We start from the raw sequence: 144179 nt of genomic DNA, 5'->3' as shown, positions 1-144179 counted from the left end.
AAACAATATTGCTTAGAAACGGACCGGGTTGAAGCCTGGGATGGAATCCAGAAAGTCGAAGTACAAGATATGGACTTTCTGGATTCTATCTCGGGCCTCGTCCCCGTCCATTTCGAACCGGGATGAGTCCCAAGATGGATTCCAGAAAGTCCAACCATCCTTCTTGAATCCATCTTGGGACTCATCCCGGTCCGAAATGGACCGGGACGAGGCCCGAGATAGAATCCAGAAAGAAGGATGGTTGGACCTTCTGGAATCCATCTTGGGACTCATCCCGGTTCGAACTGGACCGGGACGAGGCTCGAGATGCTTTCTGGATTCCATCTCGGGTCTCGTCCCGGTCCATTTCGAACCGGGATGAGTCCCAAGATGGATTCCAGAAGGATGGTCTTTCTGGATACCATCTCGGTCTTCATCCCGGTCTACTTCGAACCGGGATGAGGCCCGAGATGGAATCCAAAAAGTCCATCCTTCTGGAATGGACTTTCAGGGTTTCATCCCGGTCCTAAATCCACCGGGCTTAAAGCTGAGATGGAACCCTGAAAGTCAAAAATTAAAACAAAACAATGGAAGCAACAATAAATCAAACTTCATAATAACCTTGGCTACTTCAAATAGAGCCGAAGGTTGAAATCATTCACACCCACGCAAAGAACGAAGAAAAAAAAGGTAGAAAATCATTCACAATAAGATCGCGAGTTCGAAAGAAAAATTACCTCAATTAGGGAAGGGGGAAAGCTCTGATAGAGACGAAGTGAGGGAGACGAAGAAGAAACGACGAAGATGAACTTTCTGGTTGTGAGGGAGAGACTGGGATGAAGACTGGGATGGACAACGAGATAGTGAATGAGGGAGGGGAAGGATCGAGACAGGGAGGGAAAGGAGGGGAGAGCTGGGTTTGATTTCTTTTTTTAAATTGAGGATAACTTGGTAATTTTACAAAGCAAAATAAGGGGAGAGGTCAGAAATCTGAGGTGGAGGGGTCAATAAATAGGTAAAAATCAAAAGGGGGTCAAAAGTCCAAAGTGGTTATTGAAATGGGTCAAAAATCTCAATTTGCCTTGGTCATTTGGAAAGATGAGCTTTAATAATTTTGTCCATATATTGAAAATCGTTGGTCACACCATTGTTTTTGTTTTTTCTTTTTTCTCCTTACTCCATAAACTTTAATACCAAACCACGTGTCAAAATCTTATTGGTTCAAGTAGTTGCTTCCACCTTCATATGTGGCACCCATGTCATTAGAAATTTGGCCATCAGGATGGCAATTAATACTTTGTCAAATTTCTTAATCATCTATTTTGTGCATCATGTTGGCAATTAATACTTTGTCAAATTTCTTAATCATTTATTTTGTCATGTCACTCAATACATGTTTTCCACATCATTGCCAAGTCAGATGTTAGAGACAATTTTTGTTGGCCATTTGTTTTTATTAGAAACCAAATTTTCAAATATATATATTTTATTTTATTTTTTATTGGCAGTTTTCTGTAGTTGGTGGGTATTATTTATTTTCCTTATGTTTTGGCCAAATCCTTTTTTCTATGGTAAAAAATCACTTTTATTTAAAAAGTTTAGATAGGTTTGGGAGTGATTCTGATCAAGTCATTATTAAAATCGCTTCTTTTTTCGGGGAACATGAAAAATTAAAAAATGTATTTTAGGAAAGTTTAAAATCAACTTAAAAAACACTTTAAATTGATTTTGGAGGTACCAGCTTAAATAGTGATTTTGGAAAATCAATTAGATTTAAATGTCTTCTTTCAAAATCACTAATTCTATGGTCACTCTCAAATACACTTTTAAAAATATTTTTGGATCCAGAAGTGATTTTTGGTAGAGTAATCCATAGAAAAATTATCTTTTAAATGGCTATTATTTTAAATTCCAAGAAAAAAAATCTTTTTCACCCTATTTTTGCCTTAAAATTTGGTGTTTCTATTTCTTTTTTCTTTTTTTTTTTTTTTTTTGCCTCGTCTGCAACTTTACTTATTTGATACGTTTTCTCTCTAAAAATTCGGTGGTCTTACATTTGAAAACTTTCACTCTTTTTTCTAACATTGTTTCTCTTTTTAATTAAAACCAGTATTTCAAATTTGAGTAAAGTATCTACAGGCTCCACATGTCTGATAAGGAAAAACATTGTTTTCCCATGTGTCGTTGACTTGAGTACAAACAATTTTAGAAAAAATTAAATTTTTATTCAAGATTTTAAATGTGGATGTTGATAGAAATATTGAAGTCTCAATTTTGGAAATGTTAACGAAAATATCGATAAAATGTCAATGTCAATAGATATTTCTGAAAATATTATAAAAATAAAAAATTCATACAAAATATTTAAACTATAATCTTTCTAAATAAGTTGATGTTTGTGTTAGTGATATTTTATTAACATTTCTCATATTTTGTCGATCTTTTTTACAATACTTTGAAAATGTCGATTTACTCCTCGTATTAATGTCGTATCCTGCTTTAGAAAATACTTGGCTCCTCAACAATAAAAAGGAACTTTGTCCTCCTCCCCCGAACCAAGTATTTTTCCCCTGTTTTTACCAATGAAAAGTCCATGTGCAATAGAAAATAAGCCATCTCAATATTGAGGAGAAATAGAGAGGGGAGGAGAGCTTTTTTAATTTTCTTTTCTAATTTCAAATTTCTAAGTAAGAACCTCTTTCTCTATCATTCTTTTATCTCCTATCTCTCCTATTTTCCTAATCTCTTCATTCACACATTCAATTTATTGTCTCTTATTAGTTTTTTTTTTCCATACATTCAACTTATTATTTCTTTGTTGTTATTTTATTTTATTTTATTTATATATTAATTAAAATGAGAGGATTTTCTTTTTTACTATATCTATATTTCATATTTTTTAAATTATAAAACTAATACATATCTATTTAAAATTTAAAGAAATCAATTATAACATAATTAAATCACAATAAAATGCATATTAACTAACTTCCACTATTTCCATTGAAATTTGAAATTTTTATATTTTTGTCACTAGTGGGTTAAACTTTTTGTTGACGTCATATTTCCATATAAATATAATTATTAATTTTGTGTGGGAGGATTAAAATTCGTCAGTTATGACCTAATTAAATCTCAATTAACGTTTCATTAACAAATCGAAATGATTCACGTAAAGTTTCAGATTTCTAGAAAAAGATCAAAATTTCTTTTGACATTTACTTAAAATTAGGACCTCCACATTTTCGTAGACATCATAACATTCTAAAACTTGTCCTTATGATCACTCTTTAAATTTTATGAAGATGTTTTACTTCTATTTTAAAAAAATTAAGATTTTTTACTAACTATTTTTTTCTATGGAATTATTCTCTCTCTCTAACTTTTTTATCTCTCTAAAATTATTCTCAATCCCTTTCTTTAATTTTTTTCTCTATCTAAATATCTTTTCCTTCCCTTTCTAAATTTTTTATCCATCTACGATAATTTTTGTAAAAAAGTTGTCTCTATCTTTCATTATTTGTCTTTTGCCACTCTCTAAGATATCTCTAGCTTTCCTTTATCTTTCTAACTTTTCAAAACACAAAAAATAACTATCTGTTTTGTTTGTTTGTATTTTTATAAAATAATAATAATAATAATAATAATAAACATTTAATTTTTAGTTTTTTCAAAATAGAAAACATAAAACTAAAAACTAATGTTGGTATTAAAAAGTTTATTTGTAGTCTAGACCCAATTATTTGGTCGCAAATGGGTCAACTCAAATTGCCCTAGTTAGTCTTAAAAAAACAGAGGTTGATAATGGGCGTATTACAATACTACCATAAAATATTCAGATTGGGTTGCGTTAGGATATTGGAACAACGTCTTTGAATTTTTATTTAAAAGTGTGAAGATGTTAGACCCCTAATATATATTTATTTATAATATGAGAAATAAGACTTCAATAATTTAAAGAATTTGTTTTCTAAAAATAGTATAATTTAGTTGATAAATATACTTATTATCAATACAATATGGATGGTTTGATTCTCCACCTCAAATTAAAAAAAAAATCTTTTAAAAGAAAAATAAGATAAAAAATAATATATGCATCTACTCTTTTCTTTTCAAGTAAAAGAGATTTAAAAAAGAAGTTTTGGTTAACTAAGTATTTGAGAAGAATTGATGAAACAAAAATTTATTTAAATTGAACTAAATCCAAACAAGTTTATAATTAATTTAAACTAACCTATGCTACATTAATGTCGCAGCTAATTTCTTTGCGATTCATAAGAGTCATCCCATTTTGTCTTTCCTTCTGTGTTTGAAGTATCAATGATTGGGAGATCTCGATCGATGGTTTGTGCTTCTTCCACGAACAAACTAACTTCCACGAGATCTTCCTCCTCAACATTGTGAGATGCGAATGACTTCGAGAGAGTCGGATTCTACAATGATATTGTCAGATGAGTCTCTATTCAATGCCGTTTCTTTTGTGTGAATTTGCAGCCAGCCTCGATGAATTTAAATTCCCATCCCAATTTCGAAGAATCCAACAAATTCCTCCACGATTGGTGTCTCCTTTTGCCTTTCTTACTCATGAATACTTCTATCAATGCACTTCATAAGACTCTGAAAACTGTGGTTGCTGTTTGTTATGATAGATTTTGTTCCTATAATCCCATTTTTTCTATTGGATTATTAGTATTTTATGCATGGTCATCTGCACACTTTCCCATACAATAGTCCTTCGAGCTTCAGCCTTCTCTGTACAGACAAACAGAACTAACATGGCTTAAATCTCATTCTCTTGTTCTCGTGGTTGCTCAGGTTTGCTCTTGTTCATTTAGAAATTAGTTGAGACAATGTAAAAAATGGACGATGTTTGTTTGCATATTTGTGGAATTGATACTCATATCCGTTTTTACGTGCTATAAATATGATATTGAAACGAATGAGTAGAATATGTTGCTTTATGAGATTTTATGTGCTTCATTTTTCTATTGCATAGTTTGAGAATTACTTTTGATTTATTCTCAAGGAGAAATTTAACATTAATTCTTCTAAGTCGCTCTTGAGAACTAACTCTTTGAAAGTATGTTTGTGAGTAGAAGAAATATTTGTTAGGAATTATTTATTAGCCATGAATATTTTTTAATCATAATTTCATCAAAAAGTGAAGGTGATGAAACCATTGCTGGAATCACGCGAGGTCTTGGGAAAACACGTGGTGAATTCTTGACAATAGTCGTCGAGCGTGCAACGGTAGTACAACAAAAGTTTATGCAATTTGATGCAACAATGGTGGTGGAAACATATTTTGTAATCTTGGTTTGGATGACGATGAAGAATGTTATTTGGAAATTTAGAAAGAAATTTAGTTGTTTTTATTTTCGGAAACCTGTAAATATTTTGAATGGCATATATTGTTAACGAAATATATATTATTATCCAAACAATTTGGCTATTTGAACTTTTTAAATTTAACAATGAATTTTGAGGTTAATTCTACATTAGACGGAAATTCAGGTTTGTAAATGAGGAAAATTAAAATGAAAAAAAAAATTAAAACAATAATAAGGAAAATTAAAATGAGATAATTAAAATAAAAACAATAAAAGAAGAACAATAATAAGGAAAATTAAAATGAGATAATTAAAATAAAAACAATAAAAGAAGCAACAACAATGTTGCCAAAAGGCCGCTAAGCAAAAATATGCGACCAAAACGTATTTTATCGCAAAAATGAAATGAAAATGTACTGTCTTCGCCTAACTTCAGCAACTCACTTTCCGTAACGAAATTTGCGACGAAACACTTTTCGTCACTAATAACCTTCTGCGACGAAATTTTTTTTCAGCAACAAAAATATTTCGTGGTTAAAAGCTCTATTTTTTGTAGTGAGAAGTAGCAACCTTGACTCGTGCTAATTCCTTTCTTTTCCATTTTACCATATAATGTGGATGATATCATCGTAAATTTTCCAGTTGCATATGTTTTGATCTTGGGATCGAGTAACAACCGTTTTCTAGAACCTTTTACACTTCTGCTCAAGGTATGTTAAATATTGAGCGACACGTTGAAATGTCGAACAGCCCGACATATAACCAAAAACCAATATCGATCTTATCCAAATACCGACGGCATACCAATATTTTGCTAACATTTCGTTAAGATTCGTCACGTCGTCGAAATGTCACAAATACATATAAAAAAATATATAACTTGTCATCCCAGCTTTAATTTTGACGAAAACCCAAATCAAAGTACTTAAGCGATAAATACTTTTGACCTTGAAATTACTTTTTTTTTTATTTAGGTCTTCCATGTTAAGAATCTTACGTTGAAAACATAAAGTACCTAACAAAAATTTAATTATAAATATACATGGACTACTCTTAATCTCACGTATATTCATTTTTTTGAATCTCATGCTCTATATAATTTTGTTGTCAGTTTTGTGTCTCTTTAGAGGAATTCTTGAGTGTTAAGTCAAATTTGATCACATATAAACTAATAAATCAAGCTACCAAGTTTGCCAAACTCAGTTAACAATTAAAGAATTTTCTTTAATATTGAGGTAGATCCTTAAAAGATATACTAGTAATTTATACGATGGATACCACTAATTAGGATTGTTTCTAAATTTTATACGATCCTTTTATGTAATTATGATTATCCATCCACTAATCCTTTTCTTTATTTGAATATCTCCTATGCCCACCTCCTATTTGGGCTTTAATTATAAATAGGAAACCAGAGATGATCCAACAATGATTGATAGTAATTTATGCAAGTTTACAAATGGTTAGAAGTAATGCAATAATGAATAAAATATTATATCTACATAAAATTTTAATTTACTGATAATTCCCAAATAAAGTTAAGTCTCGGTCTATTTAATTAATCAATTAATCAAGTGAAAGAGTAAATATATTTTGTTTTGTTTATGAAATTTTGATTAATGGTAGATAAATTATTAAATTGATTGATGATTTGACATAGTATCAACATAGAGTTAAGGAGTATTGTGTGTTAAAAAAATTTTGAGTTGATTGGTAATTTATCTCTTTGTTAGCCATTGTTAGATCACCTAATTTCAAAAATTAGAAATTATCAAAATTGTTACATCACCTAATTTAAATATTAAAATTTTTTACCTGTGGACACAACATTAACACCAATTTAAAAACTCCACTTGGCGTGGTGGACTAACGTCGAGAACTAAAATAATAATTTAGCCCTTATAGTTTAAAGTTTTTAACAAATTGGCTCTTGAACATTAGTATGTAACAACTCGATATTTATAGTTTAAAATTTGTAACAATTAAGTCCCTGTAATTTAAATTTTGTAGTGGTTTAGTAGTTGGAAAATACTTAGCTCCTACCTCATTAATTAAAAAAAAAAACAACTTTGCTTTTGAATTTACCTCTCTTAACCGTCAAAAATTAATGTGGTGAGGACAAAATTAATCCTCATACCGGGTAAGACATCGAGTATTTTTCTTAGTCGTCTTACCATGAAAAATCCGATTGATCGGCTATTATAGATACTTCTTACCTATGTAGATCAATAAATTACATTCCTTATAAGTTAATAAATGTCATATGGATAGTTAAAGAAATGAAAGTTTCGTGAGTCAATACTCAGGCGGATCAAGCACGCGGTCTGAATAGGTACGAATCACCTCCTTGAAACATACCTATAGTTTTTCAAACATACATATAATTTTTATGCTAGTTGTATGATTATCCTGTCATGATGGTAGAGCGTCGAACTATGACTTATGTGTTTGACTTTGATTGGTGATTGAGAGATTTGGAGCATGGGGTGGTGGTTTGGAAATTATGCATTAGTTATAATTAGTGTGTTATGATATACTCTACGAGACTGTGATTGTGAGGGTTGTGTTTGTGGAGGGGAGGAGTAGTTCCAATTGAAAGATTTTAGAGAGTGAGTTGTGTTTGGATTGTAGTTACAATATTGGTTTGTAATCTTAGGGAGAGCGTTGGATTTAAGTTGCTCGAGTTTGTGGTGTGACATATAATTGCCTTAAATCATGAAGTTCAGATGGATTGATGGGAGGGGGGTTCGTGTACTTCTTGTGGCCTCTGTTAAGCATTGTAATTATTTATGAACTATGCTTTTGGTTATTGTCATGTCTTTAGGGCACGGAAGATTTTGATGAGGTTACATTTTTTTTTTGTTTGTGGTTGTGGTGAGGAGCGTGTGGAATTTTGTTAGCTATGTTTTATGTTTTTATGAAGCTTTGATTCTTACATTGAGTGGTGATCATTTTGGCTTATAAGAATTTTTGTGCTTGACATGACAAACATCATTTTGGCTTATAAGAATTTTTGTGCTTGACATAGACTATATTTGTCAGATTCTTTGGATTTGGCTGCTACAAAGCTTTGTCAGGTAGCTTTTGGAAGACATGAAGCTTCTAAACTAGGTTTTTATCTGTAGTTTTTGAAATGAAGGTGTAAGAACTTTTGTAGAGTTGCGTTTAATATGAACCTGAATAATATTTTGGTATTTGATATTATTTGATATTGAATGTGTGATATTATTTGATATTTTACCTTATAAGATTCCAAGGATGTAGGGATTCAAATTAGCACCTTTCATTAAAAAAGTTTAAATAAATATTGCCGATGTTTCTAGTAAAAACGTCGGTAAAATTATAAATCTACCGACATTTGCAAAATGTTGGTAGAAGAATAGTTTTTCCAATATTTCTCAAACGTTGGCAAAGCTATACTTCTGCCGACGTTTTCAAAATGTTGGCAAATGGAAAGCTCTGCCAACATTTTTAAAACATTGGCATAACTATACATGTGCCGACATTTTGGTTAGAGAATCAGCTCTAAAGACCGAGAGATGTATGATCTACCAACGTTTCTAGAAAAACATTGGTGATGTTCTCTTCCGACTCAATGTTTTTGCCAATGGATATTTATCGTTGGGAGAAATCACTCTCAGCCTTTTTTTAGATCTTTTCCCAACGTTTTAAAGCATTAGGAAAAATTCAAATTCTTGTACTGTTAGACCAACTATGTTTTTAAGAGACTAAAATCGTTACAAACAAAAAATCAAGACGAGTTTTTTCACAGGTGAAACTAAATCAAAATTATCTTTTTACCCCTCCCTAAAAAAAATTTAACCAAACCCTACAATTAGAAAGCAAAAAAAGAACAAAAGTGAACTCCCAAGTTTCAGGAATGCCATAAATTGAAAAGCAAGTCTCGAACTCTCAAGTAGATACTATGGTACTAAAAACATGGATCTTTGAGCATCCAAAAACATCGGATGCTTCGGGATCTGTGTTTTACAATAATCTAACACAACATCTGACAGTCATTATTCTTATCGTTACTCTCACAGTCAACCAGATCAGTACTGTCCCCTACATCCACTCCCCACGCGCCGCCGTCCACTCCAAAACTACCCCACGCGCCGCCGTCCACCAGTGGTGGGTTATTGATGGAAAAATGGTTGTTGTACACCGACTGTGGCTGTGGGTTGTTCATAATTAAGCTCTCGAGGCCGCCGCCATTTTCGTGGCGCTGAAAACGAATGATTTGAGATTGATGATTTTGTTGGAGTAACGCTGGAGGAGGGAGAGGAGGAATCTGGTGCAATATTGGGGGCAAGGAAGGAGTAGGCAACTTTTCTTGAAAACATGTTTGAATTTGGAAACTCTGAGGAGGCTTCATCTTCCCTGCGGATTTCTGAATTATTCTGCATAGAACCCACTCGTCCTGCAGCGCAAATCAAATCGTTACTCGATTTGACTCGAAGATTTGATAAATCACTCAAAATCCTATAGACGAAGACAAATACTTGTACTCACTACGTTCATGTTTTATAATTAAAAGAGAAAGACAAAAACAGAGAATTTTTTTTTTTTAAATAAAAATAATGGTAGTCAGCATATAGAGATAAGATCATCGCTAGTTAGGACGACCTAATTATGTTCCCAAGAAAGAAGGACTTAGAAACGTAACCTTGCAGGAAATGCAGGAAGTGAGATCAGAGTGGAGGCGATATTCATGCATCACCCACTTAGTCTTGAGACCTCGCGGGGCGCCTCCTTTGTAGAAAACCAAAGTTTTTTTGGTTCCTAGTTTTATCACTCCATTTGTTGTTGAACTTGAACCACTACTACTGTATATTTGCCTGTCTTTCCCTGTCGCTTTCCAGTATCCCGCGACCGTTGCTCTGTTCGTTCTCAACCCAGTCGGATACTTTCTCACCCTTAGGCTGAAAAAGTACCACTCCCTCTCCCCCATCTTTGCCTCATCTGCAGCGATCAAATCAATTTAAATTTTTAGGTCGAGTTACGAAAACTAACGCATACACTTTCAAATGGCAAAAATCTATATATGTACCTGGAAGTTCCCAAGGCTCACATCTATTGAGGTCAACCTCTGCAATATTGACACCATGAAAAGTTCCAAGATCGAAGATTTTCGAGGCCAAATAAAAGGCAATGAGCTCTTCATCAGTAGGGTGAAACCTAAACCCTGGTGGCAACCCATGCTTCTCCTTAGCATCTTCTCCATTTAGTTCACCAATAACTTCTTCAATTCTAATCATTTCTTCTAGAGGGACAGAATTGTGAGAGGTAGAGGGAGAATCTTATAGGGAAACAATAATAATCATAATATATATAATGCGGTTTATAATTATAAGCAAGCTGCAGAAAAACTAAAGGAACAACTCATGAACTGAAACACTCTTTTATTACAAAATTATTTATTATTGTTGTTGTTTTCTGGACCATAGAAGTCTTAGAAAGGACAAAACAAAAAGAAAAGAAAAGAAAGTTAACAGATTGGTGGGTCAACGGGAAAGGCCATTTAATGCAAAATGAAAGCTCAGAACAGAGAAAGAAGAATGCCTTTTTGGTTGAATTGAAAAGTTTGAATCTTCAAAAATGTTGAAACAACTGACTTTTTCTTGTTTTGGGTGGGTCCTATGCTAAATATGCAAGACGTTTTATAAGGATCTTTTTCATTTAAAATTAATTAATAGATTAATTAATATTCTTCCTTTGATTAGTGAGTCTCAGGTGGTGCAAATCTTAAATGGAGAGTCGAAGCTACTGAATGAGAGAGGAGAACAATTATGGAAGATCTTGTTAGAGCTCTCGTTGTTTCGAAGTATTCTCTTCACTCATGTAAATTGCAATATGAATAGATAGCTCATGATATAGCCATCGGATTAAGCTACGATGGAGTCTTTCGATCTTGTGGATTTCCCACTATTCTTCTTGGTTGGTGTTATTAGCTGAGTCTTAAACTGCCCATGTGGCGTGATTTTTAATGAAAGTGCTCCTTTCAAAAAGTAAGTATATATATATATAGACCTTCTAAACACTCATTCAATAGTCTTGACCACCGCTAAAATATTATATTAGTCATGTTTGGTAACGATTTCATTTTTAACTAGTTTTATACTTTTTCAAATTCGTTCCCTCATTTTTTTCTTGTATATTCAATATACTTCTTAAAAACACTTGAATTCATTTAACCAAATTCTAAAATAAAAGATGAAAAGGAATCTTTTAAAAACTACACTTTTTATTTTTAAAAGTATAATTAAATAAATAGTATTTATTAGCTTAATTTTAAAGAACAAGAATTCAAATATTATCAAACACTGTCTTAACTTTTTAATTAATATAATCCTTTTAATTTAAGACAAAGTTAAGGGGGCGATTGCATCCCTTCTCTAACTTTCTCTCCAAATATATAGTTGGTAATCGATAATACAAGTCAATTAATCGACACATAATCAAGACTAAGTAGCTAATCAGACTCAAATTTCATTCACTTTATTTCTTTTGTTTCATCTCACCCACCCGACTAAACCACTCCAAACCGCAAGAAAGAAGAAGATCTCTCTTTCCCCTCATCAACCAAAAATATCAGCGGTAGCAATAGCAATAGCGACGACAAGGACAAAACACGACGGCAAAGGAGGAGAGAAGAAGTAAATATTAAATATAAGGGGGTGTTTTTGGTGTAAGCTTTAAATAAAATTCAAAGAGGGAAGAAAGGCTATGACCGACCTCTCAATGGCCTAAGCCAACAAGAAAAAAATAATAGAGAGAGTACCATAAGATTGACTATGATAAGTGTAGGAGGGCATGGCCTTGGATTCTTTCTTTAAGGAGGATGAGGACATGACAGGTAATAATAATAATATTATTATTATCATTATTATTATGTTGAAGTAATTAAGGGTAGAGGGGAATAGGCATAGGGTAGAAGAGGCATTCTTAATTTTTTGTTCCATTGCCCCACTTTTATAGGGCATGGACTCCCTACAAATCTATAGAAAAAAAATTTTAAAAAATAATAAAGTGGTTAGAATAAAAATAGAGAGAAAAAATTATGGTATTACGGTAGTATGAAAAACCTCTGTTCTTTGTTGGCGGGCATTAAGCAGCATTTTCGTAATAGTGTGGATCGTATTAAAATATTACTTGTTGATGTGTCAAAATCTAAATAGAAGAAGTAGGTACTAAGACGTAGTTCTAGAAATTTTCTCTAGAGATAGATGCTCACGAGTAAACACCTAAATATTTTTTTTAGGAGAGTGTAGTAATGGTCAAAGTGAGCATACTTCAACGATAATTGGTAAAGGTTGTGGGTTCGACATCCACCTCCAAATATTGTATAAAAAAAAGGAGGAAAAAAAGAGTGTAGTAATGAAAAAGTGACCTCTCCTGAAATTATTTCCAACGTCCTTGTTGTTTCATTATTATTCTCAAATATTTGGATTCTTTCTAGATTTACATTTCGAAGAAAAAAGGTTTATTATGTATCTTTTCATTCATTTTTCTTATTTGCTTCATTTTTCAATCTTATATTTGATTTTATTTGATTTTATTTTTTTGTAATTTAAAATTTCTTTTCTCAGTTTATTATATATTTAAATTTTAAATTTAGTATTAAACGGGAGATATTCGAACTCATGACCTCTTGGTCAGAAACATGTGTCAATTATCGCTGAGCTAAGTTCATGTGTTAGCTACTTTACTATTATTTTGTAATACTTTCAAACTTTCATTTATTGTGAATCTTTTACACAATATAATTAATCATCCATCAATCTTATTCTCTTTAATATCTTATCATTCTATTTACCCTATTTCTAGCTTTGACATTTTTTATTTCTATACAACATATCTATTGCTTCTTTTATCTGTCTGTCGTTATATTCTGTTGTTCTTTTTTTTCACTTTCCTAGTTGTTTTATCTATTATAATCTTTTCCCTATTCTTTACTAAATGTTTTAATTTTAATATAAATTACTTTACTATTATTTTATACTACTTATAAGTTTCTATTTACTAGGAATATTTTACAATATATAATGTAATTAATCATCTTTGAATCTTATTCTCTTTGGCACCTTATCATTGATTCTATTTTTCTATTTACTATATTCAGGTATATTAGTTTATACATGCAACCTATCTATCGAATATTTTATTGGTCTCCACCATTTATATTGGCGGAGCCACAAAGGGAATTATACCATATTTATCAAAATGTACCTTGCCTTATTTTCTTGAAATCATTTATTGTCCTCGGTGTTCTTGTGTTCGAGTCTTAGTGATGGCTTCATGTGTCAATTACTATTGATCTAAGTTGATGTATTTTTGTTTTTAAGATCAATGCTGCCACTTATCGTATACGTTCTTTATGTTGTTCATTTTTCTAGTTTTACTAGTAGTTTTATCTATATATTTTTCCCACTCTTTTACTAACCTTATTCTAATGTGTACCTTTTTCTTTCAAATCAAAGGGCCTTAGGAGATGGTCGGATCTCTTATATCTACCAGTTCTCTCTTCAAATTTAAGGATTCTTGTGTTTGTAATTATCCAATATCATATCAAGGACTTTGAAGTATATTAAAAACAGCGCGTGAAAAATAAACAAGTTAATTATTTCAATATTTTGCAATACCACGCAAATAGAAAGGAGGGGTACATGAATAAATCGATACTACATCAGAATGAGAGGGATCCTGAGATCATGGAAGTATGATTAAAAAAGACTTAAAGAATTTCTAGTCACTACCTATACCAACAAGATGCACATATCTTTTCGGTGGCTCAATCATAAGAACTTCAAAGTTAAGCGTGTTTGGTGTCGAATCCTACCATGCATCTTATAATTAGATTGGGATTTCAACCCTCCTATCTCAATTTGTTGTTTAAAAAAAATGTGAAGGATTTGTATCACGTGTCTGTTTTGGTTTTGCATAGTATTTTCAAAGAAGATGCTAAATGCGTATAGTTTTTTAGGACAAGAACGAGAGGGGAGACCAACGTAGATGGACAAGAAGATTAATTGAGACTCAAAGAAAGAGGTTTTCAAGGCTCGAAATGGATTTTTTTCGTTTTTTATTTTTTTATTTTTTTATTTTTGAATACAATAAGTAGGAGTGAGGATTCGAACTCGTGATCTTTTAATCCGAGATTGGTGACTTAAACAATTGAGTTATGCTCCGGTGGGAATTTAAAAATCGACAATTTCCTTTTTTCTTTTCTATACTCTCTATTTTCAAGTTTATTATAATTGAGTTGTACTTGGGAGTTTTCTCTTTTTAAGTGCTATTGGTGTGTTTGTACCTTCTTCATTCTTTGTCCATTTAATCTAGAGACTACAAATTAAGACCATTTGGTAACGTTCCCGTTTCTTGTTTCTCGTTTCCAATTTTCTTAAGAAATCTAAGTATTTTGCCACTAACTATATGTTCTTATTTCTCTTCTTTTTTTTTTTTGAATATTCTCAAAATTATATAGAAATTTTGAAAACAACAAAAACAAATTTCTTCTTTCTTGTCCTATTTCCAATTTGTTCCAAAACATAAATAAAAAGATTATTTTTATCATACTTGAATTCATGGATGTTAAAGTCATGCAATTCATTTTTCTTTATTAAAAATGAAGAAACAGGAACATTGTCCTTAATCAATGTAATTAGACAAAACATTTTAGAACTAGGAGAGGAAGTCTAAGGTTGAATGATCTTGAATTTTAGAGAGGTTGGGAAAACCTTAAAACCATTTAGAGATCGTCAAAACAATTAGAGTTTAAGACATTAACAAATTATTGAAGTTAAATAGAAATATTGATTTCGAGATTATCATGGAGAACTCAGCTAATACTCAAGAGACAGATTTGAATCATGAACTCTGCTATAAGAAAGAGTTTCTTTTTTTTTCTTTTTGTCCCAATTAAATTAATTACTTTATTCACATTTTTGTGCCAAATCGAACAGGAACACGGTGCGGTTCGTTAAAGTATATATTTTTCGAATCCCCATCCCTTATGAAAAAAAACTATGTTCACATTTTTCGTTGGTGAAATTAACCTCCTATGATTCTAATAAATGTCCCTCCATACTAGCATAAGAATATATTTTTTAAAACATTTCACAACTTTTTCCCTTTTTTTCAAATATAGCAACAGTCTGACTTTTCTTGGTGTGTTTTGATTTAAATTATGTTATTTTTGTAAAATTTCAAACTTTTACTCCATTTGAAAATACATGTTTAATTTATGCTATTTTTGTAAATACATTAAAAAAAACCTAACATGATCGTGCTTCAGAGGAAAATAAAGATAGAAACCTAGCAAGTAATTTATTCCCAAAGAAAATTTGTCATTGTCATAATTAGTGAGTTCTTTGGGTAAATTCAAAAGGAGATAGCAAAAACCATGTACCTCCCTCCATCAAACTCACTGTGGTGTGTGAGAATCAGCTAGGTGCTCTGGACTTCATAACCACCACTTCCAGAATGCCATCAGGCCGGAAAGTAGGAGAAGACAATCGCGGATCAACCGGTCCCGGAAGCTTAAAAGAAACCGTAAAAGGACCCGGAGGGCAAAGTTGCTGGACTTTCATCTGGTACATAGCTGATGATTCTTTTAAAACGCTTGGACTTGTCATCACTCCTTCAATCTGAACCTTACCATCGCACTTGATCTCACATTTAACTTTACCTGGAAGGTCGTCTAATTCGTTATCGCTCTAGTAAGAAATTGCACGATATAATAGATCGGTCCCAGGATTATCGTTTCATAGGTATAAGCAGGACGAAATCTATTCAAATACAAAGAGCTTACTTTGATCCTTTCGTACACCAGGGAGTGCAACGCGGAAAAGGTATGCACCTTCGCTCACGCCAATATCAACAAGACCGATCGGAGGGCCAGAACTACCTTCCTTGGCTGTTCCAGTTAAAATAACAGATGGCTTCAGCTTCGTATTATCAGCATGGCCTTCCATATCCATGCTCCAATAATGGCACTTTCTAGACTGTTTGTCTACTGTTTTCAGTTCACCTGTTAATTTTACTAAACATCAAAGGTGTACCATATGAAAAATATCAAAGAATGTAGGACGAAAAACATGTGATGTAATTCAAAGTTAAATAATGAAAGAAGAGATTATAACATATATAAAATGATGCACCTCCATCAAAGTCAAATTTCAGTTCTGTTATTTGCACAAAAGTATCCTTCCTAAATTTAAAATCGTAATATGTAAATACTGAATATCTTTAATCACATTTCTGGCAGTACTAAATACTCTTTAGAGTGTTTGCTCTCCTATGTTTATTTCATCACCTCTGTTCTTGAAGAATAAAATAAGGGATATTTCATCACCTAGTAAACCAGACAGAGATATTTCACAATAATGTAACTTCATTAAGCGATTTCCCTATTAAATTTCGAGCAGCCACTCATTTAGAACTTCTTTTGCAAGGACTACAACAAGGTATGAGCTTTTTATAAATGGACTAATCTGCAAGAATCATGATTGTTCCTTAACGTCTTTCTAAAGTCTTGTACTAGTGTAAGAACTGAGAAGTCTCTTTTCATGCAAGTGCATGCTGATTGAAGATGTAAGCTGCAAAATCAAAGTCAACAGCAGGATAACTCATGCCGGTTGACCGAAGCATACTATAAATCTGCTGATGACCATATGATACGCATGCAACACAGAAATAGGGTTCCACATACCTGCTGCATATCCTCGACTCAGTAAGAGTGACCATGTCTACATCCCAATGCCTATGCAGTAAAATAATGAATCAACAATTAGAAATTTGACTATGATGCCAACTTTTACGCTTATGGTGGCAAAAGGTTGTTTGAAATACAAAGCCTGACAGATTTTAAACTTCATACACGGACATTGCGATGTATTCCTCACATACATAACCAATATAATTAAGTTTGTATTCCTGAATCTTTAAATGGTCAATGCACCTCAAATCTTTCAGTAATAAAGCATTCCAATAACAGATGAAGCGGTGTCTAAACTGCCACTGGATCAAAAAGGTTGAACACAATGGGATTTCAGTAATGGCTGGATGTAAAATCATGCATTTCATAAAAAGATCAGTAATTGAACCATGAAGTGCACAAGGCCAATAGCAGAGGGAAGAAAGGGAAGAAATTATAACACACCTGAAATTACGGAACTAAAAATGTTCAAATGGATACTGAATCATTTATATCATAAACAAAAGTTATCATTGGCAGGCTCTTCTCATCTTGTCTTAAGGACAGAAAGTTGGCAAGTTTAATGGAAGAAATGAAGTTCATGAACAAGGATCTTGATTCAATTACTATGGATAAATTGAACAAGAAACTTTCATTTACGAAGGATAAATTGTGAATCTAGAGCATAAAAATCTTCCCAGTGTGGTGACAATATCGTCTGGCTTGTAGCTCCTAAAAACCATTGAATCACAGTATGTCGTATAATCTCAAATCTGATAGATTCTCTAAACAAGTTTATTGGTTGAATTTTATGTGATTTATCAATTATTTTATGGGCAAGTCTCAAATTCAACTAGGAGGTATTGATTTCATCACCTATTCGAGTCGAGGGATAAAAAATTGAAAGTTTCTAAGACAAATAAAGGTAAAAATGACTCCCTCCTGACCACTGTACCTGTACGTTAGTGTGTGCACATAGACGCACTCTGAAAATTGCACGGGATTCTACTAATCAACCACGAAAAATAATAACATCAACAAGACGGGAAAAGGTCCAAGAATACAAAGATAATTTACCTATCCAATTTCGAAACAATGAAAAGCATTACAGTACTATCCAAAGAAAAATCGAGAAAATAAAGCTACCAATCACCACATTTCTCAGACACCGTTCATCATACACAGGGGAAATCAACGAGCAAATAAACCAAGCGGAGAATGGCAAAAGGAAGTTAAAACTGATGGGCAAAAGCCGGGAAAAAGTCGAAGAAGACGAAGATGATTTCCTTACCTAATTACGAAACAGCGATAAATGAGCGTTACATTACCACCAAAAACAAACAAACAAATAAAGCTATGAACCTAATATAGACCATGGAATGGACGAATTCTTCATCCAAATCAGAATTGAAAGCCACCAATCACATTCTTTCTCAGAGACCATAGAAGATCGACGAGCAAACAACCCAAGGCGGAGAATTGCAAAAGAGAGAGAAAAATCGAACGTAAATGGCCGGAAACAGTACCTGAAGCTGGCGGCGGAGAAATGAATTCAAATCAGTGGTTGGTTTGGGATTCGCAGGGGCGGGTTTTGGGGAAGTTCAAAACAAAGAGAGGAAGAAATAGAGCAAAGCGCTACTGCTGCTGCCGCTGCTGCTTTGTTCTTCTTCAGATACAATACGCCAATTGTCCAAACGACGCCGTAATAAAATCAAAAGAATAAAAAAGGAAAATATTTGGGGTGAGAGAGGCTCGAACTCTCGACCTCAGGATAACTCTTAAGCTATGAGACCTACGCGCTAGCCAACTGCGCCACCACCCCAGTTGTTCTAACTTTTCCATATAAAATTATATTTTATAATTTAGCACTTTTTAATAAGGGTTTTTAACATAACACCTATGTTTTATCAATAATAATAATAATGAAACACCAGTGTATTTAGTTGACGCGTCGTTTTCATTTGTATTTCTAGCGGCTTTTACATAAAGAGTGAATCGACGTTTGTACTAATAATAATAATTAATTTTAAACTTATTTAAAATAGAAAAGATGTTCTTTTAGAAATATTCATGGTACCCTGTGAATATTTCTATAAAATTGATAACTTGATATTTTTGTTAGTTTTATATTTAAAATCTTGTGGTGCGTACAAAAGTATTAAATCAATATTAAATTACCGTAAAATGAACAAAATTCATAAGTGGTTGTTTTTTTTTTATTTTCTTAGAATCTATTTTTATTTTTTATTAAACAAAACTATGTTTTTTAAAATGATTTCTTAAAACACAATGTAAGTCTTGGATAAAAGTTTTTTCCTGTTTTTTTGTTTTTTTAATGTTTCATCAATATCTTTATAACTAATATCCCAATATTTCCCTCAATGACATTTAATTCTTTGATTGTCCTTTTCATTGAAAATTATCTTTTTCTTTCTAAAGTTCAACATCATGTAGCATGAGAATTCCAACTAAGAACGTTTTAAGAAATTATGGTTACGTCTTTTTAGCAATGACTTCAATTTTCAATTAATAATTCAAGAAAATAGAAAGTTGTTAATGTAATCTTATTTTAATTTTTGTAATAATTTTCTTTCCCTCTCTCCTTATTCCTCAATTGAGGAATTTGAAATTGAGGTTTAAAGAATCTCCATTTTCAAGATAGAATAAACTTTTAACATATAATTTAGTCTTTAATATTTAAGACTTTTTTAAATTTAGACTCTAATCTCTTATCAATTTAAATTTCATCTTTTGTGTTATTTTTTTTTATTTTTTTCTTTTCTAAGTTTAAGAACATTAAATGTTGGAAAGTTCCCGCTCTAGGACCGCACCTCTTTCAAAAGACTGCGCACGTCATGATCGCGCCTCCCTCCAAAGAGGGTGGTGCCCCTTATGCAGCCCCACTTTGGGTGCGGCCACGATGGTCGGGGCTCTCACATTGGGCATGCCAACGATGGTTGCAATCCCTACCTTCAGTGCGACCATGATGGTCGTTGCCCCTGTGATGGGCACAACTATGATGATTGTACCTCCCTCCTTTTCGCCCCAAGATGGCACTTTGAAGGTGTTTCAACATCCCATGTGGCCCCCACCGTAGGCACGACCAGGATGGTCATGCCCCCACTTCCTTGAAGGGTCGTGCCTCAGCTACAATCGCGCTTCCTTCCTTTCAAGGATTCACGCCATCCCGTGCAACCTCCACTACGGGCACGGCTAGGATGGCTGCGGCCCGCTTCCTTGAAGGGTCGCGCCACTCTCCTTGAAGGGTCACACGCAGTGACCACGACACACGCACCATTGCATTAGCAACAACACCCCGCACCACCGCATCCCCTTGTCCACTTGTGGGTGGCACAGAACCATGACGTCACATGCAAACTTACTCCCCAAGTTTACTTGGGGAAGTAAGCAAAAGAACCTCGTTCCTCACTCTCAACTCCATAAACTCGAGCAATTTTTTTCCAATGTTTGATGTTGACTTAGTACGTCGGTACCACGCTGGCATTAACTCATCACCTGTTTTTTTCCAAATCATTCGATCCAGTCATACGAGTCAATAATTTTTTTTCCCTATTCATAATACATGGGGTCAAATTCGAACCACCCAAATCAACCAACCTCATCAAATTACGTTTTAACACTAAATGTTATGTTTATCCAAGAAAAACATTGTTATAGATTTAGAAATATTAACTTTTATGGGAATTTGACCGATTTGACCTAAAAATGTTTTAGGTTTGCTCAAATGACCCAAATTCAGATTTTTCACTTATATGACCCAATTTCTCTTTTTCTGACAAGTCAGAGAAGGTGGTTTGACGAAATTGCCCATGTTGTATAAGAAAAAAATGGACACATCTATTCTTAAAAAACTCAACCGAGATCGCACAAAACTCGACGGAGTTTTTACAAAATTCCCCATAATTTTACTAACTGTTGGTCTTTGATTTCCCCTTTCTTCTTCCCTTCTTCTTTCTTCTTTCCTCTTTTTCCCTCTTTCTTATTTCTCGTATTTCCTCTTCTTTGGTTGAACGAGTACCATCCAGTCTTCCTCCTTCATTGAAAGTGATCTCAAATAAACTGAAAGGTTAGTATTTGGGATATTTGTAGTCTTTATACTTTCTTCATCGAGTTTTGGTCATTGATAATAGAGCTGTTTTCAAACGATTTTATTTTGATTGTGTTTCTCTGTTAAAGTTGATTGTTGAAGTCCTGTGTCTAAATATTTTCTGTTAAATGTGGAAAAAATAAAAGAAGTGTATGTGTTTTCTGAACTGGGAAGGAATCTGGGTTTTCGTTGCATCCCAGTGGAGTTTTGATGAATCCCTATCGAGTTCTTCAAATTTTTTCGAGAAAAGTATGTTCGCAAACTCCGAACTAGGGGATCTGAAATTAGGTTCCATTTAAAACATAGGTAGGGGGATTTCAGATTAGGATTCTATTTAGAAGTGTGAAACTATGATCTAATGTAGGGGAGTTCAAATTAGGGTTTAATTAGGGCGATTTCATATGGGTTTTTCAAATTAGGGTTGAAGGTGAAAAAAGCCCCAATTTTATCTATCCATCTCGACGGAGTTTTTACACGAGATTTTTTTCAAAGGCTTCGAACTCGAGAGTGTTTTCTAAAGTATGAAGCTCACTGGAAATTTTCCCTGTTACGAACTCCCTCGGGATTCAAAGAGAGAAATTGAAAAATTTTTCAGTTTAAACTCAAAAACTCTGGGGAGTTCCTTCAAGTTTAAGCGCTGACTTGGTTAAATCTTGGTCGCGAACTCCCTCGGGATTTTGAGATAAAATTTGAAAAAAATTTCCTTTTTTGTTAAAACTCTAGGGAGTTCCTTCGTGTAAGCTCACTCAATTAGTTAAATCCTGGTCGCGAACTCCCTCGGGATTTTGAGAGAAAAATTGGAAAATTGTTCATTTTTGGTTAAAACTCTAGGGAGTCTTCAAGTTTAAGCTCAGTCACTTGGTTAAATACTGGTCGCGAACTCCCTTGGGATTTTGGAGAGAAAAATTGAGAAGCTGTTCATTTTTTGTTAAAACTCTGGGGAGTTCCTTCATGTTTAAGCTCACTCACTTGGTTAAATCCTGGTCGCGAACTCCCTCGGGATTTTGAGAGAAAATTTTGAAAATTTGTTAAAACCTTGTTAAAACTCGAGCATAAACTCCCTCGAGATGCGTGGAGAAATTTTCCAGATTGTTATATTTCTATCATCTGCTTATTTGTTTCTAGTCCTATATGTTATAACCAATTTACAAAACTCGGCTGGGTTTCTTCGCAACTCCCTCGGGATTCCACCAATTTACAAAACTCGGCTGGGTTTCTACGCAACTCCCTCGAGATTCACACAACTCCATCGAGTTTCTTATGCAACTCACCCGAGATTAACCAAACTACATTATAAATACAACTCGTTCTCTTAGTCTCAATGGATCAAAAACCAGTAAAAAATGTTTTTAAACTTAAAAAGAAGGGAAAATGATGTCTTTACACTTAGAAAATATAACTTATACTCTGAAAATAAAAAAACTAACCTGATCGTTTGAAGATGACGAAAGACACGTTTCAAACAATGGATCTTTCCGAGGTTAAAAAAAATAGTGGATCTTGCACGAAAGCACGTTTCAAACACTGAAAGTAATTGTTCTCTGCGGATGAAGAGAAGTACAAAAAAAAAAAACTGATCCATTTCGAATGAAATTAATTGCATTAATGATCGTACAAGAGGTTAGTGACTAATAAAATCTAGGTTGGTGAAATATATTAAAAACTCCGTCGAGTTCTATGCGATCTCCGTCGAGTTTTTTTAGAGCTATACATTGTCAGGTTTTTTATATAAAGCAGGGACAGTTTCGTCATTTCACGGACCTTGATTTGTAAGCAAAAGAAGAATTTGATCATATAAGTGAAAAATCTGAATTTGAGTCATTTGAGCAAACCTAAAACATTTTTAGGTCAAATAGGTCAAATTCCCAACTTTTACGAGGTTTTGTATTAGTATTATATCAATATTTTAATGGGTCAAATTTCAATATAAGAAACAATTTCGAGTCAATTACGTTAATTGCATTTTTTTAGGTCAAGTATTAGGATTTGACGCACATGTTTAGATCACATAGCTAAGTTACCTCTTCTGTCCTTTCACTTTTTCTTTCTTTTTTTTTTTTGACGGAATCTGTCCTTTCACTTCAAACCAAAGATTTGGAGTTTCAACCTTTAGTGGAGGTTTCTAATGTCTTGAGCTATGCTTAAAGTTAGTCACTAAGATTTTTTTTTTCCCTTCTAGTTCATAAATAATGGGTGTGTTTGGGATTTTTTTCTCTAGTTTATGTTTTAATCCATTGAATTATGTTCAAATTTTATCACTATTATGTAGATTAATTTTATCATTTTGCTGACTTATTAAGAAGAAAAAATCAATGCACACATGAAGGATTAAATAATTAACGAAGTCAGAAAATTATGATAATTATACACTTTGAAGTTTGAACTGTTTTTTCAATTTAATTCCTAACCAATTAAATTTAACATGATAATACAGGGGTGTTCGTAGGTTAAGATACTGTTTAATTGTTCAGATGATAAATTTATTCAATCCAAACAACTCTTATTAAATAATAAACTCTTGTTCAAAATATTGTATTAAAAATTTGAATCAAGATTCATAAGTAAATATTTATTTATTTGGTAAAACACTACACTACAAAAATCTATCAAATTACTGGAGAATAAATAAGGCATAAATAATTATTGAATAAAATAAAATAAAAATAAATCCATCCAAAAGAAATGATTCTAAAATTAATATTAAGTTACCAAATTTATTTTAGATAAATTCTTAAATAATTTTTATTTATTTAAAACCAAACAAACTCAAAGAAGTTTATAACTCAACTCAAATCGTACAAGATAGATTTGGGTTCATCGGATTTTTTAAACGCCCCTACATGATACGCCATGAAAACAAAAACGAATGAGAAACTATTCAATACAACACAGACATCGTATAAAACAGGGAAGCAATTGATTAAGGTTGACAATGTCGTTACAGAACTAAAAGCCTAACTAAAACCAACTCTTCTTCTTTTTCTAACCTCATAACTCAATAATACCATCAGACAACCCCTTTGGACAAAACATTAGAAATTGTACCTCTCCCTACTTGGACTTTGCTAATATCATGCTAAAACTGAAAATTTTTCAACACAAAAAATTAAAAAAAAATTAAAAAAATTACATATTACAAAAGCTCCCCTTGACAGCCCAAAAGAGATTAGAAATACACTTTCGACACCCCGTCCCCATCCCCGCCATGGAAATTAGATTATCAGCTCAACTCGACGTGTTGGGATTTTACTTACTTCCATGGCATGCCAGACATGCCTGGATGGTTGCTGTTGTTGCAGGTTCCGGGGCTGTTGTTGAGGGGGCTGCTGGGGCCACCGGAAGATTCACTCAGCGTCCCGTGTGATGGACTACTCACTCCTCCTCCTGTCAAGTGACCAATGCCGACTGGGTTTAGCATTGGCAAGGCAGAGATGGGTTCGGTTTGGCGCGCTGACTTTAAATCCTTGCTGCTATCGACAATGAAACTTCCCACGACCACCTGCATCATATCAGACCGCAAAATGCAGAAACCAATATCAAGTGAAGAGTTGGAAAACTGAATATAGCAATCAGAAACTGGTCAAACTTTCTGTGGAGAAACCCAAGCGGAGATAATTAAGTGTTTTTCTCTTACGTGATAGCGGAAGTCAACAAGTTTAAGAGATTTTTTCAAAACACAGTTCTTGGGGTGAGGAAGTAAATTTTCATGCATGCTTTACAAGGAAAGAAATGCTAATTCACCTGAACAGGAGATGCAGCCGTGAGAAGACCCGCCACACCACCACCTAAAACTCGGCCATCTGGGCCAGACAAAGACACGCTCAAACCACCAGTTCTGCTCCTCTGACCACAATTTTCAGACAGCAGAAACGAACCTGAAAGTGACAAAATTTCGAATCGCCCCTGCACGATATAGATTGCCGATAAAAACAAAGCAAGCCTAAGCTAGTATATTACCACACACATGAAACACTCTCTGTTAAACTATACATGAGGCACTGCTCACAAACCTCATAAGTAACGGCTCCACCAGATGTAGCAGGTTGACGTAAAGTCACATTTGATATTGCTCCATTTGCAGAGAGGATACAAACAGCCCTAGGGCCATTCTGAGAAAAGGACATTATTTTTGACGATACATCCTGTAAAACCATGTGCAAATCAAATTATTGTTGCTCGGCCAGCAAAAAGGATGGATATGAGAATGAAAAGAAAGTACAGTCGAAGTCCAAATAACATACAAAAATTTACATTCATCTCCCTATCTTTTTTCTATTCATATGAGTAGTTTTTCTTTTGGGGGAGGGGGTGATCAGATAAATGCACCCATGTCTCGCTGGAAGGTTGCAGCGAGATCTTAAGGTCATCTAGCATAATAAAATAAATGTAGAAATAAATCTTATAAAGAATGTTAATAAATCCATCCTGCAAAAAATGGTAATCTTGGTAATGCCATGCACCAATGGAATTAAATAGAAAATAAACAAAAATTAGACATAAACAACATTCAACAAGTTTCTGCTTCTACTCTGTCACAAGTGCAAAAAGTGGCATCGGCACCCCACCTTCTATATTCATAAACAATTCAACGTCACAATGACAGAAACAGTAAGGGCATTCAAAAGGAATTCTAGATTACAATAATTTACCTTTATTATTTGATAAGTGAATGTTCTTCAGAATAAGTATTGTTTTGTCATTCAAGATTCTGATATTATTAAGTAAAAATAATTGGAAACAGCCAGAAAAAAGGTGAGAGCATTTTAAATTAGAACCTCTCCAGCTTTCACATCGATAACATGCGGAGTGAATCCAATACCAGCTGATCCTGCAATTAATTCCTCTGTAAGACACTCAATTTTTAACAAGACCATAAGATGAAATAATTCTCATACAATAGTTTAAAATATAAACAACGGCATTACTTGGACACTAAAGGTCAACCAAAGTAAGATTCTCTTTCTTTTCTTCAGTTGTTGTCTGTCTTGTTATTACAGTGAAACATTATAATTTCAATCTTGCACACTAAAAGAAGCCAAAAAAGGTCAGGAGAAAATTGTGGTATACAAGTAGGAGGGGCTTATTCCACCAGAAAAGGTATGTTTGATTGGTTAATGATCTGACCTGGGATAAAATTTCGTAACGATAATTAGTTTTCCATAACGACACTTAATTAATATTCCCATAAACGCTACAAAACAAATCTGGCCAATCAAACCAGGAGGGAAGGGAAAAAACTAATATCCATTATCATTTTAAGAAACAGATGCAAATGCAAGACAAAAGAAGGGTAAATATGTAACTTCACGATTACAATCCCATCTAGGACCTAACAGAATCCAACATCCAATATATGATATCACCTCTTTTTTCCATATTTTTAAGTCCTCAAGACAGAGATGATGCATACAAATGATAAGCAATGACAATGATTGGGCAGACACAAACTAAATAAACAGCCAATTAGATATATCCATGAGAAAGAAAAACTCAAATAAATCAAATCAACATAGTAAACTGGTCAACTCAAAACTGTTAGTCAATCAATGATATTCCTATGTTGTCACGTGACAGATAGATAATGTTAAAGCTAAGAGCATAACAAACAACAATCAATCACCAAATCCAGAGACCCAACTGGATCTTATCAAGGAAGAGTATTGGATTAGGCGCTTTAAATAGTTACCCAAAGCTTCCAATTGTTGTTTTTTCCTTGAACCAAGTGGCCTGCCTTTAATTTTCTTCAATGAATTTGGGGAGGCCAATCCTCCTTCAGAAGCATGAGCGCCCATGGTTGAAGGAGAAAAACCTCCACTTCCTGAAGGCGGCCCAGAACTCAAAGCTAATGCCATGGAGCCATCGGGTCCATACTTCCTCGGCCTGCCTCTCTTCCTCTTTATTTGCTCGCTTCCCACCGCATTTATGTTGAAACCATGAGGCAACATAGACCCCCCACCGGCCGATCCCTCAATTCCGGCATTACCAGAAACTCCGGCGAGGGAGGATTGGTAGGACGGTGAGGTTGAAGGAGTAATAACGGGATTGTACACGGCTGTGCCATCGGTGCTGAAGGTTAATCGCATGCTTTGGGCCGCCGGCTGCGACTGTAAGGAGCTATTCTGAACGCCGACGCTGAAGGGTTCTCTACTCGTCATCACACCAGTCTCAGATCCCGACATCTTTCCTGATCTCCGTTTCGCCCTTTTGCTAGAACAGAAATTCTCAACAATACCAGGAAATCAAAACTGCAAATACGCCAAGAAAATCTACGTGATCTTGAATCTTCAGCCATAATTTTTAGTACTCCGGTAGAATTCGGAAACAACAGAAGGTAGGATCTAACACTAATGCTGATTTCGAAATATATTTAGTTCGTAAACTGGATTTAACCAAACCACTGCTAGAAATGCAAACAAAGATTAACAAAAACGAAAACGAGAAGATGTTGGTTCACTAATTTCCAAATGCGAAATCAAGCTTAAGTTCACAAGAATTAACAGAAACCCTAACTCCAAAACTCCAACATTTCCTCAAATCTCCAAACAAAATCCAGTAAAATGCAAGAGGAGAAAAATTAAAAGAAAAAAAGCCCTAATAACTTGGAAGCTAACAGAGCATTTTGCTAAAGTACAGAACAGATCATGCAAAACATGAGGAAATTAAATCTTAATAATAAGAATGAAAAAAAAATTGGAAGAAAAATTGAAATAATTTCTTTTTATTTATGAAAAAATTGAAAAAAAAAATTGGGAAAAATGGGAGAAAATTACCACAAACTTACCAGTAAAATAGGGAAAATAGTGGAGAGTGATAATCAGAGGAGAGGGAAAAAATTAGGGCTTTGGAAGAGAAAACGAAGGGTTGGTTTCCAAAGGCTTTTAGGAAAAGAAATGGGGAAATCAGAAATATTTAATTATGGGATGATTTGTTATTTTAAATAATAAAATATTTTATTTCATAATTAGGGATTACTTTCCTTTTAGAAAGAAAATAAAAAAGAAAAAGGAAAAAGGAGCAGGTAAAAAGTGCAATACAGGCGTTGGGTATTTCAAGGTGTAGTTAGGGAGAAGGGACCCTTTGATGACTTTTCCCATTTCCTTTTTTCTTTATATTTTCTTTATTCATGTAAGAATCAAGCATTTAACTAAATTTTGTCTTTTTATTTTTTCTGTTGTTTTTCATTTTTTAAGAAATATTCTAAAAATTGTTTAAGTTTGAAGTTTGAAGTTTGATGATGTAGGAATTTAGTTTTCGTCCCTGCATAGATAGCTCCAACAAACACTTTCAAATATATATATATATATATATATATATATATATATATAGTTTAAGTTTGATGTCCATTTAGATAACACTTCACACAAATTATGTACTCAAATTATCATTTATTTATAATTTACATAATTAACCTACTCAAATCAGCTTTTTACCTTTCATTTAAGTTTTTCAATGGTTTGAAAATTCGAGTAAATCTCTTGACATTATTTCACAAATAATAATAAATAAACCCCTTGGTATATCGTTGTCCCTGAGTTTTATATTATTTCAGGTTGTGTGTGACAATTTTTTCAACCATTAATAATTGATATGTTCTTTTTTACCATAACAAATAATTATCACATATCACATTGGGATAAAATCAACAAAAATGTATGTGTGTATATATAAATTTTTTTGTGGAAATTTAATACCATTGGTTTTTTGAAAAACTAATAAGACCTTACATTTTATTTATTAAATTAATTTGTTTTGGTTCTCATCCTTCCACATAAATAGGCTATAAAGTCAAATTAATAACATTGACTCTATAAATATTAACACTACAAATATAATGAGTATTTGTGTTGTTTTAATGGTACATTTTATCTTTTAATTGAATTTTAAAATTTAAAGAAGCTCAAAATCAATAAATTTCAATAAGAAAAATAAAACATATATGCCTTACATTGAAACTTATATCGATTCTTTCACATAAATTATAACTTCTTTCTAAATTTCTAATAACAAAGATATAATAAAAATTTCAATTTCCAAACGATTTGTTTGTTTCTATCATTTGGTAGCTCTTTCAACATATAAATATTTTATTTGGTCTCATATACTTTGTAGAATGTAATGGTTGATAGGGGAAGGGCAAAAGAGTAGACCAGGCGACATCGTAAAGATGGAGAAGGTTGACAACAAGCAACCATAAATTAGTTTTTCTTCCACCTAAACCATGATATGGATACATATAGTCATTTTGTTTAGGGGCTGTTTGGTCGAGGGGTTTTTGGGTGAGAATGAGCACGGACAAGTAAAGTCATTGTTTGTTATACATATTTGAAATTTATTCTCAGGCATCCTTTATTCCCATGGATAAAGACTTTCTTTTCCCTCTCGGATTCATGGGTTTGTCTATGAGTTTTGTTCTCCTCTTTTAAATAAATTTCTTTTAATGTAATTATTTACTTTATTTTATTCAAATTAATTAATTAAAATTAGTTAAAATATTTAAATTAAATTTATAATTAATAAAACAACATTAAAATTTTACCAATAATGTACTAAATTAATTTTTCTATTGTAATAAATTAATTTATTAAAGTGTATACTTATTTTTTATAAATAATGTAATTAATTGATGCAATTAATAAGATGAAAATGATTAACTGTGTTAAACACATGGAAGGATAATTATTAAGATCGATGACTAAATTTAGATATATTATTTATAATATATTTATTAAAGAGTGAAACTTAAACATAATTGTTTAAAATAATAATTATTTTACTCAATAAAGATAAATTAATTATTCAGAATTAATTTTGATTGATTTTAAAGCTTTATACAAATATATCATTTTGCTAAATATATATCATTTTGCTAAATATGTATATATTGAATTTTAGTTAAATAACATTTAATACTAATTATTCAATTGATTATTGTGCTAAATTGTTAATTTAAAATTTAGAATGCTAATATAAAATAATTTAATTTATATTATTTATTTAAATTTGATTTGTTATTAATCAATGTTTACAATGACATAAAATGCATATTTATAGAGTAATCACACAAAATAAACATATATAATTTATTTTTAGACATCTTAATCTCATGCATCTTAATTCCGGACATATATACAACTAAACACAATTATCTTTGTTTCCCGGGCGTCTTATTTCCAAGTATTTTAATCTCAAGTATTTTTCTTGAAACCTTGAACCAAACGGCCCTTTAGTTCTTATTTGTCAATAAAATTAGCTATGCTTGGGATTTCGAAACATCTGAACAATTTTCATTTCCATCTATATAGTAGATATCGTCGGAATGTTGTGTGCACTAAATTTATATTTTGATTTTATATTTTTAAGATATCTTTCTTTTTGAAGCTTTGCTCATTAATCTAAAATGTTACGAGTCATTATATTGAATTGTAGTTTAAGTGACCAATAATGTCTTTTTATTGTATATTTGAATTTCTTTCTTCTAATTTATAATGTTACCCTATGTCAAGGTTTAAGAAAATAACAAAAAAATTAGGAAATTTATTTAAAGACAAAAAAAATAATCCACAAAAATGACAAAAATGTTGGTGACGTAAAAACGAAGAGAGAAAATAATCCAAATTTATTTAAAGTTTTAACTATTTAATTAATTTTATCTTTTAATATTTTAAAATAAAATTAGGAAATTTTACCTACATCACACTTGTTTTTTACTGGTATTATTAAAAGGCATGGAAGGAATCAAATAATTATTCCTAAAAAGAATGGAACAAGTTATGGAGTCTTTTACTACTTAACTTCCATTCCATTTCATGATTAATTCAGCCTTTTTAGACCACCAAGACAATGATTTCAAGTCTTGAAAACTTGGGTTGTGTTAGCTAACTTTAAATTATATGTTTTAATGAATTAAATTTTTAAGAAAAAAAAATATTGTTAAACTTCTATATCTATATATTTCTTTTATTATCATTAAAAAAAATAATAAGTAACATTTAGTCCCGTTTGATAAATATTTTATTTTTTATTTTTGAAAATTATACTGGTTAATTTACTCCCAGCTTATTTTTATATTTTAACATTTTGTTGAAACACATTCTTTTTATAAGTATAGGATAAACGAAACTAAGAAAAGGAAACAGAACAATCAGAAACAATTAAAGATGAAACTTCGGAAGGAACCTCCTCAAGTCAAATGTGATCTAACTGTCGAACAACCGCCATTCGTGCTAGTTAATGAGCTACTGAATTACTTTCGTGGGTGAAGGAGAAACGAATCAAACCCAATAAGGACCAATGACTACGAATCTCAGTAAGAAAACATCTCACTTCAATAGATCCTCAGTGTCCTGATTGAGAGATCAGAAACATCGTAAGGAGTCGAACTGTAGAATGATGGGTCGGAAGCTCACCTCACAAGTTAAATGGAGACCACGGAGGAGTGTCAAAGTCTCTACCAGATCGACTGAGGCACAATGGAGAAGAGACGTCGAAGCTGTCAAGAGAAGATGACCACCGACATCACGAATAACACGCCAATCTCGTCACAAAGTGAACCTGCAAGAAAACCAGCATCAATATTCACTTTAATAAAATTAGTAAAGCCCATGGACTTTTAAATTGTCCAAAAAGTTGGCTTTGAAAATGAGCAAAGACAACCGACTTATGGATCATAGCATGAGACCGAGCGTGACAACAACTAACCATGGACGTTAGCTCTACGGCGCCAGCTTCAGTGCTTCGACATATGGCCAAGGTCGAGTAGCTCATGGGCTGGCACCTTGGCCCTTGGTCCATAACAGCTTATTTGTGGGCTAGCTCGAGTGCCTCGACCTCGACGCTAGGCTGAGGCCAATCAACCTGGTCAACCCAATTAGTTTCTAGATTCCAATTCTAATTCCAACCCAAAGGGCTCTCTAAGTCTCACACCTCTGAAATTATCCCAAAAGTCCTAAGAAGATGAAGATTTGCCTCTCTAGAAATAAGAAAAATGGATGTATATTTAAAGTATGCTACAAAACCCTTTTTTTTTTGCGTTCATACAAACCTAATTATGAATAAGCACCATCGTGATTTTTCTTATTTTGTAGGTCATCCTTTTTTAGTTAGTACGAGTTTTGCAAGCATTAATACACAACAAAAACTCTTTAATATAAAGTTACAACTAGATTTCAAGAAATGAATGCACTTCCATGTTGAAATTGTTATCGAAAAATGAGATAAAAGATTGAATAAAAAAACCAAAATAATCCCTTTAAAATACAAAACCAAAACGTACAAACACTATAATAGACCAAAAAAAGAAACACAGAATTTTAGCCGATATTATAATTATGAAAAAAAAACTAAAATAAATAGCGAATAAACAAATTGGAAGAGGACAAATTGTTCAAAAGAAATCTTCTATCTGTAAACTAGTGGAGTTGAGCATGGCGTCTCTTCCTTCTCCCTCACCGAGCGCTGTAATCCAGCGCCCTCGTCCATGGCGGTTCAGAGAATCATCACTCTCCAATGGTAATCTTCTGCACCCATCTTCCTCACCATTTACTTCATGCTCCATTTCAAAGCCCTAACTTCTTGCTTCTTCATTTCAGGAATCGCCATTCATATCCGCTCGAAGTCAAAACCCGGCGTTCTCTGCTCCTGCAACAACATTGACATCTCCGATCCACAGCTCTGGTAACTCGAGCTCTCTTCTTCAATTGCAACCGTTACTTATTTTCTTGTGCAGTTCCAACGCTCGTTCCTTCTGATTGTTCTTAGTTATTGGGCGAGTGGAGTCAATAGACGAGAAATTATGCTAGGGATTGCATTGAGCACGTTTTCTTTTCAAGCTGTGGTTTCTAATTCCTTGGCTGAGAGTGGTACTGATTTTGCCTTTCTTCCTCTCGAGCGTGTTCTCAGAAATTACATTATGATTATCCTCCTTTGGTATTGTGTTATTTGGAGATTGAGTGCATTCAGTTTCGAGTGATAGTTGTTGTCGCTGAGGATTTTCGGACGTACACGGATGAAGCGAATAAGTTCAGATTGGTGATTCCTCAAGGTGTGTGGCTTGGCTCCATTGACGGAGCTTTTCGTTTAGAGAATTAGAGATTAATCGAGTTAATTGATTAGTTGAATTTGTGCGATTTATGTAGATTGGGTTGTGGGTAATGGTGAACCGAATGGATTCAAGTCGGTTACGGCTTTTTATCCCCAAGAAACTTCAAGTTCCAATGGTATTTTCAGATCTTCTCCCCAGTTCTCTTCCTGCCTCGTTAGTTTTGAATATTTTGATAAACTGAAATCTGGTTCAGTCAGTGTTGTAATCTCGGGGCTTGGTCCTGATTTCACGAGAATGGAATCCTTTGGCAAGGTTGAAGAATTTGCTGATACCCTGGTATGAATTTCATATCATTTTGCAGTTTCTGAATGAAAATATAATAGCCAAAATGGGTTCTCTTCCTTTGCAGTCTTTGAATGGAAATAGAAAGCCAAAATTTGGATTTCCCTCTTCTCTTTCAGGTGAGCGGACTGGACAGAAGCTGGAAAAGGCCACCAGGTGTGGCGGCGAAACTTATAGACTGTAGATCATCTAAAGGTAAGTGGCACATAAAAACTTGTTTATGAAACATAGTAGGATTTGTCAACAAGTTGTCCTGTTGTATGGCTTTTTTACCATAGCATTTCCAGTTCTTGATACTACTACTGCGTTTCCTAGTATGTTATCAAGAATTAGATTGGTGTTTTTAATGTCATAATATAATGAATGGGGTTTGATTTGAAAATTTTGGCAGGGATATATTACATAGAGTACACGCTGCAGAATCCAGGTGAAAGCCGCAAACATTTATACTCTGCAATTGGGATGGCATCCAATGGCTGGTACAACAGACTTTACACCATAACAGGACAGGTGACTTGCTCAAAAACACTTATCTTGTTCTTTACTCTGTGTTTTAGTTCATAGTCTTTTCATATAAAAGCATTTTAATCTTGAAATCCTTTTTTTTTTTGGTGAACTGTTAACCAAAAACCTTGCGTAATCTTTTCTTTATTTGCTACATGGACAATCGTATTTAAAACCACTTGTAGTAGATCTTTGGAGGTTTAAACAGGTTCGAGTTAGTATAGAAAATTAATGGCAAGGACTAGAACAGTTTTTGGTGCAAAGTTAAGAGATTAATATAGAACATTTGATAGTTGAATGACTTAAATGATCGAAATTGAATGAATATAAAAGCAGTGAGACCAAAATAAGATTTAAACATAGCTGGAAAATCATTATTTTCTCATTTTCATAATTATTGGAATGTTTTCTGTAGTATGCAGATGAAGAATCGGAGAACTATAGTTCCAAAATTGAGAAGGTGAGTGAGAGATACTATCCCAAGGGACTTTTTCTTCTTCTTCTTCCTCCTTTTTTTTTTTCTAATTTAATTTAAATAAATAAATAAATTATTATTATAATAAAAAATATAGCTAATTATTACAATATAACGATTTGCAAATTATTTTAAAAAATAAAGCTGTTTTAATTCTCCGCCACTAGCTATGTAGCCACTTTTTATTTTATTTGTTTTACCATTAGATTTTCTTTTTAATTAAAAAAACTTCCAAGGTCGTGATTGTTCGGTTTCAAAAGTTTTTATGAAATATTTTTGTCAAAGACAGGTGCTTTAACTAGTTGAATTGCCCGAGAAGAGAATGATGTTGCAGGAGACTATGGAAAAGATTTTGCAAATCAAGATTTTAAAATTCTCTCCGGTGGGTACTTCTATAATTTTAGAGATTAAAATATATTTTTTTATATGTTTTAGGGTTTTATAAAAGAGATGTCAAATCTGATTTCAGAATTCAGAGTTAAAAGAAATATATGCCTGGGAAAAGATCTCTGCCTCCACAAATAATAGCCGTTCATTAGGGAGATCATTTTTTAAAAAAATAAAGTTATCCACATGGTTTCCGCATGCAGTGATTTTAAAAAGAATATATATATATATAATTTATGAGGAGACGATGAGTTGGACTAGATCGTCTCTTGGCATAGAATTAAAACAGCATTATTTTTTTTAAAAAAATAGTTTGTAATTTGTTATATTTTAATAATTAGTTATATATATTTTTTATAATAAGTCCCTATCCCAAGCTTTAGTTATTAATTTCCATATTATCCATTCACTGAAAAGTGGGAGTGAACATTGGCTTTGTAGGTCGTCAATTCCTTCTCTTTCATTTGATGAATTGCAGTACAGGTCTCCGCTACACCATTGGTTATGGGGTTAAAATTTTTTCACCTTGGCTCCCAATTATGCTGCCTTTTCTTTTTGTTCCATTTCTTATTGTGATAATATAATATATATATATATATATATATATATATATAAATCATGCAACATCATGCTTATTTACTAACAAATTTATTTCTTTTTTAATATACTTTTTAAAATGTTTTTGAAGTCCTAATAAAAAAGTTGTTTGATAAAAAGGGATTAAAATTACTTGCCAAGTTCTATTTGAGCAAGTTAAGGTCTGATTTCTTCTCATTATTAATTTTTTAAGTTCAACCGAATGACAGATTGAACTATTAACCTTTAAAATAATAATAAACTTAGATCTCTAATGCTAATTTTAACATCAATGTTAATTTAATGCTGTCAACAGAAGAAAACAATCACAAGAGTATTAAGGATAAGACAATTTGCAGTTGATCATTAACAATATCTTATTTATCACGTTAGTTAATTTTATTTTACCAGTAGTCATTTGACATAATTAATGTTGGATCCATCACATCCAACTACATAATTTCTGCAAGTAATTGATGGAATATAATAATGCAAATTAATGATTTTCGTAATTAACCAATATTTAATAACCGAATTGGTCAAATATAGGTTTACCCATGTCGCAAATATTATTATATTAGACTGCAACGCATGTGACACTGGAGAAGTAAAAAAAAAATTAAAACCAATTTCTAATAATCCAAAATCTTCTTCCTCAGCAATTCTTAGAGTCAAATTTATGGTCCTCTTTCCTTGCCATATAACAATGTCTCTAATGCTTGTTTGGAATCCATTAAAAAATAATCAAGGAGGAAGAAACAAACTCAGAAAGAATAATTAAAAGTCGACTCTATTCCAATGCTCTCGTCATATCCCAAAACTTGTTCCCTTTGCACTTTGGAAGTCATTTTATGGGTACTTTCATGGCATCATATCACAATAATGGTTTGAAAAATCCTACTGCTTCCACTTGACACATTCCCCCAAATAAAAGAAAACAAAACAAAGCTAATAATGAGGGGGAAAAGAAAAATTAGTGTTCCCACAACAAACACAACGAATAAACAAAATGTTTTCGAAACCTAACCATTGTCCAAATACTGTTAAGGAAGAACTAAAAACTGTACATCCTCGGATGCAGCCAATCCCAATCCAGCACGCCATCGAGGGGTACTAAAACCGATAAAATCCAGCAATTCGATCCTTCCCAATAGAGAACCTGAAGCTGCTTCGTTGTTATGAAGACAGGCAGGCCTCAAAAGACATCCAAATTATGGAACTTTCAGATTACAATAAATCCTAACACTAATATGCACATGAACTTATGAAATCATATATTAGTATCAAGATGATGATAGACCCACGACCACACAAAGCACCAGAGACTTTCCTATACACCCAAAATGCTGGGAGTTTACTATAAAAGAATCATATGTTGATTCTAATTTTGACTTCTTTTTACACAGTTTTATTCCTAAATGGATGCTTAAAACCGATTCAAGCACGCATCAATCAATCCATGACTACCTGCCGCTCATCCAGAGCTTTGGTAGTGTATTAAAAGTTTATAAACACTATGGGGAAAGAAAGGTCCTCAGAGGAAGAGCAGCCTGCATCTTCCGTGTTCCTTCTCCACCATCTCGAGCGACTCAAGACCATCTGACGTCTCTGGTGAGCATGACTATGACCTGCAGTTATGTGAGAGAACTTTTAAATCAACTTCAAACAATGGGAAGCAATATTTATTCGTGTTTACAAATCAATCAATATTCAACTTCACACACAAGCCTCGGTCTAATGAGATAACTCTGAAGCGCCAATTACGGAACAACTGAACTGATATATATTCAACACAGACTAGAATATACTATTCAAAACAATCTCTAATTTGCAGGTCATATTGAAATGTATCCCATAAAGAACCCATCAGAAGACAACAAACGTCATAATAAAAAAAAGCAGTATCCATAACTGTATGCTTCAACAAAATGGTTAAGAAAAATACGTCAGGAGCAACAACTGTTCATGTCCATGGACAAAAACATATAACAGATGGCAATAGCATTGTCTTACAAGCATCAAGACAAAATATTCGACTTGTTCAGCCAAGGTTGTAAAAGAACATACATATCATAAGATGTTACACCATCCAAAAACCTCCTTCAGTATTTTTATTTAGACTAAGATAAGACAGGTAATAACGAGCATAAGACTACCTCTAGAATGCATGATAAATTATTTGCAAGGCTAGATCCGAAGCCCGCCACTCAAGTAGCAGTTCCGCTGCTCTAAGTCCTGCTGCAATCTATGGATACCTATAAATACAGTAAAATTTCATGTGGTAGAAAGTGCTGGTGAATGGTGATAAAGATAGGACGGGAAATATCAAGTATTTACTGCAAAATGTGCTGCTTACCCTGATCAACTCCTCACCCAGATGTTTGGTCAGAACCGCTACCTTGTACAAACTGAGAAGGAGAATGAACAACGAACTGTGGTTGTGCTGCAACAGGTGCTGGAATCCCTGATTAAACACGCATTTTCCTTAATCAAGCATATCTAACATCTTAAAGCATATTATTTTAGTTTTCCCTTATTCTTCATCAGATGATAAAAGACATGGTACATGTAAAACAAACGGAAATGTGACCTGAATTGACTTAAGCAACGAAGATATCTCAATAAATTATATCTTAAATATTCTGTAGTAAACCGAACTTTTCTTCATCATCAGTCCCCATGGATCACTGGCCATTCAGTTCTGAATTTCAATATCCCCATAAACGGCCTCCCCTTTCGTTGCACTCTCATTCCTCTTAAATAAAATAAGTTTTCATAGGAAAAAATATTTCAAAATAATCTTCAATATTACCGCATAAGATATACAATCTTGGGTTCACTGTCAGTATATTGGTGACATTTTAATGCACAGAATAATTTTTTACTCTTCATAGAGTACTATCCATTTTATTCAACACATAATTATGCCAACACAATGGTTGAACACAAGTTGAATAAGCACACTTCTTTTAGATTAAAAAAATATGCACTTTTAATAAGTAAATTAAGGAAACAAAAATGGCCTCAAGAAAAAACCATAAGGCCAAATCAAAGGATGGGCTAACGAAGACTATACAATTACACAAAATAGATCCAATGGTTGGTAATAAAGATACAAATGCGAAGGAGAATACCTAAAAAAACTGGTCTAAACATATATTTTAGCTCAATGATGCAATAAAGAGAGGCCTTCATATTATGACAAGAAAGAGTTCCCATACATAGCAAAAATACCTGAAGGATATGGTGCTTGAATAGTAGGCACTGGAGAAGATGTTAGCGCATTGACATTAGGACCACTAAACTGCACAATCTGAGGACTCGGCATTGCATATCCATGTACTGTTCCATATCCATGACCACCAGGGACCGTTTGACCTAATTGTCCATAATGATAAATAGCAGGGCTCGTTGACCCAGGCATTCCATATATCTGCAGGTATTGCTGACCCAGAAAAGGGTTGTATCCACCCTATCCAAAGGATGCAAGCACGGGAAATCAGGAAAAATGAGCATTATATGCAAGCAGTAAGCACTATCAAACTCCTTTAGAACCCTCTAAAGATACCCTTCATATCACATTATCTCCCTTCCCCACTTCCAGTCTCAGCACACAAAATTGCGCACACAAGTAAATAAAGCAATTGGAGCAGTGATACCTGTGGGTAGATGTACTCAGGTCCATATGCAGCATACCTGCATTAAAAAGGAATGATTGAAAACATTATAAATACTTCAGAGAAATAAGATCATGAAAGCAAAAATCTAGAAGGTAGTACTACAAATCCAAACAGGTATGGGAATTTAAGTGGTGGAAATCATTTTACAATCCAAAGTCCCTGGTTATTTGAATATTACGATACAAAGAGATAAGTGCTTGGATCCCAATTGACTAGAGTCTAAAGTGGTCAAATCCTATCAACTTGATCTCTTGTATAAACTACGAATACAAGGGGAAAACATGAGATGGGGACTTGTCAATTAATGCTGGCCATGATTCTTCCCATTCAATTACATTCATCCTGGTACATATCCTCTGCGAATACCATCTATGATATTCCTGCAATTACCAACCACGTCACATCACTGATCAGGATATGATCAACCCTGAATTCTAGAAGGTGACAAAGTAACCTATCCTAAGGACTTTCGAATGTTGTGATTGGTACCTCTTATGACTTTAAAGGTAAATATTAACATTAATTGCAGAGGATATGTACCAAGTGATGTTCACCAACCATCTTTAGAAGTAAAGTAAAATAGGATTTAAGGTTCATTTAAAGAACAAGCAATGTATACAGGAAACGAAATATCAAACCTAAATGCTTATATCTGCATTTCAATGATTACTGGACAACGTTTAACATTTATTATAAGAATTGATGACAAACAGAAGAAAACAGTAACTAAGATATCATAAATTTGAGATTTTGAAAGCGAACTCTAGTCATATTGCAAGATGTAAGGGTTGTGATATAGCAGAAAGCAAGAACGCTGAATTAAATAAAAGAATGAAACTTGAATCAATTGGCAAGCTCGGATGCACAAAGAGGAACCTCGGGGACGCACCCATAAGGAGGATATGCAAGTCCCTGCTGATAAGCATAAGAAACCGGTTGCTGATAGCCAAAATTTCCAATAAAAGTTCCCCTGTTGGGCTGCATGCCTCCAACATATGGTGCAGGCGGTCTTAGACGTCCTGTAAGAAACAACAGTGCAGAAGTAAAGATTGATCAATTCAGAGCTTCCAAAGCCTCGAGTCAGAATTAGTGGCTGTTTTCAGTATAATATTTTTACAAAATGAAAATAACGGGGGAAAACCCTGATCATACAAATACACATGACAAGAACTAACAATGCAATTTCGTAGACGACCTCATAGTTTAAAAAGACCAAATAAGCTAATAATACCATAGGATATAGGTGGCCGAGGCCGGCCAAGTGAAGCCAGATTACAATTTGCTCGCCTGCCATCAATAATTGGAGTGGGATCAGCACAAGCTCTTCTAGCAGACTCTGGATCACGGAAAGTCACCTAAAACCCTCCATGTAAACAGGAACAAACGTTCAGGTCATTCAAATGTCAATAACATACATCTTAATGTCAGACAATTAGATGCAACTCGTGACACCCGTGCTCGAAAAACGTGTCAAAACGAATGTTCTTGGATTATGACTTTTTGAAAGTAGAAAAAAAGACACGGCTAACAAAAACCCAAAAAAAAGTAGCGAAAACTATTAATACTCACGAAACCATATCCTTTGGATCTCCCTGTATTCTTATCTGTTATGACAACAGCCTCAAGAATCTCTCCAAACTGCTCAAAGTGGCGCCTCATAGTTTCGCTCTGAGTCTCCCAGGCTAATCCACCAACAAAGACCTTGGTGTAGGTGGTATCACCAAAAGGAGAGTTCAAGAACCCAGAACTGGTACTTGATCCAGATATCGAACTCGGGCCCGGAATATGCTGATAAGCCATTATTAACGAGAAAATTCAAGAGACACAAGCAAAAAAGGAAGGACAAAAGAATACAACGCTGGGGAGACAATATAAACAGAGACCCAGATGGAAGATTCGACGAAATTGGAAGGAAACTAGTAGGGGGCAGAGCGGAGAGGAACCCGCATCACATAGTAAAAGCAAACCCCTAGGAAAACCCCTTTACAAATTGTGGAGATATTATATATACACACACACACACACACACAAAGGATCAGCAGGAATCTAAAGGGGTTGGAAGAGGAGGCTGCGGGAGGTGTGATCAAGAGAGAGAAGAAGAAGGAGAGAGAGGAAAGGCGAATGATGAAGAAGCCCAATAAGAATCATAATTAGAAAAAGGGAAACCCTAAAAATGAATCAAAGATTGGGGGATGGGATGGGCCAAAGATGAACAGGGGTGGGGGAAGAGGAGGTCGGTGATGGAGGGCAGAGAGAGAGAGAGAGAGAGAGAAATCTAGGGACCGTACGATGAGGCTGGATTTGTACGGGGGAAAAGTGGGAAGACGGAAATGGAATCTGGAAGGAGAAGTATGATCATGATCATGTTTGTCAGATTCATGTTCATGTTCATGTTCATGGGGAATACCAAGTTGGCGGAGGCGGAGGTGGTGGTGATGGCGGCGGCGGCGGCGGCGACGGCGGAGGAGGAGAGGGGAAGGGGGAGGAGGAGGAGGAGGAAAGGGTTTAGAAATTGGTTTTTCATGGCTGTGTGTTGTAGTTTTGTGTTTTGTTGTTGTTGTTGTGATTGACGGACCGTCGAGTTTTACGGGATTTCCATTCGGATACTCCCCAATCCTCACACCGTACTCCTTTTCTTACGTTTTAATCCCATTTCCATTTTCAACATTAATTTTCACTTTATTATTATTATTATTTGAATACAACGTCTGGACGTGGAGGTTTGAACTCGTGACTTTTTTATCAGAGATAAGTGTCTTAACCACTTGAGTTCAGCTCGGTTTGCAACCTAAATTTATTTATTGTATTTGTTACGGGTATAATTATATTTGAATAGGCAGTTAAGGAAGTGATGTGAGTTGGGCTAATTAGACTCGATTGAGGAGAGATCATGAATAGGAGGCATGTTCTAACTCTTTGCTATTCTTGACGAAATCTTTTGTTAGTTTAGTCATCAAATTGTATTGGACTTAGTAGCATACCAACGTGCATATGTGCAAAGACCTTTTGTCGTCTAAATACGGATCCATATTAGCTACATGTATTAGAGTTATGGATATGAGTAAAAATGGAGAGCAATGAGTATTTTTTATTTTTATTTTTTTGGTAAAAACAATCTAAGGATAATTGATTAGATTTCACCAACTATATGAATCAAATTGAAATTAAGTTGAGACCGTATGAAGAAAAAAAATTCAAGTGGTAGAAATCAAATTGAAATTAGACTCAAATCACATGGACAAGTGAAACTTAAAAAAAATTATTCACATATACGTTGCGAATATTATTCTTATTTATTTATTTAGTGGTTTTGTTTAATTTTGTATTAATACAAACTCATATTAACTGCATGTATTATAGTTTGGATTTGGTTGAGTAAATTTTTTTGTGGATAAAAGCATTTAAGGATGATTGGTTAGATTCCACCAATCAAATTGAAATTAAGCTGAAAAAGATAAGAAATATTTTTAAATTATAGAAATTAAATTAGAATTAGATGCAAATTATAGGAACAAGTTTTATGTAAAAATATATATATTTGAATCTATTAGATACCATTCTAAAAAGCATACCCACTAGATTCATAATTTAACCAACATAATATTTGAAAATATGGATGAAAATAGAATAAATATGGAAAATAGAAAAGGAAAAAAGAAGAAAAGAAAGAAAAGTAATAGTGGAAGTGGAACTTTATTTATTTATTATTATTATTATTATTATTTTTGAAGCAGGAACTTTATTTAAAATTAAAATGAATTGAATTGGTATTTTTGTGTGAGAAAGTTCTCAACGGACAGCTCGAGAGTTGGTCTACGTGTGGGGTCCATCTCTCTTCATTGCCCTTTCCTTTTAACACCTTTTTCCATGCACCCTCCTAATTCTTCTTCCTTTTTTTTTATTTTATTTTTCTCAATTTGATTTTTTATTTTACAACAATATAGTTACGGATTTGAATCACTGACTTTTTTATTTTTTAAGATAATAGTTTCACTTCTATACCTTATTCATATATTACAACGACGGGTTAAACTATAGGCGGGTGAGACAATCGTCTAAGACTTCCAATTTTAAAAGGGTTTCATATTGATTTTTCATATAATTATATACTATAATTTTGCTACCTATCTATTTTAGTTTTAATTATAAACAAAATCTAAAATATAAAATAATATACTTTTTCTAAAATTTTCTTATAATATTGAAACACTATGTATATACTTCACTCAAAATAAAAAATTTATGATTAATAAATTCATAAATTTATATAAATAAAAAAAACTCTATAAATATATCATATAGGTCAGGTTAGATTTATTTCAAGTTTAGGTCTCTCCATTCCTTTCTCATTCTCTCTTCAATCTCAAAATTTTCATCCTTAATTTTGGTCTCACAATTCTTTAATATCAATTCCAGAGTAGAAATCAAAGCTTTATTTGTTCAAATCAATGTGGTGGCTTCAAAATTTTAGGTTTCGTTTTGTTCAGTTTTTTTCTTTTTATAAAATTTATTTATTATTTTTTATTGTTCAATACCTTTATATATGATATTTGTTTTGATTTGCATACTTAAAAAATCAATATGTCAATAAGAAAATATGAATCTGAATATAAACTTAAAAGAAAACAAGAATAGAAAACTCATTGAATCTAGAAAAGGTCTTCCATAAATTTTTTATTAGATTTAAAAGTAATAAAAATGATGAAATAATGGATCAAATGATAGAGATGGACAAATCTAACGATGTAACAAAAATAGTAGATAATGATATGGTTGAAAATGAAGCATGTAATTAAATAAATTTTAACTTTACTATATTACGGTCTCTTTATCAAAATTTTGCCTAAGATCCCATATCATATCGAGTCACCTTGCATATAACAATCTTACTCTCTATTTTTTTTAACTCATCCCTTACATTAAAGTAGTGATTGTCATCCTTCAGGAAAAAAAGTAAAAAATTAAAGTAGTGATTGTCTATTCGACCGTGGTTATTATTTTTTGCCACATTTCTTTTTTATTTTTCTCTAAAATTCGTGTAAGTCATTGTGCAATTCATAAAATATTTCACCTTTCAAATTTATTCAAAAACTAATTTGTGCAACCGGAGGAAAGCAGGTCTCGAAGAACGAGTAAAGTCGTGCAAAAACATAGGGATATATCAAATAAGAAGCAAGATTCTCTCTTATTGACTAACTACAACAAGCTCGCGACTATAATAGAAACAAAGAGTAAACTATTCTTTATTCTATTTGCTTGCAATGTTATACCGAGTTGGTGAATACTTTTGTAACCTTAGACTCGTTACATTGTTTGATGAACTCGTTGGTTTTGTGTCTACCGAAAGTATGTTATCTTCTTCAACCATGTTGGTGGAGTGACTATATGTCCATCTTTCTAGGTCCTAAGTTTAATTGTAAGAATTTTTAAAGAAATATTTTTTAAATAAATTTGAAAGTTATAATATTTTAAAAATAAGTTTTAAAATTAGTAATATTAAAAAAAAAGTCCTCAATCTACCCATAAAATTCTATGGGTATATGTTTGAATAAATTTTAATGTAAAATGATATTTTGTAAACAATAGAACTTAACCTACAGAAGTTTAGGGGCATTTTGAATAATGTAGCCTGAAATCAACTCATGGTTAACAAATTTTTAATTGAGATAATTAGTTTTTTTTTTAAAAAAATATTTGATGTTTTCATTAATAATTTGACTAAACAGTAAAAACATCTTCTGTTTCAATGAACACGATCCACTTAGGAGTCTTAATTACTATGTTTTATAGTTTTTATCTATCAAGCCATTGAAGCAAAATTTGTCACTTAACTAAAGATCGAGATCGAGATGGGTAATCACAGTTCGGTAATATGGGGATTAATACCAAATTTTATAGGAATACTTTAATATAGCAATGGTTAAATTACAAATTTGATCCCTATAATTTTAAAATTTTCAATTTAATCTTGTTTTTTTTATTCAACTTTAAATTTTGATATAGGTAACTAACATAGTTAGATAAAGCATTAAAAATAAAAGATTGATATGAAAACCATGGATATAATTTGTGAAATTTAACTAAATCATAACGACAAGATTGAAATTATATCTTAATCATACGAATCAAATTTATAATTTGACCTATAATATATTATCCTAATTTTATTTTTTCGTTACGAAAAGTATATGTATTAAATTTTGATAATCTAATTTTATTACAATATATTTTTCAATTGATGATACTGTCTTTTCTTTATTAGGAAGGTCAACTAATTATTTAATTTAATTTTTTTTGAAATAATGACTTCTAAGTACAATTTCATTCCTTTTTAGTTTAAAATGCTACTTTCAAGTATTGGTTAATTTTAATAATATTTTATAGAAAATATATATACCTTATTATTAACAATATTCCATAAATGGGAGATAAAGTTTAATAAAAAGATACTATGGTGAATTTTAAGGAAAACTGAAATATTTTCATTACAAAAAAAAGAAAGAAAGACAAAACAAGAAACGTAATGGACTAAATTGAAAAAACACCCAAATTTAGAAACAATTGGTTGAGCCTTCCTCTTCCTCTAAAGCTGCTAATGCTAAATATGGCCTCTTGTTTGACTATAGTGCTTGAAGCTCTTCAACCACAAGTGACTTGCTCTCTTGTTCCTTTACCACAAGCAAATAATTGAAGAGAGAACATCCTCTTTAATTTTGTCAAACAAATCCAACCAATCAAAAATACACAAACTCTATCTGTCTCTTGTTCCCGTGCAATAAGAATGTTGTTGGTTATAAATGAGTCTATTGTACACAGTAAAATTAAAATGGTTATGTTGCACGGTATAAAACCCTGTTAGTAGAGAGATTTTTAGTTCTATCGTTGTTTTGGCTTTATCAATTTATTTGGTCTTTATAGTTGTATGTTAATAATGCATTCGTACGGGTATGGGGTAATCTCTCTGAGGAGGTATACACGTCTCAATTCTTTTGGTTTCATTGATGTTGAACATCTTGACTTTGGGAGCCATCTACACAAGTCCTTATATGGTCTCAAGCAAACTCTTAGCCTCTTGTGCTTGGTTTAAGTGTACTTTCACCTCTCGTATTGTATTTGATTGATTTTTTGTCCATCTTCAGTTGATTCGTCTCTATTTGTTTGGCATGCTAGAACTTCTATTACTTTCTTCTTTAGGTTGACGACATTCACGACCAATCTCGTATTTATATGTTTGTTTCTCCACTTCAAAACTATTTTGAGATGATTGATTTGGGTGTTCTTTGGTACTTTCTTGGTCTTGAACTTGCTGTCGAAATATCCATGCCTTGTCTTGTCGCCAATTGTATAGAGATCGTCTTGTCATTCTTGTTCAATTTGAATAATTGTCATGGAAATATGTATCAATTTCACAAATAATTAATCTCAAAAGAGAGTGATACATGTCATATAAATGAGGATAATTATTTCCATTGGTACGAGGTTTTTTTAGTGAAACCAAAAGGATACTTCAAATACCATAATCTCGTCTAAGCCACAAAGGTACCATAATGTCGTCTATGCCACAAGTTGACCGAAATCATGCATCGATTTTGTTTGTAACAACAATTATATATACCAACTCAGTGTATGGTGTAATTTCACGACCAGAAAATCATGAATTCGAATTCCCACCTCACATTTATTATAATAAAATAAATTATTAGTAAAATAAGATGCAAAGAGAGCCAAACCCCCTATTGGATGACAATCTTATTGTTTTTATTTATTTAATGTGTAAAAAGTATTTAGAGAGAAGTTGCATTTCCTTAAAAACAAATCAAATCTATTTATAAAATATCTAAATACTAATAAATATATAATATTGTAATTTCTTTTTCAAGTTGGATTTCTGTAATGAACAAAAATATTTTTTAAATTTTCAGTAAATTATTTTCCGTAACTATAATTCTTATAAAGAAAAAGAATAATATACATTAATAATTACTTATTTATATATATTTATATTTATACGGTAAAGTCAATTATCCTTCTTATATAAACTAATATAAATATATGTTTAAATATAGCCAAAACGAGTATAACTCAACAATAATTGACATATGTCTTTAATCAAGAGGTTATGAGTTCGATCTCCCACCTCCACATGTTACTAATATATATACATATATATACTAATTTGTTCAAAATATCTTTATACCAATTTATGTATAAATATATTTTTATAAAAGAATAATAATTGCAATTTGTTAATTCAGAAACCGAACACACAAACAAAATTATAACTAAAACCCAACTGACCATCAAATAATAAATATGTATAATTTTTTCTAGTAGAGTGGAGATTCGAGCTACAATTACCACATAACTTTGATAAAAAAAAAAAAAGTTACCATATAACTAAGCTTATGTTGCAATAAATAATCTTTTAAAAACATGTTATAATTCCAAGAATATATATTTGTATTTTGTTTTTTTCTTTGAAAGCGTACTCAAAAGATTTTTTTTTTTTTATAAGTGGAGATTCAAACTCTCAACTTCATGGTCAGATATTAACCCACTGAGCTGGTTGATCATATTGACAAGATTTTAAATTTGAGGTAAAATACACTTTTGATGGCTGAGTTTGAAGATAGATTTCTATATAACCACTAAGTTTTAAAAAGTGATACTTGATCTCTAACCTTTACAAAATAATTCTAAAGAATCCCACGAATCTAGGTATCATATTTCTCTCTTGTTTCCCTCTTCTCTCTCTCTCTCTCTTACCTCCTACGAACCGTGACCCAACCAGAAAGAACATCGACCTTGACCTCGACCACAAAAGAACCTATGTTTTACACTGACATCTTGCTCACAAAAGCATCCATCATGTTGAAACCAAATTGGAGAGATTGCTAAATGGTGATCTCATTGACAAGAGTACAAATTAAACAATCCCCCAACAAATTATATCCAAATTGGAGAGATTCCTTCCGGCAGTATGAGCAACACTCGTTTAATTTTCAACGACTTGATGCAGATTCTGCAGCTGAAGCCACTAGTTTTTCCATGACATGAAACCCAAGACAAAGAATCCATCAAGAAGAGAATTGGATTCAAAGAATGTGACCAACAGGCTGTCCAAATTCTGTCGAACAACGAAATCGAGCGAACCTCCAACCCTCTGCTCAAGTCCACGCTTCCGTGCTGTCTGGATGCAATTTGGATAAAATTTCAGCTGGATCTTTTTAAACATTGGTTTTGAGGTCGATGTACCATCAGATTGGGGTCACAGTTTAGGGGGACAGGGCAATGAGAAAAAAATAATATAAAATTAATGAATGTCCCCCTCATCAATGCCACATCAACATTCCATTAGGGACCCTAACTCTAATCAAAGTTTGACTCCAAGGATCTTTTAGAGTTATTTTCAAAGAGTCTGGAACTAAACTGTCAGTTTTTGAAATATGGGAACAAAATAGAAAACTTTGTTTGAACTCGAGGATCAAAAGTGGATTTTACCCTTAAATTTTCATGACAGGTGAATTGATATATCTAAAAATAGTAAAAAATCAACAAAATGTGAGAAAAATATCAATAAAACATGACTAATACGAACATAATAAAAATTTGACTTTTTTAATTTATTTTGTTTTTGTAGAAATAGCTATTGACATTAACATATTTTTATCACATTTTGTCAGTTAGCATTTTATCGACATTGAGAATCTTGACTATTCATTCCAGATTCTCCCTGTGCCAATAAGCATTTCTCCTCCCATTTGTGAAGCTAAACCATTTTGAACACAAAGAAAACAAGGGAAACTGAATGTATGAATTTTTTTCTCCTGAGTTGTCAGCTACAAGAAACCCTTTCCAAACGGTTGTAAATTTGGATACATCTATACCTCTAAAACAAACTCAACCATAAAAACGATGCTTCAAAATTTTTAGTGAAAGAAATAAACTTCTCACCTACAACCAGGCCGAAAAAGCGATTTGGATCCCATTAATGGTCTACACTACACAATCAAAAGAACATTACTCATCAAATGTATGTTTCTATTGTTATTCTTAATATTTCTTAATATTTGTGAGTGTTCAAGGCAATGTACAATTAACCTTATAGACAATCACCTAACACTACAACATTTCATTGTCGGAAAACATTATAAGTGATCATTGTGGGAACAGCCTCCAACTAAGATTAACCAATCGCCCAAAAGTTAAATAAAAACAAGTTCTTATCTGCTTACCATAATATTAGATAGCTTCAGTCGAACAACTTTTACTCCACAGAAATGTTAGTAAAGAACTCCATTTAGCATGTCACAAGAAAAATCTTCTGCGGCTCGTGTCCATTTCAGGCTGGAATTTAAAGGAAGTTAAAGAAAAAATTAGACAAATAGGATGGATCATGATATAATATCCATGCATTTCATATTGAAATCCTAACAGAGAAGAGACAGTAAGACTTACCTTATGAACCCACTCATATTCCCCGCCTTTAGAATCAAAGGTCCCATGCTGCAAACTGATCAATTTCATCGTGAAGCGAGGACCGCATTCCTAAAAATGAAGACTCACAATCAATCAGTCAGTTGTTTGTTACTATGCTACTACTCCCCCTCATGTTTTGTTTAGTTTTATTTTGTTCTAAACTATTTCTCATGTTTCTCATAATATCACTTTCTCATTCAAACCTAACCACACCAATCAAAATTGATACATATATATATATATATATATTTATTCTTTTTTTAATAACTGGGAGATGGAGCTTTGCTCCCCCCCTATACTCAGGATTACCTGCATCTGTCCCAAAGCCTAGACCCGAGAGGCATCAAAGGTTTTTGGTATTAAACTCACCGGAAGGTTCGAGCTTGAGATCTCTACACTGGTATGACCAAGAGACCCCAAGCCCTTGACAACTGGGCTACCCTTGGGGCAAAATTGATGCAAAAATATTAACATGACAATTTTGATCACTCTACGTGAGGATGTGCTTGCCTACTAGATCGAATTTGCATAGGAGCAAAAATGCCTTCTAATTTTCCTAAAAAATAATACTAACCTGAAGCCGTGCAATTACTTTCTGCTGAGGAACTTTCTCACCCTTGGCATCCTTGGAGTTACTTTTCGAGTCAGCCTCTTTTTTATTTTCCTTGCTATCAAAAATGTAACTGAGAAGACAAAAAAAGCCACACGTTCATCATAATGCAAACTCTCATGCATACAGAGAAAATATTTGAAACATGTAAAGGTATGAAAGATATGGTATCACACCGGTGATGCCGGAAGAATACAAAGTCCCGTTGGTTGTGAAACGTTACAACTCGCCGACCACGAAAATTAGGATCTTGAGGGAATAGTGATTGAATTAATCTAAAGAAACAACACAACAATAGAAGCCAACAAATTGAGAAAAACTTGAGAATAGAGATATCATAACCACAAAAGAGTAATAAACCAGAAAAATAACACGAACCCCAAAATCTGAAATGCAACCTTAATAAGAGGCAGTATTTCAAAAAAATCAAGTAACTAAGATACAGAAAGCAACCTTCCAACACGGAGACCAAGGCGTGTTGTGAAGTTGGTCAATACAAGCTCTGGCTCATGGCTGGTTGGATTTCCATGATTCTACAAGCAAGCATAGATAAAATGGTAAAAGTTTCATGGAATATTTATTCCTCCAGATAAACATAGTACTAGTAACAAATAACACAACAATTCATAAATGGAACTAAGTGGAGAATTATTGACCTGAACCAGATTACCTTAATATCCTTTCGTAAGACAACATTTGATATCTTAAAATGGGCAGTAGGTCCCTCAGGTAAGCCAATGATTAGAAGGCCATCTGAAAGAATTTCAAAACAATAATATAGACTGAGGAAATAATCTACCTAATACAAACAATTCATAAATGAGAGAACATGTCTGCAAGGGATGAAAGAACATGCAAGAAGGAACTACAAGGATTGCGAAAGATTATCATCTACCTAATTTTCTCCTACTCGTATGAACAACCATCAAAGAAGTGAAGTCCTTGGCATTTGCATATTCGATAATCTACAAGCAAAAGAAGAAACGAGCAAACAAATAAGTTATCACCCCAATAACAAGCTGCAAAATCTTTCTTCTGTATTATTCTTGTTTTTCTTAATTTCCCTTGTCCTTCTGTGTATAAAGATAAACATATATGAGCATAACCTTCTTCAAATCGTTAGTTCCTCTCTTGTAGTAATGTGCATTTGGAATCACTGAAAGCAACTCTGATATAAAAGAAGGTCCAATCTGCAAATAGCAAGTCACATACAAAGAAGATTTAAATATAACGTACCAAATTTGATCAAATGTAGATGCTTTAGGTTGCTTTCCATCAAATGCAGGTTTCTAAAAACAAAATTATTGTTTAACTAGTAATAATGAAGGGTCTTACAGAAGAGTTAAAACGACAAGTAGTTATTAGAACTTTTGGCAAAGTGTGGCGCTTTATGATCGAACTAAATTCATCGGCATCATTTCCTGCAAATAGCTGCAGAGAACAAAAACTCGACATATTACAAAGGTGTTCCCTACTAAATGTGACACACACACATATATACATACATAAACAAACAGTACAAAACATTTCATATATTATGATTTGAAAAAACAAACAAAAAACCTCTTCATCATCAGGTTTGCAAACAGTCTCATCAACCTCCCTGGTGTTCTCAATGGTGCGAGGAATCATCCTGGGAGGAGGCTACAGAAAGGATAAAAATAGATTAGAAGACAAAGTCAGAATCCCTAAGATAGTGGATACATAGATTAAATGAGTAGATGATGTGAATGTGATACTTCTTCTCCAAGTTCAAGAGCTTGCTTTTCAGAGGCATCACGAGCCTTGGCCCTCTTGCGTTTCTCAAGCTTCTTCTGCTGCTTGAGGTTGGCGTGCACTTCTTTCCTCTTTTCCTTGTTCTTTATCATTGATGGGATAATATCCCTCTTGTTCTTTTTTTCCTCTCCCATTTGTATCTCTTTGTTCAACCTCTAACATAAACTAGAAATTGATGAAAGAGAACAAATTATGAGACAAGCAACTATGGGAGAAAGCCATAAAGAGAAGAAAGAAGAACAAATTTTTTATCTCCCTCGTGTCAAATTTCAATTTCAGCGAAAGGTGGACAGAGTCCAAATTTATTCATTTATATCTCAAATATTTTGTAGCTCAACTTCAAGGATAAGTCAATTAAAGGTAATCAATGGAATATAATTTGAGAAAAACTAACTTTTTGTATTAAAAAAGACAATGTAAGTATGAAATCAAAGAATAATATCGATCAAGCAAGCATGTCCCTAGGAATTTGGAAAAACATAAATCGAAGCCAAAAAAATTTCAACTAAAAAGAAACTTTAGGGAAACAAAAAATTAGAAAACAAAAACCTAACTGACTTATATTTCATACTATCAATAAAATATTGTTTCATACCACAAAAAAAAAAAACCTAATTGACTTAAATCTACATAATAAACACAAGTGAAGTTGAGAAGTAAATCATATATCATATAAACAATGGTGGTCCACTGTTAAATAAAACGAGGGTATGTTCAAACTTAAGTCAAGCTTGGTTAAAGTATATATCCTCGACCAAAAGATGGAACATTTGAATCCCCACCCCCATTATTGAACTCAAAAATAGAGGGGATGACGAGAGCATTTTTCTCATTATGGTTACACTAACATTACAACATCACTAACAATTGTTACGATTTTTGAACTTCATCAAAGTTATCAACCATCAACATGAATAGGTTTGGAGGTGCCATCCATTTGCTCAAATGTTACTAGCAAAAAAAATGTTAAAGTTCGGATTTTGCGAGAATTGAAAAACACGATCAGTTCAGATGTATGAATAGACCATCGGTGACAAACTTAACCAATTGGGTAACGGTTTCTTAGTTGGTTGTTTGTTTTTTCTTTTCCTTCTTCCTTCTTCCTTCTCCTACCTCTCCCTCCTCCTTCAGTTTCTGTGCCATAGATCACTGCCCTACTTTTCAACTATCAAACTTTTGTACAGATTTTGAAACAAAAATGCTAAACTAAGTTTTCACAAGAATATTTTCAGAATAAATGCACCATACGATCTATCAGTACCATATTACACCTATACAAATAAAACTACTTTTCAAAAACATATAAAACAAAACCTACAGATTGACTGGTGGAGACTGAGTAAGAACAACAAACAGACGTCAGGTAGGGGGCGGCTAGTACGAGCAGCAATGAAAGAGGGAAATCTGAAGACAGTGATCGAGCACTGAAGATGAAGATTGAAGGAGGTACAGCGCAGAAGTGGAACTGAAGAGAGAAAAAGAATCGGTGGGCAGCGCTAAAGTGAAGAAAGAATTTGAAGGAAGCCCTACTTGTGCCTCTCGACTTTGGGGTAAGTTTTCAACTTCCATGGACAAAATCATGGGGAATGGTCCGGCCAAAGAACAAACGGATGAACTTGAAGAAGCTTTTTGTCTATTTGACAAGAACAGAAATGGTGGGTCACTTTCTTTTTCTTCTACAGCCAACATCATAGTTTTCAATTCAATTATATTCTGGATAGTTATCTAAAAACATTAAAGAACAATGGTTCACTATTCGTACTGTAAAGAACTACAGTTACATTTTTAAAGTGGTCATTTTTTACCTGTAGTGTGATTTCGAATGTAGTGTGTGGGTGGAGATTCATGCTGCGCTTTACAAACAATGCCATTCTTTTACTGCAAATGGGTTTTTCAAACAGTTACAATCTCTGTTTTCTTTTGTCACTCAATAAAACGAATTTTACTCTTCCCTATCCGATCAGTGTATAATCATACTGTGGTTACTCCTTCAATATTACTGGGCATTAACTCAGGGATGGGTATGAACCAAACAGAAATTATCTTGCAACCCAGATGAGACAAGTAGCTTAAATTTCATAAATTTATTTAGTGCGCAAATATTAGAAAAACTAGATCTCAAAAAGAAAGCTAATCGAATTGAGGGTGATGTAACCGTTAATTGGTGAATAGATGAATTACCTTGCAATCCAGAGCGCAGAAGCTGAAGGAATCGAGGAGGCCGCAGGTGGAGCGGCGCCGGTGGAGAGCGTTGATCGTGGTTCGTTCACGGAGAGAGGGAGTGGTTTGCTGGGTCGTGACTGGTGAGGGCGGCGCTTAGGAGTTGGGATTTAAGGACGCAACTTTTTGTAGGTTATAACGAAACCAAACCGTGGTTCGGTTTACGTTTCACTTTAATCGAACCGGTTCGGTTCAAGTTGGTTTTCAAGGCAATTCAGTTTATCCTTACGTTTAAATTTGATTTTTATTCGGTCCATAAGTACAGAAACAAGTTTAAATTTAGTTTCTAATTAATATAGGACCAATTTTGTTTCAATTTAGTTTCTAATTAATATAGGACCAATTTCAACAAGTATACTAAACTAAATTAAAACTTTAAGTATATGAAATTTTGAAAGTGCTTCTCATGTAATTTTTTAACTCTAATATCTATCCTATACGTCTTTGAAATATAGTAGATCTATATAATAAATTCAACATTTTTCATTATTGAAATTTGTGTATAATAAAAACTTAAACTTAAATCTAGCAAAAAATTTAGGAAAAGAATTCAGGTAACTACCCTCCTATTTAAATGAGAATTGTAGGATTAAAATTTTTTTAAGCATCCAAAGTCTTGGGTGGCTCTCACACTCGGAAGAAAAATTTGAAGAACTTGCTCATGTGATTGCTTGGTCAATTTCGGTTCTTCTTCTTCCTTCTTTGAAGCACAAATCGTCGAGGTAAATTTTATATGCATTTGAGTCCTATTTTCTGCTGTGTTAAAGGGGTTAAGACGAGTAACATTTTTATGGTTTTAGGAGTTAGGGTTAGTGTAAAACGTACTAACATGATCGTGCTTGGAATCTGTCGACACATAGATATTTCTATGTATCCATGAGTTGAACATAAGAAATAAATCGGCATATCACAAAATATGAAAAATATCAACAAAATCTCACTAATAAATACATATTAATTACTTTTCTAAATTTATTTAGAAATAGAAAAATGTTGTTTTGCTCATTTAAATATTTTTTATAATTTTTATAATTTCTTTAACTTTTACATACTACATCGACATTTAAAACCTTGGGAGTAACTAACAGAGTTTTTTTTCCCCTCGGCCGAATGCGGATTCTGCCATATTTACAGTTTATCATTCTCTTCTTCATTGCCCAGCTATGGAGATCAATTTTAAGCCATAATTGAACCTAACCAAAACTTGTCCCATTAAAATACAGTTTTGTAACTTAATTCATATATCCAATGTTTGGATCGAGACTATCTCAAACATCAACTTCGGATCACAGCAGACCTACTAAATATTTGGGCCACAAGCCATTTAATGTGGCGCTGTTCACTTTCTACCATTTTTTCTTCCTTCAACTCATTAAAACCTAATAAATTTTATTGTTAAAACACGAAAGAAAGGAAAAAAAAAAACTTTTTTTAACCCTTTGTAATTCTAATTTCTTAACATTTAAAGCAAACGAAAACTTTCCATATAACTCCATTTTTCAAATATGGAAACATAAATGAAAAAAATATAAAATAATATAACTTGAAGCACCAACCATTGTTTTATTAAAAATAAAACACCAATAATGGTATAAACCAAATATATTAACAATAAACATAATAGTAATAAAGTATATTTGGTGCACACTGATGTCTTTTAATGTGTCAACAACATACACAATATGTATACTTAAAACATCAATAATAAGTATAAATCAATATACCTAATATAAATGATGTATATTTTAAATAACTCATCTAACTACTTCTGAAAAAAAATCAAACGAGTCAGTACCATCAAAATCATCTTCTTCAATATAATGAAAGTTATCACATATATCAAAACAAATTCTTTATTCTCAAGTACATTGCCTATATTCCTATAGTTCTCAAGATATATCATTCAAAACTATTAATTAAAAAAAAAAAGTCACTATATTGTATTTAAAATACAAGAGGACATTCAACCAATGACAGGTGTCAAAATGGAGAATGATGCGGCATAGATGATAATCACGGAAATGATTTTAAAACATTAATAACAATAGGAATGTAATTAAGTTACAATAATAAGATCCTTGAACTATATATATATGTATGCGGTTGTATCGTGATACCAGTCGAGGTACATGAAAGCTGGCTTGGACAGTCACAAATATAAAAAAAAAAAGGAAAAAATACCCTTTGGTCCATGAGGTTTGGAGTAGATGTCCCTAAAGTTTAAAAATGAACATTTTTGGTCCTTGTGGTTTGGTTTAGGTGTCTATTTAGTCTCTAAGTTTCAAAATATACCCTTTTGGTCTTTAGGAGTTTGAAAAATAGCTCTAAATGATCATTTGACTGTTAGTGGCTTTATGTCCCTTTTCTCTTCCTCTTTCTCTTTCTCTTCCTCTTCCATCTCCGACCATTTTTATAAGCGAAGGCACCAAACTCGACCGTCAGTTCTTGTCCGCTTGCTTCGAGCCTTGACTGGACTGAGGGTTTTGAAACAAGGTTGCAAAAAGGGGACTGTGGGTTTCCAGTTTCACGTCGACAGCAACGACCTCCTCAAACGATTTCAAGAGCGCAGAAATTTCGACAGAGGGGAATGGGGTGGAGAATCCGAAGAAAGAATCTTCAACGAAATGAGAAAGCCATTAGAGGCTTGCCAAATTTGTCTTCCTCGTCCTCAACGATTTCCTCATCTCTTCCTCAACAAATTCGTCTTGGTTAGAAAGATTTCCTCATCTCTTCCTCAACAAATTCGTCTTGGTTAGAAAGATCGAGAAGTTGGTCGAAGAAGTCATCAAAAGACACAACATTGTGACAATTAAAACAACAGCCATTTTGATCGAAAAAAATCTGGGGGATAATTTGATGGGCATTTTCTTGGGGAACAAGTGTTGAGAGCCCATTGAACGCATTCCATTTGCAGCTATTTCGTGCACCATGTTGAAGCAGAAACAAAAAAAAGATTGAAAAAAAACCTCTTTCTTTCATTTACCGTTCTTAGGATATGGGTTTTCTTGTTTGGATTTCAATCTCTTTTTGGGGGAATGAAATTAAGCAAGAAAGGAGTTCTTGGGATACAATTCTTAAAAGGGTGCACGAAATTAAGGAAGAAAGGGGTTTGTGGGAGAAAGAAATTAAGAAAGAAAGGGATTTTGGGGGGAAAGAGAACCCATATTCCAAGAACTCTACCTGAAGATAGGATGAGATAAGGATGAGAGAAGGAGAGAGAATTGCGTGTGACTTTGAATTTTGGGAGTGGTTGCAAAAGAGAAAAGAGAGAGATGAAGTAAAGAGAGTCACGACGTGGTTGTGGTTGGCAGTATAGAGCCACGACGCGATGATGGTGCCTCCGCTCACCATCGACGATAGGCAATGGGTAAAGATAGAAATGGTCGGCCGTCGTTGGTTAGAGACGAGAGAGAAAGATAAGAGAGAGGAAGAGAAGAGGTATAGAAAGTCACTAACAGAGACTATTTTGTAAACTTTAAGAACAAAAATGTATATTTTGAAACTTAAGATTACACCAAATCTCAGGAACCAAAAGTGTTCAGACCCCTACTCCAAACCTGAGGGACCAAAATCATATTGTTCCCCAAAAAAAACCATAAGAGTTAACAAAACCTATAAAAAAAATCTAGAAATTGAATATTCAAATATAATTAATTACTCAATCAATTAATACCATATTTTGAAACCATTATACAGCCATGGTATACAATATCATTGATCATCAAAGCCAACAGTAAATAACATATAGTGAAGAAGTCAATTGCAAAACTTTTTCAACCTTCCTCAAGTGAAGGCTTCGTTTCTTTTTACTGAACTAGAACTGTACCCCTTCCTCATCTATCACCTTTTAATCTTCACATCATAACGTTAAAAGAGAATCATGCAGTTCTTCTAGCGTCTACCGACATTACTGACCTCCTTCACCTCCAATTGATAACATTTCTTTCTCCCTACACAGCAGGACTCTCAATTATTCACTGGAGATCATCATCATAAAAAAGATTCTAGAATGAAGCCTATACAGTTTTCTAAGTGTAGGATGAAAATGGTTACCCATTATTTATCCATTGAAGACAAAATTCTTTTAATGAATAGATCAAAAGGTTTCCATATTTGACCGAAAACCTATTTGATTAAAGTTGCGCTACTGAAACCAGCCCCCGAGAAGAACCCCACATTAAACAGGTGCATTAGCTTGAGTGGTTTTAGCAATCAACACTACCAAACCATAACCCTACACCCTATCTAGAAGTTTCCAGGTACATATCAAATTATTGGTACAGCCCAAGCCGTCTTGTCAAATATCCTAATGCATCTAATATTTTCTTGATTCCAATAGATGATAAATGAAATCCCAAGAACTCTTGGGTGGAGAGGTCATGAGAGAATGTTTGAGATTTAGTTAGATTTAACACCTCCTTATGGGTGTCAATTTTTAAGGCCTTCTAATTATCAATTAGATATGTTCCTCTTTTGAATTCGGGTCCCTTCTTGAAGGTGGTGGTGGACTTGTTTTACATATGCCCCTCTTGTGAGAAAGGCCCGAACCCTACCAACCAAGTCCAAATAAAAAAGAAAGAGAACGAAAGGAGAAGAGAATTTCGTTGTATTCTTTCATATTTCTCGATGAAAGCTAGGTTTCTTATAAGAAAAAAATATATATATCTCAAAACTTTTAAAGGCTCCAGGTACATATCAGATTAGTTAGCTAACTAAAAACAAGAACTTCCCAAGCGACTAACGGCCCAACAGTCAAATGACCAATAATAAAGCTGTCAGAACAACTAATCAACAATTAACTGGGAACCACAATAAAAACAACTGTTATGAATGAGTAGGTTACAGAAGCAGCAGTAAAAAATAAACTTGAAATGTGCTAATGGATTACATAACATCCCCCTTATTTTCTTTTACTACTCAAGATTCCTTACAATATGGCCAAAAGGGAATGAAGAGATTACAAGAGATGTGAATATAATCTGAGGTAGCCCATCAAATGAACTAGAAGCTTTTTTCTCTTCCATCGAAGTAGGAGAGCTTGGCATTATAAGGCAGAGAAATAATGATTTGTTGACCAAGTGACAGTGAACCATTCTCACATCATTATTCCATTTGAAGTAGGAGAGGTTGGCATTCTAATGCTTCGATCGGGAATGACCAGCTCCTCTTCTCAGCATTTGATGCTTGGACTATTGATGATCTGATCATTATCACCTCATTATTCAAAAAAGCTATGGACTCAATACAAACTACTGCAATTTGCAAAAGTGAGTTATTGGGCTTAAACATTCCAGAAAAAGAGTTACATACTTTAGCGTCAAAGGTGGATTGCAAATTTAGAGTTTGGCCAGCCACTTATCTAGGCTTACCGTTGGGAGGGGACGCCCAAGACCACCTCCTTCTCGGCCCCGACCATTGAACGTACTCGGAAAAAGATTCATAGCTGGAAATATTCTTTCATTTCAAAGGGAGGCCATCTCACTCTAATATAATCCACCCTATCCAACTTGCCTACTTACTAGATGGCTCTCTCTCGTATGCCCACAAAGGTGATCAATCAGATGGACAAGATCTTGAGAAATTTCCTATGAGAAGGCCCAAAATTGGAAGGAGGTTTACATAACGTTAACTTGAAAATTGCCCAAAGACTGATAGATATGGGGAGTCTCGGGGTTGGTAATCTTAGACAAAGACATCGCTAATAGCCAAATGGGTTTGGAGATTCAACATGAAAGAGCATGCTCTGGTGCAAAGCAAAATAGTGCATGCAAAATACTACCTTTCACATCATGATTGCCAATGGCCCCTCCAAGCAAAAATTCATCCAAGGCCCCCTGGATTAATATTTCAAATCTGTCCAGCAAGAGAGAAGAAAAAGGATAATTGGCAATGGCAAGGAAACTTCCTTCTGGAAAGACAAGTGGAATGAGGTGGGATCTCCGGCCTATGTTTACCTGAGGCTTTATAAGCTTTCCATTTTCCAACCGAACGGATGCAAATTTTTCAGAAGTTTCGAACAAAAGCTCTAAGTCATGGCAGATGGATTTTCGAAGAAACTTAAAAGAGAAAGAAATCTCAGAATGTGGGCCTTCTTATCTCATTTATTATCTTCGGTGACTATAAGAGAGGAACCTAACAAATGGTTGTGGATCCTTGACTCATTCATTACAAAGTAAAATCCCTCCTCCAGAACTTGATTGATTACCAGAATGGTGGCCAATATCGTTCTGGAGCAGTAAATTCCCAAAGAAAAAGTTTTTCCTTTGGGAGCTTTGTCACGGAGGCGTCAATACAGGCAAGAGGATGCAAAGAAGATGCCTTACTAGTCTTTATCACCCAGTTGGTGTGTTTTTATGTAGAAAGAATTCAGAGACCCACAGCTATCTCTTCATTCACTGCCCATTATTTTGGTTGAAGATGAAGGATTCCAATTGGGTAAAAGATAAGAAAAACTATAGTAGTGGAAGAGAGGAGAGGATTTACACCAATTGATAACAATTAAAACTATAGTGTCAAAAAATCGATCAAATGAGTGATCCTTCCCTTTGAAGAAACAACTGCATATTCAAGGACAATTTGATTCTCTTTACAGCATTCTCTTGGTGTAAATATCTACATCCTTTCAAGGATTATAGTATTACTAACCTCGTTTCAAAATGGAGAAGTAATTTTGTAATCCATCATAGATGGCCGGAAGGCCTTTCCTTCCTTTTGTTCTGAATCAATGAAATCTCAGTTTCTTTTTAAAAAAAAAAAGTTTGTGAACCAAATTAAAAGGCTAACTCTATAGTTCATAATTATTGTAGCTAAAGAAGCATATTCCATTTCATTGCCAGATGACAGTTTTTCCACCACACTAACAAGGCTATAAGCTCTGAATAAATAAGAACAATTCCATACATGATTCTTGGATCCAGGTTCCTGTTAGATGGACTCTAAAATCCAAGAGAAATTTAAATAAGTATGAGAGGCTTTGAATGAATAAGAACAATTCCATACATGATTCTTGGATCCAGGTTCCTGTTAGATGGATTCTGAACTCCAAGAGAAATTTAAATGAGTATGAGAAGCTGAGTGGATATTTCTCATGGTCAAAGGATGTGGAGGATTTAAAAGTCAGAAATGTAACGTAGCTATTCATTCTAGCTAGAGTGAGGAGATACGGGAGGCCAATTATTTGAAGAAATTGAAGGAGTTTGTTTAGACCTTCCCTTGCACAAATTCTCGGCGTCGAGAGAGATTTTAGGAGGTGTAACTTGTAACACGTAGAATAAGTTGTGAGGACAGTTTCCATTAATTTTGTGTGGCATTCTACCTCCACCATCAATCTGTGGAGAGATACTTTCTAACTAGTTCAGTGTCCAAGTTGTTCTTTTTAGGAATTTGTAGGATTCCTCAATGCCAACGCTTTCATATACAGGGCAAGAACCTTTTTTTACTACCATAGCTATTTCATAAGAACTTTGGTCTGAAAGTAACAGAAAAGCTCTTCAACGAAAGATAGGCATGTTTTGGAGCTTTAGGTTCTTATTGACTATGTTGCCTCTTCGTGAATTGCCACATCCCTTTTCTTTCCATATTTCATATTTTCATTCTTTTATTGAAAATTTTTTATTGTGTCAGAAAGGGTAAATATATAATTTGGTCCCTACAATATATTCCATTTTTCAACATTTTCCCTAATGTTATAAAAGTTTGAATTTTACCTTCATGTATCAAAAATTCCCACTCAATTATGATTTTGAAATTGGAAAAAGAAACTATGATTTTCTAAGTGGATGAAAATGCTATACATCCACCTCATCATACCCTAAAAGACTTTTTCATCAGGAAGGGCCGGTGAGATTTTGTCATCAGTAAGATAAGATAAATATTTAACATTCCAAATTATTCCGCTCATAGCCAAGACAATATATTCAACCGTCACACTACCGTTCCTTTGTTCAACTTATTCGATTTCAATGATGTTGTTGAAGAGAAACTTCATTAAAAAAAAAAAATGTATGCCTTTAAATGAAATTGAAACTTCTAACATATTAGAGACAAAAACTAAAAAATGATCCAAACTTCTAGACCTAGCAAAAAAAAAAAAGGTCAATTCACCGGACAAACTTAACAAAACTTACAAAATTTTCAGTCTACAGATTATTCCTCCGGTTTTCGAGGCGTATTCTTGTTGCCGTATATCAAACCAGTTTCCTGACGAAAGGAAGGAAAAAGAAAAAGATCAAACTTAAGTAATTCAAATTTCAAGAAACCTATGATATACGAAGCCCGAACATTCATCGAAAGATCACAATCGGTGCAAGTAATTCAGAAATTGAACTACCTGAGGATCGGGAATAGGTTTCCTCTTCTCAATATACCGATGAGGATCCGTGTCTGCAAGAGCAGCCCTTTCCTGAGAGAAAGCAAAGCATGAAGGATCGGAAATCACCAAAAATTTCGAGAGAATGAAATCAAAGTCGAGTGGAGAGGGAGAGGAACCTGCTGTTCGCGTTTAAGATCTTGGGATGGCTTGACCCAGAGGAAGTAGGCGAGGGTTCCGGCGACAATCCAGGAAGCGAGATTGCTACCGCCTCTGAGACCGCCCATTGAATTGCCGATGAAGGACCTGACATTCCCGAACGATCTTCTCCAACTGCTGGCCATTGTAGAGAGAGAGAGAGAGGAGAACGGAAACTGAGGAAGTATTGAATTCAAATGACGAACTCCATTTGGGAGAGAACAGAAGAGAAGGCGAGAGATTGAGTTTTATGGGTTTCGGGGGTTTGGTTCAATCGGCGGAATGAACTGCCAAATATCAAAATATCAGTTTGCTTAAACAAGGTGCGCAAAGCCACGTGTTTTGTTTTGTTTTAATGTACTGTAAAAAAAAGAATATATATATATTTTTTTAATTCAGATCCGACCTTTTGATTAGACTAATATCTTAACAGGTGATTTACACGTAGTAACTTATTTTATTTAATCTTAAGTGAGTATTGTTTGTGTCCCTGAATTAATGCAATAGAATTATGTCTATTCTAATAATAAAATTAATTTATCTAATCCAAGTGAATATTATTTGTGTTTGAGACTATTCTATTTTAAGCATATTTAAATCTCATTATTGTTTATAAACAAACTAATAATTATTTATTAAAATAAAATATTACATAATTGTTGGACAATATCATTTTGCAATTCAAATAAAAAAAATTTAGTCCATTATACTCTTTACCAAGGGAAAGGAGGAAGAAAAACAAACTAATAGGTTATGTAAATGTTTTGTGTTTAGAAAAAGAGATGGAAGAACTTTTGATATAGTTGTAGAAAATGAAGGAAGTTGTACAACTATTAAATCGTTAATAATTATAATTAAAGATAATATCATAAATTTTAAAATTGCTTTTTAAATTTTTTTTTTGCAAAGGATTTTAAAAAAATTGAGAAAACTTTCCTATATTCAAACTTAATTATCACATTTTTGTCATTTAAATTTATGAAATAATTAGTTTAAATATATTGTTATACTTTTGTTACTTTACTATTAATATACATATAACTTTTTTAAATTTCATTATTAATTATAATTAAAGATATAATTATAAATTCTATAATTGAATAAATTGACAAAAATTTTATATTCAGACTTTTTACTTTTTGTCATTTAAATTTTATGAAAAAATTAGTGTCAATATATTTTTAAAAAATTAAAGTGTTTTGATAATTTAATAATGTTATAATCTATAATTAAAAATAAAATCACAAATTTTTAGAATCAACTTTAGGAATAAATTGACAAAAATTTTAAATTCAAACTTTTTAATTTTTTTAGTTGTTAACTCAATGTGTATTTTGAACTTTTATTATTAATTATAATTAGAGATAAAGTTGTAAAATTTAAAATTTATGACTTTATTAAAAGTGAAAAATCATAAATCATAAATTTTAAAAGTCAATATTTTGAAAAAATAATATAAAAAAATTTAATTTGTAATGACAAATTTATGAATACATGTGATAATTAGTTTCAATATATTTTTATATTTTTATTTCATTAGCCCAATTGACATGGATAACCATTAGTAATATATTGAAATATTGACTTGAGAGGTGAAACTCTTCGATATATAAAAAAGTGTTGATATGTAATACAAATCGAGTATAGCTCAAGTGGTTAAGGCACCTTTCTGACTCACCGTTCATGAGTTTGAACCCCCACCCCCACGTATTGTATCAAAAAAATAAAAAAACAATATATTTATGTTTTACCATACAATTTATATATATATATTTATTTATTTATTTATAGTAACGGTTTTTAAAATATGCAAATATTTTGATTGGTGCAATTTGCAATATTAAAACAATTTTGTAAGTTTATAGGGGCCATCCATCAAATTGGAAGTCAATGATGAAAGTCATGAAAGAAAAAAGAAACAATCCTAAATTTAACTTCTTACCATTGAAATGAATTGTAAATGACTTGATTTATGTTTTATGTTTTTTATTTTTCTGATTTTGTATTTTTTTAGTTTTCAATTTTTAAAAAACAATTTTTTTCCAAGTTCTGATTATGTTTTTAAAAAATTTAAAAGTTGAAGAGATATATTAGAAATAAAAATCTATGTAAAGTAGACATGTCAACTACGGATTTCGAGAATCAGAGTCTAGGTCAAGGAATCCTCATTCTGGGACGAGGATCTTTGTAGGAAAAATTAACGGTTTGGTAATTAACTTTAATTATTTTTAGTATTTAAAAATAAAAGAGTAATAAATATACAAAAATTTATCATTTACTAGTTTAAATACGTCCTTACATTCCATTTAGGATTAGGAATAGGTGAAATCGGACCTGTTTTTTACATATCTCTCGTTATTTGGGACATTAGTTTTTAAAAAACATATTTGATATTTTATTCTTAATTTAGTAAAAGAGTTAATAAATAATATATTTATTATTTAAAAAATAGAATTGAAGTTAGGGCACGGAAAATGTATTCTTTGTTTTTGGCTACTCGATCCTACAAGGATTTTTATCATCTTTCATGTCGGGAGACATGAAAATGGGACACTAAATATCTCTTGCATTGGAGAAAAATGACAATTTTAGAGTTACAAGAGAATTAATTTTTGGAGAACCAAAAAAATCAAGAGAATAGGTTATGAGTTTTTTTTTTTTTTGAAGTGATGAGGAAGAAGATGAATTTTACTGGTAAAAAAATACGTGCAATTGTGTAGTTTTAATATATAGTAATATTTGCACATACATATGTCTATGTTGTTAATTTTGAGAGTATGGATTTGAAGAATGGTACGAATAACTTAAAAATTATTATCTTTGACCTATCGGTTTGATCCAGACTTTTGTTGTCTTCATCGAAATTCCTCTTGATAGTGAAACATAAAGTCGTCCATGAGAAAACACATGTTGAGGAAGATATATTCCATATGAAATTATTTGTCCCTGTGCTTTGTTAATTTGTCATTGCAAAATATAGACGGATGGAGAACCGCTTTATTTTGAATTTGAATGGATATCCAACATCATTTGGTGGACTTAATGGTATTTGTGGGAGAAAAACTTGTTTCCGTACATGATCTTCCATTGCTATTTCAACATGTATAATATTTTTGCCAAATGATCAACGCACCAAATCTTGTCCCATTGCATAATCCAATCCAAAATTTTCAACAACATAATCGGACAATTGACATTTAACATAAATTTATATGGTGGTATTCCATTTGGTAGTAGGGAATTCAAGAACTCCTCCTGATAGTAAGCATTAGTGTTATCAATTGTCTAGTCAAAGCTAATGACTAAAGCTATCATCTGGTAATAGGAAATTCAAGAACTCTTCCTGCTACTCCAAATGTTGCAGTTGTCGAAGTTATCATTCCATTTGACCTTATTATAGCTAAAAGTGCTTGATACAGAAGTGGTTTTCCAATTTCTCTAGGACCATCTATAAAGAATGATGCACATCTATCTGTATCAATTGTTTCGAGGGTTAGATTATAGCAATATTCTACTCATTGTTCAACTTTAATGACATTTGGATATCCTCTTCATCTATTGTAATAAATTCTTCATCTATGATTTCCTTGCTAGAAATGTTTTCATGATCCTGAATTTCCTCATCCATTTGAGGTAGGTCAAATTGTCCAATATGTTTTCTCATTGACTCCAAAAAGAAATTCAAGTCTTTAAGGACTAATTGAATTTGTATGATTGTCGTGTAATTGTCGTTTGCCTTATAATCTTCAACCATATGTTTCCAATAAAATTTCTATAATGTTCGAACTTCTATTGGCTAGCAATATACCGATAAAGTAGCAAAAAGCTTTTGAGATGCATATGTCATTTGAATAATTGTAGCTTCATTTAAGCACCCTTCCAAACTTTGATTAGATTCAAGCAAGCCTCTTTTTTGTACTGACCCTTTGAATGTAAGAAATTGTCTCCCTTCAACTGTTAGCAAATGTTGAAAAGACATTGGCGTCATGGTTTAGTAAAAGTGTGAGGTAATAACTTTTTCCTTCAATTAGATTTGCTCCATTAATTCTAAATATAACATATACCTTTTTCCGGGGCATCCATTCTTTTACACTTTTATCTCATACATACTACTCTGGAAAATCTTTGTAAAACAATTTTCTAGCATCTTCATATGTTTGACACATTTGAAAATATTGTGTCAATATTGTTTTGGAAGCATATTCAAATCCAATGAGACGTTGTAAATTATAGTTCTCCGAATATGAAACTAATTGTTGATTTGGAAGATGCAGTTGTGGATTTATAACTGAATGTTATCATTCAGCCTAAAGTCAAAATTTCTCCATAATGCTTCTGGTGTTGAAACTCATCTTACACCTTGAAAGTCTTATATCTTATTAACAAATTTGTCATAATCATCATTTGTTATTGTAACTGATGCTTTATATATATATATATATATATAATGATCTGGATGTCTTTAAATGACCTAATTCAAGGATCTAAAGATCTGAGTATATGGATTATTCTAACCATTAACTTTTTTGTATGTTATTTATCAAGACTTCCAAAATATATCGTAGTTATGATGTATGATTCAAGGGCAGTTCGAGATGATATGAGGTCTTAGGCAAAACTTTGATCGAGAGGCCTTAATGTACGAAATATTATCTAAAATTTATTTTTCTTAGAGATACAAAATATGTATTAAATTTTGATGATCTAATTCATAAATATGACCAATCCATTTAATCTTTCTTGTGACAAAGTTGTCCTTAAATACGATTTCATTAATTTTAATTTTGAAAAGCTTAAGAATAAGTATTGTTAATAATATTCTATAAGCAATAAAAAGCATTTACATTTTTTATATAATTTAATATTTTAATAGAACAGTCAATTTCATTTTGCAAAACTTCTCCTAATATTTTTAATTCAAAAAATAAATCTAAACCACTAATGTCAGAAAATGTATTTTCAAGATTAATACAATATCTTTTCAAATTATCATCATCTAATGGCTTTAAAATTTTCATATAAAGATATTTTTATATACGTAAAATTATTCAAATCTATTTTTAAGTCAAAAAATTACTTGATCTATAATAATATAATAAAAGTAACAAATTCTAGAAGAATCTTGCGATGTCCAGTTCTCTTTTCACGAAATATTGGTTGTATTTTCAAATCATTTGTAATTTTCTTAGCTGAAATTATAGCAGTTGTAAATCTATTTTCTCTTTACTTCCTCTCTAGTTTTTTTTTTCAATACTTCATTTTCAACAGCCATATTATCATCTAATAAATTTTTCCATCTCTTATTAGTCTATACCCGTCGTTTATTCTATTATTTCAGCATCTCTATTACTTTTACTTCAAATAACAAATTTATCAAATTTATTGAGAGTATATTCAATCAGTTTTTCTACTCTTCTTTAACTTTTTCATATTCAAATTCATATTTTCTATATTGATATTCTAAGTTTTAAATCTAAACAAATCTTAGATATTCGGTTTTGAGCAATCAACAATATGAAATCATTTATAAAAATAATGAAAAAAGTAAAAGAATTTGAATGAAAACCCTAAAAAAAAAGTAAAAGAATTTGAACGAAAACCTGAAACTTTGAAGCCACTAGGTTGAGTTGAGGAAATAAGAAGCTTTGATTTCTACTCTAGAAATTAATAATCTCGTGAGACCATAAAAGATGAAGATGAAAATTTGAGATTTGAGATTTGAGAGTGATTGAGAGTGAGAGAGGGGGAGAGTACTAATAGAGAGAGAGGAAAGTTTAACTTAAAATTAGTGAAACCTAAATAATATATTTATGAAGTTTTTTTTTAGAGAAGTTGAAAATTTGGTAGTGAAAAATAAATAAAAAAATATATGGGAGGTCTCCCATTCTCCCAACTTAAAACTTTGGAGAATTTTGAGGAGATTGTATTAATGGGTAGATTTTTTAGGAAATTTGAAAGGAATACGAATAAAAAGATTAAGCTTAACAAATTTGAAAGTTAAGCCAATCCAAATTGAGAGAAATTTATGAATGTATTAATTGTGGATTTTTTAAGTAGTGTGTATTTTCAAATATTAAAAAAAAAAATTATGAAAAGTAATAAGTATATTATTTTATATTTTAAATTTAATTTATAATTAAAAACTAAATTAAATAGATACCAATATTATATATTATATGAAAAATATGAGACATTTCTAGAACGGAGGTCTTAGACGATCGCCTATACTTAAGCCATCCCTGATATTATTTATCTGTATAATTTCTATAGCATATTCTGAAACGTCACATCTAACATTTAGATATATTGATAATAGATGCTATGAGTGAATAGTACATAATATTATCAATGTCTTTAATTAAATTTTGAATACTAACTACTTTACCTTCTTGCATTTTTCTTGAAGATTCATGTGGGCCATCTTTGTATCTTTGTATGATTGATAAACTTTTCTCTCCTGCAAAATATATTAGTATATTGCATGTGATTGCTTAATTAAATACGATAAAAAACATAATTTGATATAAATTCTAAATTAACATACCTAGCATCTAACTCATTTGCATTGACTGGATCAATAAGAATAATACTAGTCACAGTTAGTTCTCTAAAAACTAAAAATTAACACAAAAAGATATAACTTTATATTTTCTTTTTATAATTCACATTTTTCTAAATTAAATATGAGACATACCTTCGTAAATCTTAATTTTAACATTGGTTGATTCTTTTTAATGTTTTCTTCCACTTCTGAACCTTCATTTTCTGCCAAATCACCCCTATAGTGTCAACTTGATTAATGGACAATTGTATAAATATATATTAGAAAAAATAATGTAAATAATAAAAATTGAAATAAAAATTAATTTAATAATATTTATATTACCTCTTTATCTATGAGAAAAATATCTCTCTTCATCATGGTTTTATTAGAATTTTTCATTTTAATTTCTGCTTTGGATCTTACTTAAAAAACCATTCCCATGAAATCTATTCATGTTATAGAATTAAGTTAAACAAATTATAAAGTTACATCTAAACCACAAATTTAAACAATAAATTTACCTATCTATTTATTTCAAAAAAAAAATAAAATTACCTACATGTTAAATTTCCCACCATGGAATGGTTAACATATGTAAACCAATAAACTCTTCAATTTCTTCCATCTTGGAGATAGACTTAGTTTTATCTCACCATTAACATTAGCGTATTTGGTATTCCTGATTTTACATTCCCATTTTGAATAGAGTATGAATGTTCATAGGTTGGATTTGATCGGGTTAATGAATTTTTTTAGACCTTCGAGTTGGTCAGTTTGTGGACCCGAACGAACCGATATTGATAACCAACCCAACCCTACAATTTTCGGATTGGATTGGGTTGGGTCATCAGGTTCCAATTAGAGAGAGCTATAAGAAGAAAAATGCAAAACGCAACAAGTAACATAGAACACAAAGGGTTAAGTCAAAGACAGAAAAATATGGAAGCAATGATTGAAAACCCAGATGAAAAAACAGCAAAAGAACGTGAAAATCACACCAAAAACCGATCTAGAACCTTTGATTGTACTTTCAGCGACGAATATACATGTTCGTCGTTGAAAGCTGTACCTTCGATGATGAGTATATAAAATCGTCGTCGAATGTGAAACTTTCGGCAACGACGTTAATGTCGTCGTCGAAGACTTTGTGGTCGATTTTAAATTTCTTGTAGTGACTGATTTTGCAGACCAACAAAAAGAAAGGTAAAAAACTATACAGAAACAAAGAGGGGAAGGGAAGCACTTGAAAGTTGCAGAGTTCGACGAAAAGGGAAACGAAGAGGCTGAGGGAGAGGGATGAGTGAGATTGAGAGAGGTGAGAGGAGGAAGATGAGTTAAATTGAGAGAAGTGAGAGGAAGGAGACGGAGATTGGGGGAGGTGAGAGAAGGGGGAGGGAAATGGGAGACAGGAGGGAGGCACAAGGAGGGGGGAAGGGGGAGAAAGTTAAAATAAAAGTTTAATTATATATATATATATATATATATATATATTAAAATGGGAGGATGTCGGAGAAACATTTTTGGACGCTTTTATCTCTTTCTTAATTTATTAATTTGCAAATTATGTTATTAATAATTTATTATAAATATTAAATTAATTATTGATTATTAATTATCAATAATAATATAATAATAAATATCCATGATCTAAACAAGGTTAGAATACAAAAGGTTTTTCACACTATTAAATTAAATTATTTTCTTTAGTTACAATTTATAATAGAATTACAAGAGTTTTGTAACGTTTTATCTCCTAATACTATAAAAACATACTTTATTTTACTATTTTTTCACAACACTTAATTCTCTCAAAACATTGCTCTCAAATATTATTCAATCTCAAAAACATCTCAAAATCATGTTGGCGACATATTCATCAAGTCATAGAGAATACATGTGTCAACACTATATCTTGAATCCAAGGCTTGCGAGATCATCGCTCCATAATTTATGAGGTAAAATAATAGTGATTGTTAAGCATCAACATATTTTAGATTAGTGTATTGATAAACTTTGATTTTTTTTTGTTACTATTGTTTTGTATTGTTCTTTTATAATTAGTGTTTTATGTATTTAGAATGTTTTTTGAGAAAATAATAATAATGTATTGATCTATTACAAGTTCATGTTGATTTTGTTGAAAAAAAATTTGTGTAAGGTCATAAAATTTTAATTAATTGTAAATAGTAAATTAATAAATTAATTATGTACAATAATTTGTATGAAATCTAAAAAGTTGGAATATACTAACTTGAATTTAAATTAGTATAAACTAAAATATTTAATATATAACAAAATGTTAGTTTGAAAATTTTTTAGAATTTTTAATAAACAAACGAAATATTTTTAGAAAATAATGTACCAAAATTAGATAAAATAACATTAAAATAAAAAATTAAAGTATTTATACATTTCTTAATCAAATATAAAATTCTTTAAGAGGTACGAAACAATGCAATTTAAATACATTTATAGATTAAATGATTAAATTCTTTAAGAGGTACGAAACAATGCAATTTAAATACATTCATAGATTAAATGATTAAATTAGTAAAGTACCTATATTTTAATGAAGTTTGTATATATACATCTTAATTTTTTTCTTTTTTTGTTTATTATTGTTATTATTATACTAATATTGTTTTTTCTCATTTATTTATGTTATTGTAAAATTAAGTTAAATAGAAAATATTCGTGCATTTGCACAAGGTATCAAACTAGTATATATATATATTTATTTATTTATTAATGTTCGGTTCGATTCGGATTAAATCGATCAAAAATTGGTTTAATCCATGAACCGAACCGAATTTTCGATTCTCAGAAATTCCAATTCAACCAAAACCGAAAAATTTCCTAACCCAACCCAACCCTTTCAATTTGGGTTGGGTTGGTCGGGTTATTGGGTTTTTTGAACTATGATTTTTTTTCATACTATTTCCTTTTTTTCAGTGCATTAGTGAACATGATCTCTTGTACTTTTGTTCCTTGCAATTATAGAAAATGTAGGAAATTATGATTAAGAAATAATAAATGACTTTGACATTTAAAATTAACAGATCAAAATGTCGTAAAATGATTTTGAGAAAAAATCTACCTCTTCATCGACAAAAATAAACTTCAGAATGTTGAGATTCTTATCTTCACAAGATTTGAATGTTTCCTTTGCAAAAAATATTCACTTTTATTCTCCATGTTTTGTTGAATGGTTTCAACTCTTTGATAGAACAATATGACGATGATACAGACATTTTTTTAATTTCGTAGATTTTCTGAATTTGAGATAACGTTGTTAAATTTTCCATCTCATTCTTCTTTAAATATGAAAATTTTACAAACTTCCATATGAACTACTATTAATTTTTCCATAGTCAGTTTAATTTTCAAAATCTGTTGAATTTCTTTAATCTGTTTTAATAATAAAAGTGTATTAATTTCCCTCTATTAAACCCTTTAATATCTAAAACGTACATAATCTTTTTTTTTAAATGTTCACAATCCACTTTTGTTCTCTAATTAAAAAAAATTGTGGTCCACGTCACTTGACTTTCAAAAATTCATTATTAAATTATTAAAATAAATAAAAAGTAAAAATCTCAATCAAATCTATTTTCCAAAATCCGACAAATTTCTTTAATCAGTCATAATTTAGAAAATGGTATTAAGTTGAAGGCAAAATGTTGGAATATGAAGCGATATTTAATTTAAGCATTTATTTCCACCCCTATTCATTTCTTTATTATTTAATCTCACCTTAATTAATTACGAAATAGTTATATATGCATGTAGTTATATCAATTTTTTTTATAAATAATTATAACAAATTTAATCAGCTACATGTTAAAGGATCAATCTACCTCCAAATTAATATTCAAAAGGGTTAAAAATGAAGGGCAGAAACGATAAAAAAGTTTGTTCGAATCCTGACTTTTATATATACTATAGATGATAATTATTATTATTATTATTATTTTGGCTTAGAATAAATTTTGAGTGTTTAACGATAGGCAATTGGATGTATGTAAAAATAGATGAAGGACAGAGATTGAATGGACAATAAGGAAAGAGAACCCACGCACGAGATGACGAGTACAAAAAGACCCCAAACTCGTGCCTACGCACACGGGTGGCAGATGAAATCCTCTTTTTTTTTCAAAATAGCACCATGTGTCGCATTAATTATTATTGGTTTGAAGTCACTATCTCAGCAAATACTCGTGCTGAGTCAATGTTGCTTTAGCCGAAGTCGCTACGTATCGAATCCACATTGCCACGTCAGCAAATCGTCCACTATGTCAACAAAATTTGGTCGATGACAATCATCGAGTATCACGTCATTTGACATGTCAACAATAATGTGACCGTTGGAGTGCCATGTCATCATTGATGCCACGTGTTGGCCTTTGGTATGAACAATAATATACCACGCTAGCATTCTCAAAACATAATTCAAAATCGGTAGACGTGAATAAATCAAAACTTTCATTATCAAAATGAGACCGTACAGAATGGAAGATGAGATATTCTCGCTACCAAAAAAAAAGTCAGACAAATATTTGAGTTATATCATAATATTACAAAAAGTTTTAGTAATTGAGGACCACAAAGACCAAAAAAAAATTAACAAGTTCCAAAAAGACATGTATAACTCTTCTCCATGAAAGATCCCTTTTGCTTCTTTCGAACCACAACTTCCTTAACAACTCCGCCATCCCCATTGGACTAGAGGATATTCGCTTTGCCTAAAGTTCGTCCCTATTGGGGAAACACGACCTAATCTTGAAAATACTAAAAAACTCATCCTAAACAAGGTGCATTGGGTCTTCCCTATCATCTTTACAAAGTACACACCACTCTTACTTTTGGCAACTATTGAGCCCATCGTGTGTAACATTCCACAACAAAACCTTTAACCTTCTTGATATTTCCAGCTGCCAAATCAATTTGTCATTAAATCGAGAAAAATATTAGCTTTTACCAGCTTTGGAAACCAGAAATCCTTGTGAATTTGTCACTCTTAAGAACCTAGCAAATGCCCACGAAAAGTTTGATCATTTACCGTCCGTTTGATAACCATTTTTGGTTTTTGGTTTTTGGTTTAACTGTTTTTAAAACTAGTGTGCGATGAGAGTGAAGATATACTCTCCCATTCTCATGCTCATGAAATTTTTTAGTCTACCATATTCTCTATGTTGTTCCTTAGTTCGGGAATCGAGAACCAGATTAAAGAATCCTTATTTGGGGATGGAGATATTCGCTGGAAAAATTACCAATTTTGTAATTAATTTTAGTTATTCTTAGAATTAAAAAAAGTGTAATAAATATATGTTAATTATTTTTAGAATTATTATTTACTATTATAAATAATTAGTTTTTAAAAAATTTAATATTTTATTCACAATTTAGTAAATATGTTAATAAAAAATATATTAATTATTAAAAAAATGGAATCGGGGACGGATTTGGAACATGCATTTCATATTATTGGAGCAGGGGCTGACCCTATGAAAATTTTTGTCATGTGGAGACACGAAAATACAAGATTAGACCGATGGAAATAAACTTTTTAAAGAAAAATTTTGGAGAGATAAACAAACAAATTTAGAAAAAGAAAATTAGTGAAAAAAATTTTAAAGACAATAAGTGACAAATTTTGGAGGAGAAAAGTAAAGTTGTGAGGAAAAGATAGCGGAAAAAAAAATTTAAGATAAAAACAAGAATCAAAATACACTTTAGAGAAAATAAATAAATAAAAAGATAAATAAAAGTTATAAGGAAAGAAAATTAAAATATGATTTTAAGAGGAAAATAGATTACGAAGAAAAATAAAAATTTTAGAAAACGAAATCGTAGGGAGAGAAAACTTAAGAAAATATTAAATTTTTTAGAGAGAGAAATGAGGGTGATTTGTTAAGAAAAAAATAATAATAAAAATACATAAAGATTCAAATTTTAGACAGAGATAAATAATAATAAATATTTAAAATATAAAAATTTTAGGGGGAGAAAAATAAATTTTATTGAGGGAAATTTAAGAAGAAAAAAATTTTAGAGTGAGAGAAATTTGGTAGAGATAAAATATGAGAGAAAAAAAAATTTGAGAAAGAGGAGTGTGTTTTCTAAATTTTTTTTTTTTTTGAAATTTACGTAGAACTTCAAAATCATTTTTGAAAAACAAAAAACCAAGAATTGAATCAGTAACAACCCAGAAAACCAAAAACCAAAAATAAAAAAGAGAAAATAAAATGATTATCAAACGGACCCTCAGTAGGATATTAAATATCTATTGACATGTCTACATTTCCATCCATATTTTCATGTATTTCAAGTTTGACATCAAAATGAAAGATAGATCAACATTTCTATAGTATAGTATTGTATAAAAAAAATCAACAAAATGTCATTAATATAAACATAATATTAATATTAATCACTTTTTACTTATTTAAGAGTGAAATACTTATTTGTTAATTTAAATATCTTTTTACGAATTTTTTATTTTTATAGTCTTTGCAGAAAATGCATTGACATTATTCTTTTACCTATTATTTTCATAAAATAAAATTGAGACTTCGATATTTTCATCACCATATCCTAATTAGGTTTCTATAGTATTTGTCTAGTCTACTCCATTTCCAAGACATTTATTTTAACCCCGTACTTTCGATTTTTGTCTACAAAATCTTTATGTTTTCAAAAACTTTGACCACTACGATCATTGTTTGAAAAATACTAACACAATTTCTACGACAAAATAACGACAATATTTCAAAAAAGAATCTGATAAACAAGGGCCTAAAATATTCATTTTCTTAAAAGTGCAAGAAGTAAACCCAATGTCTTCAAATTATAAAGACCAAGATGAACAAAAACTGAGAGCGTAGAGACTCGATGCACCAAAGTCGAAAGTCGAAAGTACCCGAACCGGACTTAAACCTTTGCATTTTAACTATATAGGACAAAATTATCCCTAAAACGAAAAGAGTCAGTGCCGGCAAGAAGCCAAAACAAAGAAAGAAAACATGAAATAACAAGACATCCTGCGGATAGATCAGCATCATTTTTCAATCCCAAATACACACTGATACAGGACAAGCATAAAGAATTAAAAAGTAGAGTAATTTCAGAACCAGAATCATAATCAAGTCGTCAAAGTTTTTACAGCATAACAAAGTTACAACCACCAACATAACTTAAAGCAAACAAATACGTACAAGAAACATAATTATGATACATAGACTGACCCCGTCCCCCTCCTTATCCCCCCACCATCGCCTATAAATCTACCAACAGAAAACGACAGAAGAAAAAATCATCAAATTTCTCAAAAGTCAGCCAAAACTAAAAGAAACAGACAGACAACACACCGAATTATCTTCCAGGACCACCACAACAGTTTGTATGAAGGGACAGAATCCAGTTTTATCCAACCATGTTACATGTCTTCCCTCAATGGGGACCTTTCCAGCCAGGCCAGCATTTGTTTTGTGTTTTATCACATGCAAACCAACCACCACCCATACTTTTTCTTTGCAAGTACTTCACCAAAAAGTATCAATTTATTTTTCCCCCTCTCATTACTCTCTGTGATCGCACCACTTCTTGACTATTTCCTTTCAAGATTCAAGTTTTGTTACGTCTCTGCTAGATCTATTGTATTTCATGTGACTTTTGACCAGTTGCCCAGCTGCTATAGCAGACATGAGAGATAGCTCACCTGCAAGAACAGAGCCAGCCACGATGGTGGCTAAAAGCCTTGAGTTCGATCCCGGAGACTCTTTGCTAGCACCTTTCACCCCAAGAAGATTCAAGCATGCGGATTGAGATGCAAGTTGGGTTCCACCGCCAACGGTACCAACCTAAAGAAAATAAACAAGAAAAGTAAAATGAGTTAAGTTTGGGATGTAATGGATATGTGAAAACACCGAATACAATGTATATAGTAACCTCAATGGAAGGCATTGTGACAGAGATGTGCAAATCTCTTCCGTTGTTTGCAGGTTCCATCATTGTGATGCATTGAGAACTCTCAACATTTTGTGCTGGATCTTGGCCAGTTGCTAAGAAAATTGCAGACACAATATTGCTGGAATGAGCATTAAATCCGCCAAGAGCGCCAGCCATTGCTGATCCAGCTAGATTCTTAAGCATGTTGAGCTCCACTAGACTTGCAACGCTGGTTTTCAACACCTTCCTGACCACCTCATCCTTTATTACTGCCTCACAAACCACAGACTTTCCTCGTCCTTCGATCCAATTTACAGCAGCAGGTTTCTTGTCAGCACAGAAGTTTCCTGCCAAATGAAGAGGCCTGTCACTTAGAATGAAGTATATACACTGCCTCATCAAATTTTATTTCTCACAATCAGAACCAGTGAAAAATGGTAGGAAATTCATGTTCCAACAGAAAACTGACTCACAAAAGTAGAGATTAAGGGAGATAATAGGGTTAACAAAAATAGTAGTTGACATCATGCCTGAAGCAAATACATACGAAAATAATATAGGACAATAAGATAATCAAATTATTCCCAAAGCTATAGCAAGCAGCCCATCAGATGAAAGATGGTATAGAAATTAGAAGCTAGTAAGAACCAATCCATGGCCTAACCATTACCTTTTTTTTTTAATGTCTCCATAGCCCAACATAATAAAGAATAAGTAAATTGGAAATGGCTTAAAAACAATCCTCATTCCTTAAGATTACTTGAGAGGAAGAATCAGCTTGTAATAACTAATACTTCCAAGGCAAGTAGGACCGTATGCACATTTCTTTACTTTAAGATATAAGTTAGTTTATAACTACAATTATACATGAGAGTGAGAGAGAGAAAGAGAGAGGTTGTGAAACTTTTCTTAGCTTGAAGGTGTAGGCAAGTTAGACTGAATCTACAATTATAAATGTGTGTGACTGTGATGTAAGGACAGAGAGATGAGGAGGGAAAACTATTTTATTTGCTTCATCCATCATTCAATTCACAAATCTGACATTTGAGTTTATGAGTTGAGTTTATATCTATAATCGCATTCTTACAGTTCGACTTCTTATATCTGTAAGCACATTCTTATATTTCACATTAAAGAGTGTCTTAAATTTCAGTTCAGCTTTTAGTCTTTCTACTATCAAATCACTTCAAAACGAGATAATTTGATTTAATTACCCAAGATAACGTATTTAATATATCAATGGAGTTTTCTATAATCAACCATCCCCTTGCAAGTAAAAAGAAAACGAAAAAAGGGGTAATGTCAAATGAAAGGTAAAACTCATTACAGATAAACTAAAATGAGACAAATCTCGAAATTGAAAGGTCAATATATTCGTGAAGTTGACAGTCTATCAAGAAGGGGACCAGGGAGCACTAAAAAAGGGAGAAGTACGAAACGAGGAGAAAAGTGAAGTACCAACCAGAGATACCAATGACTTCCATGTCTGAGAAATCATGTTGAAGAAAATCAAGCACATTCTGAACCCCCTTAGACACCATATTCATCCCCATGGCATCGCCTGTGCTGCAACAAAATCTTATGTAAAGATTCTTCCCAGCAATAGAGCAGCGAATACTTTGGAGCCGAGCAAATCTACTAGACCTGCAAAACAGGAAACGAATACAAATGGGCTATATCATATCTTGATAGGACAACTTTTAGCCACTCTGAAACCTCTATTTTCTTTTCAGATTTCTGTAATACATTGATCTTTCCGTTCATCCAAAAATAATAACAAATACAGGATTCAAATTCGAGCCAAACGAAGAAAGCGGCAATTGATAAAATCATGACAAATTTTACCTATTGAAAACGACGGCCAAGGTATCGAAATGGTGTGGATCTTCCAAGAAAAACTTCAACTCCGATGCCCTTTTTGCGCTGCCAAACCTTACAACCGGCGCTCTGGTCATCCCATCCTTCAGCAACATGCTGGAAGCTCCACCAGACGCATAGATCGCTTTGCAGCCTCTGTTGGTACTCGCCACCAAGCAACCCTCCGTCGTCGCCATCGGCACCGAGTACTCGAATCCATCGAGCAGCAAAGGACCCGCGATTCCCACCGGAATCTGCACATATCCAACCGGCATTTCGCAGCACTGCCCTAGAATAGACTCATAATCAAATCCTTCAAAAGGCAGCCCATAGATGGACCTTCCCGTCATCCTCTGGAGTGCCTCACGGCGAATGGAGGCCGCCCTCTTAGGATCCCCAAGTTTCGATTCCAGAGAATACGACGGGATAGAACCATCGACAACCATCTTAACAATTTCCTCGTCCTCTTCCGGCAGAGGCGCTAAATCCAACGGCTCGGCGACGGCCAATTTGGGCGGCAAAGTGATGGCAGAGGCACAAGGAGGAGGAGGAGCATATCGATTGTTGTCAATGAGAAGCGTCTGATCAATTTCGTCGTCGAGATCCCACGCATCGTGAGAGGAACGCGCTATGAAAGATTGCACAAAGTCGATGCCGAAGAAGCCAAGTAGATAGATGAAGGAAGCCATGAGAGAAACAATGGCGGCGATCTCGGAGAGCGTGACGACGTGAAGAGGCGTAGAGTTTCGGATCTTATCGCGCCATCGATGGAGAAGATAATAAGCGACGGAGAAGAACAGAGTGAAGAAGATTGTGTTGGTGAGATACAGAGGAAGCGGGAGGGCATCGGAAGCTTTCGGCGACGGCGATGGCGATGGCGGTGGGGCTTTCGAGCGTTGATGGGCGTTTTGTTGGTTTCGATTGAACGTACGAGTAGCGCCGCCATGCACGGCGGTGGGACGCGGTGGTCGGAGGGGACGCCGCCGATCCATTGGGCACTCTTACTCCGGCGAGAAAAGAGAATAATAATGGACGAAGAGAAGAGTCTCGGCCGGTGATTTGGCTGGAAGGCAGACAGAAATATTGGGAGGGAGAGAATTTTAAAGCCTTTTTTTTGCATTAAAAAAATTAACCTTTTTTTATATTTTATTTTTATCACAAAAAATTAACCCTTTTTCAAAGGAAGGTTTTTTCTACCCAAAAATAAAAATATAAAACCTGAAGAGGAAAAGAATAAATCTCTCCTCAGACTGATTCTGAACCCATGTCAGATATTTCTCTTCCAGCAAGGAATGTTCCATCTTCTTATGATCTTTCTAATACGTGTAAGTGGTTTATGACATCACCTAAGTCTTAGATACAAGCCTTCTACTCTTGTTCAACTCAATCGACGAAGTTCGATTATAAGAATATACAGCATAAATCGCTTCTGGCACAAGAAGCCAAACATTCTGGTCGAGACGTTCTGGTGCAAGGAGTCAAACATTCTACCAGACGTCTCAGCTTTGGAGCCTCAAGAAAAAAAGATTTCATTATTGTCTCTCACAAGTCACAATCCAGCCCAAACGACCTTTCCTATACTCCCAATGAGATCGAAAGCATTGCATTGAGAGTAGGGGCAATTGTTATGCAACGAGAATCGACGATAGTCGAGCTACAGGTCGCGATCGGAGGGGAGCCCGCTGGGCCACGAAGGGCTCGGTCCCGACCCCTGCTCGGCCCACGGCTCAGCCAACAAGTCTCCCGTCTGTGATCAACGATTTCACCCAGGCCCTGCAACTGTGAATTAGAGTTAGCTACGGAAGGTTCTGGAACTACTTCACGGCTATAAGTAGCAGTCCAACCCTAGAGGTAAGGGCATCTGAAGTTGACCACTTTCACATTATTCTCTTGCTAACTTAGACATCGGAGCCCGTGTGACTAGAGTCACATCGGTTTAGTTCGATTTGGTTTTGCAGGTATTAGTCCCGAATAATCAAGTTTGGTGTGTGCGAGGAGAAGAATCGGAGGATCGAAATCCACGCATCAACAATTGGCGCCGTATGTGGAGACGATTTAAAGCATCCAGTCGAGCAACATGACACCAGAAAGGATTCCACGACGCTCTGATGATAACTGCTCTGCCAAGAGGAGGTTGAACTTGGACGACCCCCAGGTCGTTGGATCCAAGGATGGGACCAGCCAGTTAAACCCGGAACGTCAGGAGGGGTTGCCCAAGGCACATGCAATAACGACCCCTGAGCCACTCCAAAAGCAGTTCGCGGTCTTGGAAGACAAGGTAGAGGGCATGCTGCAACGAATGACCTAAGTCCTTCGACAATTCGAGCAATAAGAGCCCGATGAGGTACCCCTTGTCAGAGACCCGAGGAAAGGGAAGGGCTCAACACAAAGCGAGGCTGAGGAATCAACAAACAGTGCAGGGAGCAAGTTGCGGATAGGTGGAAACACCAGGCGACGAATCCGGATCTTCGACTCCCAGAAGATCAAAAAGCAACATAAATCCTCGATACCAAATGGTGCCAAGAACAACCAGGATAACCGAAACTCTGAGCCAATAGACCTCGACAAAGGCAAACCGACGGATCAGCCAGAGTTGTCAGAGAAGCGACAAAACCAAAAGGAGAAGTAATTCGACCTCGAAGAACTACTGGATCAAGCTGACTCACCATTCACGAAGGAGATCATGAAAGAGAAGGTCCCTCCAAAATTCAAACTACCCACGGTGAAACAGTTCGACGGGACGACCGACCTAGTGGACCATCTAGATGCTTATTGGGAATGGATGAATATCTACGGAGTGTCAGAGGCGGTCAGGTGCCGGGTGTTCTCGACTACATTAAACGAGTCAGCCAGAATATGGTTCCAACAATTAAAACGAGGGTCAATCTCGAGTTTCAAAAGTCTGACTAGAGCATTCGTGACCCAGTTTGTAGTGGGACGGTGTTGGAGCCGACCCGTGGCTTATCTTTTAACTATTAAACAAAGAATGGCAGAGAGTCTACACGACTATGTAGCTTGGTTCAACGAGGAAAAGCTGCAGGTGGAAGGCCTTACAGACGCTGTATCTCTGCTGGCCTTCATGTCCGGCGTCAAGGATGAGCATTTGTCATTTTCGTTCGGAAAGAAGACACCGAGTACTTTCTCAGAGGCACTGAGTCGAGCTCAGAGGTACATGAGCGTTGGTGAATTCTTTTACTCAAAAAGGGAGCCAGACGGAAAGCGATCCGACCAAAAGGGGGAGAGGTCGGGAGACAAGCCACAAGGGTCGAGATGGGAGAAGAGAGATCGGAGTAGCCAGAAAGATCCACCCCGAAAATTCGAAAAGTATACACTGACCACCGTTCCATTCGGGCAAGTACTAATGAGATCAAAGACCAAAAGTTACTTAAATGGCCAGAGAGGATGAAGGCACCGTCAACTAAACGAAGTAAAGGCCGATATTGGCTTTTCCACCGGGATCACGGCCATGCAACTCAGGATTGTTTTGACCTCAAGGAAGAAGTGGAAGGGCTCATCCGAAGGGGCTACCTCAAAGAGTACGTAGAGGATCCTAAAGTGACACAAAACGGCGAGAACGACAAGTCACCTGCTCGAGAGATTCAAACTATAATGGGAGGCCCAATAGAAAGTGAATCCGGGAGAAAAATAAAGGTAGATGTGCGAGAAGCTAGGACGAACCTCGGACACAATGAGGTCTACTATACGTATATTGCAGACCGGTCTGCGACGATTGAGTTTTCAAAGGACGAGGCAACTCACCTCCTCCACCCTCATAACGATGCGCTAGTTATCACTCTGAAGATAGCAAACGTGAAAGTACATCGAATTTTGGTGGATGGGGGCAACTCAGCAGATATTATCTCCTGGACAGCCTACAAAGTCATGGATGTAGGAGAAAAGGTGCTTAAGAGCAACCCAACACCGTTGGTCATTCTCGAGGGGAGGATAGAGTCGCCTGTAACGTTCGGAAGTGGACCGAAAAGTGTCACCAAGATGGTGGAATTTTTGGTCGTTGACTACAAATCCTCCTACAACGCAATATTGGGAAGACTGACAATGCATATGCTCAAAGCGATACCATCCACATACCACCAGTCCATGAAGTTCCCAACACCGGGTGGAGTAGGAGAGATTAAGGGAGAGCAACGAGTGTCGCGGGAGTGCTACTATACCTCAATGAAGGGCAACGACAGGACTTCTACTAAGGGGGGCCGTTGATCTTTACTTTTTTCCTTTCAAGTGTGGTTGTTTTTGTTTTTCTACTTTTAGCAAGATTTCTAATTTTTGTTTCTTTTATTCAATAAAGTATCCATTTGCTTGGTTCCCTATCAACTATGTCTTCTAAATCCAAAACGGGATGCCAAGCGACTTTGATAAAACACCTTGCCTCGTCTACAAGCGTACTCTCAAAAGATATCGACAATACACTACCTTGAGAGTAGGGGGCAATAGGTACCGACTACTCGGCGATGCAAGCTTCGTAAAACCAACTCTACTCGGCAACGGTAAAACCAACTTGAGCCGAACAGGCCGAGCAGGGCTCAGGTCCCACCACTGCTCGGCGCCGACCAGGTGCGATGGGACACAAATCTACATTAATCGACAATTTTGAACTATGAGATAATCATTTGGTAGCTTATTTTTATCAATGGGTCTTATTTTCGGTTGAGTAGGGCTCGGGTCCGACCACCGCTCGGTGCCGACCAGGTGCGATGGGACACGAATCTACTTTAATCGACATATTTGGAAAGAATAATTAAACAATTTCAACACGGCCAAACCAGAAGCGGGTCGATTGATCTAGCACGGTTAAAACATGAGATGGAGTAAAAAGCCAAAGACGACAACGGGTATAAAACCATTGGCTATGGTCAAAAGGTTAGAAACCTATGGAAATGAAAGCAACAAAACTCCATCAGAGTTAGAGCCGTAAGCCAATAATTGATTGGTAAGAGGGTTAATTGATAATTCCAAAAAGAAATACAAGTGAAGGTAGTGACAAAGCACATAAAAGTCAACCGGACGCTAAACACAGTAAAGCAACTCGCTCAAGCTACCCTATTACTCGTAGTCGTCGTCATCTATGTCGTCAGGAGCATCACGCTCGACTTTAAAACGCTCCGGGAGGAAGGAAAAGTCAATGTCAGGGTGCTGGGTAGAAACCTGGCGAAGAGAGAAACGCCGCACTCCATGGCAGAATTTTGCAGGTTGACGTACTCTTGAGTTTTCTTGAATTCTCGGCCAAGAATTCAGAGTTAGAGAGCCGAGCGTTGGCCTCGTCAAGTCTCCCCTTCAGGTTAGCCAGCTCGTCTCGAGATTTTCTCTTCTCTGTTTCCAACTCACGTTGGGTACTCTCCAGAAGGCTGTTAACCTGGTTCAAGGAAGAAATGGCCTGTTCCAGCTCCTCCCGAGGGGCATAGTGGCAGCAAAGGTGGTTAATTTCATCAGCAACCCGACCCGAGAATACCACCAAACGATTGAAAATCTTCCAAGGATAGAATTCGACATTAGGAGAAGATGCTATGACAAATACTTGAAACTACAAAGCGCTCACCTGATGGAGATCGCTAAGGCACGTACTGATGCTGTGCTGAGGATTTGACATGCCAAAATCTGACCCGCTCGATGAGTCATCGAGGCCCTGCCAAAGACTAAATGTTCTTTCTAGGTAAGTTGTCCCATTAGCATCGGCATTATACGGGCCAGAGAAAGGGAAGATTGAGGCTTTAGAGGAGCTCCCTGGATGACCTCGAGGGGAGAACGGGATAGACGTCCCATGAAGTCGGGCGGAACGCCTCAAAGCTGTCGGAGGCATGGAGATCGAGCATGTTGTGAAGGGAGTCCCTCCTAGGCCAAATCAGTCACTTCGATATCTGAAGCCCGACTAGAGCCGGCCCCCAAACCTCGGGTGTTTCGACGGCGTTCTCTTTCATACAAGGAAGCACTCTGTCTCGACATTTCTACAAATAGAGATAAGGGTAAAAAGCGACGTTCATGCAAAATGAAAAGAAGATTTCGACAAAAACCTAGAGGGTTATGTGGGAGAGCCAAGCCAAAATCCACTAAGTTTTGCTCCGTAACCAAATCTGGGCCCCAACACTCGATATCTGGTAGCTGGATAACAGTATCATAAAAAAAAGTGGACGCCTCGACAGTAAGCTCACAATTGCAGGAAACTACCAACAAGGAAAAGTAATATCACAATCGATTTCTACGAAAGTCCCGATAGAGCTCGGAAGCTACTTACCCAACTCCCTACACTCGGTCGGGACGGGAAAATACAACTCTCTCTCGTCACGGGCTAACCAGTCACCACTGACAAAGAACCATTCATTCTTCCAATGCTTCACTAAGGAGGGACCCATAACAAGAACTTGGTTTCGAGAACTAACGTAAAAATGAAAGTTATCCTCGGGGCTGTGTTTGAGGTAATAAAGCGACATAAAGTCCGCGGAGGTTAGAGGCTGCTCGCCCCTGAGCTACGACCACAAAATAAAGCAACTGATCAAAGTAGATCACCCATTCGGGACGATTTGGGAAGGAGCTACTTGATTAAAAGCTAAAAAGTTCTGAAGAAAAAGAGGCAACGGTAGGCGGACTCCAAATTGGAACATCAGGCATAAAATACTACTTCACCTGGAAAGAACCATCAATACTCTCTCCCAGATTCGGAAGACGAAGGCTAACCGAATCCGGGATACGGTATTTCGAACGCAAGCGACGCAGGTCCCTCGCCATAAGAGTGGAGTTATCCACCCAAAACGGACGATAGGATTGAGATTCTGACGAAGGGTGTGACGATGACCCATCATCTGAGGAGGGCCACTCGAAATTAATGCTAGCCATAAGAGAAAACATAACAAAAAGCAAAGCAAAGAGAAGAATACCTTGTAGGGAGGTTGACAAGAAATGGGAAGGATGAAGGCGTTTAAATAGCCCTTAGCTCAAAGCACGGTTCTCGGTCCAAAGGTATTTACCCAACGGATCGAGGCGTGCTCGGCTCAGTATCCAACACCCTCATGACTTCTGGACACGGTATGCAACACTCTCGTGACTTCTCGGCTCAGTACCCAAAACCCCGTAATCTCAAGGTCACGGGTCTACTGTAGATGTGACAATTGCATGGAAGGTTGCCTCAGGCCTTGCAAGAAGAGGGAAAATCGACATGCACTTTCTTGTGTCTCATGAACATGAGACAACTCACTACGACTAGGGTACCACGGGCCTCACAATGATTCGACAACTCAATCGGCTCGGACCACGGTCCTTGACCGTTAGACGTGAAGCATTCCCGGTGCGAACCCCGAGGAACTTGCATTCTCCTTGGTCACGAGCCTGACATGACAAGATAAGTACGACAAAAGCTATACTCCCAATGAGATCGAAAGCATCGGGAATATGGGCAATTGTTATGCAACGAGAATCGACGATAGTCAAGCTACAGGTCGCGATCAGAGGGGAGCCCGCTAGGCCATGAAGGGCTCGGTCCAGACCCTTGCTCGGCCCACAGCCTAACCAACAAGTCTCCGGTCTGCGATCAACGATTTCACCCAGGCCCTACAACTGTGAATTAGGGTTAGCTACGGAAGGTTCTGGAACTACTTCACGGCTATAAGTAGCAGTCCAACCCTAGAGGTAAGGGCATCTGAAGTTGACTACTTTCACATTATTCTCTTGCTAACTTAGGCATCGGAGCCCGTGTAACTAGATTCACACCGGTTTATTTCGATTTGATTTTGCAGGTATTAGTCCCGAATAATCAAGTTTGGTGTGTGCGATGAGGAGAATCGGAGGACCGAAATCCATGCATCAACAAGGTACGTTTGTGGACCCTATTTTTGGTGAAATCTTGAATGTACCTGTATAGTGTATAGTATCTCTGAAATTTTGAGAGTTGAAGCTGTCCCAATCCCATTGAAAACTATGTAGTTTATCCTAAAATTTCCACAAAATTATGAGAAGTGTGTCTTTTTGTCCTGTCCTTCCTCTGCTTCATTTCCAAATCATGCTAGGTAAATATACGATGTATATGTTGTTGGAATAGAATCAAGAATTTAGACGAAAACAATTGTTGTGGTCGTGGATGAATCATTGCTTGAAAGCAATTTCGACACGACCATGGTGCTAAATCGTTTGTACGTCGGTAGTTCCTCAAGTCAACACAATTTCAAACTTAGGTGTACACTCGCTGGAGCCGAATGGAATCGAAGAGCATGCTCACATTTAGTTTTTCATCCCCACTCAAGAACAACCATTGGTGTAGTTTTAAAAAGAAAGAAAATAAAAACGTTTTAAGTGAATTAATTAATTAAAACTTTGCAAAACATAATGAATGAATTAATTAAAACATTAAATAATTAATTCGTTTAAATAATTAATTAAAATATAAATAAAATTTCTATTAAAATTTTAAAAATATAAGCAATAATAAAAATTATTACTTGGTGTGAATACACATTTTTCATTGTCATTCCCAACATGTGTAAACTATCGAATTTACTGAAAACTAGTTCTAGGACTATCCTTCAAATAAATTGAGACAACAAATATCACACATAACTTATATTGTATCTTTGAAATTCTATATGGTTATATCCATTTTGGTCCTTTTACATCATAATGTAACAATAGTGACTAGCACAAGCTCGACTAAATAGTTAAAAATAAAAAAATATTTTTAATATATTTTGACTCTTTTATCTCCCCATATTTACATCATTATTATCTTTGTTTGTTGTGTTTGACACAAAACTTAGTAAATCTCCTTCACCATTTTTTTTAGCACAACATGTGGGGATGAGAGATCGAACTCACAATCTTTTGATTTGAGATATATGTCAATTACCGCTGAGCTATGTTCGACAAATCTCATCCACCATTGATATGACAACTGTTCCATAAAAAAAATATAGGGTAAGAATAAACAAGTTAACACATAGCTCTAAATTTTCGCCCTTGTCGCCTTAAAAGTAACGATGCGTAAAAGAAAAGAAAAGAAAAGTTTATTTTAATTTCTTATTTGAGTTTAAAAAAGGAAAATGACCATTAAAACCGTGCCCCATGGGTCGCACAATTTTTTTTCCTTAGACCTTAACCTAATTAAGGTGTTTGGTGATACCATACCCATAGTTTAGACAATATTAATACTTTTTACATCCAAATGATTTACTTGTTATTAATAGAGTCTAGCCTATGTTTTTCTTTAGATACCTTATTTCACTTCGATAGTATAATAAATCGAGTTAATGAAGAGGAAAAGATTCTCTTCAAGCGAACCAGCCTACTCTGTACGAAGCTTTCACGGTAGTTAGAACAAAGACACATTTGGTTGTGAATCCCAAATGTGGCAGATAAAGAGACATATATCCACACGACCCAATCAATAGTTTAAGTCATACACTCCCATAATCCATTTTTCTTCGAAGAATTCCCTTCAACTATTAGTGAAAAATAATGAATTAAATTTCGTGGAGTTGAAGAGAAATATCCAAATACATGTAATACTGATGTCCATGACGATAACATTTTAAAACCTCTAAAGAATACATAATCGACAGCGGATGGAGTAAGATCGTTTTTATTTATTGTGTTTTTTTAGTCATATTTATTGTGTTATTGTTACCATATAAAAAGTCCTCTTCGATGTTATTATTACTCAATTTCATATAAAAAGTCTAGATGTTAATCGCTTTTAGTATCTTAACACATAAATAAAAATATTGTGAAAAGATCATTAAATTATTCGACGTGAGATCAAATAAAAGTTTTAACCTAGTATTAAACACAAACTTGTTTATGAAAATCTTCGACAAAGGGTTGAAACGGAAAACATGAAGAAGGTATGCAATTTTGTTTTCTCTTCAAGAATTCTTTATCGTTCATCACAAGATGACAATAAAAATAGAGAACATCAAGGATAATTATACCTGAATGTCAGGCAACTTGTTTGGAACTTGTCGATGATGAACCTTGTCGATGATGAACCTATAGAAACAATACACTTTCAAAACTAGAGATGATTGAGCGAATACCAACAATAGCAGTGTTTTAAAAATCCAAGAAACCTTTGCAATACCCACCCAACTCAAAGAAGATAAAGGAGGACAAAGATTTATTTTCCTAACAATATGGTAGCCATTTACAGACATAAAAGGATGTAAAAAGATAGATAATCCTAAATTAATGGGTTGCTCCATGTGCAGACCTATCTAATCCATTTGCAGTGGTGGGACCAATAGAGTGCCCTTCAAAGAAAATGACATTAAAGGTTAGGGAAATATGTAAATCCAATTACTTTGAGAATCCCAAACTTGTTGGCCTCATTTTTTTGGAATTTCTAATTTTAAAATCTTCAAGGCGCTTTAAAATGTTAGAGGTCTGAATTCGCAGAAGAAAAGAGTCTATATTAGTAGTTTCGTTCTAGAATCCAATTTGAATTCTTTTTTTTTTCTTTCTATTTGACAATAATGTTAGTAACATCGATAGGCTCACTCTGGCTTCACTTTAGAGTTCTAATACGATTAGTGGTTAGTTTACCTTAGAAGTCATCGGATTTACAAGAGACACTCTTTTGATGGAAAGTTCTTTTAACTCTCTCTATCAATTTTTTTTTTCATCATTTGACCAGGAATCTGATTCCGAACTTTTTACGAGTATTCTTTTTGACAAGAAATTAGGGATTTATATTTTCTAGGGGTGAATTCAAATATTTCTATATAGTCTAAAAGAAATCGGCCCCACACAAAAATTATATATCCAATACAATAATCTCATCTCCTTAATGATATCCCTCCAAGTACCCGTGGATTCAATTGGTCTAACTTTGGAGATATTTCATCTCTCTCCCATTGACAAATTCTTATGCTCCAACATATGCTTAAAAAAAAAATTCTAATCTTCAAAGTTCTAAGCTCAATAGAGGCACCCTTCTCTCTTCGGATGAAATTATCATTCAAAGATTAAGTCTTTATTTACTTCTCTTCGATTAAAATTTTATTTTCTTATGATATATTTTAATTACCTAATTCTTTCCATTTTCGTTAGAGAAGAAATTTATTGTCATCAAAGATGCAAGTCAAAATGACCTCGAGAGGGGATGAAAACACTAGTCACTCCCATCATATTATTGCCACCAAAACGAGGGAGGACATTAATTAACCTAATTTTTATAGGGTTAAAACATCCTCTTCATAAACTTTTTATTTTTTTTTTACTTTTTTAAGAATGAAATCATGAATTTCACCTTCTGAGACATTTATCCCATTTCATAATAATTGGAGACTAAATTGATGTATGACTGCAAGTTAATAAGCATTATTTCCTACATGTACAAAATCATTGTTAGAGGCCATTATGGAAGACTTAACCATGTCTCCCTTATTGCTAGTGAGATTAATAGAAAGGGAGAAGGAAAGGAATTGTCATCAAACTTGACCTACAAAAAGGCTTCAACAACATTGGTTGAAAATTCCACAAGAAGATTAATTAAAATTTCTAGGATGCAATTCTCAAACGCTAAATGCTTTGGTTCAAGATGGAAGAATTAGTTTTGTGCTTGTGTATTTAATGCAAATTTTCTCCATTAATGGTAAGTTTATTGCAAGATCTTGCTTCTAAAAAATTGGTCAAGAAAACACACTTCCACTTGTGTATCTTGGTGGTGAATTTATCTATAGAGTTTGCTCCTCTTAATAATTGACAATTTTAAGTGTTGTCGCAAAGATTCCTTGTGGTGAAAAAAAAAGCACTTTGAAGGAAGAGTTGTTGCAGAAAAATTGTTGAAAAGACCCGACTTCTATACAAATCCTAACTTTATTATGAGTGGGACACGTAAAACATGATTGGTGAAACCTTACCATTTGAACAGTACTAGGTTAAGAATTTTTTTCCTTGCTCTTGTAGGTAAAGCAATAACATGACTGTGTTGAGATAGAAGCCACAGTGTCCCTTTAACCCTACTCCATAATGGTTTCCCTTTAACCCTACTACATAATGGTTGTATTACAAACAAAGCACGATTGTATATTAACTCGTATGAACATGAAAGTTGCCTCAATCTACACCTACACAAGTTGAAATGCCAAAAATCCAATTAAGTTGAGTTAGGTCCTCCCACGATACTCACTACTCTATGCAAGAATCACATAACGCAACTTAACTTACCATAAGCTTGTTTACGTTTGGAAGTATTATCCATTCATGTCAAGCAACCTAACTCATTATAGGCTTGTTTACCTTCGAAAGGGAAACGAGTTCTTCATATTAATTAACTAGTATTCTATATTATATTATAAGTTTTAGCTTGGGGATAAACAAACGAAATAGGTCAAACACTTGACTATTTTCCTATCTTCCTATTGATCTTGAATGGTGCCTCTTATACTAATAAAAACAATTTTACCATGTAAACTTTGAACACTACTACACATCTCAAATGTAATTATTGTTTATTAAACACAACACTTGGCTGAGTAGAGAAGTGAAACATAGAGTCTGAAGGAGAAATGCAAGTCTATAACTCTAACGATCCTTGTATATCAAGTAAAGCAAATAACTATTAGTCAATCTAGAAATGCAAGTTTTGAGAACACCTCGACGCACATAACTATTTGTCAACTTAGAAATGCAAGTTTTGAGAATACATCGACCACATGAATCTAAGTATGATTGATGAGGATTCTACAATCGCAATACAACGACAGTCAATGCACCAATCTCAATATTTTTCCATGACAAACAAGGCATAACTTGCATGGAAAATTCCAAATAGATGAAATACTACAAGACTAGTACAAATTGAATTCCCTTGCAAAGAAAATGTGGGGAAAGGGACAAAGGGAGAAAATTTCTTTCCACCAACTCTTCCTCGGGGAGGTGGCCTTTTTGTTTTTTGTTTTCTTGTTTTCTTAATCTCAACGAAAGCAAAGTGTTCATATTCTAAACAACTAAACACATAAACAAAGACATTCTTCTCAAGAATAAAGACAAACGAAAAAACAAAATTTCTTCAACGAGGCAAAGGAGAGGCTCCAACAAACCGAAGGCCTGAGTAGCCATTTGGGCTTCTATAAGAGACCATTTCTCTCTTAGACCAAAATTAACACCTCGAGATGTGAGTTCCATGAGCGGAGGAGGCCTTCAAATTTCACCAACAATTTGTTCCAACTTGTGTAGTATCTTTATTGTTTTACAAGACAAAAAATGAACCACAAAAACAGAAAAAACTTCCAACATTGAAATCATTAAAATCTAAGGCAACAAAACACTACACAAGGAACTGGATGAGACACAGCAACAAAGAAGAAATATCAAAGAAATCTACTTTTTGGTGCATCATCTTAAAATTTGGTCCCTTGAATGCCACTTGGAAACGTTGAGATTTGAATGATATCTTTTCTTCATGCTTTGAGTCGACCAAATAGATGAACATGCCTCTTTCTTTTTTTTTCTCTCTTTTGAATTTGTTGCCCAAAAATGAACACTTCCAAACATTGGTAAATAGAGAAATGGCACATGCAATCTCGGTTGAACAAAATTGGACAGGTCCTTCCGCATGGCCGCCCGCCGTTGGTCATTTTGACCAAGCCCTTCACTTTTTTCTTTTCTTTTCTTTTTTTTTTTTTTGTTCCCCTGTTTCATGATTACCACCATTTGAAAATTTCTGCTTCTCGACCAAAATTAATTGACGAGTCACGTCAGACCCGTCATAGAGATGTCGATGTGAAGATGTATCAAAAACAAATCATAGCAATTACACAAAATCAATAATAAAAAAAAGTGTTTTAATTAATAAATAAAATTGAAAACTCATAAATAACTAACAAAACATCATTATTTGTATTTACATTCATATTTCGTCAATAGTTTTGTGAAAATAAAATATTGATTTCTTAGATTAATGTCCAATCCTTCACTATATGCAAATATTGATTAGAAATGTTGGACATCTCCATCGTTGATCTCATAATCAAGAGATTAATCAATAATTTAACGGTATTTATTGCAATTAATTAAGGGTTTGGGTGGATTATCGATACAAAGCCCCACAAACGAAGTGTTAAACAAAGACCAACTTGAACATTAAGGCATATATTGTCGACCAAAAAGGTCGAAGGTCCAAATCCCCTACTCCCCACCCCATATATTTTGTTGGACTAAAAAAAATGAAGTGTTAGAGAAAAAACCCCAACAGTGACCAAAGAAAAGCATGGGGTTGGGGTTTGAAAAGAAGAGAAGCATACCAGAGAGGCAAAAAAGCAAACGCCCTTCAAGCAGCGAAAGAGTTCCACTTCACGTATCAACTCCTGCGATGGTAAGAAAACTTAAAAAAACGAATCCACTAAAAGTAGCTGCTGCAATTAATGTTCTCAAATTAATACCGGACATGGTAAATAAGATCATAAACTTTTCTTGGAAAATTCTGTCAACTGACTTTAAGTCGTAAGAGAGTACTACTCAAAGAATAGAATCATTGTTTGGAAGCAAATCTTAGTCCTAGCGGCCACAAGTATCTGAAAGCTTTGCAAAAAGATCACCGTTGTCTCCAATTACAAGTGCTAGTGTTTATACTTTTAAAGAATTGTTTTGTCATCAGTTTGACAAGTATTTATGTGCTTTACATGAAACAAATTTATGAGGAAACTCCACCAAGGAGCTTGAAACTAGTCCCGATGGAGACGCAAAAGAAAAGAAAATGCCTGCTCACAATATGCATGTTCTAAATATTCAAATAATATTGCAATCAAGGATCGAGTGGACCACCGTAAAATCAAATTCTCGGAATTGATTCTCCCTTTTTCTTTTTCTTTTTTCTCTGGAGAAAGGGGTGGATGAATTTTTGCAATTATTGTTTAGTTAAATATCACTCTTCTGACTTTTGCGATGGTATCATTCACAAGGTTCATCAGCATACTCATTCTATCCTTTATTGAATAACAAATTAAATATGTCAGTACAAAAAATCAATGTCCAAGGATCGTGTAAGCAAAACAAAAATTTACTTTACAGTGTCTAAGAGGAGAGACTCATCTGCAATATAGAGATATCTATAAGAATGAACAAGGTCAGAAATTCATCACTGGGAAGGAAAACTGTCTGCCGTGCAATAATCATCCGGCCTCTAGAAAAATCGTAATCAATAACCTGAAACCACATAAATTTTCATTAATCAGTAAAGCATGGATTTTTATCTATGCATCATTCGACAAATAAATTATAAGACAATTTGCCAATGTGAAAGTACAGACTAGATTCAACTAGAACTCACTAGGGGTGTACATAAGGGGCCAAATAACCAATCTGCCCGACCAAAACCCACATCGGTCAGTCGGTGGTCGGTTTGGGAGATTCCCAAACTGTCAGTCGGTTGGTCGGCCAGGGGAAAAGCCGCAAAACCGACCAACCAATGTAGTTTAAATTTTACATGTATTAAAATTATTTTAGGGTTTCCCTATCCCACGCCCGTCCCTCCCTTATGTCCTCTCTCCCTCGTTTCCGCCAAACCACCTTGCAATTGCCATAGCAAACTTTTTGCATCGGTGGCCAGCGCAACCCAAGCTGCCCCCGGCACCACTGCTCAGATCCTTCTACAATTGTAAGGTAGTATATATATATATATTGATTTGTCGAAAATCGGCCCGACCGACCAGTGAACATCCCTAGTTGATTTCCATTTCTGGACAGTCAGTCAGTGGAAAGGGGTCGGAATGGAAACTGACCGTGTGTCGGCCAGCATCAGTTTGGGCTTCAAAACCGACCCAACTGACCTATGTACAACCATAGACGACTCACACAATTATGCAATAGAATATGACGAGACAAGTTATCGGGCAACGTATGATAAAGATAACAATGCTACCATATGTCATCTATCTCGGAAACCATAGGACCCACAAAGATTTAACCCACCTCATATAGACAAACCAATCAGAAAGAGAACAAAATAAAATAATAATACAAAAAGATAAAATATAAGTTCGTAAACAAGAACAATATTCTTTTCACTCAATTCATTTTCTTTGGTGGTCCAACATGTATTAAGATGCGATGTATGTATCCACGTTCATATTTTAAACCAACACTTGAGTACGAAGAATGGTGCATACATAAAAACAAATGAATTACCTCAACCAACTTTAGTTGGGCGATTTGGGGCATAACACTGTGCCCTGAACAGCATTCCGCTGCAACATGCAACCCTTCATCCATCATTACATGGCAAAGGGATATAATTTAGACCTCAGAAAGGACCAAATCTAATCATAGTTCTTCATCTACATAATTTTGAGAAGACTTCATGTCCACTACAAACAATAAGAAGAAGAAGAAGAAGAAGAAAGTTATTACTGATTTTTGAAAGAAAATCTGAATTAAACAGACGAGTGAAACAAAAAGAGAGAAATCAAATTTTCATTAAGACAAACGAAGCGATACAAGTAATACAAAAGAGTAAAGCCCACTACAAAAAGAACTGTACAAAGTAAACAAACTATAGACAAAAAATATTCACATTATTAGTGATAAGAGACAAAAAGACAAAGGATAGTGACAGAACTACTTAGAGAAAGACATTAAATCTAACCAAAGCGCACACCTCTCCAAAGACTTACAATACCTCTGAAAGTATCCTATTCCTCCCAAGCCAAATATTCTAGAGAGTAGCAAGGAAAGTTGCACACTAAAGAGCCTTTCAAAATGGTAGATGAGAGAGACCACTATAACATCAAATGACAACCTATTATGAGCCAACTCCAAGCCAAAAATCTCAATAAAGAGTATGCAAACTAGCAATCACACAAAACATGTTCCGAACTCAAAAGCAAGAGTATGCAATAATGGAATTGACATTCCCATGAAGGACATGCTAGGTCAAAAATTTGACCTTCTCAATTATTCCAGCCTTCACAAGGATGAAAACTAATCACACAAAAGAGAGAAAAATGATATACAAGAAAACCTCTCCAAAGGGTTGAGAGTTATCAAATGGACATCCCCGTTCCCAATACGAATAAACAAGACCAGCAAAGAGAGTAACAGCGAAACATCATAGGCTTCCCTACTGGACAACGGGCACTAAAAATTAATGTTTCATCAGGTACAATCTCCCGCACAAGGAATGAGACCCAACACAAATTTCAAAGGGGAAAGATGATAGAGCAAAGGGAAGCAAATATCTTTATGTTAGTTTTGAGCTACGAGACTATGGACATTCACATTGTATATTTCTACTTCTTTTCATGTATTAAATATTCATGTTTCATGTTTCGACATTAAATGACCATGATTTTCTTCTTAAAAAAATTACTTCTATACATAATTTTATTTGTTTACGACTTACGTACTCACTTCACTAAGTTGATACCTTCTCGCTTCTCACCTTAAGAGCAGTTAAGAAAGAAACTTGTCTTCTTAAAATGTTATCTTCCAATTTGAAAACATAGTTAGACATTGAACTATGGTTTTATTATTTGATAAGAAACCATGCTTTCATCGAAAAGAAATGAGAGAATATATGAGGGGATTACAAAAGATAAGCCCGATAAAAGGGAAACCACCTATAAGAACAGATCCTAATCCAAAAGAACAACACCAAACTAGTAATTACTAAACGTCTTAAACACCAATAGCTAAAGAGAGGCACTAAATCTAACCAGCCCCAAATTTCACCCAAGACCTCTCGACTCTCCTAAAAATTCTGCAATTCCTCTTAATCCACACCCCACAAAATGGTTAAAAAACAAACCAGCCATACGGATCCCTCTGTCCCAGAAAGGCATGAACAACAACACTTCTTCCGACATTACCCTACAATCCCGAAAAACTCCAAGAACCAACTCCAAATATGCTAGGAAAACTAACGCCTTGCAAAGGACACATCACTGCAAATCCAACAACAAAGAAGAATGTCTCTTAATACGGTCCATGGTATTGACTTTCCCATACAAAATCTGTTAGGCAAAGGCAAAGAACTTGATCTTCTTCAAAATTTTAACTTTCTAGAGGGAGAAGAAAAGCAAGGCGTTAGTGGGGGGACAATGAAACACGCCGTAGATGAAATAAATAGATGGAGAGTTCCCATGTGACCCAGCAAAGACCCAAGGAAATAGATGGAGAATTCCCTCGTGACCCAGAGCATTGAGGCCACCAAATGCAACCTCATCCTCGAAAGGTGGTATAAGCAAGGGAATAAGAGACACCCTGTCACCCACTCAACAATCCTCCCAAAAATAGGTTTCATAACCTTCTCCAATAGAGCAGGACACAAATTGAGAGAAAAAGGGAAAGACAGGGGATATAGCCTTCCAAGGGCATTTACCAAAAATCTAACGACCACTCGAACCAAAATTAAAAGGACACAACTCATATTTACTCTAGATAATCCTATGCCAGGGCATTAGGTTCTTGGAAAAAACACAACAACCATTTAGCTAACAAGGCCTGGTTTCTAAAACTCATATTCCCAACTCCCAACCCCTGCCGCCTCCAACAGCTTCGAAACAATGTACCAGTTAAGAAATGAGATCCTCCCCCTCCTCATCCCTCCCGCAGAAAAACCCCCTCGTGATTTTATCCAAACATCTACAAACGAATATCGGGATTTTAAACAAGGACAAGAAGTAATTTGAGATCCCTAAACACATCTTGAATAAAAGGGAGTCTCCCTCCTTTAGAGAAAAAAGCTCTTTTTCGAGAAGAAAGACGCCTTTAAGCTTTTCTGCAACCGAAGTTAAAAAAAACCAAACTCTCTAAATTATGGCTTAAAGAGAGCCTAAGGTAAGAAGACGAAAAAACTCGGACCTCACACCCCACCAGAGAAGCCCAATGCAACTATGGTAAAGACCATATAAGATCAACTTGCACGTATATGTACCATTATGTGGCTAGATCATTCAAAAAATGCAGGAACAGAATTCCTTAGGACAGAAGACCAACAATAAGAATTGAACATCCTTGTCCGCACACCATAATCACCATATGGTCAACTCACATTAATGCAATAACGATTCAATTCAACAATATAGCAATTATGACTCCTTTAATCCTATTTTAATACATATAAATTTATCAGGCACTCTTCCAATTTTGATAAAACGAAATTTATCCGACACTCTTGACAAGTACACATCTTGACTAATAATAATCAATTGCAAAATATAAGACCTCAGAGATGATAATTTTTTGGGGCAAAATACGCTTTTGATCCCTAAGGTTTGAGCCAAGTGTCTATTTGGTCAAAGTGATACTTTTAGTCTTTAATGTTTGAAAATGGTTGAAACAGTCCCTTGTTTAGTTTGACCATTAGTTGACTAACAGAAAAATGATGTGGCAATGTAAGGTGAGAAATTATAAATGAGTTGGCAATTTTTAATAATTTTATATTCTTTTTTTAGATTACATGTCTTTTTTATTTTATAATTTTTCCTCTCCTCTCCCTCCTTCCCCTTCTTTCTCTTTCTCTTCCTCTTCATCCTCTCCAACGGGATTTTTAGTTTTTTCTCTCTGTTCTCCAACCTTTACCAACCACAAACTCTTTTCCCCAACTAGACTGCTAGGTAGAGAACTTAAGAAAGTTAAAAATTATGTATTTGCAACTTTCACGTTCTCCGCCATTTCCACTTGCCATAACCTTCTTCGGCCACTATGAAACCCAAAACTTATTTCACGGCTTGAAGCTTCGGCTAAAGCTTTCATCCCAAAATTTGGTCTCATTCCACAATCTAGGAGAGTATAGAGCAAGGAAATGCAGTCGATTGTGCTAATTAGCTTACGGGTTCCTCCCGAATTTCAGGGACAAAAATCGATTTTTCAATGAAATTGATGTGGTTAAAATAGCGACCATCTTCTTTTTCAAGTTTTAATTTGTAATTTCAAGGCATTTAAATTTTGGGGTTTCTATACACAAAATTGTCGGTTCATTTCAATTTTCTCACCTCATTTTGCCACATCATTTTTCTATTAGTCTAAAAATGGCCAAACTAATTGAGGACCATTTTGAACCATTCTTCAAACATTAAGGACTAAAAGTATCCTTTAAATTGTAGCTAATGAAAAGGGAATAGGAGCATTTACATCAACCAAGAGCTAGAACAATAACTCTATCAACAAAAGGGTTCAAAAGGAAGGGATTTATCATTGAAGACCCTATTGTTCCTCTCCCACCATAAACTCCAAAGAAAGAAAAGTCCTAATGAAATGAACCTAGAGTGTTGCTCTTTCTTTTTTGAAAGGACGACCAACCATGAGACTGTTAAGGAAAGTTGTAAGATGGTTTGCAAGGCAGTTTTCCACCCAAAAGCTGTGAGGATTCTTTTCCAAAACCGTGATGCAAATCCACAATTGGTTTCCCTGTGTTTCCAAGACCCTGGAACAAGGGTGGCAGCAAGACCCTGGAACAAGGGTGGCAGCAGTTGGGGGAGAGGGCTAAGTGGGGCAGCTTTTTTTGGAACCTGTCTTGTGTGTTAATTGCTCCATGACTGAGCTCCTAACAAAAGAACTTGATCTTCTTGGGATACTTGCCTTGCCAAAGGCTCGAATAGAGGGTGCAGGAGGGACATCTCTTGATGGAAGTCGGAAGGTTGAAAACAGATTTTGTGGAAATGTTTCTTTTGGCATCAACTGGCCATAACTATTTATCATCGAGAGGGGGAGGGACATACTCGCTTAATATGTGTGAAAGACGCATCTAATCTTCAAACTCCTCCTCCTTTAAAGGTTGCGGAAGCTGTATTCCTAAAAGATTGTAGATTTGGACCAAAGATCAGCTATTTTGGCCTCCTTATTCATAGTAATGGCATATAGTCACGGGAAAAGGAGGACCAATGTCCCAGTATTAGCCATCTATCATTCCAGAAGATGTTTTGGCTCCTATCTCTCACCTAGCATTGAGCATTATCCTTGATGATGTGTGTTTGTTGGAGGATTGCAGTCCATAGGCCATCGTACGAGCAGAAGCAAGTGGTTGGCCATGTTTCAGAGGATGTTCCCATGTATTTAGCCGATATGAATTTCCTCCAAAGTTGGTTTTTTCTGTTATGTAGCGCCAAAACCAGTTGGAAAGCAAAGCACGATTGCTATTCTTGATATTTCCAATTCCAAGTCCCCCTTCATCAATGGGGATCCAATTCCAAGTCCTCCTTCATCTATGGGGAGCTGTACGTGTTTCCAATTGATGTGTTGTTGCTTCCCATTTGTACTCAATCCTTCCCGTAGGAAATCCCTAAAGATTTTTCCCATCTTTTCAGTAGCTGGCCTTGAGAGTTTGTAGAGAGATAGGTTAGGAAGGACGGGCACGGATTGGGAAACGAACACGACATGATACAGACATGGCGACACACCAATTTCTAGGACACGGACACGTCAGGGACACGTTTTCTTTTTTTTTTTTTAAATAATATATGTGTATATATTGACATAATAATACTTCTAAATAAATTAACCATAAAAATAATATTTAAGAAATATAAAAAGAAAAAATAAATACTCCATCCAAAAAGCATAAACATAATACAAAACTATTTAATATTTTTTAAAAAATAACTTATCTAATTTAGAAGAAGTAGATATATAAAGATAGGTCTTTTTAACACAATATAAAGTGTGGTTTGATTAAAGATTAACCATTAAACATATGATTAAATCACTGGTATATATGGGAAGATTTGTGGGAAGAAGAATACTGCCATTTGGCTGTTTCATGCAATACCTTAATGATTCTAGAAACTGTCTTGTGAGGAAGTACACTACTGCCATTTGGCAGTTTCATCGGGGGCTTCATGGGTGATACTCAGGTCGATGTGTATCATGAGGGCTTCTTCATTCATAATGGATGAAGGAAGCTCGATCATAGCCTATATCATTTTCTTTGACCTTTATTTTTAATTCCATACGATCCCTGAAACTGGACAATACCATGGAGGTTTCCACATAACCTTAACATTTATTCCCTATATAGGGTACGACATTATCATTCCACGGATGGAAAGGAAGATCTTAAATGATAATCCATCCCCCATAGAAAGAGACCTTGCTATCGGAGTTTATGTTCTTAGTGCTCCAATGGAAGAAACATGGTTTGTAGGATCCAATGGTTTGCCTGTTTGTTTGTTAAGAGTAATCACCTGCAAACCGTCTACGCATCTAAGGAGGGCTTTGTCGGCATGTATAGGACTTAAGGAACAGAAATCACTAACGGATTCTTGTATGATCCGAAGGATAGAGTGTATTTTGTCTCCTTATCAGTATTGATAAGTTTTTGGTGGGGATTCGGTGGCTCATTGAGAGGTAGAAAGGTCTGTTTTTGGTGGGGGTTTGAGGTGGGGGTTTGAGGTCTATGGCTTCCGAGACAGTCTGGATTTGAGCTTAGGGTGCCCATGTGTTCTATTTATCAGTGGAAAATCAAGGATAAGATTGTAAAAAGCTTTCCAACCTTCCTTTCCAATTCCCAATCTGTTCTTTCCCCATTGTTATCAAGCTTGTTGATTTCAATCCAATAGCCTCTTTTGTTGTTAAGCTTCTCCGGCCAAAGAACATAGTCACCACTATGGTTTTCTTTGAAGAACTTGTGGGCGAGAGGAGAGCCTAACAACAAATTGAAGGTGGCAGAAAGCCACGAGATGGAGGCCCAAGTTAGGGAGAGAAAGTTAAGTCCCTGCCAATCTCAGACAAACGGCCACAGCATCCCCTGAAATATTCATTGACCTTGATGGAGAAGGTTTTCCTTTCTATAACTTTTCGAGCAGAATAGTTCCAGTCACTCATGATGGTAATGGGTGGTTTGTGTAGAGGGTGCCAGAGAGGGAAAGGAGAGGGAGGTTAGGAGGAGGGATGTCCATGTTTTTTTTTGGGATAAAAGACAAACACTTTCATTAAAAGGAACACCAAAAAAACAGCCTAAGGACAAGGGACAAGGAGTCCCTCTCCAAAACACTAAAAAAGAAGAGCTCCAATCTTGAATGATTTGAGAGAGATTACAAAAGAATTTTCTGTTCCTATAGCACCACCAAGAGGCTGTAATAGGCACACTATCACAAAAAGAATCAAACGATTTTGCCTTGTCTTCAAAAGAGTGACTATTCCTTTCTAACCATAATTGTCAAAGCAAGGCTCCGAAGCACAATCCCATAACTCTTTGCATTTGTCTTTGAGTCTCCACCCTTGGAAACACTCTATCAACCACTCATCAATCCTTCTAGGAAAGCACGTGGATATGGAGAAAAAATCTAACAGTTTCTGCCACCCCCTTTTAGTGAAATGACAATGCAAAAAAATATGGTCTACTGTTTCACCGCTGACCGAACAAAGGCAACAAAAAGATGGTGAGAGAATCCACCCTGGGCATCTTTTTTGAAGCCGCTCATGAGTATTCAAAGCTCTATTAGCAAGAGACCAAAAAAACAACTTTATTTTCTTAGGGCCGGTACTCTTCCAAACTCCCTCAATCAAAGTACCCGGGGATCTTTGGAATAGTCTCCATCATTTTTAAGAAGGATTATTTTGTAGAAAACCGCCCATCTTTCTCCAAAGTCCAGACCACACTATCCCTCCCCTCTCCTAACAGCACAGGATCCAAAATCTGTACAAGATTATCCCATGAGGTTAGTTCCCTGTCAAAAAGGCCTCTTCTAAAGCCCAAATCCCAGCCATTTTGTTTTGAATTCCAGCAGTAGTCTAAGGTTGCCTGTTGTTTTGAAGAGACTGCATAAAGGTCTGGAAACACATGCACCAAAGAGCTTTCTTCAATCCCACAATCCAACCAGAACCGAATACGGTCCCCCTTGGCGGCTTTGAAATGCAGAAATTTCTGAAAGAAAGTACTCAACTTTGCAATATCATGCCACGGTGTTCCCCTGGCTCTTCCAATAGGATCAAGAGACAACCACCCCCTTGTGTCAATCCCATAGATACTGTCAATCACCCTCCTACAGAGGGCCTCCTCCTCGTTCATAAACCTCCACAGCCATTTAATCAGCCAGGCTTCATTTCGTTGTTTAAAGGCACCGAAACCCAAACCACCAAGCTTCACTGGTAAAGAAGTTTGTTGGGTGGTGGAAGGGCCGAGGGGTTGGGAGAGGGATGGCGACGGAAAGAGCAAGTTTTTCCTCTCTGTTCTCATATAGTATGTGTAAACAAATCTAGAAGATGATAATTTCACAGCCACTCTCTCATATTTCATGGTAGCAATAAAAAAAAAAACATCAGGACTATGACCCAAACCTGCAGCACCTTTATAATGGAAAAAGAGATTCGAAATAAGCACATTGAAGAGTAACAACGAGATCCTAAAAACACAAATCACACACTTCTACAATAAGAGAGATAGAAAGAAACAAAGAACATTAGAGAAAAGTAGACAAATAGTTGAGTGCAAATGAAAAAAATATGTGACATTAAGTAAAAACATCCCTATGAACCTTAAGCATGAAGTATACCTGGAAAGTGCAATAAAACTTCCTAGTTCAATGATCCACGACACCTAAAAAGAAAGGGGTAAACAGAAAATATAAACTATAATCAGTATAGATATAAGCAACTGGAAGGATTAATTCATGGCCAGAATTGAAGCTTAACATATCTACTCAAAACTCAAGGTCCGACACTCCACAACTTCTATATAGGTAGTAATAGAAAACCTCACTGTCCGTATTTATCTAAAAGCAACAAATATGCCAAGATAGAAGTATACATTAATTTTTAAAAAAAGAATCATATTGAACTACCTCCTTGAACGGCAATTACAAGGAATTTTCTTCTCCTCCAAAGGAAATTTGTAATTGTACGTAATTTCTTCTCCAGCAGATATGTGTCGTTTTGCATAGATGAAAATTTTCTTCTGACCCTCAACAGTTATAACTTTGGTGTAGCAATTTGGCTGCAAATAAGGTCCACGTGAGGTAGGAAAACAGTCTTCATTATCGCAAATCATATTAGTTCCTTAATCCTGAGTTACCTCACAAGAATGGTTTATAAATCGAGCAACACCCCCACGCTTTGTAGCATCAACCTATTAAAAGTTCATTGAAAAAATCATTCGCCAAGAGGGAAAAAATCAACCTATTAAAAGTTCATGAAAAAAGATAGGGGGTAGATTACATGGAACAAAATTAATATCACTTTAAAAGAGAACCACCGACCATCTATACTAACCACATAAGATAGTGCTAGAAAATAATAGCTACAGGGTATAATATTAATAAATTTTATAACCAGTAATATTCACAAACAGAATTTCCAGTTTACACAATTCACCAAGGAAAAAATGAGATGATTTGACTAAATAAACAAATCCAAAGAGAGGTTTGGAGTATATGTTATACTGACCACATAACCATCGTCAAGTCTAAAAAGATAACTGCTGCCGATTCCCATCTTCTCATACTGGCGTTCTCTTATATCAGATATCTGCCAAATCAATGAATTTAATTCATAGTAATGACAAATGGTAAAGGCACTAATGCATCTATGAATAGATCAATTTTTAGAACAACTAATTAACAAGCAGAGATATTTACCTGGGGACGGATTAGCTCCCCAACATATTCAATTACAAAATCTTCCGCTTCAATTGGCTCAAGGGCAACTAGACCCCAGTCATGAATCTTACTACGTTGAAAGCGTAGACGTTTTTTCCTCGCCTGAAATATACATACATATGGTAGATAGTCAGAGAGAATAAATTATACTCCATGAAATTCATTATTCAATACCTTTAATTGAGATGCTTTTAAAAGGTCGGCACCATCTGCAGCAGCAAGAAGATTGCGCAATTTCACCCTATTTGTCCGTGCCGAAAGGCCTTTGCCATTTACCCAATGAGACGTACTGACCTCAGGGCCTAGTTGCTCAGAATTGAAATATTGAATACCCCTATTACGAGCTCTCTCAGCAGGGTTTGCTTTTAGTGACCATCTACGCCATTCCCAGCCATTGATTGACGAACGAGCGCAGCCATCAGATCTAATAGAGAGATTTAACTTCCTAGATTTATCAGACTTTAAAGCTTCAACCTTCTTACTTGCTGCTTGTTTGGTAACATCGCTAGCTATTCTCAAGGCCTTATTACGAGATACCGAAAACTCATCGATCTTCTGCTTCCTTTTTATCTTCGGTACATTGACGGCTGCATGCAAGAATAGATGGTAAAATAACTTGAGAGAAAAATGAAGATGACAAAAAAAAAATGACAGAAATAAAGATACAAAGATTAAACAAATCAAAGAAAATGTTAAGAGGACTCTTACAAGGCTTTGACTGGGCACTCACTCCACGATCGCATTTATTCCGCATAACCTTATCAACATTTTTGTGCTCCAAAGGTTTACCTATTATTCTTCCTTTCTCATGTTTTGCAGAATTCTTCTTGGCATCATCACCTAAATAGAGGACCAGTGGGTAATCATGTACGCAGAATGGTCAAAAACACTTGCAAGTTATAATATAACAGAAAATGGTATACCTTTAACTATAGGTGATACTTTTAACTTTTTTGAGCCACATATTGTTTTCCCAGAGGAATGGCTACTGGGTAACGTAATTTCTGCAAGAGCTCGCTTGCAAGGGGCATTAACAGACAAGTGCTTTTGCCTTTTGTTTTTTGCAATACTTTTAAGTGTCAAAGAAACAACCTCAGTGTCAGTAGTCTCACGCACATCTACAGAGACATTTTCTTTCCTCAACTTTTCAAAAGGTTGATTTCGAACAACAGGGCTAGCCACAGTAGTACAATCTGAAGATCCTAACTTTTTCTTTGATGACTTCTTGCGGTAATATGTATAATTACCGGTTACAAGGGAAGACTCCAAGAAGCCAGAACTACGACAGTGTTTTGATCCATCCCTTAATTTTTCTGGTATTTTAGAGGCTTCGCCACCAAAATATGCTCCTTCCTAATGTGAAAAATAATAAAAGTATCAAGCATGTGCGAATAAGGGGATTCTTCAAAATTTTCATTAAAAGACCCAAAGAAACTAGACATTCAAATGAAGAGGCGGCTGTCTTATGAGAAATGAGAAATTGAGGTAAGGAAAAAAAATGAAATCACACCATACCACAAATCCAGGATTACTATGTTTCTTTGACGCTATCCATGATGTAAGAAACTGACAAAAAATCTCATCTTTGTATGATGATGTCCATTCCTTAAGAACAACGTCATGTAATTTCTGCCTGCATATTGCAAGCATAATGTATCCTTCGATCTTAGGAGAACACTTCTTCAAAATTGAAGGACGAAATTTACAACCAGGAGATGGTATGAGAAAGGTAGGATTTTCCTCAAGTCCAGGTGCTGGCAACTCATTGGTTTCATCATCAAAACCACAATCTTCAGTAGTACAGATATCTTTGAACACTCTAGATAATGAATTACCAGCAGAATTCAGAGGTGTATCCTTAGATGGATTTTCCTCTGGGAGTGGAGCCAGATAAAACCTACGTGAATCTCTATCTCCACATGTATCAGTATCAGTATCATTTGAATCACAGTGCAGTTCAATATAGGAGTCAGAATTATCAGATATATCAACTGCAACCTGCAATAATAAGAGAACTCTCTTTAGATATTCAGAATAGGAATGATTAGAGGATAAATTATTTTCAGATCTTCTCAAAAGAATTCCACAATATTGGTTGTTTTTAATTTTTGTTACTTTTCTTTGGGAGTGTGGGGAGGAGGGGGAGTGTTGGGGTGAAGAGTTAGAAAATCAATGAACGATAAGATATCTCCCTCTAACCACGGTCCTAGGAAAGAATAATCCAATAGGCATAAACATAATCTAGTGAGAAATTACCAAAAAAAAAAAGACTTCAGATAAAATAAAATAAAAACTCCAAGTGGAAACTAAGAAACAAAAAAAAAATCAAAAATTATGTGTTACCCTTAGAATGAAAGGAATATCCAACATACCTTATTTAATTTGACATCTGATGATGAGTTACACAAACTCCTCACTTCTTCCTCAAGGATATCTCGAACGTATTCAATTAAAGAAACCTTTGCAGAGGAATGAAGCTTCTTTTCCAAGTATTCCAGAATGCATTTTAAATCTTCCTTTGGCTTATCACAACTAGAATGGGTTGTTGGCCTCGAAGACTTATGTCCAACAGGAACTGACAGATGTATAACAGGTGAGCGCACACAGTTATCTGTTTGTGCTCCCCTAAATTCAAAGCCAAATTTGATATCATGAAGAGAAGAATTTTTACGGTATAAAGCCTGCACAATAAACGATATGTTAATATAACAATTAACATATATTCATTTGTAGAAGCATATTCTGAACAACGTATACTCTCTAAATACATAACATGGCCACTCATCATAGGACTGGCTTAGAAAAGAATTATTCAGGTTACCAACCAAACTTCAATGTTGTTCAAACTCCCTTTGAAGCTCAATTCAGTACCAACTACAACTTTTAATAAAGTACCACTGGACTTGAAATAAATATTATTGGACCAAAGCAGCTTGCAAGGAGACCATGAAGCTTCATTTATCAGCCATAACATTCTCAAATTATATTTAGTATGAATTTTGCATGATCTCTTATGTATAAGAATTTCATTAATCAAAACCACATCAAAATGGAATGATCTCTCGAAGTCCGTACGACAATAGCAATTGAGATTAAAGAAAATCCACCTGATTGGAATTGATCGAATAAGGGTACTATTCAACCGCCTCAAAGAAAATGACAAGAAATAAGACAACTTCCACTAAGATAGATGAACACACTAAAAAATCGACACAGCATTATAAGAAAAACCAACTTATATATGAAATTCTCATTTAAAAGAAAATGAATCTTCAAAAAGTTGATTACATGTAATCAACCACTTAATACAAAACTGTATAGATGTATTGGTCCATAATAAATCATATCAACCAGGAATAATCTTCCTAGCAGGCACTCCCTGGTGTCAACTATAATCACCAAAATACAGCCAGAATAGAAGAAAATTATGCTCAGTGTGCAGACTTACAACTTCAGTAGATACTTTTTCAATCTTCCTGACATGATCACTACGTTCACTAGAAGCTAAATTATAGTGACTATGAATAGACCAAAGTCTTTTCCTCCGCCACACAGATGAATACTCCGCCACGATATCATAAAAAACAGCGTTCCAAGCTACTTGTAAGGAGTAGTCAGAAAGCATTTGACAAATAACCGCATGCACCTCCCGAAAATTTTCAACACTGCCAACCAATTTAAGAGACTGAACGGGAATAGAATCAGTAGAAACTCTCTCAGGAACATTGACGGAGCCTAGCGCTTCTGGCATAGAATCAGCAGGACTATTGCCACCTCTAGTAACTTCTGACTGCCAAAATAAAAGATTATTACCTATAAAACAAAATAGAAATATGACAATACACTGCTTTTTTCTTTTCTTTTTCCGTTTCTCTTCATTACCATTCTGCAGTCTAAAGAGCAACCCTTCATAGTCTGGTTGGTTTGTTCGACCTTTAACTGTTTTTCAGATTTCTTCATGGTAATAAAACCTGCAATGATGTTACCAACAATCTCATCAAGTACCACTTTGCGAGCTGCTTTCATTATTCCAGAGTGCAGCAGGGATGAAACTCCTTCAGAAGTTTCAGATATAAATTTCAGTAAAGAGATACTCTCATTGGTTTTCGGATCAGATGAGAAGAGAGGTGGAGGCATCTCAACTTTCCTTGCATTCACCGCAGAAAATAATGTGAAGGGTCCAAATTTGCTTTCAACATGGTATATCTACATCATAAAACATCAACAATCCAGAGTAAGAACAAATAACTGAACAATTGATGACATTCAGTTATATATTTAAAACCAAGACGGACAATAAGATCAATAAAATAACTGAATAACTGATTACATTCAGTTGTGCAATCAAGCAAAGATTAAGGTTGAAAGACTATTTTTAAAATTTTTAAAAACATATATATATATGTATATGTGATTTACATAGCAATCAAGTAAAAACATGTTTTAGTAACCACACTTCAAAAGTTGTAATCTCCTACATTCTTATAGTGTATTTTCACATATGGCTTGTTTTTTAGAATAACTAAGCTGTTTTTCCTTCTAAAATCCCGGTCTTCTTTATAGTGTGATTTCGGAATCCACACAACTATAGTTCTCAGAAATGATTTTGCAAAGAGAAGCACAAAACTGTTTTGGAAACTCTCCCAACCATAGTGCTCTTGACTGTTTTGTTCAAGGGTGGAGGGTGTAGTTAACTGTTTTTTTTTTTTCTGAAAAGGTACTTGCCTTTCAGATAAAAATGAAAGAATACTTGAGGGGCATACAAAAGGAGAATCCAAGCAAAAGGAGTCAACCTACACACAGGGGCCCCAATCTAACGAAATAAGACCTAACAGATAATTACAAAAGTCCTTAACTACCGAGGCCCAATGAGAAACATGAAATCCAGTGAGAGACCAAACCTCTCCCCAAGATCTCTCTAGCCTCCACCCCTCTAAAAATTCTATGGTTTCTCTCTACCCACACACCCCATAAAAAGAGTTAACTGTTGGGGGTTCTCTGTCCATTTTTCTCTCATAAAAAGAGTCTTGAAATTCTTATTACTTTGATACGGAAATTCTCCTGTCCAAAAAAGATCAAAGTCTTTTTTTGGAGCATAGCGTACAGAAGCCTAAATACCCATGAGAAATTGCAGAAGAAGCTTCAAAATTGGATGATTTCTCCTTCGGTGTGCTCCCTTTTGCCTTAGAAATGAGGAGAACATTGATCATTTGTTTCTCCATTGCACTTTCACGTCAAATTGTTGGTTTTTTATAATGAGGGAATGTGGCATCTCGGGCTGTCTTCCTAAAAAGGTCGATGATTGGCTGATTGAAATTGTACATGGTGGCACTATAAAAGGGAAAGCGAGGGTTCTTTGGAGTTGTACTGGGAGAGCTTGTTTTTGGAGTATATGGAATGAAAGAAACCAAAGAGTCTTCAACAGACACCTCTAAACCTTTTGATATTTTTTGTGAAAATGTACAAATTACTACGGCATCTTGGTACCTTACCTATAAGGAGATTCTTTTGTAATTACAGTCTAGCTTCTCTTTCACGAGATTGGCAAGCTGTAATGTGGTAGTTTTTTAGGGAGGGCATCCGTTCCCTTTTGTGAGGATCTATTATATATCTCCTGTTTCTTATTAAAAAAAGGGTCTTGAAATCATTTAATTTGGTCAGTGATTCTTTTCATTTATCAATGATAAGTGTTTCTATAAAAAATGCAGTCAAAGTGATAGCTAGGAGTCTATGGTTAGAGAGTAACAATAGAATTATAAATACTAAAAAACAATGGGAGGGTATAAGAAAGATTTGGCTAGGTTTCAATGTTCTTCATGTAGTTCTCCCTATAAAAGGCTTTCTGTAGGTATACTAATTCTGTAACTAAATCTAATTAGGGTGCATTTTCATAAGTCACAAATACAGGAGGTTTTCTATTTTTATTGAAACTTTAAAAAAGGTAAAAATACATGATCTGAAAATCACTTAAAATTATTGGTATTGGGTTTCAAAGTGAAGTCCAATCCAACATTATGCATCACTTACCAAAGTCATTAGATATCCAAGAAACCAACACCGAACAATGATTGGAGATGTTCTTGAATTTCTGTCATGGTATATTATTCCCTCAGATTTTTAATATAATAGGACTAGGGTCTAGACCGGAAGATTTTAGGCTGGGATGTAAAAGGATTGTCATTGTAGTTTAAGTTAACATACGAGAAGGATTCTATTTCAAAGTGAGTAATGGCATCAAAATCTACGACAATATTTTCTAAGATTTATGCAAGTTAACTATGCACAATGAGCACAAATATAAGATTTATGCAAACATATTACCATAACTGAGTCCTTCAAGTATCCATGCTGATGCCACGAATATAATTCTACAAGAGAATGCGGTCCATGTTTCCTCCCTGTTTGATCCTCATATAACCAACATGTTCCTTCAACTGACTGGAAAAAACAAAAAAGTTTAGAAAAGAGACATAGTTTTAAGTACTTCAGAAAGCAAGGGTGTTCTGTATAATTTTCTGAGGTAGTCAACAGGCAATGATTACCTACCGGTGGAAGATTTGTAGTAATGTAAGATGCTCTAGAATGTGAAGCCTGTTTACAATCACCATTTCCATATTTGAGACTTGGAGAGCCAGATTGCAACTCATGACAAAGAGTCTGTGGATCAGCATACTCCACCAAACCCTCTTGCCTATGCACAGCCAAATCATTTGTAGAAAGATTAGAATGAGCCGCATTAATACCCATGTTGGAGATGTCCACACTGAAATATGCAAAACCAGTTGCAACATGTTCGGGAAACTGCTTAAAGTACTTGAGTGGCACAGGACTCAACTTTGTGCCATTTATAACAGGATATACAAAAAGCTCATCAGGCAAGAAACCGGTAGATAAACCTTCATAAAGCTGTTCCTGATAATAAGGGCCACACAATTGATCTTGCGCATTATAATACATCCAACCACTTGCACAATTAGGCAACGAATACCCAGAGAAACCCTTATCCTGAAATGAGGAGCCCTCTGAACTGCAACATTCTGGAAGATCTGGGCTAGTGCCATTTAACTGGCAGCTCATATCAACTGATGAATATGAACCCTCTTTTTCATCAATACCAATGCAACACGAAGATATGCAAGCAATATCAATGCACCTGAGTTTTTGTCAATACAAAGGAATAAAAATGAGAAAATGTTGGAAATGTGGAATGAAATGCAGATCTAGAAATGTTTAATAATATGCCGAGCAGATTATTATCACACATACTGAAGGTTGAGATACCATGCCTGACATGCAGATCAATCAAGCCAAAGCACCTTACTCTAGGATAGATGATACAGACACAGAAACAAGGAGCAGAGGGGTCTATCCCCCAACCACCTATCCTTCCAAAAATGCATATCCATACCATCACCCACATAACAAACTGAATAGAAATATCAAAGGAACTAAGACTGTACTTGCTCAAAATGACCTTATACCATAATGTCAAACTCTTGAGGAAAGCATCATAACACTTAGCCAGTTAAGGTCCGTGTTTTTGGTGCATCAAAGCATGATAGTCAACTTAACCATGAGGTTCAAAAAAAGCGCGGGTTTTTTCGCAAGGCACACTATATATAAAAATACATAAAAATATATATACGTAAACATATATGGAAATAAAGGAGTTATAAAAAATAATAAGATATAATATAACATACAAAAGCCAAATAAGAATCAAATATAATGTATTTTTGTTTCCTATCAAAAAACATATATATTATGTAACAAGGAAGGAAAGGGAGAGGGAAAAAATCAAAACGTGGGTGCAAAATCTTTAGTAATAAATAAAGATTCAGGGCTTTAGGCCCATTTACCAGCCAGTAGGACTTGAAAATTTTAAAAAATAAATAAATAAATAAAAACACTAAACGCAAGGATTTCTGGTTCAGGGTTATTAGTTTTAGGCAGCAGACTTGATAGTTAAAAAAACCCTAAACACAAGGGTTTCTGCATTTAGGGTTATTAATTTATTTACTTTGACTGAAGCCCAAAATGCCCTTCGAGGACCGTGTATATATTCAGCCATTGTTATAAAGTTGTGGCGTACCGTGTATATGGGTGCTCCATGATCAAGCATTAATTCAACAACTTTCATTGCTATATAGACATCCCTATGATGGATATAAGGCTTGTTGTCTTCCTACGATCTCTCTTAGAAGACGATACTCTGGGAGTTACCGAAAATGAAGTAGAAATGAACCAAGGTTGGAAATCTAGAGCTATAAATATCGAAAAATTAAAAATAAAAAAAAAACAGAGTTGGAATTCTAATTTCAACACAAATAGATTATGTCCTAAAGATTATCCAACCCAATCTTGTAAAAATTGTTTATCCGGAGCTACACCCAACACAAAAATCCTTACAAGGACCTAACCTTGCACTTGCAGTAAATCTTGGCTCCAAAATGTATCATGCCTTTATGTACCTTGAGCTATACACAAACATACATGTACATAAACATAAAAGTCGAAGAGAAGGGGGTAAGAGATCATGAACTTATGGATTACCTGCAGAACGAGTGGCCATCTCTGCTAAGCTGTGAAGACAGGGGAAAACAATCATATTTACACTCACAGCTTAACATATCTGGATCTTGATGCTGAATTTCAGTCACTTTACGCCTTTTTCTTGAAAATAAGAAATTGTCATACTCATGGAGAAATACTGTTGAGGAAACCATGTCTCAAGAATATACTGGGCAGAGACCTGTAATTGACTATTATTATTAAAAGTAAAAAGTCTGCAAATGAAATAAACTAGAAATTATGCAACATTAGAACTAAATCCTAGAGAATAATTAAGGTAAAACAAATATATAATATAAAGCGCACGGATGAAGTTCATAAAATGAAGAAGCCAAGTTGGAAAGTCAAGTGAACGTATAGGAGTAATTTCTTATATGAACACATAAAAATAATTCATAAAAAAAAAAAAAAAAAAAAAACTTTGATTGAGAACAAGTGAAATAATACAGAAGGAATGAGGACAATTCGAAAAGAAAGCTCAAACCAAAAGGAGCCAAAAATAACTAGCACACCCTAGGAAACAAATTACAAAAAGGGGCTCCAATTAAAAAAGAATGAGAGGTAAAAGACAATCCATAGAGTCCTTAGTAACGAAAGCCCAAAGAGATGCATTGAACCTAGCCAAGGTCCAAACATTCTTTCAAGAACTTACCTTCTCACTAAAGATCCACCTACTTCTCTCAAGCCAGATATTCCATAAAGTTGCAAAGAAAGTTGACTGCCAAAGAAACACCCTCTATCACGAAGGGAGATGGAATAAGACCTCCTCCATCATAGAACTGCAAGAACGGATGCTAGCCAAATAAACACCAAAAGATCCCAAAAAATATCCCAGATTGCTGAAGCAAACTGACAATCTCACAAGACATGATCCTAACTTTCCAAGAACTTTTCACACACACTACACTACTGCAGCCCCAACCCAACGAAGCATAAGACAGTCTGATCCATGGTGTAGGCCTCCCACGGGTAATCTGCCAAACAAAAAATCTGACCTCCTTGGGAATTTGAACCTTCCAAAGCAGGACATCTTTTTCACCTCCTAAAGTGAGAAAGTAGAAAGCACGAGACATGACAGGGATGCAATGCCATTGCCAATGTACCCTCGAACCCCCATCCTAATCCCCCTTAATTTATTCCTGGTCTCCATATTATAAGAACACTTCTCCACGTGATTCCATCGCACATTTCAACAAGATAATTTTCTAAAATATATTAATTATATTTTTAATCTAATATAATATATTTTATGATAAATTTTAAAAGAAATAGAGAAAAATAGAAACTTCAAAATTCTACAAAAGAAACAAGAATTATTACAAAATATTTAGCATAAAATAAAATTCATATAAATGAATAGAAATAAACGATATTTGAGAGTAGAAGTTAGAAGCAAAAGCGATGAAGTGAAAAAGAGCCAAAGAGATAAACGATATTCGATCTTTGTCATGACTCCAGTTCCATCTTTTTTAGTCTATTTACCCAACTTTCATTCTTCTCCTCCTAATTTATCTCTCCCACATCCCCACCCAATCTCCAGCCACTTGTTCTCCTAATTTCACTTTTTCAAATTTGTCATCCCACTTCTTTTGCAAAATAGGAAAATAAGTATCCACTTGGATAGGGAAAAAGTAAAACAAAGGGAAGTTTGAGTTTAAGACGTAGGCACCAAGGTCCAAAAATGTCTGCAAATGCCTAAATTCCTAAAATGGCAAAAGTTCTATACATTAGAAGAAGCTGGAGCCATGCTCATGATGAGAAAAATGTGGTGGGAATCTTTCATATACTAGAAAGACGATAAAGATCAAAGGAGTAAATATGGAGATATAGCCTAAGAAGCAGTAAGATATTAGAACCTCGAAGATATCAAATTACTCTTACCTTTTGACGTAAGGTTTAAGAACTGAAGAATTGAATTCAAAAGTAAATGAATAGACAATGTATCTTTGAAATAACAGAGTTATGAAACACATTAGGCAGCCATCTTATCATACATAAATAGGGTCATGACCATTAGTAAACCAATGAAAGACTATAGGGGAAGTGTGGTTGCTGATTTGCTCTGGGTCGGCACGCCCCGACCTCCACAAATGAGAATGTTAAAGGAGAAGACTACAAAATACTTGCAAGGGAAGAACTGAGAACTGATGTTTGTCAAGCACACTACCGAGCTTACCAATATCATTTCAAAATTAGATCTCTTTCAAGTTTTTATCATTCTATTAGCCAATTCAATGTCCACAAAGCCTACCAAACATTAACTATCTATAAATAGACATGACTCACATCGAAGAACTTACCAAAGTTCATTACAACTCTTCCTCCTTATTTTGTAATTCATTCTGTTAGTTTGCTTATGAACGAGAAGCAGAATTTCTTTTGATGAGTCCATTTATTGACATGGAATAAAGAGATTGTCTTGGAAAGTTTTTTTTGTCTACTAGGAGAAGGTTCAAACATCAATACAGCTTATTTGATGTAAACTTCTGCATGAGTACTAAAAGTAGGGGGAAATCATCACATTGCCAGTTGGGTTAGTAGACCGAGAGGGGTCTACTCGAAGGGGGTCGCCGGTGGTTGTTGTGGCTCGCGGATCTGGGCTGCGCCGCCTCTCACGCTGCCGGATCTGGGCTCGTCGGAGGAGAAACTGGAGACCTGAGTCGCTGGTAGGATATCGCCGGTGTCGTCGGAGCTATGGGTCGCCGGAGAAGAATAGTGGGGCTGCTTGTTTAACGAATAAGAAAGAAAAGGAGGGGTGGCCGCTGGCTTAAGGAGCGTGAGAGGAAAAGGAATAGATAGGCTAGGTTTTCATGCTATTTTCGATAACGCAGAATCAAGAAACAAAAAAATGGCGACACGAGGGATTGCTATTGTATGCAAGACATACCTGGAGATGGCCGCCGGAGATGGTCACCTTCGCCGCTGGAGAAGGCCGCCGCCGCCGGAGATGGTCACAGAGAGAGGGGGAGGAGGGCCGTGGGTCGTGAACTGAACTGATCGAAGAGGCAAGAGGGGACGGCGCAAGCTTGTTTTAAAAAGGAAGAGACCCTACTGGATTAATAAGCAACCGAACCGAACGTATTTGGTTCGGTTCGGTCCGTACGCCTGTTCTAACCAAACTGAAACGAGTCGAACCGATGCGAACTTTCACCCCAAGTTCACCCATACAAGAGTGAGGAAGAAAAACCGATAACTTACCACTTTTGACGTTCATTCTTCCATTTAGAAACCAAGGATTGTTTTCCAAAATAGTTGAAATCTTCCTTTTTTTTTTTCCTAAAAGTCGATGAAAAATAGAATTTATCTTTTTTTTCAAATGGCTATTTATGGTGCGTTTGGTTGGTCATTAGAAAATAGAAATTTGAAAATAAGGGATTCAATGAAAATCAGAGTTGTATTGTTTATTTTCAAATATGTGTTTAGTAGCAGATTTTGTAATTGAATCTCAATTTAAAAAATTGTTCAACATTTGTTTAGCAATATATTTGTAAACTAGAAGCACTTACAAACTAAATTTTAGTTTAATCTAAAATTATATTAATTAATTTATTAACTTTTTTTTATGAATTTTGTATAATTATTATTTTACAAGGTTATATAATTTAGAATACATTATATTTTACATGTTTCCATTTTAACAAGCATAAAATGGGTTTATAATATGAAGTAATATATTTTATCAAAGTTTTTATCTTTCTAATATAATTCTGTCTCTTAAAATTTTCAAATTATGAATCTGAAAACACTGAAAACATAAAAAAGTCGTTTTCAAAATTTCTACTGTTTGGATCACATAATCCGGAAACAGTTTTCAGAAACAAATCTCAAAAATTATGTAAAACGCCAATTCGCTGAATCCATTTGATTCAGTGAATCTGAAGACAAAAACAAAATTCGAATTTCCAACCAAATGGGCCCTTAGGGACTACAAAGGCTAGAACGTCAAAAATAAGGGACCTACTTCTCATATGCTCCTGCTTACGAAAGACTACTATCCAAGTACTATGGGATCCCCACAACTTCAAAGGCAACCGATTATATTTATGGATGCTCACATTGCGTTTATTTCTGGTCTGGCTCAATTCTACTGGCCAAATCGATTCGAGTTCATGTATGATAGGCAGTTGTCATTGGTGCGAGGAAAGGTTGGGTGGTAACTACCAACCTTTGGGCAATTGAAAAAAGTCATACTCTAGCAAATTAGGATTAGTACACAACTAGCCTATTTTAGGATTCAAATTATGTAACGAACCTAACTTTTTAACAATTTACATTATAGGTGGAATCCATTTAAAAAAATTACTCATAGGTCATTTATAATATATGTTAAATAAGAAAAAAATAAAATCAAATATGAAATTAATTTTTATTTTGAAATCTCTAAATCTCTAATTTGAAAACCTAAAATCATGTCATGGAGTTTATTAGATTTTGGATATATGACTCAATACTTCAAGGTTTATATTATGTAACTATTTGAGTATATACCACTAAAAGCTAGTATATGTTTATCGTATCGTAAATTATGGGATAAAAATATATTTAATCATACTATTGCAAAAAAAAAAAAGGCGTGAAAGAAAACGCCGGAAAAAAAAACGAGAGATGAATTTTTTAAATTTTGATTACAAAAGTAAAAAAGTCGGTATTAATTGTGATAGGAGTAAAATATGAGATTTTTTATGTTGGGTTAACAAAAAAAAATATTTGAAATCCAAATATGGAAAAAAATTTGATAAAAACAAATCTAATCATTTAAAAAAAAAACAAATTTAATCGAATAAAATAATAATTAAGGGCGATATTGGAATTAATAAAAATTTAAAATATGAGAATCCATAAAAGTTTGAAAACTTAATGGGTGTATTTAGTTGTTAATAAAAAACAAAAATTTGAAAAGAAGAGATTCAATGAAATTTGGTAATTGAATCTTAATTTAAAAGATTATTAGGTCAAGTTTTACTACAATTACTTGAAATGCATTTGGATAACATCCTTTTTCGGCCAAACCAAGCAAAAAAAAAAAACATCCTTTTTTGATTGGGTATGGCTTCGACTATTCCTCAAGCCCACCAATTAGTTAATCATAGACATTTTAGTTAATGGTTCTATAGTGGATATACCAAGTTATCGTTGCAAAACCCCGATATATTATTACAGCAAAGGATGAAAAAAAATTGAGAGCACTGATTCAAAATTATCTTGATTCATCCCTCATGAATTGCCAAAACATTTGATTCTTCTGTATTTAGTAATGTAAGGACCGTTTCAAAGTGAAAAACAAAAAAAAGGAAAAAAAATTGGAATTTTAGTTGGAAGCTCATTTTGGTAATTTCGCAAGAAAAAAAATGAAAGAAATGAAAGTTTTTTTTAGGAAGGCACGTGTGTGTGTTGTTGATTAAAGAAGGTGGGTGACAGGTGTTTTAAAAAGAAAAGAAAAGGAGAGGAAGGAAAAGAATAAATAAAAAGAAAGAAAGAGAAAGCATAAGAACAGAAAAAGGAAAGAAAAGAAAGAAGTGTGAAGAAAAAAGAGAGACAACGTAGGAGAAGAAGAATGAACAAGGAAGAGAAAGAAATCGAAGGTGGTGTACGGCTAAGAGGAAGGAAGAGTTTTTTTTTAACCGGTTGGAGTTTTTGAAGCTTGTTTTTTGGTAAGTTTCAGTGTTTTAAACCATGAGATTCTCGAAAATAGACTCCTTTCATTTGTGGGTTTTGTGAAGGACAAGTTATTTGAGGTTTAAATTGTGGTTCTTGGTTGAAGAAAAAGAAAGAAAAACAGAGAAAGAGGATGGAAGAAAGGAAGAAAATCCGTGGGTTTTGGAGAAGAAAGAAGAAGAAGATGAATAGTTTTTGGGAAGAGAGAGAGAGAGGAATTTTTTTGAATAGAATTTAATTGAGAAAAGTAAAAATGAATTGGTAAAAGAAAGGGGAAATCACGTGAGAAGGTGAAAGGAAGAGAAATTCAATGGATTTTGGTGGGACCCACTTGTAAATGGTAAGCGAGAGAAAAAGGGTGGGTTGTTAATGAAGAGGGGGACTGAGTTATAAAATTGGATTTATGTGGATTAATTTGTAAGATAATGTAATTTAAATTGGAAACAAAAATATGTTGAAGTTAAATTGGATTAAAGCATGAATTTAATTTGGTATTGAATCGATATTTCAGGTCGAGCAGAAATTGGAATGGAGGACGACCGAGTTTGAAGAATTTGTGAGTGGTTATTTTATTAAATGGTTTTAGATACCTATTAATATAGAATTTATGAGAAATTACATATTATGTATGATTTAGCATTTCTGCTAAGAATGAAAGAAAATGTGTTTGTTCGAGAATTTAGAAATGTTTTTGAGAATTTAGAAATGTTGTATGATTTAGAGAAATATTTGAAGAAAGATATGAAATGTTATTTAGAAAGAGATTTCATAAAATGATTTTAGAATTTCATGAAATGTTTTTAGGAAGAAAGATTTTAGAAATGATTTGAGAAAGAAAGAAAAGTTCTTAGAAAGAAGGAAAGAAGAATTTTAGAACAGTTTATGAGATTGAGAAAGAAGTTTTCAAACCACCATGTTATTGTATCCAGGTGATTACCCGTATGCTATGTGAATGTTTTTCTATAGTATACCTAGAAATAGGAGGTCTTTGGGACCATTTTACTCCACGTGTTGAGAGAATTATTCTGCTATGCGTATTGAGATTACTCTATGCTAGTGGACCACTGCTGTGCGTATTAAGATTACTCTACGTTAGTAGACCAGAATAGAATATGGATACATGTGTGGTGTTGAGTTTTATCGATCTGTTTTATGTTTGAAAGAAAGAATGTTTTATATGTTTTACAATGTGTTTTAGAGCATGTTGAGAAGTTGGCGTAACTAGGTCGCAGGGGACGCAGGGGAATGCCGGGGCGATAAGGGCCAAATCCGGATTCCGAATCCTGGTCCGAATCCTGGACTTGGGAGCGTTGTCTTTTTGATTTGCCTATAAAGAAATTGTTGTTACAAGTTTGATTTTGAGAAGTTTACTGAGTTTTATGAAATGTATAACGTTGCTCTAGTTTTACCCGAATTTTATGGAATTTTAATGAGAATGTTTATTACTTCAGTTTTATGATGTTTGTTTTAAGAGCTGAATTTTCAGTTGTTTATGAAAGGAAGTTGACGACAATATTTTCTTATTAACTTACCACTCACTGAGATTCTCAGCTCACTGTTTATGTTTTGTTTTCCCACCAGGCTGTACCTGAGTATCTGAGTTTCAAGAAGAATTTAGTTCAGCTTCTGCCACCCCAAATAGTTCAAGAGTTACATATCTCTTTGTATGTAGTTTAGTTGGTTTGTAAGAAATTTTATCTGCATTCTGTTGATAGGAAAAAAATTTATAGAATGGTTGTTTGGTTAAGATTAATATTTTATTGTGCATCCATTCGGAGTTGTTAGTCAAAGTTCAGGTCAAAGGAAAGAAAGAAGTTGACCACTGACTTCGTAGTTAGTCGGGGTCTGTGTCGGCGCGACTCGTTCTAGGACTAGTCGGTGTTTGGGACGGGTCATGTCAAGTAATATATAAATACATTTGTAAATTAGGAAAGACTAAGTTTAATCTAAAGTTATATTAATTAATTTATTAGAATTTTGTATAATTATTATTTTACAATGTTATGTAATTTAAAATACATTATATTTTACATGTTTTAATTTTAACAAACATAAAATGAGTTTATAATATGAAGTAATATATTTATCAAAATTTTTATCATTTTTAATATAATTCTGCATCTTAAATTTTCAAATTTTGAATCTGAAAACATTGAAAACATTAAAAAGTCGTTTTCATAATTTTTAACTATTTGGATCATAGAATCCATAAATAGTTTTCAAAAGCGAATCTCGTCAAAAGCGTGAATCTGAAAACAAAAAGTTTCCAACTAAACAGGTCCTTAGTTATTTGTGAAATATTAGTTCTAAAATTATCCATTAAAGACATTTTCTCTAGCAAATATTGTGAAGTGTTCACGAGGACTAGAGCTCAATTTACTTATCATGAATCGGAATAAAAATCAATTACAATAGAAAAATTTAACCCACATTTATTTTAAGAGAATAAGAATCAAATTTTTATTTGATTCCATAGTATTTACAGGTGTGAATATAATCAATTAATTAGACACACCTCAATTTTGAGACCTTAAAAATGGGTATTCTCAGACCCAGGTAACGTTATTATTTCATGTTTCTTGTTCTCGTTTCTCATTTTTTGAGAAACAGACTTGTTTGGTAATCTATCCCGTTTCTCGTTTATAAATTATAAAGAAACTTAAAAAAAAATGGGACCAAATTTTGAAAACAACAAAAAGTAGTTTCGTTTTCCTTTTTTTTTTTTGTGTTTAGGCACGTATAGAGAACAAAATATTTGTTTGGTGAGTTGGTGCATGCATTGATTTGAGATTTATTTTTAATAATTTTTTATTTTAAACTTATTCTAAATATATATCAACCACAAAATTATTTTCAATAATAATGATTAGAAAATTGAAGATCGTCTCTTGAAGAAGAAACGACCTATGTCATTTTACACTTCTCCAATTACATGGCGTTATGTGTTTATTTTTTATTTTTTAATTCTGACATGTTGTCTCTTCAAGAAACAATATATGCAAATAAAAAAACAATATTACTACTTTGCAACGGTGGGTCTACACTTAATTTTAAATCTAAATTAAAGGTTTTAGATTCAAGTCTATATTCACTTTTTTTTTTCTTTTTTATTCCATAAAATGTTATATTGCAAATTGTTTTGTCTTTTGAACAAATTTAAATAAATGTTACCTATTAAAATTTATCTTTTCTTCTAAAATAAAATAACAACTAATTCTAAAATAATTAGTATTGAAAAAATATATTATTAGAAAATGTAATTAGGTGCTTTTAATTTTAAACTATGATTACTACATTAATATAATTCATTTCGTTTATTTAATTGGTAAAATAAATTATATCTTTTGTTCCAAATTTTTTTTAAACAATATATTTTTATTTTTTTTTTTTTTTGGAATTAGTAGTTATTTTATTTTAGAATAGATGATAAATTTTAATAGGCAATATTGATTTAAATTTAATTCATTTCGTTTACTCAATTGGTAAAATAAATTCTATCTTTTATTCTAAAATTTTTTTAAACAATATATTTTTATTTTATTTTTTGGAATTAGTTGTTATTTTATTTTTAGAAGAGAAGATAAATTTTAATAGGTAACATTTATTTAAATTTATATTTGTTTAAAAGAGAAAACAATTTGAAAATTATAAATTTATATAGAATAAAAAGAAAAAAAAATAACATGATGGAGATTTAAACCCAAGATCTCTAAATTAAAAATGAGGTGTAAAACAACTATAGCACAATAATAATTATATATTATTTTTTGCATATGTCATTTCTTTAAGAGACAACATGCAAAAATTAAAAAAAAAAAAACATGACGCCAGCGCCATGCAATTTGGGAAGAGTGAAGTCACATATACCACCTACAATTTTCCAAGCATTATTCTTGGAAATAGTTTGGTGGTTTAAAATAAAATATAAAAAAAAAAGCGAATTGATTTGCATTCTACTCCCCTTTGGCATCCTAGTTCAAATCTCATACATATCATTAATTCTTTTATATTTTATATTTATTAAATTAAAAATATTTTGAAAGTTTATTTTTTTTGTTTTAGAAAGTAAATATTTTGAAATTTAAGTTTTTTATTTAAGCTCTTATATTTTGTAAACAAAAATATATTTTCTATTTATTAAATTAAAAATATTTAGATTTTTTTTAAAATAATAATTTGTATGCAAATTATATTTTCTTTACTTAATTATATTCTTCTCAAGCGGATATTATACCTTTTCATATCATACTAAAGTATATTCAACTAAAAATAAAAAACTAAGCCAACACGAGTTAAGTCATATATCCTTGGTAATAAAATCATGTGTTCGAATTTCCACCCCATAAATTGTACTATGAAAATAAATATTTTGAAATTTAATTTTTTATTTAAGATATTATGTTTTCTAAACAAAAAAATATTTTCTATTAATTAAAGTAAAAATATTTCGAAATTTTATTATGTTTTTAAACTATAATTTGTACTTTTATATTGTAAATTATATTTTCTTTAATACATTATATTCTACTCGGGTGTATATTATATCTTTTTATATCATATCTACTCAATTTTATTTAACTAAAAATAAAAAATAAAGCCAACCTAAGTTAAGTCATATATCATCGGTAAAAAGTTGTGGGTTTGAATCTCCACCCTACAAGTTGTACTAAAAAAAACTAAAAATAAGACAATAAAGAGGAAATAGTTATCAAACAAAGAGGCCCCTCGTTTCTCTTCTATAACCTCATCGATCTCATTGGATTTTTGGGCCGAATAGCCATTTTTCCAAGACAGTTTGATTATTGTCCCTCTTTTGAAAACCTAGGTTTTTTTTATTTTTTTTATAACTTTTTGCTCATGTCACTTTTATATGTTACATAATTTGAAGATCTAAGTTTGTTCTTTGACTTCGAGGGTAAGTGTATATTACACAATTTCATACAAAAATCATATAAGCAAAAGCTTAGAAAACTTAGATTTTCAAATAAGGGACAAAAATCAAATATTGCCTTATAAAATGGGCTTTACTTAGCCCAAAAATCCAATCTCAGTCTCCCTCCTTATTTTGGGAACCTCGTACATTTTCAATAATTACTTCATAACTTTTATCATTTATCTCTTATCTATTAATGAGATTCATTACTTTTTAATTAATTGTTTTATAATTTTATTCTCTTTGTTCATTTATACCATAAACAATTTTTTTCTGCTTAACTATATATATATATATATATATATTACAAAACAGGAAATCAAAACAAAGCTTAAGAATGAGGCAAAGCTGAAGCAACATTTGTGCTCACCATATCCTCCAGCCATGTGGATAAGGAATATCTTCAATCCATACCCAAAATATTCGTTCTCAACCGCCCATTTCTCTCATGCACCAACTTTGTTGCATGCTCTAAGGCAAGGGAAAATTTTAATAAATTGCACGAATTTGGTCAAATCAATAACCCTCAAACAATCATCCTCAAATTAAAACAACTTTAAAGGCTACAGAAGTTGATGCGTCTGTTGGTTTTAAAGGTGTGAAAGAAAGTAAAAGTTATACATTGTGAATATGTTTATAACTACAGTGATTTTGTTTCTTTATTTGGTTAAAGTTACACGTTTGTAACTTTATATGTGTTAAAAACACATATATGTTAAACTTAAGTGATGAGTTTTTTACATTTATGTCTTAAAGTTACATATGTAAAAATGTTACATATATGTTTACTTTTATGTGAGATGTTACTTGTGTTGGACAATTATATATATTCGTAGTTTTCTTTGAGACATCAAACATTTCTTATTTGAGTTCATCCTCCTCTCACAAGAGTTTTCTCTTCTTCTGAGTTGTTGTTCTTATTTTTGTTGAGAGCAAGTATCTAAGAGTTGTGCTAGACTGAGTAGTTCGAGGCTACTGTTCTACCGGAGTTAGTCGTTGTATCATGCTGAAACGATCGCTGTAGTCTGCTATCAACTAGTGCAGAACGAATAATTGTCTTCAGGTTAGCGCTATTGAAGCGTGCCTCAACTATATTTATCAAGTTTCTGTGTTGTTCAAGTTGTCAGAATTTGTATTATTTGTAGCCAGTTACGTTGTAATCTGTTTGCCAGTATTACACAATTTATATATACAGTGTATATTTATCCAACAATCTAGAGACAATTAATCATGGCTGCAAACACTTCTACCAATGCTCCTGCGATGATGGGATCGACCATTGTCAAATCTCATGCTGAGAAACCATAGAAGTTCATGGGAAAAAACTTCAAGATGGCAACAAAAGATGATCTTCTACCTCACCACCTTGAATCTTGCTCACATCCTAAGGAGGTATGCCAAACTATTCCGCTAGAAGCAATCATTCCTGAAACTGAAGCTGCCAAGCGAGCATGATTGCATTCAGACTTTCTGTGTCGTAACTACACATCCTGAGTTACTTGGATGACACCTAATATAATGTCTACTGCAATGCCTTTGATACTTCAAGGCACTTGTGGGAGGCATTAGACAAGAAATATAAGTTGGAAGATGCTGGTACTAAAAAATTCCTTGTTGGAAAATTATTAGATTATAAAATGGTTGATACCAAGTTGGTAGTCAATCAGTTGGAAGAATTGCAAATTATCATCAGTGATTTGCATAGTGAAGGATTGGTCATTAATGAACCATACCAAGTTGCTGCTATGATTGAGAAATTGCCTCATACTTGGAGCGAATTCAAATGTTATCTCAAACATAAGCGAAATGAGTTGTCCATGGACAATCTTATTGTGAAACTTCGTATTGAAGATGACAACAGAAAGGGAGACAAAGAGCCAGGTAAAGTTAAAGCTAATGCACATATTGCTGAAGCTTCAAGACGTCATCCAAAAAAAAAAATCAATTCAAGACAAAGAATGTGAATCTTTGGCTAAGGAATGACGTTAACAAGCGCATTCGTGTAATCTATTGGGTTTGTGGCATGAATGGTCATATAGCTTCAAATTGTAAACACAAGAAGGGACAAAACTCCAATAACTAGGCCAACATTGTGGAAGATGACAACCTAATAGCTATCATCTCTGAGGTAAATATGGGCTCTGACACTAAAGACCGATGAATTGATACTGGTGCTACTAGGCACGTTTGTGGGGACAAATCATTATTCACCACTTATGAGAAGCTAGATGGTAGTGATAAATTGTACATGGGAAATGCTTCAACAACCTCAGTGGAAGGCAGGGGAAAAGTCCTGTTGAAATGGACTTCGGGAAAGATACTTACCCTTACTGATGTGTGACATGTGCTAGAGATTCGAAAGAATCTTGTGTTAGAAGCCCTACTAAATAAAAATGGGTTCAAGCTTGTATTTGAGTTAGATAAGTTTATTCTAACTAAAGGGGTATATATATGGGAAAGAGCTATCTGAACGATGACATGTTTAAATTGAATGTACTGGCACAAGTACCCAAGAACAATAATAATAATAACAACTATTCTACTTATATTATTGTTGTGTGATGTATGACATTATAGGCTGAGGCATGTCAATTATCATTCTTTACAAAGAATGGTAAGTTTAGGACTATTGCCTAATTTTAACATTGATAATAGACACAAATGTAAAATTTGTGTTGAATCAAAATTTTCTAAAAAGTCATTTTCATATGTGTAAAGAAGTAGATTTAATCCACAGTGATGTATGTGATTTGGAAAGTACTCCACAAGAGGTGGTAAGAGATACTTTGTCACATTCATTAATGATTGTAGTAAATATTGCTATGTATATTTATTACATAGTAAAAATGAGACCTTAGATGTTTCCAAAATATATAAGGCAGAAGTTGAAAATCTAACTTGAGAGGAAAATAAAAGTGCTTAGATCAGATAGAGGTGGTGAATATGAATCATCATCACTTTCTGAATTTTGTGAAGTGCATGGTATAATCCATCAAACTACGGCACCTTATACACCACAACAAAATGATGTACCTAAAAGAAAGAATCGAACTTTTAAGGACATGGTCAATTGCATATTAAATATTTCAAGTTTACTCTATAATTTGTGGGGGGAGGCTTTGCTTACTGTAAATTTTATCTTAAATAAAATTCCACATAAGAAAACTAATAAGTCACCTTATAAAGTGTGGAAAATGAAGTTACCATCATATAAAATACTGAAAGTGTGGGGGTGTTTGGCAAAGGTATAGGTTCCTTTACAAAAAATGACAAAACTTGGACCTATGACAGTTGATTGTGTCGTTATAGACTATGTTATTCATAGTGCTGCTTATAGATTCCTGGTGATTAAATAAAAAATACCTGATATTAATCATAATACTGTTATGGAATCTATTGAAGTTGAATTCTTTGAAGATATATTTTCTTTTACAGAATAAAGACCAAAAGGTAATGGTACCAAAAGGAATCATGAGGCTAACTCTTCGAAAGGTGAAAATAATAAGGAAACTAGATCGAACCTAGAAGAATCAAAAGAGTTAAGAAAGCTACTTCCTTTGGACCTAATTTCATAATTTATATGATAGATGATGAGCCTTAAAATTTTCAAGAAATTGTGTCATCTCTAGATGTAACTTATTCGAGAGAAGCTACCAATGGTGAGATAGAATACATTTTGCATAACAATACTTGAGTATTGGTTGATTTACCTCCTAAAAGTAAACCAATTGGAAGTAAATGAATTTTCAAAAGAAAGTTAAAAAGCTGATAGCACTATTGATAAATATAAATCTCGTTTGGTATCTAAAAACTGTTGTCAGAAATAAGGGCTATATTTCTTTGATACCTATTCCCTAGTGACGAGAATTACATTTATAAGGATGTTAATTACTATAACATCTTTACGAAATTTGAAAATACACCAAATAGATGTAAAAACTGCGTTTTTTAATGGATACTTAGATGAAAAAATATATATGTAACAACCTGAAGGGTTTGTTGTAAAAGAACTTGAAAATAAAGTTTGTAAACTTGTCAAGTCTCTTTATGGGTTGAAACAAGCACCAAAATAATGACATGAGAAGTTTTATGACACTATGTTATCTAATGGATTTAAGATAAATGAGTGTGATAAATGTGTCAATGTTGAAACTATAGATAAAGATTGAGTCATTATTTGTTTATATGTAGATGATATGTTGATAATTGACATAACTAGAAGTGATTGATTCCACTAAAATGATGTTAAATTCCAACTTTGATATGAAAGAACTTGGTCTTGCTGAAGTTATCCTTGAAATTAAAATAATAAGTAATCCAAGTGGATATATACTTTCTCAATCTCATTACATAGAGAAAGTGTTGAGAAATTTTGGTCATTTTGAGAGTAAGCTGGTAGTTACTCCATTTGATCCAAATTGTAAATTGAAGAAGAATAATGATGAAGGTGTATATTCTTTAGAATATTCTAGAGTTTGGGGTAGTTTAATGTACATAATGAATTGTACAAGACTTGGTATTGCTTATTCAGTAGGAAGATTGGCAAGATACACTAGAAATCTTAGGTATGATCATTAGAATGCATTAGTCAGAGTTTTATAGTACTTGAAGTACACTTTAGACTATGGATTGCATTATACGAAATATCCATATGTACTGGAAGGATTTAATGATGCTAACTGAATCTCTGATAGCATGGAGACCAAGTCAACCAGTGGGTATATATTTACCTTAGGTGGAGCAGTTGTGTCATGGAAATCTTCAAAACAGACGTGTATAGTACGATCTACTATGAAATCAGAGTTTATAGCTCTTGATAAAGCTGGAGAAGAAGTAGACTGACTTCGAAATTTCATTGAAGATATTCCATTATGGCCAAAGCCTATACGTGTCATATGTACTTATTGTAACAACTTAGCAGCCTCAATGAAAGCTAAGAATAATGTCTACAATGGGAAGTCACGACACGTAAGATGCATACCTAATGCTATTAGACAATTGCTCTCTAATGGAATAATTTTCATTGATTATGTAAAATCAAAAGAGAATGTTGCATATCCTTTCACGAAAGGATTGTCAAGAGAGTAAGTTGCATATCCATTGAGGGAAATGAGACTAGAGCCTATGAAATGAAGTATTTAGTGGTAACCTGACCTAGTTGACTAGAGATCCCAAGATCTAGGTTCAATAGGCAAACTCGCTGGATAATTCATAGTTGACACACTAAGAAACTTAGAGTTTCTTCCCATTTTTGTGATGTCATGTGTGTAATCTGTTGATTTTAAGGTCATATTTATATATTGATTAAAAGAAGGGTAGTGACAGAATACTCTTAATCAATGTCACCTATGCGAGAGTAAAATTGGGTCGGTTCTATGAGAACTTTTCAAATGGCTTATGTTCTCTAAAGCTCTCATGAATTCATGATCTTGTCTAGGACCAAAATGAACACAACTACATAGAATTCAAAGATAAAAAATAAGTTATGTGTGATATTTTTTGTCTCAATTTATCATGAGAAGGATAATTCAAGAGCAAGTTTTCACTATTTCTTCGGTAAATTCAATCGATATTCATTAAGGAAGGTTCAAGTCCAAAAGACACCTCTCATGACACATAACTTATCTATTTGCTCTAAACAACTTGGTCACATTTTTCTGTCTCACTTTCTTTCATGTGAAGGATTGTTGGTTTTTACGGTGTGAAAGAAAGTGAAAGTTACACATTGTGAATACGTTTATTACTACAGTGAATTTGTTTCTTTATTTAGTTAAAGTTACAACGTTACAAATAACTTTATATGTGTTAAAAACACATATATGTTAAACTTAGGTTATTTCTTAAGTGAATTTTTTTTACATTTATGTATTAAGTTACATATGTAAAAATGTTTTACATATGTGTTTACTTTTGTGTGAGATGTTACTTGTTTTGGACAACTATATATAGTTGTAGTTTTCCTCATTTGAGACATCAAACATTTCTTATTTGAGTTCATCCTCCTCTCACAAGAGTTTTTTTTATTCTTTTGAGTTGTTGTTCTTATTTGTGTTAAGAGCAAGTATCAAAGAGTTCTGCTAGATCCTAGTAGTTCAAGGTTGCTATTCTACCGGAGTTAGTCATTGTATCTTGTTGAGACGATCGTCGTAGTCTGTTAGCAACTAGTGCAGAGCGAATAATTGTCTTCAGGTCAGTGCTATTGAAGTGTGCCTCGACTATATTTATTAAGTTTTGGTGTTGTTCAAGTTGTCAGAATCTATATTGTTTGTAGCCAGTTACGTTGTAATATGTTTGCTAGTATTACACAGGTTATATATACAACGTATATTTATCCAACAATGTCTTCTTCCACTCCTTTTGTTAACCAGGAGGAGAACTCAAACATCCACAAAAAAATGTTCCCCTCCAAACAACTTCTATGACAAGAAGGTGGTAGGATCTTTCAAATCTCTAACATCGTAAAAAATATGAAGACTTGAAGGGTGAAATTAACAATTGGATGTCTCTAATTTATGTATCAATTTCATTTTGCCTTTCAAATCACCATTAATTAAGTATTAGTTTATGCGATTTTATAATAAAATCTTACCATTTTTATTTAATTTATCAATTATTTAAATTTACTTTGTTATTATTAATTAATATCAATAAAATTGTTAAAATATAATTCATCTTCACTAAATATTCAAAAAATTAAATTTAATAACATTTATATATTTTTTAGTGAATAATATTTTATATTAACGATGGTTGTTCTAATTAAAATTATACTAATATTTTTTAGTTTATGTAATTTTATTTTAATTATTTATTACTTGTTAAATTAAATAATTGATAAATATCTGTAATAAAAAATATTTACTATTAATAAAATAGTAATGAAATAAATTAGAACGAATTATTGTAATAAAATAAAATTATCAATCTTTATAGTTAATGTATTTGTAATTAGCTATAAATAAGAATGAGTAATTACATATAATTCTCTCCCTGACCCCAATTACAAAAAACACTCTCTCAAAACTTTATATCGTTCACACAATTAGAGTTAGTAAATCATGTTTGAAGTTTTTCAATTGGAATGATAAAAACTTAAATTTATAAGCCACTTTAATAGCACTTGGAGCACATTGTACCATGTGCAATTTTTGCTCCTCTAATACTTTGGAAAAACCAATCAAATTTTATATTGGCAAGATATTTGAAGAATCCCTAGGTTTTACTGCACTCATTATCTTTACTAATAATCACAATTCTCAATTCCTAAAATTATAACCTACTCGACCATAAAAGTATACCACTTTGAATGTTGTCTTCAAATATTTTTCCTTTATTGTCACATATCGAAAAATCCTGTTGAATTTTGTAGTGTAGCTTCCACCAATTTAGCTCACCTAAAAGTTATTCATCCATTAATATAACTTCCACCACACACCCATTTGGCTCACCCATATTCAGTCATTGATATAACTAACGTCACATCCTCCATCATGGTAAAACAGATATACCACAGGGATAAATTCTATCTCTTTCTAGATAATCTCCTATGATGTGAGAAACAATATAACCATCTAGCCCAGAGCCCTTTGATAAAGTTTTGGATTGACAATTGTGGTGGCAATCGTTAAGTGGTCAAACAAAGCTACATGTTGTAGAGTTAAATCCATATCCCTATATTCGGGTGGTCGTACAAATGACTTGATGTATGACTTTTATGGAATCTAACTATGATAGCTCTCAGTACTGAAGGAATTTAATCCCGCAGCGGAAGCGAGTGAACATTTGTGCTTCGATTTTATTTTAGGAAGAAATACTAATAAAAGAAAACAACAATGAAGGATAACTTACCTTTGAAGACCGTTCTTCACCAAAGAAAACAACAAATTAATGTGAATCTCCTTCACATTAATTTTAACCTATACTTTTAATATGAATCTAATTCATATTAATCATTCTTTGAATCTTATTCAAATATAATTCTCAAATTATATAGTCTAATTATGAATGTCATTCAGAATTAACTTTATATTATAATGTATCTATATACATTATATTAATTGTATCTTATACAATTAACATACATTCCCTTAAATAAGTTAAATCTCTCAAATTCTTTCACAAATCTTCACCACAACAATTGTCACGTTCAATTCAGTTAGTAGTTTATAGATAATGATGGTTTTAAAAAAGTGGATTTACAATGTCGATTTTAAAAAAGCGGATTTTTAATATCAGTTAAGAACTGACATTAATTATGGAGATACGATATCAGTTTTCAAGCGACATTGAATGTCGAACAAATAAATAAATAAAAGTTGTGAAGGAGTTAGATACAATGTTGGTTGAGAAGCGATATCAAATATAGAAAGAAATAAATCTAATTAAAAAACAATTATACTCTATATGTCAGACTTTTAATGTTGGTTCCTAACCAATATTTAGATACAATGTCATTTGAAAAGTGATATTAAATGTTTAAAAAAAAAGGAACAATCAAAACACATAAAGAACCCAAAAAATAAACAACCAGAAAAAAAAGAAAAAAAAATTTGACCGTTAGTTAGATCTTATTTTGTTTATTTTTATTTTGTATATCTTCAAGTTAGTTTTGTTTTTCCCCAAATATCTTAGAAAATTTTCTAAATTTGCTTTCAAAAGAAGGTTCTTAGGATTTTAAATCCTTAGGGCCGTTTGGTTGTAGGTTTCAAAAAGGTAGCCTGGGATTAAGATGTTTGGAAATCAAAGATAACTGTGTTTGGTTGTATATATGTTTGAAATTAAGATGTATGAAAAAACATATATATATATATGTTTATTTTTTGTGATTACTTTAGAAATATGCATTTTATCTCATTGTAAACATTGATTAATAACTAATTAAATTTAATTAAAAATAAATTATATAAATTTAATAATTTTAAGTTATAAATTATTTTATATTAGCATTCTAAATTTTAAATTGACAATTTAACTATGTTGACAATTTAGCATGATGATCAATTGAACAATTAATAGTAAAGGTTATTTTACCGAAAATTTAATATATATATATATATATATATTTAGCAAAATGATATATGTGTATAAAGTTGTAGAATTAATCAAAATTAATATATATTTATTAAGCTATAATATTAAAATTATTTTAAGCAATTAGGTTTAATTTAAGTTTCACTCATTAGTAAATATATTACAAACAATATATCTAAATTTATTTATTGATTTTATTTATCAGTCAATCTTAATAATTATCACAAAAGAAATATGTTTAACAAAATTAATCATTTTCATTCTATCAATTGCCTTAATCTATTATATTTTTTTATAGAAAAAAATTAATAGTATACTTTAATAAATTAATTTATTATAATAGAATAATTAATTTAGGTAAATTTTTAATGTTTTTGTATTGATTATAAATTTAATTTAAATATTTGACTAATTTTAATTCATTTATGTTAATAAAATAAAGTTAATATTACATTTAAAAAAATAATTTTTCCTACCTATGCTCGTTCCCACCTAATAACCACCCTCCCCCCCGGTTTCTATTTTTTTAAAAAAAAGGGGAATCGTGCATTTGGGAATAAAACAAAAAGAGAAAAAATGGTGAAACTTTAGACATGCACAGCGGAAGCTAAGGATCATAATACGCTTAATAAAAAAATTTAACTAAAATAAGCATGCTGGAAAATATGATGAAAAAGGCAGAGATGAAGTGATTAACTTTATACTTTTGAAGACCTCCACTATAACTTCTTCTCCTAACTCAATGGGACCACCAACGGCAAATCCGTGCTATTCTCGGGTTGATGAACACGGTTGTGGGACCGAATTTTGAGTAAAAGCAAAGGGAACACACTAATGGCTAGGAGAAAACAATAGAAATTTGAGTGGAAAAATTCTGCACTTATGCAAGGAAGCATTAAGATCTTCATCACCTATATAAAGACCAAATGTATGCAAGGACAAGCCTTGCATGCCTTCCACTTCAAACTCCACTAGCATGTAAAAGATAGATGTCATTACCTTGAAGAAACACTTCAAAAACCACTAGTTAGTGGGAAAATCCAACTTTGAATTTAGATTTTTCCACTAACTTGATTTTTTAAATAAAATTTTTATAAAACTAATTTTTATAAAACAAAAATTGAAATATCAATTTTCTATTAAAACAAAAACCAAGCCAACTTAATATCTCATATTAATTGGTCTTTGACACCTAAGCTTGATTAATCACATTAATCAAATTACAACTCTTTTTCATACTTTAAACTTATTTAAAACTAATTTAAATAAGTCATACTCTCCATAATAATGAGTTCTCAATTAATTATTAAATTATACATTATATATCATATAAAATACAATATTCCCTAAAAAACCGAGTTTGAACACTTCAAATTCTTGTTTCACCTAGTTCATCAATTTTATCATTTATGAGCTAGCATGGAGACCCGATGGACCTACAGATCATGGGCTCCAACGATTCGAGACTAATCGGTCAAACTCTTTAACTTAGTTAATCAACATTTGTTAACTAACAGGACTGTCCACTATAGCTTGTAGATGCACTCCCCTCACTGTAGATATATTTGTGTCCATTCGATATAACTGTCATCGGTAAGTTCATCCTTCACAAGCCGTTCGTAACCTCAGCTAGATAAAGAAAAAAAAATCGTTTTACCTCTAAGTTACATCTTTTCTCCTTAAGTACCACCATCCCTCTAATGAACAATTGATTTAGGATCAAATCACTAAATCCAATTCCTCTCGGGCCAGTGAGAGGATGGGGCCCCTTGTTCAAGACTCGGGATTAGCCTTAAGGGAACAACCTCTCTACTATCCCTAAATCGGGTACGAGTGAATTTCGTCTTGCTAATTCTATGTCTCCAGCTATCTATCCACTCTTATCCCTAAAATGGGAGGCATATTGAGTAGCCTTGATGAACTTACTCTCACCTATGCAGATCAAGGGAGAATCCTGAATAAATAGGAGTTCATAGACGACACAGGATTTAGATGAAGTTATCTAGGTCATCGATAAACGAAATTAATCAGTGTTATCCATAAACGGTGCTAATACATAACAGTGATTATTTCAGGGTCAGTCTTGTACAATATCATTGTGTAGAACACCCCCGCTCACATGTTTCTATATGAACAAATCAGGATCACTTCGTTTGTGACACCTTACAACATTTGTAATAATCATAAAGCAGGCCGTATTTAATAGTGTCTCTAGGAAAAAGTACCCAACTTGATCCATGTACTATAGACTGTTTAAGCTATTTACTTGAACTTAATCCAGTTTATGTCTCCACATAAAGTCCAAGTACTCATTATAATAGCCAAGGGTTCGGTTTATTGAATTTAGAGTTATTAAAAAAAATTCACTTTCATTTAACAACACTTGTCTGAATAACCTCACTTTAATGTTCACTGTTTACAAACTACGAGTTTTAGGACAAAATACCCAACAAAAAAAACTCTTAAGTTTTCCCTTTTCCATTCCCCCCTCTCCAAGCTGCCACACCTCATCTTATTCTTCATGAAATTGATAGGTACCTCAAACGACCCCATCTTTGTCGGCACGACACCAGATGGTGCAGCACCCCGTGTCTCCAACGACCTATAAGTAGCCCAAACGAAACCAGATCTGTGATCCCTTCCTCCCTTCGACAATTTCTACAGCAACGTTGCACTTCCCTCCAACGCGCTTCGTTCAACCCGAACAGTAGCGGCGCTTCGTTGTTCTTCTTCACGAATGGACCAGTAACAACAATTCCCTTCATCCTATGAATTTCGATGCTAACCCATAGGCAAGATTGGTCTTTAAAACTAGACGATTCTCTATGGGCATATAGAACAAGATATAAGACTCCTCTCAGCATGTCCCCATGTAGATTGATTTTTGGTAAAGCTTGTCATTTGCGTTTAGAGTTAGAATATAAAGCTTTTTCGATGACAAGAAGACTGAACTTTGATCTTTTTTCTGCAGGAGAATCAAGGAAGCTCCAACTGATGGAACTTGAGGAGCATAGGAATTCTTCTTACGAAAATGCAAAGATTTTTAAAGAAAGAACTAAGAAGTGACATGATAGGAGGCTTAGGCCTAAATCTTTTCAAGTAGGAGACTTGGTTTTGCTTTACAACTCTCGTTTGAAATTATTTCCAGGAAAACTAAAGTCTAGGTGCTCAGGACCATTTAAAATTTCAAACATTTTCCCTCACGGTGCCATTGAACTCGAAGATTTTAAAGGAAACATTTTTAAAGTTAATGGCCAGCGTATAAAAAAATATTTTGGAGAAGAATTAGATAGAGGGAAGACCTCTATCCAACTTTCAAGAAGTTAGGAATTTGAAAAAAAAATATTTTTGTTCCTTGTTTAATTGAAATTTTCTTTTGAAGGTTTTTTTTCTTGTGTAAATTAGTTAAGAGTAGTTTTCTTTTGTTTAAAATTTTTGAATTGTTTTTAATTGTAGTTAAGATATTTGGACTGAGATTAAGATTTTAACAAATTGTTTGGGCAAAATTTTGAAAATTCGAACTTTTGGAAAAAAAGTTTGAAAAAGCATGATTTTAATTTTGGGAGTTATTTTTTATTTAAAATAAAGGAAGTTGTGATAATTTTTCATTTTTAATCAAATTTGGAGATTTTTTAGAACAAAAAAAGAGAGTATATACATTTTTGGGCTTTACTAGGAAGTTGACTTTTAATTGTTTGAATCTTTTCCATTGTTGTTCTCCTTTTCCAAATGGGATTTGGTTTAATTAATCTTAAACCCTAATTTTTAAAAGAAAAAAAAAGGAGGGGCACATCATCGCTTTCCCTCTTATCTTTAACGCAAAACACAAATTTTCCCCATATCTGCGTTTTGACGATAGTAAAGAGAAGAGGTTTCCATCATTCTTCATTTGAGTTTTCTTGGTCGGTCATGACTTCATCTTCTCAAAGCACATTTTTCTGTCATCATCTACCATAATACCCATAAGTTCTCATCTCCCAAACTCCCAAAATTTGAATGTTCAAACTCCCAATTCCCATATTTTTTCCCAACAGCAGCAACTGGGAGTTTTCGGCTGGTTTTCGCTAACTCAATGTACCAACAAACCTTAATAAGTAACCAGTTTAGTGGGTCATTGGCTCAGGCTTAAAACCCACCTACTTTGGGCACGTTTCAACTACATTTGGACTCTTTTTCGACCACTTTTCAGAAGTAATTTGGGAATACTCTATCTGGTACGTATACTTCGTTTTCTCTATTTTTGCCAACTTATAGTTCACATTTCCCCAATTACCCAACCTTCCCGATAGGATTCCACCATGTTTATCATCAAAATCAAAATTTCCTCTCCAAAACAATGTAGTCCAACAGCAACACTCAATTGAATTAGGCCAAAATATATTATCATTTAATTATACCAAAATTCGCCCACCTTTAGTAAGTACCCCTCCACCTTCATCTCACTTTATGTTTTTTTGGGATGCCAATGCGTGGGTATCAATCAGGTTCTATATGCTTAAAATCGTAGTTTTGGAATGATATTGAGGCTTCTTTGAGCCTCCTCAATTGCCTACTATTATTGTCGATCCCACCTCCTTTTTCTTCATTAAAAAAAGAAAAAAAAACTAGGTTTCTTCTTCTTCCCCCACGACGTTCCTCGAGGACAGAGTCTCCCTCTGGATACCAATGTGCCAACACCTTAGGATACAACTTTAGTTTATTTTTTAAAATACAAACTTTTTATTTTCAAACTTTGTTTAAAAAAAAAAAACTCTAAACGAAATCTTTTATTTAAAAAGAAAAAAATAAAACCTTTTGTTTATTTGGAGTTTGAAATTTGTTTTAAAAAACTCTCTTATTTATATAATCAAACTAATTAAAAAAAATCTCTTTCACTTCTTTAAAACTTATTTAACAAATATCTTACTTTAAAAGAATTTCTTTTAAGTCACTTTTGTTTATTTTGAATTTAAAAATAAATGTTTAAAACTTGAAACAAATCTTTTCTTTTAAATTAGACATTGAATTATCGTTTAAAAAAATCTTTTTATTTAAAAAGAAATTTCATTTATCAAAATCGTTTATTTTTATTCAAAAACATATTTAAAACATATTTTAAAAGATTTTGTTTCTTATTTTGAAAAGTTTTGTTTATTATAACAAATCTAAAAGAAAAACATTTATAAAAAAGGAGTTTCCTCCATGGGATATTTTAAACTTAAAAAAAACATTTTTTTAAAAAAGGAAGTATACTCAGTATTCTGCATATTTGGTTGTATCGTCTGCCAGCAGAACGTGAAGTTGGCGTCGATCTAAGTTCGTCAGAATCTAGCTTCACCGTAGTTCTACTGTATTGCTCGTTGTGGAGGTCACCAAAGCTTTGCGTGGGTTGGTTGTGTGTGCTTGCCGGTCTTCAAGCTTATATTTGCACCTTTCGATTCCACCACCGTTTGCTGCTACTACTCGGGCGTTCGTTGTGGTTGTGTGTCGTCGAAGTTCATGGTTATTGGGTGTTGTGGGTGCTTTTGAGAGGAAGATAAAGATGAAAGAAGAAGAGAGGGAGGAAGAAGAAAAGATGGAGAAAAGTTTTATTAAAAAACTTCTTTCCCTTTTTACATTTACCTTCTTCCTTTCTCTATATGTCCCTGATATTTTTTGTTTGTCTCTGCTCTTCTCTATGTGCTCTCTGTACTGTGCTTCCCTCCTTGTCTTGCCCTCTCTTAAATATGCAAAGCTGCAACGGTAACGAAGGGGAAAGAAAAAAACGAATAGTGAAAAAATGGAGGAAGATGAAGGAGAAAAGCCACATTACATGAAAACTAACAGAATCAAAAAACAATTTTAGTAAAAAAAACATTTTTTTTTCAAATTAAATCAAAATCTTTTTGTTTAAAATAAAATTCTTTACTTAAAATCAAATCCTTTTTTATTTATTTATTTTTTATTTTAATAATAAATCAAATTCTTTTAAAACAGAATCTATTTTTTAATTTAATTAAAATTGTACCTTAAAACCAATTAAGATAAACTTTAGTTTTTATTTTTTTTAAACTAAAGGAGACAAAATAAAATTAATTAAAGTAAGATATAAAATAAATAAAATTAACTCAGACCGAATACGGTGTTTATAGCTTGTCCCCTGTGTGTATCCTTGCAGAACTAAAAGGGTAGACAAAGGCAAAAAGACAAAGTATTGGGAAGGCGAAAATTTTATTTAAAGAAGGTATGATATTTATGGGCCCAGTTTGACACTAGGCAGGATCTCAACATGCGAATGACACAGGCTTTAACCTCAATCTTAGATCAGATTCTATTTAACTAACATAATAAGTGCAATGGATCTGGCTTGAACACAGGCTTCAACTTCAATCTTGAATCAGCTTCGATTTAACCGAAAGATAAAATGCCACAGACCTGGCTTTAACACAGGCTTCAACCTCAACTTGGATCAAGTTCGATTTAACCAAGATAAGATGCAATAGACCTAGCTTTAACATAGGTTGGGACCTCGGCTTGGATCAGTTTCGATTTAACCGAAAGATAAAATGCAAAGGACCTGATTTTAACACAGACTTCAACCTTGACCTGGATCAGGTTCGATTTAACTATAAGATAAAATACGAAGGATGGCTTTAACACAGGCTTCGACCTCAATCATGGATTGGACTCGATTTAACGGTAAGATAAAATGATATTGACCTGGCTTTAACACAGACTTCGACCTCGATGTTGGGTCGGGTTCGATTTAACCAAAGATAAAAATGCAACGAACCTGGCTTTAACACAGACTTCGACCTCGACTTGAATCGGATTCGATTTAACCAAAGATAAGATGCAACGGACCTGCTTTTTACACAGGCTTCGACCTCAACTTAGATCGGGTTCGATTGAACCAAAGATAAGATGAAACGAACCTGGCATTTACACAGGCTTCGACCTTGACTTGGATTGGTTCAATTTAATTGAAGAACCTAGCTTTAACATAGGCTTTGACCCAATTTGGATCGTGTTCGATTTAACCGAAGATAAGATGCAATTGTAAAGCCCAGGCCTAGGATTCGGAATCCCCTACAACCCGGCCGCGCCACCGTCTAGTTCTGAGCTACTTACAAGAGCGTAGACTATCCCTACAGACCAACACGAGTCCTTCCAACACAAGAGCGTAGACTATCCCTACAGACCAACACGAGTCCTTCGTGCATGCTTTGTCCTCACTCACATGCTTCCGAGTAAAGCAACTAGGAGGTCACCCAGTCGAAAATTGCTCTAAGTCAAGACGCTTAACTTTAAAGTTCTTACGATTGAGTTATCGAAATGGAAGATGCATCTTGTTAATATAGGTAGTAACTATCATTTCTTTTAAGCTTTCTTAATCATGCTTTATGATCTTAGAATCCCTCTCTTTCGAATGTAGTATCGATTCATTCATGTACTCCTCCTCTCTACTCGGACGTCATATGCCCACCAGCTTCCGCATTGGTTCGTCCCCAAACCACATTGTACTGGGACAGGTTCCGCTCTAATACCGTTCTGTAACACCCTAAATTTGGATTCCGAATCCTGGTTCAAATCCTAGGCCTGAGGCGTTACAGCAATAGACCGAGCTTTAACACAGGCTTCAACCTCAACTTGGATCGGATTCAATTTTATTAAAAAAAAATGCAATGGACCTGGATTTAATACAGGTTTCGACCTCGACTTAGATGAGGTTCGATTTAACATAGACAGAAATGCAACGAACTGGTTTAACACAAGCTTTGACCTCGACTTGGATCGGGTTTGATTTAATCGAAGATAAGATACAACAGACTTGGCTTTAACATAGGCTTCAACCTCGACTTGGATCGAATTCGATTTAACCAAAAGATAAAATGCGACGGACATGGCTTTAACTCAAGCTTCAACCTCAACTTTGATCGGGTTTGATTTAACTGAAGATAAGATGCAATGGACCTGGCTTTAACACAGACTTTGACCTCGACTTGGATGGGTTCGATTTAACCGAAAGATAAAATGTAAGGGACTTGACTTTAACACAGGCTTCGACCTCGACTTGGATCAGGTTTGATTTAACCAAAATAAAAAATGCAACAGACCTGGTTTTAACAAAGGCTTCAACCTCGACTTGGATCGGGTTCGATTTAACCAACATAATATGCAGCGGACATGGCTTCTACATAGGCTTCGACCTCGACTTGGATCGGGTTCGATTTAATTGAAGAAAGATGTTTGATCACAAAAATGACCAAGCTTGCAAACTAGGCTCAGATGGAATGATGACCTTGAAGATGAGTTGAAATGTGATGAGCAGGAAACCTACAAGAGAAAACACTCTGACGCCCAAGTCAGGAAGAATTTGAGTTGTATTCGAGAGAAAATACAGTGTTCGAGTATCTAGGATAGAGGCAAATGGTTTATATTTATAGGCAAGATCTCTGACAAGATTCCCGATAGGGCTTTTACGGCTCTTTAAGGTAAGCGCGAATCACGGCGTTCTGACGTAAAGTTTGTTGGAATATGAGGCTGAGCAAGACACATCTATGTCGGTTAAACAAAGAACGGGAACGAGACCAAAGGAGATCTTGTTGGCTCGGCCATAATGGGCGTTGGCCCAGTAGACAATCAAAATACCGAGGTGATAAAACTTAGCCTCACAGACTTAAAGACATGTGTGTTTTTCACTTCTAATAAGGATGTGTCAAGTGTGAGGTAGAAAACCACCTCCAATTAGGGTTTGGGGATATGGAAGGTTGCTTGGAAAAAAATGGGTAAAAGGAAAAGATTTCACACCAATCAAAAATAATAAATGTCCTCATGTATGTTTGATTTGATGGGATATAAAATAATAAATGTTTGATAAATATATATATTTTATTATATATATATATATTTATTTATTATTATATATATGTGATACAGTTCGGTTCGGTTTGGGGTTTCATTTTTAGCTCCAAATTGAAACCGTACCGAATATTTCGGTTTCGATAAATTAAGAAATCAAACCAAACCGAAAGTTACATAAATCGAAAAATCAGTTCGGTTTCAGTTTGGTTTTCTATTTTTTTCTGTTTCGTTGTTTCTATGTGTACCCTATAGTAGTATTCAGTACTTATCATAAATGATGTTTACAAGAATGATAGGTGCATCTACAAATGTGCACTTCCCCAATGTCATGAATGACAAATGATGCTCACTTTTATTTTCCATTTATTTTTATCACTTGACAATGTGTGACAACATATGATCTATTTTTTATTTAGCTTAATCAATGAATTGATCCTCAATGCATGATACAATAGTGTACTTTGTTGAACCTCTGCTTAATAGCTAAAGGGACGAGTGCAAGTGCACACTGTCGCAAGTAATAAGTTGGAAGTATTCCAAGTTCGTCTCCACAGGGACTAGTTTTCTTTTAAAAGTGATTTTGTAAACTGTTGGAATGAGCAATCAGAATTGTGATAAAAATTGGAGAGATTGGTTGAACACGAAAATCACACGAAAATAATAGAATTTAAAAGGCCAACCCCCTACTACTGTTTAGTTCTAAAATGATGAATTACACCTACCAAATGTGCCCGTAATTACACCCAATTTATGCAAACTGGTTCAACTCCTATCCCATACCGCTTTTGGTTTGTTTAGAAGTTTAGGCTAGTGTTTACATATGTCTATGCAACTCTAGAATCCTAAATAAATTAAATGTCAACTTACGTTTAACGGGTAAGAGAGCCTATGTCTAGAATTTTGTTTTAGTTCTTATTTCTAAGTAACTTCCCGTTTTACCTTGATGATATCCGTTTGACTCTAACCTTCTCAGAATTAAATTCAACCTAGTGTGATTTAAACAAGTGACCAACAAGAAAAATCAACTAGATAAATTGTATCAATCAAGATAAGCAAAGAGAGGGTAATACGTCGTGCTCACCGATAGATGTAATTTATTGTGATAAGAACTAAAGCATTTGTAGGAGGGTTGAAGAAATAATTTAGCTACTCATAGAAGTAAAATAAACGACAAAACAAGAGAAGGTAACAAAGTGATGCATTTTTCATTGAAATGGAAAGGAAAGTACAAACTTAGAACAAATAGAAAAATAAACAAAAATAATTTTAAAAACAATAAAGGAAGAACAAAACTTAAAAACTGGAATTAAAACTTAGAAGCTAAAGTTGATAAGAATTAGAAAGAAAAAGCAAAACATGGAAAATGAGATGTCTTGAAGTGATGCTTGGGAGCTCCTTTTATAGGCCATGGAGGTAACAAGATGTTGAAAAATGCATGGGAGGTTGGAACCAAATGAGGTTGTAGAGATTTTAGGAACTAATAACAAATCTTGGGCCAATTACTTGGTCAAAAGTTGTTATTCCCGTTTTGACAATCTAGGCATCGAATGTGGCTGAAGCATTGTGAAGCTGAAACTTTCAAAGTAACTTGGCTGGCTCATTCCTCTAGTAAGCTAGTCTGCAATGTGCCTGACGCATTTTGATCATCAATCTTCACTTTTCCTTACAAAATAAGCATATTTACACAAATTAGCCTTCATTTACCTATAATTGAATTCCAAAGTTCCTAATCACAAATTACGCACATTTTTCCTAAAATATATGCTTGAACATACATTTTTCATCATAATTAACTCCCAACTAAGCATGTAAACCTACTCTTTTTAGCCTTTAATCAAGTCTTATCATACTTACTGAAAGCTAGATAGATGCAATATGTATGTATGATACTCATTTTTGTTTTGGCTCAAATAATGGAATGTGACTATGAATGCACAATGCATATTTATGCATGATATCCATATTTACTTTAGTACAACTAATGAATGTAACTCCGAATGCATAGTGCATATGCTAGCACTAGATGAACGCATGATATTCATGTTTTCAAAATTTAACTATGATGTGAAAACGATTTATTTTTTGAAGAATATATATGCAAGTGATATGAATGCATGATTTGTGAAACTATAGTTAAGAGAACAAAAAGTTTTTCCGTATTTGGTACAGATAATGTCCTTTTTTTACTATCATCCCTCTTATTAGCAAATATTTAGCAAGAATCAAATGAAAAAAAAGTAATGTCTACACTGAAGGAAACATTTCAACTCTTTTGCTTTTTCCTTTTCTTTTGTTTTTGTTTTTGTTTTTCTTTAATGAATGTCTTCACTTGATAAGAGATATATACATCAAGGTAATTTCTCAACCATATCAGGTTTGGTGGGGGATTCTTTTTTAGATGCATCTCATGTGCCAATTTAGAGAACTATTAAAGGTAACTCATAGGCATTGTACATCTTGATTCATTAAACTGCTTCATAAACTCGACCTTATAATTGACAAGAAGGCTGATTTCAAGAAAATGAATTTGATGTTAGGATTAACTGAGGATGGAAACAATGATTTTTCAACAAAACTTAATGATGA

The 144179-nt window shown here is 33.8% G+C and overlaps 10 protein-coding genes, 1 long non-coding RNA gene and 1 other non-coding gene across 28 annotated transcripts; 3 read left to right on the top strand and 9 right to left on the bottom strand.

The window, feature by feature from the left end:
• Positions 1-9169: 9169 nt before the first annotated feature.
• CUC3 (NAC (No Apical Meristem) domain transcriptional regulator superfamily protein) lies at positions 9170-10686 on the bottom strand. The gene is made up of 3 exons (XM_022300218.2): positions 10360-10686; positions 9976-10271; positions 9170-9729 (listed from the first exon to the last, which is right to left on the bottom strand). The coding sequence occupies exons 1-3, from the start codon at positions 10565-10567 to the stop codon at positions 9307-9309; spliced, it is 927 nt and encodes a 308-aa protein (XP_022155910.1). The 5' UTR covers positions 10568-10686; the 3' UTR covers positions 9170-9306.
• Positions 10687-15610: 4924 nt separating this feature from the next.
• On the bottom strand, positions 15611-18674 carry LOC111022890 (HSP20-like chaperones superfamily protein). Its single transcript, XM_022300186.2, is given in 6 exon segments — positions 15611-15760; positions 15762-15996; positions 16120-16338; positions 17020-17070; positions 17269-17327; positions 18531-18674. Coding segments are annotated over 3 exon segments (432 nt in total). The 5' UTR covers positions 16289-16338; positions 17020-17070; positions 17269-17327; positions 18531-18674; the 3' UTR covers positions 15611-15732.
• A 67-nt stretch (positions 18675-18741) lies between these two features.
• Positions 18742-18826, bottom strand: TRNAM-CAU (transfer RNA methionine (anticodon CAU)). Its single transcript is given in 2 exon segments — positions 18742-18777; positions 18789-18826. It is a non-coding gene; the product is annotated as a tRNA-Met (tRNA).
• A 5184-nt stretch (positions 18827-24010) lies between these two features.
• On the bottom strand, positions 24011-28050 carry LOC111022912 (AT-hook motif nuclear-localized protein 10). The gene is made up of 6 exons (XM_022300219.2): positions 27894-28050; positions 26799-27357; positions 25888-25940; positions 25123-25254; positions 24854-25015; positions 24011-24611 (listed from the first exon to the last, which is right to left on the bottom strand). Exons 2-6 carry the CDS (start codon positions 27289-27291, stop codon positions 24363-24365), a joined length of 1089 nt encoding a protein of 362 aa, XP_022155911.1. The 5' UTR covers positions 27292-27357; positions 27894-28050; the 3' UTR covers positions 24011-24362.
• Positions 28051-32463: 4413 nt separating this feature from the next.
• Positions 32464-35523, top strand: LOC111022894 (Photosystem II reaction center PsbP family protein). 4 transcript variants are annotated; one of them, XR_002603033.2, is made up of 11 exons: positions 32464-32620; positions 32701-32785; positions 32870-32970; positions 33084-33152; positions 33247-33327; positions 33406-33488; positions 33614-33689; positions 33886-34004; positions 34421-34458; positions 34763-34855; positions 35302-35523. XR_002603033.2 is itself a non-coding variant. In XM_022300192.2 (10 exons), exons 1-10 carry the CDS (start codon positions 32536-32538, stop codon positions 35372-35374), a joined length of 810 nt encoding a protein of 269 aa, XP_022155884.1. In that variant the 5' UTR covers positions 32464-32535; the 3' UTR covers positions 35375-35523. The 4 variants fall into 4 exon arrangements, 2 of the variants coding, with proteins under 2 accessions (XP_022155884.1, XP_022155885.1); XR_002603032.2 differs by having other exon boundaries at positions 34414-34458; positions 35302-35423; XM_022300192.2 differs by lacking the exon at positions 34763-34855.
• Positions 35524-36437: 914 nt separating this feature from the next.
• Positions 36438-41738, bottom strand: LOC111022908 (RNA-binding (RRM/RBD/RNP motifs) family protein). The gene is made up of 8 exons (XM_022300213.2): positions 40686-41738; positions 40348-40471; positions 40006-40135; positions 39096-39132; positions 38671-38908; positions 37793-37900; positions 37593-37691; positions 36438-37064 (listed from the first exon to the last, which is right to left on the bottom strand). Exons 1-6 carry the CDS (start codon positions 40914-40916, stop codon positions 37806-37808), a joined length of 855 nt encoding a protein of 284 aa, XP_022155905.1. The 5' UTR covers positions 40917-41738; the 3' UTR covers positions 36438-37064; positions 37593-37691; positions 37793-37805.
• A 5996-nt stretch (positions 41739-47734) lies between these two features.
• On the bottom strand, positions 47735-54320 carry LOC111022909 (uncharacterized). 6 transcript variants are annotated; one of them, XR_002603037.2, is made up of 14 exons: positions 54163-54320; positions 51945-52146; positions 51769-51849; positions 51541-51636; positions 51312-51395; positions 51101-51170; positions 50876-50958; positions 50659-50738; positions 50382-50480; positions 50170-50278; positions 49575-49664; positions 49352-49463; positions 49071-49117; positions 47735-48339 (listed from the first exon to the last, which is right to left on the bottom strand). XR_002603037.2 is itself a non-coding variant. In XM_022300214.2 (12 exons), the coding sequence occupies exons 2-12, from the start codon at positions 52113-52115 to the stop codon at positions 49425-49427; spliced, it is 1002 nt and encodes a 333-aa protein (XP_022155906.1). In that variant the 5' UTR covers positions 52116-52146; positions 54163-54320; the 3' UTR covers positions 49137-49424. The 6 variants fall into 6 exon arrangements, 1 of the variants encoding a protein (XP_022155906.1); XR_002603035.2 differs by having other exon boundaries at positions 47735-48306; XR_015793046.1 differs by having other exon boundaries at positions 49071-49112.
• A 3507-nt stretch (positions 54321-57827) lies between these two features.
• Positions 57828-63018, bottom strand: LOC111022900 (subtilisin-like protease). Of its 2 annotated transcripts, none has more exons than XM_022300205.2 (4): positions 62689-63016; positions 62531-62602; positions 62328-62400; positions 57828-58151 (listed from the first exon to the last, which is right to left on the bottom strand). In XM_022300205.2, exons 1-3 carry the CDS (start codon positions 62851-62853, stop codon positions 62347-62349), a joined length of 291 nt encoding a protein of 96 aa, XP_022155897.1. In that variant the 5' UTR covers positions 62854-63016; the 3' UTR covers positions 57828-58151; positions 62328-62346. The 2 variants fall into 2 exon arrangements, with proteins under 2 accessions (XP_022155897.1, XP_022155898.1); XM_022300206.2 differs by lacking the exon at positions 57828-58151 and adding an exon at positions 58975-59401 and having other exon boundaries at positions 62689-63018.
• A 13335-nt stretch (positions 63019-76353) lies between these two features.
• Positions 76354-80149, bottom strand: HMG1 (hydroxy methylglutaryl CoA reductase 1). The gene is made up of 4 exons (XM_022300197.2): positions 79044-80149; positions 78661-78842; positions 77199-77545; positions 76354-77110 (listed from the first exon to the last, which is right to left on the bottom strand). The coding sequence occupies exons 1-4, from the start codon at positions 80045-80047 to the stop codon at positions 76868-76870; spliced, it is 1776 nt and encodes a 591-aa protein (XP_022155889.1). The 5' UTR covers positions 80048-80149; the 3' UTR covers positions 76354-76867.
• A 2308-nt stretch (positions 80150-82457) lies between these two features.
• LOC111022905 (uncharacterized) lies at positions 82458-83273 on the top strand. Its single transcript, XM_022300210.1, has one exon. It carries the CDS (start codon positions 82458-82460, stop codon positions 83271-83273), a length of 816 nt encoding a protein of 271 aa, XP_022155902.1.
• An 8894-nt stretch (positions 83274-92167) lies between these two features.
• On the bottom strand, positions 92168-116191 carry SDG25 (SET domain protein 25). 8 transcript variants are annotated; one of them, XM_022300200.2, is made up of 19 exons: positions 116040-116191; positions 113135-113333; positions 111128-111734; positions 110903-111019; positions 108464-108787; positions 108030-108371; positions 106954-107262; positions 106097-106579; positions 105505-105934; positions 105290-105421; positions 104756-105168; positions 104561-104683; positions 104370-104450; positions 103999-104052; positions 103769-103920; positions 103481-103524; positions 95178-95356; positions 93296-94196; positions 92168-92718 (listed from the first exon to the last, which is right to left on the bottom strand). In XM_022300200.2, the coding sequence occupies exons 2-16, from the start codon at positions 113305-113307 to the stop codon at positions 103503-103505; spliced, it is 3762 nt and encodes a 1253-aa protein (XP_022155892.1). In that variant the 5' UTR covers positions 113308-113333; positions 116040-116191; the 3' UTR covers positions 92168-92718; positions 93296-94196; positions 95178-95356; positions 103481-103502. The 8 variants fall into 8 exon arrangements, with proteins under 8 accessions (XP_022155892.1, XP_022155893.1, XP_022155894.1 ...); XM_022300201.2 differs by having other exon boundaries at positions 92168-92715; XM_022300202.2 differs by having other exon boundaries at positions 92168-92684.
• A 2361-nt stretch (positions 116192-118552) lies between these two features.
• LOC148209823 (uncharacterized) lies at positions 118553-120792 on the top strand. Its single transcript, XR_015793039.1, has 3 exons — positions 118553-118803; positions 119319-119363; positions 120389-120792. It is a non-coding gene; the product is annotated as an uncharacterized LOC148209823 (long non-coding RNA).
• Positions 120793-144179: the final 23387 nt, after the last annotated feature.

The sequence above is a fragment of the Momordica charantia genome (genome assembly GCF_013281855.1).
Source record: "Momordica charantia cultivar OHB3-1 chromosome 8 unlocalized genomic scaffold, Mcharantia_2.0 BLBB01000008.1, whole genome shotgun sequence".
Taxonomy (NCBI): Eukaryota; Viridiplantae; Streptophyta; class Magnoliopsida; order Cucurbitales; family Cucurbitaceae; genus Momordica; species Momordica charantia.
Note: the sequence above shows the minus strand (reverse complement) of the source record. Positions and strands in the feature narration are given on the sequence as shown.

Bases quoted from the DNA above. Each gene is read 5' to 3' on its own strand.
- SDG25 (XM_022300199.2), bottom strand. From the start codon at position 113,307: ATGGTTTCCTCAACAGTATTTCTCCATGAGTATGACAATTTCTTATTT. The intron at 111,020-111,127 runs GTAGGTAATCAT...TGTTTTTTCCAG, and splicing joins TTACTACAAATCTTCCACCG to TCAGTTGAAGGAACATGTTG. The intron at 103,921-103,998 runs GTAACTCAGGAT...CCTTATTTGCAG, and splicing joins TTATAAACCATTCTTGTGAG to CCAAATTGCTACACCAAAGT.
- LOC111022908 (XM_022300213.2), bottom strand. From the start codon at position 40,916: ATGGCTTATCAGCATATTCCGGGCCCGAGTTCGATATCTGGATCAAGT. The intron at 40,136-40,347 runs GTATTATTAGCT...TGTTTCTTACAG, and splicing joins TCGGCCACCTATATCCTATG to GACGTCTAAGACCGCCTGCA. The intron at 37,901-38,670 runs GTATTTTTGCTA...GTGTTTAATCAG, and splicing joins TCAAGCACCATATCCTTCAG to GGATTCCAGCACCTGTTGCA.
- LOC111022909 (XM_022300214.2), bottom strand. From the start codon at position 52,115: ATGGGAGAGGAAAAAAAGAACAAGAGGGATATTATCCCATCAATGATA. The intron at 51,637-51,768 runs GTTTTTTGTTTG...TGTTCTCTGCAG, and splicing joins GCAAACCTGATGATGAAGAG to CTATTTGCAGGAAATGATGC. The intron at 51,396-51,540 runs GTAAGACCCTTC...TGCTATTTGCAG, and splicing joins CTTGTCGTTTTAACTCTTCT to ATTGGACCTTCTTTTATATC.
- CUC3 (XM_022300218.2), bottom strand. From the start codon at position 10,567: ATGATTAGAATTGAAGAAGTTATTGGTGAACTAAATGGAGAAGATGCT. The intron at 10,272-10,359 runs GTACATATATAG...TGATCGCTGCAG, and splicing joins TGAGCCTTGGGAACTTCCAG to ATGAGGCAAAGATGGGGGAG. The intron at 9,730-9,975 runs GTTACGTTTCTA...TTTGCGCTGCAG, and splicing joins CTTCCTGCATTTCCTGCAAG to GACGAGTGGGTTCTATGCAG.
- HMG1 (XM_022300197.2), bottom strand. From the start codon at position 80,047: ATGGATCGGCGGCGTCCCCTCCGACCACCGCGTCCCACCGCCGTGCAT. The intron at 77,546-78,660 runs GTTGGTACTTCA...TTCATTTGGCAG, and splicing joins GGAAGTCATTGGTATCTCTG to GAAACTTCTGTGCTGACAAG. The intron at 77,111-77,198 runs GTTACTATATAC...TATTTTCTTTAG, and splicing joins TCACAATGCCTTCCATTGAG to GTTGGTACCGTTGGCGGTGG.
- LOC111022894 (XM_022300192.2), top strand. From the start codon at position 32,536: ATGGCGTCTCTTCCTTCTCCCTCACCGAGCGCTGTAATCCAGCGCCCT. The intron at 33,489-33,613 runs GTATGAATTTCA...CTTCTCTTTCAG, and splicing joins AAGAATTTGCTGATACCCTG to GTGAGCGGACTGGACAGAAG. The intron at 33,690-33,885 runs GTAAGTGGCACA...AAATTTTGGCAG, and splicing joins AGACTGTAGATCATCTAAAG to GGATATATTACATAGAGTAC.
- LOC111022900 (XM_022300206.2), bottom strand. From the start codon at position 62,853: ATGGCCAGCAGTTGGAGAAGATCGTTCGGGAATGTCAGGTCCTTCATC. The intron at 62,603-62,688 runs GTTCCTCTCCCT...GCTTTCTCTCAG, and splicing joins ATCTTAAACGCGAACAGCAG to GAAAGGGCTGCTCTTGCAGA. The intron at 62,401-62,530 runs GTAGTTCAATTT...TCCTTTCGTCAG, and splicing joins AACCTATTCCCGATCCTCAG to GAAACTGGTTTGATATACGG.
- LOC111022905 (XM_022300210.1), top strand. From the start codon at position 82,458: ATGAAGGCACCGTCAACTAAACGAAGTAAAGGCCGATATTGGCTTTTC.
- LOC111022912 (XM_022300219.2), bottom strand. From the start codon at position 27,291: ATGTCGGGATCTGAGACTGGTGTGATGACGAGTAGAGAACCCTTCAGC. The intron at 25,255-25,887 runs GTTCTAATTTAA...ATGGTTTTACAG, and splicing joins TCGATGTGAAAGCTGGAGAG to GATGTATCGTCAAAAATAAT. The intron at 25,016-25,122 runs GTTTGTGAGCAG...TATATCGTGCAG, and splicing joins GTGGAGCCGTTACTTATGAG to GGGCGATTCGAAATTTTGTC.